The sequence below is a fragment of the Euleptes europaea genome, chromosome 7 (assembly GCF_029931775.1).
Source record: "Euleptes europaea isolate rEulEur1 chromosome 7, rEulEur1.hap1, whole genome shotgun sequence".
Lineage (NCBI taxonomy): Eukaryota > Metazoa > Chordata > Lepidosauria > Squamata > Sphaerodactylidae > Euleptes > Euleptes europaea.
In genome coordinates this window covers 43,828,384-43,972,562 of record NC_079318.1, presented here as the reverse complement: position 1 = coordinate 43,972,562, position 144,179 = coordinate 43,828,384, and the positions used below count along the sequence as shown (strand labels likewise).

The 144,179-nt window shown below is 43.3% G+C and overlaps 1 protein-coding gene across 1 annotated transcript; it reads left to right on the top strand.

Annotated features, from left to right (window-relative positions):
* The first annotated feature begins 23,945 nt into the window (after positions 1-23,945).
* On the top strand, positions 23,946-141,344 carry CAPN13 (calpain 13). Its single transcript, XM_056853364.1, has 23 exons — positions 23,946-24,017; positions 24,281-24,532; positions 33,650-33,719; positions 37,440-37,558; positions 44,962-45,095; positions 51,588-51,762; positions 55,866-55,940; positions 65,250-65,335; positions 70,327-70,401; positions 70,776-70,933; positions 72,912-73,057; positions 85,894-86,063; positions 88,633-88,731; positions 89,546-89,582; positions 92,180-92,248; positions 95,678-95,735; positions 98,948-99,021; positions 103,228-103,296; positions 103,526-103,604; positions 108,030-108,146; positions 110,984-111,039; positions 111,899-112,037; positions 141,112-141,344. Exons 1-23 carry the CDS (start codon positions 23,946-23,948, stop codon positions 141,342-141,344), a joined length of 2,562 nt encoding a protein of 853 aa, XP_056709342.1.
* Positions 141,345-144,179: the final 2,835 nt, after the last annotated feature.

The window sequence follows — 144,179 nt, the reverse complement described above, 5'->3', positions numbered from 1 at the left end:
TGGGCTTAAACCACATCATTGCATCAATACATTTCCCAATTATCCCAAAATGTAGAGTCTCCTATTAAAGAAAATGAATCTTATATTCTAATTGCAAAGTCAGCCAAATCTTTGGATATTTAAATCTGGTGACTGGAGCTGTGAATGAGCAAGACAGGTCTTTCTACAAGCCTGAAAAAACACCCCAGGTTTGCAGAAAAATGTGAAATCTAAACAAACAAACAAACACTGAGGAGCTTAGAAAACTTGAAAATGATAACAGGAGCACCTGTAGCTTTAAGCAATGGATTCTCTCAGTGGCTATTGCTAGGCAACTACAGCTTCCAAGGTTTGGTTCTGTTAGTAAAAGCAAGGTGGAGGGACAGAGCCCTTTGCAGGCCTATCTTGGCCTTTGTGGAAGAGCACCTTGGGGCCAGGCCTGTAGGGTTGCCAGTTCCAGGCTGGAAAATTCCTGGAGATTTTGTGGAGGAGTCTGAGGGAAGGGTTTGGAGAGGAATATAATGCCATAGACTCCACCTTTCAAAGCAGCCATTTTCTCCAAAGGGACAAATCTCTGTCATCTGGAGTTCAGTTGTAATTGGGGGATAGCCAGGTCTATGGTTGCCAGCTCCAGGTTGGGAATTACCTGGAGATTTTGGGGATGGAGCCTGAGGAGGGCAGGGTTTGGAGAGGGGAGGGACTTCAATGCTATAGAGTCCAATTGCCAAAGCAGCCATTTTCTCCAGGGGAACTGGTATCTGTCATCTGGAGATCAGTTGTAATAGCAGCAGATCTGGTGGAGGTTGGCAACCCAATCCAGGTCCCATCTAGAGGTGGGAAACCCTAGGCCAGGCAGCAACTTCTGAGTGACTTGTAGGGTTGCGAGGTCCTCCCACTCCTCTGGCGGGAGGTTTTTTTTTGGGGGGGTGGAGCTAGTGGTTTAGGGTGGTTTGGGTGGTAAAGCGATGTGGTGCTTCTGGGTGTAAACCAAAATTGATGTAACTGCGGCGCATGTGATTCCCGCTCCTGAGCCGGCCAATGGATTGAGCTTTGCTGTATCCAGCCATCCCACATTTTGAGGGACCTGTTTTATCTCAAATTTGAAAACGCGGGAAAAATGTGGGGAAATGCAGGGGGGAAATGAGGCAACCTTTGACAGTTAGAAACGGCATGCATAATCCAAACAAAGAACTTGAAGTCATTGGAGCAGTGATGGCGAGTGAAACAACCATGCATAAAAGACCTAAAACTTCCTAATCGACCAAGCAAGTTTAATGCATTTTGAACTCCTTATTGGATAATGCTGGACACTCTTCTTTTGTAGCCTTTCATCCCATAGCATCTGGTAATGTCATATATCTTATTTATAGTAAATTAAGTAAGGCTTTTCCTGTCAGCAGTAATGAGTTGGCATTTCAGCATGGTATCAAGAAGCTTCTCTTTACGTTAAAATGATCTTCCTTAAGGCATTCATGCTTTAAAAACTTGATGGCAGTTTCCACTATGTGAATGGATATTAAACAAAGCTAAGTGAATTACAGCCATTTCTTACAAGTGCTTGATGGGATATTTTTGCTTTCCGGAAATGTCTGACTGCTTGAGCTGAACTTTCATGGATGTTAATGGAAAACAAATTGTGCATTAGCTAAAGGCAGAGGTCTAGTTGCATATTTGATTGGAACGTAAGGGTACTGTTGGTTGCACCAGTGGCTTTTAAATGTGCATTTGAACAAGAAATTGATCACTGGTTTATTGCTGGTACTATCCAGACTTTTAGGATACATACACGGTCAGCTGTAGCTGAGCACTGGAGGATTCCGAAGCGGGTAGACTGGTGTCTTGTATTGATGAGTCAGTATGGCAATTTTAATTTATCTCAGACCTTATATGTTGTTATTGCCATCAGTTTTGGTTCAATAAATATTATTGCTCTTGCGATTATTATTGTGTTTCTTCTATGCCATTTATACTAGGGATACCACAAATGCCACAGCAGGCAGGTTCCACAGATCAGCATACTAGAAGAAGTAGAAGAGTTGGTTTATATATGCTGACTTCCTCTACCTTTTAAAGAGAATCAAACCACTTTTCAATCTCCTTCCCTTCCTCTCCCCACAACAGGCACCTTGTGAAGTAGGTGAGGCTGAGAGAGCTCTAGGAGAAATGTGACTAGCCCAAGGTCATCCATCTGGCTACATGTGTAGGAGAGGGGTGGGGAATCAAACCTGGTTCTCCAGATTAGAGTCTGCCGCTCTTAACCACTGCATCACACTGGCTCTCCACTATGGCACTGTCATTTTTTATTACTGACCTGGATTGTTTTATTATGTTTTTATCATTCTGATTTGTTTTTATTGTATGCTTGGTTTTGTTTTACTGCTGTGAGCCACTTCAAGCAGGTGTTTAGAAGTGGTATTTTCTAAACAACCCCTCCCCCCAAATAAATAAGAAAAAGCTGAAGTGCCTCAAATTTCCCTATCATGAGCAGCTGCTAAATGGGTGAACAGCAGGGGTGGTTATGTGGGGAAGGTGTGTGGGGTCCTACCAAACTTTGGTGGTGATGGTGAAACTGGGAGGATGCATGGGGGTGGTACCAAGTATAATCAGCAGTGGTAGGGAGGACCAACTAGCAGAGTAGGGCACCTCATAGGTAGAAGAACAACCCACTGAGGAGTCAGCTCCGTGCTCATGGCTAGCAGGTAAGATGTAAGTAGGGTTGCCAGCAAAGAGTTGGGCAATTCCTGGAGATTTTTGGGATGGAGCCAGAGAAGGGCAGGGTTTGGGGAGGGGAGGGACTTCAATGCCATAGATTCCAATTGCCAAAGCGGCCATTTTCTCCTGGTGAACTGATCTCTATTGGCTGGAGATCAGTTGTAATAGCAAGAGATCTCCAGCTAGTACCTGGAGGTTGGCAACCCTAAATAAGAGTGATATGGGTTAGGAGGATGTTGGGGATGAAATCACTCCCTTCTGCCTCAACTGGCAGCAAAGCCCTGCTCACACAAGTGGCAGGAGGGAGGGATTTCTCCCCTTTTCCACTCCCATTGCAGCCTTCCCACCCATGTGGCTAGAAGTTCTCTGGATGAAATTGGGCAAGTCACACACTCTTAGCCTAACCTACCTCACAGGGTTGTTGTGAGGACAGAATGGAGGAGAGGAGAATAATCAGAGCTGCTTTGGAGCCACATTGGGAAGAAAGGAAGGGTATAATTGAAGTCAATAAAAAGAAACAAAGAAACAAAAACAGAAATGTTATTCCATGGAGGTATTGCAACCCCCAGGAAAAAAGCTTTCACAGAGTTGAAAATTCCTCGGGGGCGGGGACAGCTGGGAAGATCTGTAGCCATCAGTGCTTTCCACTGACAGATCACAAGATTTCCACAAGAATTTCCTAGAGCTCGTGGCATACAGCACAAGAAAATTCTAACTTAGAGAGATGCAACACCGTCACCCAGTTGATAAGACCGATCGGATGCCGTTGGAGTCAACTGTAGTTTTCTCTCCTTAAAAACTGATGACAGGACGAATCCTCAGAGGATTCCATTTCGCACTCCAGATTGCCTGTGCAGTTGCATTGCCTCGAGTTTCTAGGCCAGCACTCTAACACCTCTGCCATATGGACTTCGAAGACTGGATAAGACTGTTTATTAATCAGACCATCTTTGTTTACGCTATAAATAACCCACTCACTCATCAGGATAGCAGTCAAGGAACACAGAGCATTGAACAAGGCTGTTAAGGAACAATAACAGTGGAGTCTATTGAACATGTGCTGGGGGGATCCCTGTAGTGGGCTCCCGTAACATGGCGGCTCATGCAAAATCGAGACCTGGTTCCCATGTGCAGGGGATGAATTGGTAGAATACCGATGATCTGGAACAGACATCACTGCTTTGGATGCTGGTGAAAGATGGCATTGTGCATTGGGTTTGAAATGCTCCCCTCAGTTGAAAGCTCCCTTCAAATAGAAAACCAGTATAGCAAGCAAAGAGCAGTTGAGGCACCTTTCTGCTTGCTGTGTAGTCTTCTGTTTGCATGAATGCAAAGAACGTTCAGAGACGGGCTGCAGCACTGGCGGAGTCTACCATCTCAGGGCTCTGCCACAACATTCACCTGTATGTGTGACCCTTGCCTGGGAATTCTTTCCCGCGGACCTTCGGTATCGCAGTTTCTCGGGTGTTCTGTGCAAAGGGAGAACGAAGGCAGGTCTTGGGTCCCCAGCAAATGCCCAGCCTCACCCACCTCCAAAGTAGGGTTGCCCGGTCCCTCTTCGCCACCAGCGGGAGGTTTTAGGGCTGGAACCTGAGGAGGGCAGGGTTTGGGGAGGGGAGCGACTTCAATGCCACAGAGTCCAGTTGCCAATGCAGCCATTTTCTCCAGGTGAACTGATCTCTATCGGCTGGAGGTCAATTGTAATATCAGGAGATCTCCAGCCACTACCTGGAGGTTGGCAGCCCTACTCCAGAGCCAGCCTGACACAAGTGTCCCCATCTTTTTCCTGGGTGTTTTTAAAGGCTGAGCTAAAAAGTGGGGCACTTTTCAGGGACGTTTTCGGCTGTGGTTGGCCGTTAACATCATGCAACGTCCCTCAGGTTGGCATCATGCATCGTATAATCGTCAAGCAACTCTGACCGGCTGTTGTAATCCTGACATCGTCCCCACACAGTACATGATCTCTGCTGGAGCTGGCATCATATCCCAGAAAGAAGATTAAATTTTGTAAAATAAAATAAAATAAAATAAATGGTGCAGAAGCAGCAACAGATCCGTGCAAAGAGGCAAAAAGATAAACATTCGCGTAGGGGTGGGAAACAATTTGCTCACCCCAAAGCATGAAAACGGCCAAACCTTGAACACAGTACTAGTATTTTTAAACCGCTATGTACATGGACACTTTGGTACAAACCATCTATATAAAAAAGAACACCCCTGATAAGCCCTGAATGGTGTCATGCGGCACTAAATGAATCCCCTGCCAGGCTGCTGATGGGGCTTTCTAATCAATTTTGCAATGAATATTTCTTAAATCATGTTAATCCACCATTTAAGCAGAGATATCGGTTCCAGACAATGAATCACAGCACCTGGAGGGGAATATACCTGCCATTTCCCAAGAGAGCCAGTGATTAACAGAGCGCGCATGCTGTCAAGATGAGCTGGTAGCAGTGGTGTTTATCACCTCAGAGCTCTTGCTGGAAAGGAAGGAGGCCCTGCTTCACGCTCCTGGTGCAATCAGCTTTTATTTATGTTGCTCTCACATTGAACAGCTCTTAAAGGGGGAAAAAAACACCTGGTTTCACCCTGGGGGCCCAATCTGTTCTCAGATATAGGTCTCCCTAACACCAAGCTGAACACATAACAGAACGCATGGTTCTGAGGGAGAATCCCGATCCCCAGAGGTGCACATGGCATAAAAGAATGCCCAGGCAAAGGTGGGCAGATTTATTAGGAGACAGGGTCCCTTCTCGTTTAATACAAGGACAGGCTTCAACAGGAGCAGGTTCTCGAATCAGTACTGCCATGATGGGAGAAGTCTTGGGATGCACTTCCCAAGACTTTTCTTCTAGTTATTTGTTTAGAAAATCAATAGGCCCTGTCTCCAAAGTCCTGCTCCGGGCGGCTCATAAATTAAAAAGTAATACAATGCAGTTTAGCATTGTGTAATGGTTAGAGTATCAAACCAGAATGATGGAGAACCAGGTTCAGCTGTCCACTCTGCCATGGAAGCTCATTGTCTGACACACTCTCAATGGAAGCACACATTGCCAGGAGAATGGTGGTGTGAATTCATTTGGATCCCATTGTTGAAAAAGCAGGATAAAATCTAAATAAATAAATGAAAAAGAAACAATCACTATAAAATTATCAATATGAAAAGGCCATAAAACAGCATTAAACAGCCTAAAATGGCATTATAATTTGTTTGTGTGTTTGTTTCCCTATGTCTCAAGGTAGCTTACAATTCACAATGAATCATTACAGTTCAAACTCAGTAGAATAAAACTCCAGATACCCCCTCCCTCCCACCCAAAGATGCTTGTGGTTTTTATGCCATTTTAAGCCGTGGCAAATAAAACTCCTGATTCATGCTACTTAAATTTTTTTTTTAAAGTATTCCCATCTTCTGCTTTTACATTTTTCATTTCAAGATTGTGATCCACCTTTTAGGAAATTTACGATTCAAGCAACCAATTTCTAATTCTAATGGTTTATAGATCATAGAATAGAATCACAGAATCATAGAGTTGGAAGGGACCACCAGGGTCATCTAGTCCAACCCCCTGCACAATGCAGGAAACTCACAACTACCTCCCCCAACACCCCCAGCGACCCCTACTCCATGCCCAGAAGATGGCCAAGATGCCCTCCCTCTCATTAACTGCCTAAGTTCATAGAATCAGCATTGCTGACAGACAGCCATGTAGCCTCTGCTTAAATACCTCTAGGTGAGGAGAGCTTACTACCCCCAAGGAAGTCTGTTCCATTGATGAACCACTCTAACTGTTAGAAAATTCTTCCTAATGTCTAGACAGAAACTCTTTTGATTTAATTTTAACCCATTGGTTCTGGTCCTACCTTCTGGGGCCACAGAAAACAACTCCGCACCATCCTCTATATGACAGCCCTTCAAGTACCTGAAGATGGTTATCGTATCCCGTCTCAGTCTTCTCCTCTGCAGGCTAAACATACCCAGCTCCTTCAACCTTTCCTCATAAGACTTGGTCTCCAGACCCCTCACCATTTTTGTTGCCCTCCTCTGGACACGTTCCAGCTTGTCTACATCTTTTTACAATTGTGGTGCCAAAAACTGAACATAATACTCTAGGTGAGGTCTAACCAGAACAGAGAAAAGCAATACCATCACTTCACGTGATCTGGACACTATACTTCTGTTGATGCAGCCCAAGATCGCATTTGCCTTTTTAGCTACCACATCACACTGCTGACTCATGTTCAGTGTTTGGTCTACTAAGACCCCAAGATCCTTTTCGCACACACTACAGCTAAGACAAGTCTCCCCCATCCTATAATTATGCATTTGATTTTTCCTACCTCAGATTATTTTTCCTACCTCATTTGATTTTTCCTACCTCAAATGTATATAGACTCTTAGGCTTGGCAAGCAGGTTCTAGACGTTTCTTGGTTCATGACAAAACCACGGATTTCATTTGTCTGGATACTTAGATACAAGGGAGCCTCAATGAGCAAGGAAGTCTGGTTATGGTTCCGTCTTTTTGGTAATTCGTCATAACTTTGCTTCTTTTTCTATAGAAGAATAATTGTTTTTTATTCCCCCCTTTTTTTACCCCAAGGAATCTCAAAGTGGCTTACAATTGCCTTGCCTTCCTTTCCCCCACAACAGGCACCTTGTGAGGTAGGTGAGGCTGAGAGGGTTCTGAGGGAAATGTGACTAGCTCAAGGTCATCCAGCAGGCTTCATGTGGAGGAGCGGGGAATCAAACCAGGCTCCCCAGATTAGAGTCTGCCGCTCATGAGGAGGACCGGGAATCATACCCAGTTCTCCAGAGATCTGTATGAAACAAAATGATATAAAGAAAAACAACTGAAGGACTTCTTATACTCTGTGATATATTGAGCCCATTTACAGAATGCTCCCCTACATATGTGTTAATTTCCTGATAGAATTCTGAAGAAAAACGATTACTGAAGAAACCGGATTATGTGATAATAAAAAATGTAAGGGAATACATTCGGTTTTCTATCTAATCAGAATGGCTATGTCATAAAACCACAGAAACGGTTGATAGTGAAACATTAGCCCTCATAACAGGTTAATTTCCCTGTGTAAAGCCGAGTAACACTTGAGAGAAGCAGGAAGCTAGAAAGTATTGTTCCTGTAATCATTTTTCTCCCTCTAGCCTCAGCTCTGGGCTTAGGTTCACTCTGGCATTGTTTACTCAAGGTTGTGGTGCACTTGCTGCTACATATATATATATCTATATCTGCAAGAACAAAACTAAAACCTGGCTGGATTTAGCTAGCAAATATTCTCCCGCTGGAGATTTTCAGAGAGAAATATCCCTTTGTTTGTACTTCTGCATCTGGAGAGAGAAAGAAGGAAGGAGGCATTAACATTGGAAAAACAACTTCTCAGGAAGGTAGGAAGGGGGGGCAGCTTTAAAAGATGGTATTAACTTTGAAGCGTGACTGTTGGGAATTGCGTTGCTGGGAGATGCTTTCAGACTGAACAGAGCAATCCAGTTGACTCAAGTGTCAGACTAGGATCTGGGAACCTCAGGGACAAATCCCCACTCTGCCACGGAAACTTGCTGGGTGATCTTGGGCCATTCACACACTCTCAGCCTCAATCCTGGCAAGTATTTGGATGGGTGACCACCAAGGAATACCAGGGTTGCGCCTTGGAGGCAAGCGATGGCAAACAACCTCTGCACGTCTCTTGCTTTGAAAACCCTACAGGGTCGCCATAAGTCAGCTGTTTCTTGACGGCAAAAAATAAACAAATAAAAGGAAATGCTCAGTGCAACAATTTGCTTTCAGATATCATTCAATCAAGTCCGCAAAGGCTTGTTGGGGTAAGTAAAATGGGCACATTTTGGGAGGAGGGCTAAGAACATAATACCAGCCATAATGGATCAGGCCAAACAGCCGTCCAGTCTAGCAATCTATTTCCAACAGTGGCTTAGCCGGATAACTCTGGGAAGTTCACAATTAGGGAATGAATAGCTGCCGGACCCATAGTGAACAAGCACCTCCCTGCTTTGTGTTTCTTGTAATTATTCTTCAGAAGCACCTACATTTCCAGATAATACATTGGTTTTATTTAATATAGTGTTAAAAATTAGATGGGCCCATGTCCCAGGTACATACAACAAAGACACAAATCCCATTGCTTCAAAAAGATGACCATTTAAAGTGTCTTGCTAAATGTACTATATATGAGGCAGAGAGATGAAAAGGACCGTAATGTACATTATTAAAGAGACTTCCTTTTTAACATAATCTTGAACATATCTAAAAGCATTTTTTTTCACATCTCAGGATCCAATTAGATAATACTTTGTGAGTTTGGTTTTCAGAGCCCACAGAACAGAGGCTTTCCATCATAAAGAGCAGCTGCAGAGATCTCCAGTTCAGGCTGGGACTGTAGGTCAGTGTATGGGAGGATTATTCTCTCATTGTAATATGCTTCAGACCTGAAAAAGCCACGTGGAGGTACTGCTTGTCCCACTGGGACAAAGGCACATCCAACATTCAGAGGAGTTCCACAGGTTAATTACATGCTGGGTAAGTGGGTGTTCCTCTTTTAGTAGGGGATTTCACTGTAAGGCGAGAGGCGCCGCAAAGCCCGCGCTGTGGCCCGAGCGCTCTGCTCCCCTCCACCTATGCCATGCTGTGAGCTATGCTCCCCTCCAACCTAGCTCCTCTCCACCCCACCACGGGAATCACCTTCGCCACAGGCTCAACAGGCTGCCGTCCGCGCCGCACCCTCACGCCGCATGTGAGGCACCCGGCATGTGAGCCGCCCTGCTGCATGTGACAGGGGAGGGAGGAAGCGCTCCCATTGGGCTGCTGGGCAGAGGGGCGGGTGATGTGAGAAATATCCTCAGGCACGCGTGGAGAGGGGGAGGGGAGCAGCCCGGCCCCGCATCCCTCTGGCTTTCTAGTAACAAACTCAGGTGAACTCTGTGCTGGGGCAACGGCACGTGTGCCCACAGAGAGGGCTCTGAGTGCCCCCTCTGGCACGCGTGCCACAGGTTCGCCACCACTGCTCTAGGCTGATCCTGCATTGAGCAGGGAGTTGGACTAGATGGACTGTATGGCTCCTTCCAACTCTAGGATTCTAAGAAGGGGAGAATGATATTGTAAACTGTTTTGGGTTCCCTTGGGGGAGAAAAGTGTGATATAAAAATTTATATGAACAAATAAGACTAAACATGAATTGTTGTATTTTCCAATGAAATACTGTGAAGGAAAGTAGCTGAAATTATTCTGTTTTACATATAAAATGTAGCAATCAACATCTAATGAATAAAAATCAGAAGATAATCCCTTGTAAACCATGAACCGCAGAAGTGGGATGCACTGGAACTGCAAACAACATCTTTTACTGGATATTAATATCCTGAGGCATTAATGAAGCACTAATTGTAGAAGCAGTGGGTTATTTACAGCTTTCACCAACTAATGGATAATCATGTAAAAGAATAAAGCTTTGACGAAACAAAATGGAGCCTTAATTGCGAATTAGAAATAAAATTGTCATTAAACCAGGACGTGACATGAACCAAAGTACAAAAATCAGACGTCTCCCACACTCTATATTTTGTCCAGCTTTAATGAGCTCATCTTAGTGTTATTTAGGATATATAATGTATCCAGACTTACCATTTGTATTAAACGAACAAACTCTTTAACTGCCTGGACCTTATGGATTTCAGTGGGATTTACTTCCAAGCAGGCATGCTTAGAAGAGAGCAGTACAGTCAAGAACCCTGGGTTTAATATCCATGTTGTTTTCTTGTCCGGTTTGTTATATTCGGCACTGATTTAATTGGTTTCATCAAATCTCAGTTTAGTCCAATTAGCATATAATGGTTGTATCTATAAATAGTGGATCAGATAAAAACTGTGTTTTTACATGAGTAGACTGAGTAGTCCGGTGCAATTTTATTGATAGCATTGATTTAGCCATTGGTCATAAAGAAGATTTAAAACCATATGCAAATGACTGTGTGTGCATGTTAAGTGCTGTCAAGTTGCTTCTGACTTATGGCGACCCTATCTTATATTCTAATAGCAAAGTCAGCCAGATCTTTGGATACTTAAATCTGGTGACTGGAGATGTGAACAGGCAAGACCGATCTTTCTACAAACTTGAAAAGGGCCCCAGGTTTGCAGGGGGGGGGGGAAATACTTTGGTAGAGTCAAAAACCCCAAAAATGATAAAAGGAGTGCCTGTTGCTTTAAGCAATGGATTTTGGGGTTAGGCCTGCTAGGGTCGACAGCTCCAGGTTGGGAAATTCATAGAAAGTGTTATGTATGTATGTATGTATGGATGGATGTGAATCAGTGTGGGTAAGCAGGGGAAACCTGGCTTAGCTTGGGATTCTCCAAGGCTCCTAAACCTGTGTGTACCCATTGGTTACTGGGGGTTGATCCCCCCCAATCACGGTCTGGGGGGGAGTGGCCGCAGGCGGCCAGGGGGGCATATAAGCAGGGTCTGCCCACTGTAGTTCCAGTTCTGTTCTCGTTCTCAATAAAGCTGGTGTTGTTGGAACTCCGTCTCTGACCTCATGTGTCCTTCCCCACGCGGACTTAACAGTGGCGATGAAGGCTGGTAGGCTGACCGGCTGTCCTGCTGATCTCACTCTTGCTTCTCCTGAATTCACAGTGCCCGGTAGGCAGCCCGGTTTGCCTTGCTGATTTCATGTCAACACACTTGGGAGACGCAACACACCACGAAATGGCCACCAAAGGCTCATTGGAACAGAAAGTATCTGAACATGTGAGCTATGACTCACAAATGCTCATACCCTGTCAGAAATGTTGTTAGTCTTTAAGGTGCCCCTGGACTCATGCTCTTTTCTACTGCTAGAGATTTTGTGGTGGAGTCTGAGGAGGGAAGGATTTGGGGAGGAAAGAGGCCTCAGCAGAGTATGATGCCAAAGAGTCCACCCTCCAAAACAGCCATCTTCTCCAGGGGGGCAAATCTATGTTGTCTGAAGTTCAGTTGCAATTCTGGGGGATCTCCAGGTCCTACCTGGAGGTTGGCAACTCTAGGCCTGGCAGGAACCGCTGGGTGACTTGATACCACCTAACTTGCATGACTCAACTAGGCCTGGATGTTTGCTACTGTTCAACAGCAGCCATCCTATGAAAGCCAGTGTGGCATAGCAGTTAGAGCTTCAGAGTAGGTACTGCAGGACCCAGGTTCAAATCCCCATCTTGCTGTGGAAGCTCAGTGGGTGATTTTGGACCAGTTACATACTTTCAGCCTAACTTACCTCACAGGGCTGATGTGTGGATAAAAAGGAGGAGAGGAGACTAATGTACGCTGCTTTGGTCCTCACTGTGGAGAAAGACTGTAGTATTCCACATTAGAGACTGCAAGGGGGAGAGGGGTAGATAAAGGTAGGTTGGCTGTTGGGTGGGAAGGAGATAGAGTTGCCAACTCCAGGTTGGGACATTCCTGGAGATTTGAGGGGAGGGGCCTGGGGAGGTTGGGGTTGGAGGATGGGAGGGACTTCAGAAGCGGATAATACCACCGACCCCACCCTCAAAAGCAGCCATTTTCTTCAGGGGAATTAGGATTTCCAACCAAGAGGTGAGGGCTGGAGATCACCCAGAATTACAAGTGTTCTTCAGATGACAGAGATCAGTTCCCCTGGTGAAAATGGCTGCTTTGGAGGATGGAATCTGTGGCATTATACCCTGCTGAGGTTTCTTCCCTCTCCTTCCCAAAGCTCCACCTTAACATCTCTAGGAATTTCCCATTCTGTAGCTGGCAGCCCTAAGGGGAACTGATCTCTGTAGTTGTGAGACTGAGAGACCTGCTACCGCCACTGCTGCTGGGGGTGGGGGAGGAAACAGGTGGGTGGCTGGGAGCTCTGCCACCACCATTGCTGATGTCCAAGAGTGGGAGGCCAGGAGGGTGATGGGGGCAGAAAAAGAGAGTGATGGGGTGGGGGCAGAAAGAGAAAGAGTGATGGGGTGGGGGCAGAAAGAGAAAGAAAGTGATAGGCATGCAGGAGAGAGAGAGAGAAAGAAAAGGAGTGGCAGGAGGGAGAAAGAGTGAGAGACGGAGAAATTGGGGGAGAGGGGAGGAAGCAAAGGTAAGGGGAATGGAATAGTTGCTCCCGCAAGTTTCTCGCAGGTCTTCACTTGTGAATTAATGATCTCCAAAACATCCTTCTCAGGCTTTGCAAACTGAGCGCTGTGTCTTCCTTGACTGAATCAATCCATCTCATGTTGGGTCTTCCTCTTTTCCTGCTGCTTTCTTCAACTTTTCCTAGCATTATTATCTTTTCCAGTGACTCTTGTCTTCTCGTAATGCGGCCCAAGTGTGATAGCCTCAGTTTAGTCATTTCAGCTTGAAGGGAGAGAGTTCAAGCTTGATTTGATCTACAAGCCACTTATTTGTCTTTGTTGGCTGTCCACGGCATCTGTAAAATTCTCCTTCGACACTAAAGCGGGGCATTTTAAAAAAGTACCCAGAAGATGGCCAAGATGCCCTCCCTCTCATGAACTGCCTTTTTCATAGAATCAGCATTGCTGACAGATGGCCATCTAGCCTCTGCTTAAAAACCTCCAGGGAAGGAGCACTTACCACCTCCCAAGAAAGCCTGTTCCACTGAGGAACTGCTCTAACTGTTAGAAAATTCAGTTAGAGTGGTTCCTCAGTGGAACAGGCTTCCTCGGGAGGTGGTGAATGTAAGGTGAAGTGGAGCCCTCCTTACAATACCATGAGGGGTGAAGAGACACACAATTTTTTGTTTGTTGTGTATTGTATCACTGCTTACTTGTTGCAAGGTTTCACCTCTGGGTGATGCCTCTGTGGCAGTGAGTAACACTGGAGGTCCCCAAACTACAATAAGCTGCTGCTGAAAACATACATTCACCACTCCCAGCTAGAGTTGCCAGGTCCCTCTTCACCACTGGCAGGATGTTTTTGGGGCGGAGCCTGAAGAGGGCGGAGTTTGGGGAGGGGAGGGACTTCAATGCCATAGAGTCCAATTGCCAAAGCGGCCATTTTCTCCAGGTGAACTGATCTCTATCAGCTTGAGATCAGTTGCAATAGCAGATCTCCAGCTAGTACCTGGAGGTTGGCAACCCTACATTAGGGGCATTGCTCTCTCGCTGTCTCTCTCAGCACATGCCAGCTTGATGCTGACTCAGCATGTCTTGGAATGAGTCCCTAAGCTACTTTTTATACCTATCTCTGCCTGCAGATTCAAAATCCACTTACGACCCATAAAACCTGAACCACTTTTAACTGGACTTCTTTCTGTGCACTTTTGCTATAAAATTCACAATGTTCTTTGCTTTGCATATTCTTCACAAAATCCCTTTTGTTTCTTTCTATGGATATTATCCTATTTTAGTCAACTTTAGCAAAACTACCAAGAGCTTTCAATGCCTCTCTCCCCCCAGGGAGAGTTATTTAGTAGATAAGATTATAAGAAATTGGGTCATTTCTCTTCCCCCTTTCATAGAGAAATCCTATGGTATTTTCTTTCCAACTACTGGTAATAAGATTACATACCATAATTCTCTTTGAATAATGACAGCACACTGTCCAGGAAATTCCCTTGAAAAGCCAGGTGGAAGGCAGGCCATACCTGGGGCTTAGCCCACGTTTATAGATGCTAGTTGAACTTCCGGACTCTGGAATGATTTAAAAAATTTAACAGCACTGAAACCAAATTTATTTTCCCTCCTTTTACAGGTAAATTGTTACTGTTAAAATTAGTGACAGATAATATGATTGATTTTACTTTGGGAATAATTTAGTCATGTTTTGCCAAGAACATCTGATATTTTTTTTGTTGCACTGCAATTTTTATAACTATGTTCTATAATCTGCCAGAAGAATTTACCATCCTAATTTCCAACTGCCTTCACCAAACTATCCTAATTTTTTGTTGTTGTTGAGAAAGAGATGTTTTTCTCCTTTAAATTGGTTCCCAAAAGCACTTTTTAAAAAGCATCTTTCACTGCCTTCAAACTGGTATATTCCACAGGAGCCTTGCAATTCTTTGGTGGTGGTGGAAAGTTCCATTAAGTCACAGCTGAGTTATGGTGACCCATAGGGTTTTCAAGGCAAGAGATGTTTGGAAGTGGTTTGCCATTGCCTGCCTCCACCTGGGTTGAGAGAGTTCTGGAGAACTATGATGGGCCCAGTGTTACCCAGCAGGCTTCATGTTAGGAGTGGGCCAGCGTGGTGTAGTGGTTAAGAGCAGTGGACTCTAATCTGGAGAACTGGGTTTGATTCCTCACTCCTTCACATGAGTGGCCGACTCTAATCTGGAGAAGCGGTTTGTTTTTCCTCCTCTAAACATGAAGCCTGCTGGGTGACCTTGGGCTAGTCACAGTTCTCTCAGAACTCTCTCAGCCCTGCCTACCTCACAAGGTGTCCGTTGTGGGGAGGGGAACGGAAGGTGATTGTAAACCACTTTGAGACTCCTTAAAGGTAGAGAAAATGGGGTATAAAAACCCCAACTCTTCTTCTTCTTCTTGAGGAATCGATCCTGGTTCTCCATATCAGAGGCCACCATTCTTAACCACTCCACCATGCTGCCTCTCATGCTGCTGTGAGTAGGAGCCAATATGATCTTTCATCTTACCTATGAGTCCCCCCTGCAAAAAACAAAAACAAAAAACATGAATTATATTATTTATGTAATATTTCCACTTGTATGCTGCTTTAGATTCATTTTGAAGCACTCTTCTAGGGATGACACCTTTTCACAGGACAGAAGCTTTGAGCTTTGAACAGGTAGAATCTTTCTCCTGGTAAGAACAAACCTGCTGGGTTAGAGCAATGGCCTACATAGTCCAGCATCCGGTGGCAATTAGCATTCACGGGTCTACTGCCTCCAAACAAGGAGGTTCCATTTAGTCATCTAAGGGCGAAAACGCATGCTCGCTTTAGCCTCCTTTATTCCATGTTTCAGCTAGGATTCAGCCAGGACTGAACGCATGCGTTTTCGCCGAACGCGTGTTGGATCCTGGCTGAATCCTGGCTGAAACAGGAAATAAAGGAGGCTAAAGCGACCATGCATTTATGCCCATAGACACGTGAATTTTCCTAACTCAGTAAGTTGAATCTTGTCCTGGTACAAAGAGGCAGTGATGGGAAAGGACTTTGGCTAACATCCTGCACTGCAGAGCTGCATGCAAGGAACCCACATGAGGCTAGGATGAGGTCATTGCAAAAATCTGCCAGATGTCAGGATCGTTTACAGTCTAAACAAACTCCCAAGGCACTGGAGCAGCATAGCACTTTTGGCCTGAAAGGCTTGTGGTGTCTGACCTGGATGCCCCATTTTCTCTTACTTCATTTCCTATGAACTCCTCATTAACTTGTCCACTTGTACTCATACCTGACCAGGATGCTGTGGATGCAGGGCAGAGAACAGGAAAGAAGTAGGTTTTGGATTTGGCTGTCAACAGTGTTTGTAGCACACACACACACTCATTGTCGACAACTGGATGTCAGTGTCATTACAGAGGGATAGCAGCCCTAATTCTGTAGAAAGGCATCTCTGTGTGTGTTTCTCTAGTGCATGATCAAGCCCCTGACTGTCCACATCTCCTGCCAGGCAGCTGTTACAGCTACAGAGCCTCTGCCCTTAAGCTTGCAAGGAAGCCATGAGTTGGATCCAGCCAGCTTTTGGGTTAAATCTCACTCAATTCCCCTCCTTACTACAATCCCCACCCCACGTCACTTTTGTCCATGCAGGTCCCATGATCTCCAGTATAGCCTTTTTTGGTGGTCAAAGGAGACTCCCTCCTTACGTTTTCATTAGCAGAAAAGCTGGCTCAATCCAGTTCCATGTCTTAAATTATTCTTTTGCTCCTAACGCCTTCACAAATGAAGACACAAAACAGCCATACTTGGATATAATTAGGCTATCAAAATGGTTGGTCTGTGTCATGAAATTAGTAATTTAGTTAGGGTGGGATGCACTAGGTGGGCCTGTGACTACTGTGGTTTGGACAACTTCACCCTGGCTCTAAACTTGGCCAGTGATTATTGCTGGCCTTGCTTACTGTTGCCAGCACATTTTTATTTTATTTATTGTACAAAATTTACACTTCCTTTCTGCCCTCGTAACTGCCACCCAGGTGCCTAACAAATTAAAGCATACATAATAAAATTATATCCTAAAAACCACTAAAACCAACAAAAACACCTCACTAACGATCTATGCTTAGACAAGCTCCTACCACCACCCTTCATGCCTGCACTTGAGCAATGAAGGAGCAAGAGGCAAATTTTGGGGGAGGGAACCGATTTTCACGGTGTGGGGAAATGAAGCCACTACTTGTGGTGACTTTCTTTTTGAAAGCAGGTTTTCATGGGAGGCATGATATCGGATCCAGCTGAAGTCTCAACCATGGGGGCTGTTCTGCAGGAGACTGCTCATCTGCGTGGGTGAGGAAGTCTCCTTCGGAAGCCTGGTGGTGTGAGCAACTGTTGAAGCCAGTTATTTTTAGTTGGAGGGTATATCCCTCTGGACGGGACTGGGTGAGCCCCGTCTCTTTAATAACCCTTATGCTTGATCCAGATTAACCCACTGAAAGGTGATGGTTGGTCAGACCAAGTCGGCTCTGATTACACGACCCCTACCTCAAAAGGCCCCCAACTATGGGGCCCTAACAAAAACAGTCAAAAGATAGAAAAATGGGAGAAAGCATAGAACCGCGCATCTGAGCAAAGGCAAATAGCCGAAACCGAAAAAGCCAAATAATTATTCATCTGTTTCAGGAATCACCTATTCGCTTTGGACAGATTTCCAGGTTTTGGTATTTGGTCTACCCAAAACCCGAATATTGCTGAAACGGCTAATTTCAGGTTTATTTTCAGTTCAGGTATATCAATATGCACAACCCTAGTTCTTTCATATATATCAATCAAACCATTATTTTAGAACACTTGTTTCTTATTCATGATTTTGATATCAACAACTATAAGGGATCTCTACCAGAAATTCCTTTTGTATTCTCTTTGCTGCTCTAGAAGATGTCAAATAAGTCACTCTTTGTTCTGATGGTGTTTCAGATTTTAAGTATCAGGTCAATCTTTGGCCCTCAGATACAGTTAATTTCTGCTTTTCAGACACTCCCTTTGCATGAAAATCACATATTATAACTGCAGTTTACAGATATCTTTCCTGTAATATATTGCCTATTCTGCTCAGGATTTTTCAGTTTTACAGATTTGCTGAGTTGCTCTTTGCTTGGCCATAAACAAACACACATTTACAACAGGGCATCTTTTTCATTTACTTTGGCTATAATGACTTTTTAGATTGGCTAGAATTTGTTCAAGTAGTATAGATAAGGCCAGGGTGAAGTGTTATACATGCTGGAACAGAAGGGAGGGGGACTCAGTTTAAGATATAATTTGAACAGTCTTGAGAAGAATCTTCTCCGAATGATGAAAAAGAAGATTGAACTGCATAACAATAATGACAGAAGAAACGTTTCCATCTTGAGGGTTTGTGCTTTTCTGTGACCAGGTAGAAAACTATCCAAACAATTCCTGTATATCTTAGATGGCTCTCCAGTTCCTGCAAAATGATTACAGTGGAGTTTAAAAGACTCTGTGTCAGAAGGGGGCGAAGAGGGTAGTGTGAGTGTTTATGTATGCCAGCGTGGTGTAGTGGTTAAGAGTGGTGGTTTGGAGTGGTGGACTCTAACCTGGAGAACTAGGTTTGATTCCACACTCCTCCACATGTGTGGCGGATGCTAATCTGGTGAACCGGGTTGGTTTCCCCACTCTTCCACATGAAGCCAGCTGGGTGACCTTGGGGTAGTCACATTTGTCTTAGAGCTCTCTCAGCCCCACTGACCTCACAGGGTGTCTGTCGTGGGGAGGGAAAGGGAAGGTGATTCTAAGCCGGTTTATTTCTTCCTTAGGTGGTAAAGTTGGCATATAAAAACCAACTCTTCTTCTTATGTGTGTGTACAAAAGAGTGATGCTTCAAGCAGATCATGAGAGGGAGGGCATCTTGGCCATCTTCTGGGCATGGAGTAGGGGTCACTGGCGGTGTGGAGCGGGAGGTAGTTGTGAATTTTCTGTATTGTGCAGGGGGTTGGACTAGATGACCCTTGTGGACCCTTCCAACTCTATGATTCTAAGCTCATGGCATCCTGCAATGAAAGATGGATGCTTTTTTTGAGCTGCAACTTAAAGAGTTTCTTTTTTATCTTCTAATGTGCTGCTGAAATCGGAGGTTTTCTTTCCTATATTTTTATCCCTCCAAGAAGCACAGGGTGCTGTACTTGGGATCCCCTCCCTATTCTCAGAGCACCCCTATGAAGTAGGTTATGTAGAGAGAGTGACTGAACCAAGTTAACACAGTCTAGCACTCTTATGCAACACTGTCCATGTGTGGTAAGGCAGCTATGGCATCCCATCCCCCCCCCAGCTTTGTCATTCATTCCCTCATTTGTTTAACAACTTGGATTCCAGGTGTGCCACATAGTAGGTGGGCAAAGGAGTGTATGATAGGTCAGGGAGGGGAGAGGAACAGGTGAGAGAAACTATAGCTGCCTCACCTATCAACTTAGCAACATATTGGAAGGTGAAAGGAGTCTGCAAGTTGCATTTGCATGACTGAGCATGTTGCAACATGCTGCCAAAGTATGTACTCGGTATTCCATCCCATGGAGTCACATCAAAACCAAGAAATGCCAAGATCCCATCTTATGGGATGCCATGTAGCCCAAAGAAGAATGTATACTCATGTGCCTTCTTTATACCACATGTTCTAATAAGGAAAGCCACATGAAGTTACAGATATCCGTGGGAAATGGTTGTCTTTCTCTCTCCCTCACCCCTGTACAAACGTCTAGTGTGTAATAATGTATGCACACAATACAACTTATGTTTGTGTTGTACAGATTTATCTGGGAGACTTAAAGCAGATGAAACAACCCTTTGAACAATAGACTTACCTGTAGAATGTTGACTTTCCTGATTTGAAAACAAAATAATAAGTTTCCTATTTCTTGTCCGATCCCTTTATGAGGCGGTTACCATATAGCATTACTTTATTATTTAATATGTTGACTGTGCTGAGACAATGAAAAAAAACATGGGACTGTTTTTAAATTGTATTTAGACCATTCTCTCTTCCCTATCCCATGGGACAAGTTTTACAATTACTCTTTGGTATAAATCAAGTTAAATGATTATTTCCTCTGTCACCACTCTGTCACTTGTTTACCCTTAGGCAAGTTGGGAAATACCTGGATATTTTGGGGGTGGAGCCTTAGGAGGGTGAGGTTTGGAGAGGGGAGGGACTTCAATGCCTTGGAGTCCAATTGCCAAAGTGGCCATTTTCTCCAGGAAAACTGATTTCTGTTGCCTGGAGATCAGTTGTAACAGCGGAAGATCTCCAGCCACCGCTTGGAGATTGGCAACCCTAATGATCTATAAGTATGGGAAGATGTGATGAAAGTGAGCAAACAATAGTGAGTGATGCTGTGCACAATCTCTAGCTAGTATGTAAGAACAAAATACCTCTGCCTTACCAAAAGGTGCCCCTCAGAAGAATACTTGGTGGTAATTGTTCTCATACCACTATTCTTTCAGATTTTCAGGAGATGGGCAGTCTACTGTAGTGTCTTCAGAATAATATAAGAAGACGAAGAGGAGTTGGTTTTTATATGCCGACTTTATCACTTAAGGCAGAATCAAACCAGCTTACAATCACCTTCCCTTCCCCTCCCCACAACAGACACCCTGTGAGGTAGGTGAGGCTGAGAGAGCATGACTTGCCCAAGGTCACCCAGCTGGCTTCGTGTGTAGGAGTGAGGAAACAAATCCAGTTCACCAGATTAGCCTCCGCTGCTCATGTGGAGGAGTGGGGAATCAAACCCGGTTCTCCAGATCAGACTCCACCACTCCAAACCACTGCTCTTAACCACTATACCACACTGGCTCTCAGAGCACCCCTATGAATAATATAATATTACTCTGGGAAGACTGACATATTAGTATAAGCTTTTGTGGTCTAGAGCCTACAGCATCAGGTTTAACAAAGACCAGGTTCTTCAGATACAGTGAAGCAGGCTCTTCTCCACAAAAGCTTAGGCTAGAACAAAACCTTTAAAGAACAACTATAATCCTGTTGATTTTCACTGCAAGAGACTAACATGGCTACTCCCCCCACCCCCGGAGAACAGTATGGCCAGATCTCTCTAAAACTCTCTGGTACATTATGACACATGTATTTTCTTCAGACAATTGACTATGCATCCACACATAAGAATGTTTTTTGGAGTGCTACAACTTAAAAAAACTAAGCATGCACATAAAATTTAATGTGTGACAAGGCTATCGGAGGGCAAGTATCGTAAGAGAATGAGGTCAGTCTGATGTCTTGTGTGCCTGGTGATGTGAATCGTTCCCCCTGGCAGTGAACTGTAATCATGCAAAACAATTGCTGTCCCATTTGTCTATATACACACCCAAACACCAGTCTTACAGAACTGACGATGCCGTTCTGCAGAAAGGAGGCTAGCTAAGTGCCTTATTTTCTTCACTCCACTTGTTAAATTATTCCCGATGTGTTGAACAATGTAATTAAACACACACGCTCACATGATAAAAACTCTTGTTGTTCTCCATCAGCGCAGAGAGAGAGACAGAGAGAGACGGAGAAAGAGAGAGAGGGAGAACAAACGCACACGTCAGTCCCAGCCTTCAAGCTCTGTTAGTTTTAATTTGAGTTGTGGAATTAGTAATCAGTTTTGCTGGAACGCTGTTGCGGGGAAAAGATCTTTGCATGCAGCGGGCTTGAGCACTGTTGCAAATGACTATTTGTTAAGGGGGAACTATTCTCTTGTCATGTTATGCTACATTACATAAGATTTATTTCCCTTGTACACAGAAAGGGAAGCCAAAAGGAAACATGCTCTTTGTGCCAGTGGAAAGTTGTTTCTGAATTTCATCTGATTTCCTCGTAAGCGACGAAACCATCTTTCAGAAGTGTTTGTGGCTTTTCTGGTTTATCTTTCCACATGCGAAACATCAAGATGCAAAACCAAGGCAGACCAATTTTATACTTGTTTGTTATGCTCAGCAATAGGTTGGGGCGGGGATAGAAATGTACTGGATGAGCATAAGGCAATGTGAAACTGAAGCTCTTTTGAGGTGTTACACTTCTGTAATTCCTACTTCACACAGCAGAAAAGTGCACTATATTTGAGCCTCTTGGTACCTGCAGTCACCATTTTGTGTGAAAGGAGCAACATGCGCATTTTGTAGCTTGACTACACAAAAACATGCACTCTTGGAAAATTTTGGGTTTGGCTAGAACGTACCATGCCTGGCAAATAAAGCATTGCTTATTGCATACAAAATGGCAGTTATGCTTACTGAGAAGATTGAGCATAGTACACTTTCCCAGTACCTGAGATAGGTATGCTGGAAACATAATGCTTGGAAAGGGTTAGCAAGCAGTGTGATATTATTTTTTATGGAATAGGTGGTGCCATCCTACGTCTGTTAAATGGGCTTAGAATAATAAGAAGAGTTGGTTTTTATACCCCACTCTTCTCTACCTTTAAGGAGTCTCAAAGCAGCTTACAATCACTTTCCCTTCCCCTCAATAGGCACTTTGTGAGGTAGTTGGGTCTGAGAGAGTTCTGAGAGAACTGTGACTAGCTCAAGGTCACCCAGCAAGCTTCATGTGTAGGAGTGGGGAAACAAACTCAGCTCACCAGATTAGAGTCAGCTGCTCATGTGGAGGAGTGGAGAATCAAATCCTGTTCTCCAGATTAGAGTCCACTGCTCTTAATCACTACACCACACTGGCTCTCACAGCAGGACCGTGCTTAGGATGGTTTGTATTGTGTGTTTTTATAATTTATATCTCACCTTTCCAAAACTTCTGATGATCCATAAGTTTAAGAAAGCAACTATGTAAGACAATAAAACAGTTATAATGCTAACAGCGCATTCCTGAAATGCGCTAGCAGCCGTGCCGAAAGCCCTTAGGAGGCCGGCAACGGCACACTCTGTCACAAGGGCCCACACCTCCGGCACCCAGAAGGCACACGCCGGTGTGAGTGGCCCCAGCGCTGGCATGCAGGCCTGGACACTGGTCCGCAGCCGCCACCGCGGCAGCGCTGAGCCCGGATGCTGCCGGAGCCTTGTGCCGGCCTCTGGCCACCAGCACAGGACGTGGCAGTGCCCCAGGAGGCATGACGGTGCCCCGGGAGGCATTTCCGGGGTGTTCTAGCATCGGCCGGGGGGGCAGGGCCGACATTAGTCGGCCTCCCGAGTCGTTTTGGTTTGGGAATGCCCCATTTTGTTTTTTAGAAGATATGCCAGCTTTTTGCTGGCGTATCTCCCGTGCAACCCTATGAGAGTTGCACGGGGTTTTGGAGCTGGGTGGAGGTTTCAGCGGTGCTGAAACCTCCTTAGGAGGCCACGCCGCTGGGTTGCCTCCTAAGCCCAGCACAGGCATTCCTTTCAGGAATGGCTGTTAGTGTATTTAGTAAGTTTCATTCAATCGCTTTCATTCAATCACATTTATTCAGTCTATTTAAAACAAAGTTCTTTGGCCAACCCCATGAAAGCCAGGAGCTGGTTTTCTTCTTATGGAACAATTGAATAGTTATGGTTTCATGGTTCCAAACCAGTGAATTTTTAACAGATTTTTTTAAAAAATAGTTTTTCCAAGAAGAAAACCAAAATCTGTCTTTTGTATAAAGTTTTCACTGAAGACCTGGAAGAGGCTGGAGAATGGAGAAGGGGGAGCAGGAAATCCCATTGCAGTCCTAAGAACCCTTTCTTGCGAGTTAGCCTCATTGAATTGACCCGAGTAGGATTCTAAGCAGATCTGCTTAGGAAGGCATGTTAATGTGTCAGGTAATAATTGATGGGAGGGAGTAGATTTCTGTGTACAAGGTCCAGCTCAGTATAAAGCAACAGTAAAAATAAGGGGCTTCGTAGGGTGCCAAAGTACATGTCCCAGTCAAATTAATCTTGTGCATTTATGTAGAGTTCCAGATGTCATAACATGATTTTCCTGTCTAAATATCTGTTCATATGTTGACTTTAGCAATCAGGATTACAGAGTAACTGTAGGTACAAAGAACATGCCAATATGCTTGTACGAGATTGGAAAGGAATCGGAAACTAGCTGTTCCTGTAGATCTCAAGAAAAAACTTTAATTGGTGATTTGGGCCCCAGTTACTTAATGGGTCAAAAGAAACTTACCTGATGTCTCTGGATTCCGCTATGACAGAAGGATTGCTTGCTTTGTTTGAAAACATTTGTGATTGTCTGTGGCAAAAGGAGAAGCAAAGCCATGTAAAAGTTTAATTTGCCTTGAGACAACAAGGCTGAAGTATCTCAGTGGCATCTGTCTCTCCTCAGGGAAGACTTAAAATGTAATCTGAGGCAATGGTAGCATTGGTTTAAGTTAGAGATTTCATCAGTTTGAGTTTCTGGGAAGTTTCCAGATGATACGATCCCTCCTCCCCCGTTTTCATAGTGTCTCCTTTCCTGTGGACTCCAATTGACAGACTTGGTAATTAATAATATTCTTCATTACTACAATTTCCTCATTGCAGGTAAGGAACAGGAGCCTGATTCTTGATATGTACCAAAGGAAGCAGGAGCAGGGCTGGCAAAAGCCTGGGAGAGCTGGAAACCTGACTTCTCCTCAGAAATTTCTGAATCAGGACTTTGTTGATCTGAGAGACCACTGCCTGAGTCGCGGCATACTTTTTGAGGATGATACTTTCCCTGCAAATATCAGCTCCATTGGGCCTTCCCTGAAGTCAGAATTTGAACTGCATAAAATACAGTGGATGAGGCCACGTGTGAGTAACTACCAATGATTATTAGAACCATGGTTCCAGTGACGTATTAACTACACATTAAACCAAAAATTAATTTGAATTGTAGAGGGTGTACTACCAACCTAGACCAGCTGTCACCAATCACAGAGAGAACCACTAGTATGATTCATGCTCTGAAACACAGCCTGACTCCTCGTTTAACTTCAAAGGATACAATTAGGCAAGGCAGTACCTGGGGTGGTTTGATCCTGGCCCATCACGTGCCTTTCAGTTGCACATGAAGCTGCCTTATACTGAATCAGACCCTTGATCCTTCAAAGTCAGTATTGTCTACTCAGACTGGCAGCGGCTCTCCAGGGTCTCAGGTAGAGGTCTTTCACATCACCTACTTGCCTAGACCCCTTAATTTGAGCTGCTGGGGATTGGACCTGGGACCTTCTGCATTCCAAGCAGATGCTCTGCCACTGAGCCGCAGCCCCTCTCCTGTGTTCTGCGTTCAATTTTCAATCACACACCTTTCAGTTCTGCGTTCAATTTTTAGTTCTGCATTCAATTCAGTTCTGCGTACAATGGACTGAAGGTGCACCGGTAGGAGCCGCCGCTGGGCTCCTCCTCTCCGCCCCCCACCCCGCTTGGAAGGGTTCCTCTGATAGGTGGAGGCAGCAGCGGGGAGTCTTCCAGTGCACCTTTCTCTTTGCCCACTCGCAGGCTCTCTGCCTGTCAGAGGAGCCCTTCTTAGCAGGGGGACAGCAGGGTGGAGGAGCACGGCGGCAGGGTGGAGGAGTGTGGCAGCAGGGTGGAGGAGCATGGCAGCAATTTTCCCTTTCTCTTCACCCCCTCTCAGCACTCTGCCCATCAGAGGAGCCCTTCCTAGTGGCGGGGCGGCAAGGTGGAGAGCGCTGGTGGCAAGCTTACCTTTCTCTTTGCCCCCTCAGCAGGCTCTCCGCCCATCGGAGGAGCACTTCCAAGCCGGGGGGGGGTGAGCGGCGGACGCAAATGCTCCGGCAAGAACTTGCAACTGATGTGAGTCTTGCCTTTGATTTGGGACAAGCCAGGACCTGGAAAACCTGGGGAAGTTTCAAAGGGAGGTGGGTTGATCTCGCAGGTGGGGGGTGACCATGCATTCTGCCTGCGGAGAAGTACAGGACAAAGTGGCCATGCGTTTTTGACCGGAGAATGTTCATGATTGGTAAATTTCTTTCTTTAAGTAACAGCAGTAGGAAGCCCAAAGATTAATTGGAACCTTAGCGTAGGAAAGGGTATTAACGCTGTCCCTGGCACCATTTTCATACTGCCCCTGAAGCTGCTATTTGCCTCCATGGGGAAAACAAACCTATACTGATATTTATTTTCTGCGGAGGCAAATAGAAGATTGAGGGATTATTTACACTGGGAAAACAGTGAAGGAGAAAGAGGTAAAGCCCTCCTCTCCAACATCACAGCCCACTATTTGTAGACTCACCAATGTCTCTTCTAATTCGACCCTAGAAGTAGCTTGGTCAAGAGAGAGTGTGAGCTGAACAACTTATTTAGAATCAACACACAGCATAAACAGATAATTTACTTAACCTAATATTAGTACTGATGGCAGAATATGTTGGTCCATATTTTTTCAATAGCTCAAGAGAACAAAATCCTTTTTTAATGCCCTGTCCAAGCAGCAGGAACTTACAGTTTCACTGTGTCACACATACATCCAAGTTCCTTATGAACCTGCACTGACTAACTGAAGACAATCTTTATGGTCATCCTATTTAGGGCTTGGATTAGGAATTACCTTTAATGTAATATCTAGCAATTTGATGTGGCTGTTCAATCTTCAGAAAGAGCAATGACTGCTAGATAACAGCCACTTGCTGTATGTTAGATTGTATCAAAAGGAATCTTATCAAGGGGTTTAGAATGAAAGAGTTTACCCTGGAAAGCCTTCGATATAAGGCGAGTAAAGTTATTGTGCAAGATTAGGAAGTGGATTTCAAGGCTGGTGCTTGTTGATAGTCCTTCCAAGGTTGGACTTGTTGACAGTCCTTCTAGTATTAAGCTTTGTAGAACAAAGAAAGGCAAATCTACTTCTGGACAGAACAAAAATTATGTAAATTGGCTATAGCATATTTTGATTAACTAATTGACTTTCACTGAAGGTCACAATAGCCTTTTCTGCATTCTCATCTCCCTCGCTTCTAAATTCCTGTTTCTTTGGGGGGGGGGTTCAGTTTTGCATGTGTTTTGATGTCTCTAGTGGTCGATTCAACATAAAACAGCTTTAAGTCCAGCACAAAAATCTGCTGTTTAAGGTTGTTTATACATGGGAGATTTACCTGAGGTTTGTTACTCGCTGGACCCACACTTTCCTGTTGGGAGTCTATGCACCAGCAGTCTCCAAGCTCAAATCAGGAAGTATTTGAATCCCCGCCCCTTGAAATGCTGCTTTGTAATTTGCTGTAGTGAGAGAAAAGTTCCACCCCCAAACCCAACTGCTGCATAAAATAGCATTTTAAGAGCATTTTAACAACAACAACAAAAATGGAGCTATTTGAAAGGAACCGGGGGGGGGGGGAACGTTTTTTAAAACCTTCCGCTCAGAAAGAACTCTGAGGAAGCAAGAAGTATTTGAATCCCCGCCCCTTGACATGCTGCTTTGTAATTGGTTGTCTACTTGCTGTGAGAAAAACCAAGCTTCTGTGTTCCCCGTTTTGCCCTATGCATGGGGATTTCAAGTGGGTTGAGCTTAGGGGAGAGGGAAGAATCGGGTTAATAGAGGGACAGGAAGTCCCGGGATTTGTGAGGGCTGGCAGCGAGGTCATCTCTAATGGAGGGAAAACTCATGCATAACTGCAAGGAACAACCGAGACAAGCAGGGGTGTGTGTGTGAACATGAGTGAAAGTACCCATGCATAAATGACTTAAATCTGCAGGGAAATACTCTGGATTTAAAGCTGATTGATGTCAAATCAACCACTAGAGGGAGCAAAACAGTTGCAGAACTGAACCCCCCCCCCCCCCCCGCAAAACACACACACAAACACTAAGAAACAGGAATTTAGAAGCAAGGAAAATGAGAATGCGGAAAAGCCCAATGTTACTGAACTAGCTATCTTATACAGGTTATCATAAGGTTTAAGGCAGGGGTAGGTATCTGACAGGCCTTCCTCTCCTTTTGGTATCTTTTTTTGTTTCAGAGAAATGAAAACTCTTTTTGTACACAAGTATCTGTTCAAATAAGGTGCAGCATTTCTCCCTTTCTAGATTTCATAGTGCTGAACTGGGCGGATTTCAGGGCTCCCATTTGAATCACCATTGCTTCTGAGCTCTTCATTTGCAGAAATGGCATCAGGTCTTTCCAAGAGCTGATGCTTTAAGGTCCCCAACCTGGGCTTTCCCCCTCATGCCTTCCACTCAAGGCACATGAGTCTTTCGGTAGTCCCAGGGATGGGTGGCAGGAGATGCCTCAACTGGCTTCTCTCTGACCATTGGTGGTTTCTTCAGGATCTGATGGATTGAGATCCCAGGCCTGTGTTTCTTCTCTTCAGCCTTTCACTCTGGTCACATACATCTTTTTGTAACCTTTTAAATGAGAATGGAATTGGGAGGATAAGTTAAGGTCCTGAAGAGTGTTACTGTATCCACCTCAAGTTTTCCTCAGTAGCCAAACGACAGTACTTGAGATTTATTTGTCCAAACCTGTCTCTAGCAGAAGCAGAACCACCCAGCTTAACCATATCCTTAGACCTTACCCAGGACGTGTTGCCTTCCCAAACAGCATGCAAAATCATTCCTACAGGGGTTGTGCCATTGGCCAACTCTTCTACAAACTTCCAGTGTGATTTCAGCAGTTTTCAACTGCTCAATGTCAGCCATTACAGCTGAAAGGTGCCATCACAATGAAACCCTTATTTTAGTTTGGGGTGGGAAAAGCAGCAGGGGAGGACTATTAAAAATCAAGTCAATTCTCTGGGAAATCCAAGCATGTGGGACAAGCATAGGGGGCATCTTTAAATGATGGAAGTTAATGGCTGATAATTAACCCCTGGAGCTTAAAAACTAGAGTTTTGAAAAGGAGTCTTGAAGATCAAGAATCAAAGTCCAGCCTTTGACCCTAAAGCAAAGAAATTGTTTTATAACAGAACAGAGGGTGAATTCTCAATAGGGCTATTTCCCATTTCAAGGCTACAGGTGTAGAAATTAGCAAGATCCTGGAAATTAATTTCAACTGACAAGTTCCAAAAAGCAATTACATCAGCCCCCTTTCACCAGTTTTGCCTGAGAGCTCTGTCTTTCTTTGTGATGCCAGCCATCAAGGCTGGCTTAGCAAAGTGACAATAAAGACAAATAGCACCTCAGTCCCGTTTGTCTCTGCTTGTTCCGCAGCTTCTGCGTCATGCCGTAATTGGTTATTTAAGTGACAGATATCAATTTTTATTTTACTACTGTCACTGTTCCAGATCCAATATTGCAGTTGAGGAGCGAAGCGGGCTTCAATTTTATCTCATGCATCAACAAGAGAATTGCCAATTACATTCAGAGTCTGGGATCTTTATAGCTGGTGGTGATGCACAAAGCAGAGAGAACACAGCTTGATTTGCAGATGCCAGGCAGTGCTGACAGCTAGAAACAACTTGTTTTGACTTGTAAAGTGAGCCAGTTTGATATGGGAGTCCCTGAGGGTTGGGAGCACAAAGCTGTCATTTTTGTCATTCATCTTGATCCTGACATCCATGTCCTTTGCCAGTAATTGTGAATTACATAATTGATTATTGATTGTTTACTATAAATGTATGCCACCCTTCTTTTTAGAAATCTCACTATGGCAAATACAGGCCTTTTTTGTAGTCTCCCAGACAGGCAGTGGTTTTTGTGGCATAGTAATCATTCACAACTGGATTTTCCTGAGCAGACAAGGCAGTGCAGTTGTAAATGATTGCTACAGCACAATACCCAGCCTTCAGTGGACACAGCATGTGTTTTTCCAGAGCATTTCCTGACCTGCTGGCTTGTCCTAGTGAGTGGGTTAGAGATAGGGGTGTTGAACATCTGCCAGTTGTGAACAGAGACCTGTTTGCCATCTTGTTTGCCAGTTGTGTACAGAGACCTGATTTTTCAGTGATTGGTTTGCTAGTTCGTTGATCTGTGTGTGGGTGTTCGGCAGGTTGTTTCGCTGTATTGCTTACTATCCATGCAGTACAGTGAAATTGACGTTTTGTGTATGTACATTCTCACACAGGCCGATTGAGTTGTACTATCTCCTGTCTTTGCTGGGTAACTGCTCTGTTCATTGAATTAAACAATTAAATCATTTACAAATCATATGAATCAGTCATCAATAAATGCTGTGTTTCAGTATAATCCTACCCTTTGATGTTCGTCTAAGTAGCCCTTAGTGATGCTAATGGCTGTTGATCAGTTTGAATCAGTAGCTTCTTTGGGCATGTGCAGTTTTGCGAAAACCCAATGCAAACTGCTTCTGCAGGCGTTCGGGGCTGCTCGGCCAAGTGACTGAGTAACATCGGCCAAGTGACTGAGTAATATCTGACCTACACCTTCAAACATGGTAACAACTGACAATTGAATGTATTTGTGGCAAAATTCGCACCATTTCTAATTGGGGAGACAGGGCGGCAAGAAGAAAAGTTACCTGGTATTTTATACGCTCCTCTGCCTTTAAAGAGATGCTTGATCTGCAGATACTGGGAAGTGATGAAGTAGATCTCTGTTTTTGGAAAAGCTTCACTTGCTGATTTCGGTCTACCAAGTTACACACTATGGACAGTTGCCAACTCTACAGGAAGCTCATCTGATTCCTTTCTCTACCTTTTGTGTCAGAAGAATTAGTAAAGAGAGGAGTCCCCATGCAAGCTTTTATGATGTTTTCTATGGGGCAAATTCTTAAAGAAGCAACAGCATGGCCAATATGGCTTTGACAGTTAAGGACCATACATGATACTGTTATATCAGATGTGTAACTGAGCATCACCAAACATGTGGTGCTGGGGAAAGCGGTGATAACCCTTCCCATACTGGCTCCACTGTCAAATCCCCATAGCCGCTTTTTGCAGCTCAATTGCTTATCTGAGAATCCAAACACAGATCCCCGGCATGATATATGGTTTGGGCCCAAAGCCCTACATATAGGCATTTCACACAGCCAACATTCCTAACTGTGGGATTAACTTCAATACACTTAGAAGGATATCGCTCTGTTTAAAGATTGCACTGCCATCCCTGGTAAACAAGAGAGCTAGCAGGTAAGCAGCAGTTGACTTTATTGCTCTGCTGCGCTGCATGTTATAGGGAAACTCCCATGCACAAACTCCCATGAGATTCCTTGACAATCAAAACTAGGGGAAAGTTTCTTCTCCCTCTGGGCTGAGCCCTTGGAAATGAAAACCACTTTCAATGTGATGAGAGCCATGTCCTTTTAAAGGGCATTGTGCTACAGATGCTGAACTACAGTTATTGGCAAAATAATGCAGCTTCTGCTTTGCAGACATCAATTACTCCTGAAATCTACATCTAATTCAATCAGCTGAATAGGCAATGACACCTCTGTTATGAAGCAGTCGAAGGCAGGAAATGTTGTTTCCATTTCATTGAGCTGATTGAATACAGGCAAACAAATGGACTTTTATTTCAGGAATATTGAGTGGATGGGACCTGAGGGCACAAAACCCTGGTGACCTCCATAAAAAACGCCATCAGGCCTTTACTTGTTAGTACCAACAGCAGGAAAGCAGCTTCCGCTCATGTTAGGAAAGAGCTCTTTTGTGTGAGAAAAGAATAGCAGATTAGTTACTAAAACATGCTCCCACTCTCAACAACCGTCTCCCAAAGAACTAGGATTGCCAACCTCCAGGTACTAGCTGGAGATCTCCCGCTATTACAACACATCTCCAGCTGATAGAGATCAGTTCCCTTGGAGAAAATGGTCAATTTGGCAATTGGACTCTATGGCATTAATGTCCCTCCCCTCCCCAAACCCCGCTCTCCTCAGGCTCCGCCCCAAAAATCTCCAAGTGTTTCTCAGCCTGGACCTGGCAACCCTACAAAGAGCTCAGATGCTGATAGGGGACTTTTAACCTAATTACATGATATATTTTCCTGAGTTCATCTCTGTATTCTCAGAATATGTGCCTGCTGGGTCTGATTCTGACTGGGACCACTGCCACACATGGGGTGGGGATTTAAGCCTCCCCCCCAAAAAAAACCATTTCCCATTCTGAAACAGCCCCAGGGAGCATTATTTGCCCCACTAGCGAAATGTATGCATGCCCCTCAGTAGCATGTGGAGCTGCCAATAGGACAAATAGCAGCTCCCTGGGGCATTTTCATGTCAGAAAACAGCATGAGAGGAAGGCTTCAGTTCCCTCTCCCTGCATGCCATGGTCCCAACCTGAATCTGACCCACACACAACTGGGAGGCATGGACTCCTAGAACACATCTGCCGACACAACCTAGGCATATGCCCGGGAAAAATGCATTGTGTCTTGTGGTTAAGTCCTAATAGTAGGTTACATTCCACTGGGATCTAGAAATCAATGTGGAGTTTGCCCTACGGAGGGCGACTGGTCTTTTAGCTGGGACAATTTCTGATGCAGTGTGAAGTACCAAAGGGAGCACAGGAAAATAGGGAGGAGGCCCTAGTTAAGTGGTAGAACAGATGGCTTGCATGCAGAAGGCCTCAGGATGAGTTTTTGACATCTTCATTTAAAGGATCTTGTGTAATAGGTATTGACAAAAATCCTTGCTCTGCATGAGACTGGAGAGTTTCTGCCAGTCATAGTAGCCAATACTGAGCTAGGGGGACCATTAACTGCACTCCATATAAGGTAGTTTCATGCATCTGTGAGGATACAGGCTAACATATATGGTCTTTCTAGTTGTGGCAGTGATTTTCATACTACCTGAGTCAAGTGTAAGGGCGCTTTCACACATCCTGAATAATGCACTTTCAATCCACTGTCAAGGCACTTTAACGATTGTTTGCAAGTGGGTTTTGCCGTTTCACACAGTAAAATCCAGCTGTAAAGTGCATTGAAAGTGGATTGCAAGTGCATTATTCAGGATGTGTGAACGCACCTTTAGTCACATGATTTCCTGGGGAGCAAAGAGTTCCTGCTCAACAGTATCTTTGTTGTTACACTTAGAAGCTTGGACAGCTATTTGCCCAAGCTGGGATTCAGCTAGATAACCCCAGAAATCTCAAAGCTAATAAACATTGACATTAATAAACAGACACATAAGTGATTAATTTGTTCCATTTTATCATGCAATATCATGTCAGACCTTAAAAAAACTCGGGATCTACTGAATCTCATTGTCATCACCTTCTAGACAAATGTTAACACAGACATATGGAAATTATGGCCCAATAGAGAACAAAAGCAAACACAGGAGTTTCTGCTGGATTTATTGGTTACACACCTTTTTGACATCTCTGTTTACCAAATGGGAGTATGGGTTTAAATCATCCTTGTAAATAATCATGTTCACAGCACAGGCCTAAGCAGAGTTGCAGTCTTCTAAGTCCATGGAAGTCAACGAGCTTAAAAAAGTGTAACTCTTCTTATGATTTACACTGTCCGTTTCCTCTGGTTCACTGCACAGTAAAAGAACTCAGGCAACAATGGCATGAAAGCATTCTGATGAAATTTGCTAATTGTGGCGAGGATAGCATGTTTTGTTTGGAAAAGCAAAGAGAGGTAGAAGGGTTTCGCTTGTCACTGAAGATTAAAAAACAAACAAAACAAGGCCAAGGCTGCTGGTGCAAAATCAGTCTAAAAAAAACAAAAACAGGATAAATTCTGTTACAGAGTTTTGTTACATAAAACCCACTGAAATAAATATGAGCTGGAGATGGATCTCCTATTCATTTGGGGCTAGTACAGAAGAACTTCTTAATGCATTGGGTCCCAGGTCAATAACAAGTGTATAGGATGCATTCCAATTGTAAAGGGAAAAAAAGAAAGATGGAATTGTCTTGGAAGCTAAGATAAGGTTTGATGTATGTCTAGATGGCACCCTTCCTGGTCTGGAACTTTTGCTCAGGTGAGATAGTGAAAATTGGGTTCACTGAAGGAATGTAATAGGGAAGTACAGGCTGCTATTCAATGTGAAAATCATGTTCTCTTTTTCCCCCCAAGGACATACTAAAAAAACCCAAATTAATTGTGGATGACGTGAGCAGATTTGATATTCTCCAAGGAAAAATAGGTGAGATCCAAATTCTCTTTGCCATTGACTGGCCTTTGATTGGGCAGGTACATGTTCCTTCTTACTATCATAACTAGCCAATGGCTATTTATTTTATTTAAAGACTGCAGGTGGCTACTTATTGCTACCACACAATCATATTTGTACTTTATTTATTTACTTATAAACAATTTACTATTCCCCCTTCCAGTAGCTCAGCATGGTTTCATTTTCTGCATGCCCCTTCCAATAGCTGAGTGTGGTTGACAATAGATAACAAAAATACGTTTATACAGCAAGCTAACAAATGATCCATCCATCAATCGACAATAGCACAAAATAAGCTCCTTTGCAAATATCTTTAATATCTGGATAGTAAAAGTATTATTATTATAATAAAAGTATTATAATAAAAGTATTATTATTAATAATAATAATACTTTTACTATCCAGATAGTAATAGTAGTAGTAGTGCAGACGTAGGCAATGGCAAACCACCTCTGAACATCTCTTACCTTGAAAATCATATGGGGTCTCCGTAAATCAGCTGTGACTTGATGGCACAAAAAGTGGTAGTAGTAGCAGTAATAGTATCATTGTTGTCATCATCATCATTGTTGTTGCTGTTGATAACTAGTTTTAAGCTTTTTTTGTCACTGGTAGAACAATTCATACTGGTAGAACTGAGAGCCAGCGTGGTGTAGTGTTTAAGAGCAGCGGACTCTGATCAGGAGAACCTGGTTTGATTCCCCACTCCTCCACATGAAACCTGCTGTGTGAACTTGGGCTAGTCACAGTTCTCTCCAAACTCTCTCTGCCCTCCTACCTTACAAGGTGTCTGTTGTGGGGAGGGGTGTCTGTTGTCCTTAAAGGTAGAGAAAAAGCAGGGTATAAAACCAACTCTTCTAAACCAATTCTTTGTACACTGTGATGTATACAATGGACACATTAAGGAGGATTGGAGTCATGTCTGCTAGCCTCATCCCAACTTCCATCTACACATTGGAATGGCTGAACCAAGCTGACACATTTAGAGAAGTTCTGATGAACACAAAGAAGGCATGCCTAGTGGTTGTGATCCTGACCCCCTCCTCTCCCCAGTGATCTCTGAATGTGCCAGGACATTTGAATAGAGCTACTGCATTACCTAACATGGTGTAAGTGCTGAATATGACCCAGGACATCCAAAGATATGGATTTCTAAGCTCTGTTAGTTTTGAAAGGAAGCCAAAAGAGCATGCTTAATTGGGTGCCCCCAGCTTCTATTTGGGAAGCAAGCCATCACTGTGAGAAAGATGAACACATTCCAGAGACCGATAACCGAGTGGAAAAGCTGGCAGAGAGAGTGCAGTTCAGAATAGGAAAATCTACGATGTGTAAAGGAAATGTTTTGTAAGAGAGAGAGAGAGAGAGAGAGAGTGAGTTTTGACTAGGATGGATTTGAAAGGAGAAGAGATGGCTTGGCTGAGATGGGGGCCTATTCCAGAAGGCACAAGAAGTGGGGGGGGGGGGGAAACATGCATGGGAAGTGGATGAAGGAAAGGGTAGCATTTGTTACCTGAAGAGGCAGAGAAGGGACAGATAGTGAAGTGAGAGAATGGTTGAAGATAATACAGTGTGTGTTGGAGAACCTGAGGGGGGCAGAAAGGCGCCCGTGCTGTGGGAAATGGCACAGAGACAGACAGCAAGGGTTCATACGGTCACGGTAATGGAAGAGAAAATTATTCCTGCCTGCTGAAGAGCAAGTAAATGCACGCGAGCGCCAGCAAGGAGAAAATTGAAATTGTCTACATGAGAGATGACCTGGATATGCAAAGGTTTACAGCGGCTGAGGCAGAAAGGGAAAGGCAGGTTTTAAAAAGAGAGGTAAAGGGGTTTAGCAATATCCTGGGTGTGGGAGAAGAATGAAAACAAAAAGATAACACTACAGTTGGGCTCTTGAGAGGCGAGGGAAATAACAGCCTTTCCAGCAGGGACCCAAAAAGAGCGGGGAAAGGACAGGTCTGGATGATGCTGAGGGGTCTGTCATGCCCGTCTTCCACTCGACATACTGCTGGGACATTGAGGCGTAAATGTCAGCGAGGCAGCTTTCGATAAAAACAACTGGACAGAAGTAACAGAAAAATAGATCTGTGAGTCACCACAGCTCTGTCAGCTCCCTAAGGACTCTGGTTCCTGTTTTACAGGCAAGGCTGATCTCAAGTCCTTTCTTTTTTGAACAGTGAGGGCCAAAGTGTGGGAGACGTGTGCAAGACGCCTTTCTAAACCCAAAAAGCAGCATCAGGAGCAGAAGAGCTGTGGGTTGGGCTGCCAACCTCCAGTTACTAGCTGGAGATCTGCTATTACAACTGATCTCCAGCCGATAGAGATCAGTTCACCTGGAGAAAAATGGCCGCATTGGCAATTAGACTCTATGGTATTGAAGTCCCTCCCCTCCCCAAACCCTGCCCTCCTCAGGCTCCGCCCCAAAAATCTCTCACCAGTGGCAAAGAGGGACCTGGCAACCCTACCCCTTACCCTTCTCCCACTTCTGATTGCAGACTTCATTGTTGCTGGATGGGGGTGGGGGTGGGGGCACATGCAACTTCCACGCATTGTCTAGGTTGCCTGGACTATCCAGAGTGGGCCTGTGAACAGTGACCGGCCCTTTTGTACATGAACAGACATTACTATATCTATAGGGTGATTGTTGAATTATCTATGAGACAAAAAATGGTGGAAGGCATCCATTTTAAAAGTGTTATCTGAGGTCTAAGAGATGAGGGCAGATCGGCACATTACATGACTGACTCAGGTTTCCAATCCAACTGCAAGTAGGGGAACAAAGGGGAGAATCAACAGGCCAGAGTAGAGAGATTTCTTGTCCACAGATTTTCCTTGTGAATACCCAAACGGACATTTTAGCCCGTTTTTAGTATTTAATTTAAAATATTTATGAACAATCCATAAAAGAGTTTATGGCAGTTTGAAAATCAATCAGTATTTTAAAGGAATAAAAATAAACTTGAGACAAGGTAGACGGAGACACGGAAGGTAGATTCAATGAAACATTAGCTGAACACAGCTATCCATCAAACTTGGCTCTGAGGCTGGAAAGTAAGCCTCACAGGGGAATAGGTAGGGTTGCCAGGTACCTCTTCACCACCAGTGGGAGGTTTTTGGGGAGCCTGAGGAGGGTGGGGTTTGGAGAGGGGAGTCCAATTGCCAAATTGGACTCCCAAATCAATTGGATTGCCAAATCAATACCATAAAGTCCAATTGCCAAAGCGGCCATTTTCTCCAGGGGAACTGATCTCTATCGGCTGGAGATCAATTGTAATAGCAGAAGATCTCCAGCTAGTACCTGGAGGTTGGCAACCCTAGGAATAGGCAAGGGAGATTGAGCAAGTGTGGGAAGGGTGAGGCACTCCTACCCACTCCTCTCCTGAAATCCCTTTACCCATTATAAGCATTTGTTCAATACAAACATATATTTAGAAACCTATTCCCTGCAACTTGCAACAGGTAACCCACTCGGTATCAAGATCACTGAAGGCCTAGGGGTGTTTTGGCCTCAAAAGGATTGTTCTGATACTGTCTATAGTTGTCCGTTATGTTTTCTTTCTAGTTTGCAAAGGTTGGGTTCCTTTGGGAAGAAAGCAGATTTCTTTTGGGTACCTTGTTAAAAATGATTCCATCCAACTTTCTGGGACTGGGTAGAGAATTGGGAATGATGACATTTTGTCTCTTATCTTCTTGGAGGTGACTGCTGGCTTCTAGCAGCGCTGGGCTCTTTGACACAGCAGAAGCGATTCCTGGACAATGTTGTTCCAAGAGACCAAGACTTCGAACACAATTATGCAGGGATTTTTCATTTTCGGGTATGTAATGCAGGTTGCAATTGTATCATGTCCAGTCAAAACCCCAGAATTGCCGTTGTTTGATTCTCCTTGATAATACATGCATAACATTATATGTATACAGTTCTAGTAATATCTAATACGATTTCCAATATGGAAGGGTCAAACAGCCTAAGGAAGTCCTTCACTTCAGCTTCATAAGCATTATTTAAAAGCAATCTAGTATTCTTTGGTGGTTTTTTAAAGTTATTATGTTATTGGGAAACATTTTCCCTGTCTGCTTATCAGCAGCTCAGTATATCTAGTTCTACTTTTTGCCTGACAAATAAATCAAGCCAAACACTCAAAAACCAAGGGGAAAATATCCTGAACCAAATATTCTTATATATAATGTACTTTAACTATCTTTTCAAAGTTGCTGCTTACACAGCATAGCTTGGTAATTAATTCAGATGCAGCTTTTCGGAGAATGCATCTCTGTGTGTGTGTCCCCCCCAAAAAAATTCTTTTCAGTAGGGTGCCTGCCATGTAATACTACAAAGATTTTTTGTGAACTGGGAGTGATACTGTAACAGCCCTATAGACTAACATTGATGAGAATACACCTGATGTAGTTTCATTTCGAAAACTAAACAGTGGAACTAAGCCTGGCCAGTAACTGGATGGGATGTGTGTGTGTGAAGTGCAGTGAAGTCACTTCCAACTTATGGCGACTCTAGGAATTAATGTCCTCCAAAACATGCTATCTTTGACAGCCTTGCTCAGGTCTTGCAAACTGAGGGCTGTGGCTTCCTTTATTGAATCAATCCATCTCATGTTGGGGCTTTCTCTTTTACTGCTGCCATTAGCTTTTCCTAGCATTATTCTTTTTCCCAGTGACTCTTGTCTTATAATGTGACCAAAGTACAATAGCCTCAGTTTTAGTCATTTTAGCTTCTAGGTAGAGTTCAGGCTTGATTTGATCTAGACCCACTTATTTATCTTTTTTGGCAGTCCACGGTGTTTCTAAAACTCTCCTCCAACAACACATTTCAAATGAATTTTCTTCCTGTTAGCTTTCTTCATTGCCCAGCTTTCTTGACCTTGATCACCAGCAACACATCCTTACACTTAACAATCTTTTCTAGCTCCTTCATGGCTATGTTCCTCATAGAATGAAGACAGAAGGAGAGAAAATATGCCCTTGTCTGATGCCTTTGCAAATTGGAAACCATTCTGTTTCTCTGTATTCTGTCCTAACTCTTGTCCAGAGTACAGGTTGTGCATCAAAGCAATCAGAAGTTTCTTTTAAAAACAAACATGGCTTTTCATAATCCACACAGTCAAAAGATTTGCTGTAATCTATGAAACACAAGCTGATTTTCTCCTGAAATTCTCTTGTATGCTCCAGTAACCATTGTAGTGTTGCTATATGATCTCTAGTGCCTCTTCCTTTTCTGAATCCAGCTTGAACATCCGGCATTTTAGTTCCATATATATTGGCCCTAATTAACTCCAACCCTCTAACTAGGCTGTTTTTTGGGCTGTCTGTTGGGCTTTCTGGACAACCCTATCCGGTCTCAAAGATCTAACCAGCAAAGCTTGTTGTGACTCGCTTTACCTTACCAGCACACTAAATGATTCAAGTCCAGTAGCACCTTTGAGACCATCAAGAGTTTCGGGTTATATGCTTTCGAGAGTCAAAGCTGCCTTCATCAGATGCAAGTTGCAGTGGAGATCCCTGAGTCCTTATATCCCAGTTAGAAAGTGGAAGGGGCATTGCAAAGAAGGGATTCCGGATGCAAAGGTGCAATGCATATTGGAATCAGCTTGATTAGAGAAGAAGAGAAATGCTTAGGGGCAGAAAATTAGCATATGTAAAGAGATAAAAAAATTATGTCCCTATTCAGCTTTGAGGGCTCCATTGTTCTGAATTCTTAGCAACACCCCTCCACCTTCTGACTGGGATATAATGATTCAGGGATCTGACTTGTATCTGATGAAGAGAGCTTTGGCTCTTGAATGCTTATACCCACAAAATCATGTTGGTCTCTAAGGTGCTGCTGAACTTGAATCTTGCTGTTCTACTGCAGACCAAAACAGCTACCCTCTGCAATGGCACACTAAATGTTATGCCATGAAGAGGACAGGCACTGAAAGGATATTCCCACCAGGTCCCCTCTGGCCACCTGCAGGTATAGGGGGTAGGGTTGCCAGATGCAAGCTGGGAAATTTCTGGATATTTGGGGGTGGAGCCTGAGGAGGGCGGGATTTGGGAAGAGGAAGGATGTCAATGCCATAGAGTCCAATTGCCAAAGCAGCCATTTTCTCCAGGTGAACTGATCTCTATCGGCTGGAGATCAGTTGTAATAGCAGGAGATCGCCAGCTAGTACCTGGAGCTTGGCAACCCTATCTAGAAGGCTCAGTGCAGATTTGGGTTTGTCTCTGCATAATGTGTGGAGTCACCTTGAAATAGAGCCTGTCACTCAGTAATACTATATATTTGTAAATGTTAAACATGAAAATTAAATATAAATGTGCTAAGTGTGCGATTCTTATAGTGGAGAGGGGGAAAGCTGCATGAAATTACTTTGCAAGTGGGCCCCAGAAGTACATTAAGTTTAGAAGTAGGTCCCACTTCAAAAACTTTGAGAGCAACTGCCTTAAACCAATAGCCCCCACTATTCCTGTTTGTAGAGTGGGTTAGCATATCTCAACACCATTGGTACCACCTGCCAACAATAGTGTCTCTGGGGCCCTCCCGCAGATCAGCTGCAAAGGAGGTCACAGCAGGCAAGCGAACCTGCTTAAATGCAGGACCTCCTAACTTACAGCACATCAATGTCACAGATGTCAGAACATCCTAACACTCCTTTCATATTAATGGGCTAAAAATCCCAAAGCCTGCTATGTTCAAGCAGCCCTTAAAAGGAATGCAACACTTGAGCTAAAAAGAGTAGCTGTCACTGTGAAAGTGACCTCCGAACCCCCTTCCATGTTATCAAGCTAAAAGCCTAGGCCTGCCACTGTAAAAGCAGCCCTTAAGGGGATTATGAATTACCTTCTGCGCTGTAAAGTGCAGGCCTGCTGCTAAAAACAGCCCCTTGTGCAATCCGCATGGCATCTGAGCAGAAAACCCAGGCCTATAGAAGCCTTCCCTTTGGTGTGGTAAATGCATCTTCTCAGCAGGCCTACTGCTGAAAGCATCCCTTAACGCATCTGTGTCAGCTGAACAAACATTATCTCCAGGTATGGGCACAAGATCTATCAACCAGGATTAACTTGGATGACCACTAATTTATAAATGCTGGTAAAGAGATGCAACAGTGGTCCTCATACTTCCTCCCTTGTCTTCCACATAGGGTTGCCAGTTCTGGGTTGGGAAATACCTTGAGATTTTGGAGCGGAGCCTGAGGAGGGCGGGGTTTGGAGAGGGGAGGGACTTCAATGCCTTAGAGTCCAATTGCCAAAGCGGCCGTTTTCTCCAGGGGAACTGATCTCTATCGGCTGAAGATCAGTTGTAATAGCAGGAGAGCTCCAGCCACCACCTGGAGGTTGGCAACTCTACTTCCACATTATTCAAAGCTGGCCATGGAAATAACTCCTGATAGAGGAGCCCCTGAGTTCCCCAACTCAGCGAGGAAGTTTTGAGGTAGTTTAGTGGACTGCAGAAAACAGGGCAAGGCAGGAATATCTGTTCCACCAGCAACACTCCTGCTTGCAGTTTTTAGGATCCAACTCAGTGTGACTAACAAGCTTTCAAAATAAATTAAACGCACAAAAAATCTCAGAGCCCAAGTGATCCTGTAGCTTTGCATCATTCGTTTCTGTGCTACGCATGAAAGGCTGAATTAATCACCAAAGAAAAAAAGGGGCTCAGTTTTGTTATGAACTTTCCTTCCGCCTTTTGGAAATCTTCCAGTATCTGAACTCCAATTGCTTCTATCTCTTAAAGGACACCTTGTGGTTTGCAATCTGACCACTTTGCTTCCTAGGGGTTTGGCACCGGGAGACAATAAAGGTGTGCTGTATTCTTTAACCATCTCAGTCAGCAGGTCAGTTGCAGGCTGCCAGGCACTGGCACAAGCTTTCTGCAGGGAATAAAACTTTTCTGCCATCAAAGAGCCCAGCAAGATGGTGTTCTAGTGTACCCTTGGGTCTTACGTTTTAGCTTTCTGCCAATCAGTTACAACTATAGATGAAACAACCTTGATTATTTTTATTCACTTGAAGCCAGGCTTTTGCTTTGATGGCTCAGATCAACCAAAACTTGTTTCTAAAGCCTTTATAGTTCTTGCAACGCAAAATTTAAACTTGGCTTCCTGAATCCCTTTTAACGTTAAATTAATTGGAAGCTTTAGAATGCTGAAGAAATATCAAATGTTCCTTTATACTGCTACTTCAATACAGTCTTTTAGCAGATGGTGAGATAGCCCTTGAGGGTACCAAGGCCAAAGAGCAAGATGGCATTTTGAAACAATACTAGATTTCATAGTCATAAAGCTGATGCCTCTTAGAACAAGATTTCACAAACTTTCTCCTAATAAATGCTTGATTGAGGACTCAAGGAAGGGAACTTCCTTAAATATAATGCAGACAAATATCCCCACCAGTCTGTAAGCAGATCAAATGGTTAGGGTTGCCAGCTCTGGGTTCGGAAATATCTGGAGATTTGGGGAGTGGAGTTTGAGGAGGGTGGGGTTTCTTCCCGCACCATATTGGTATGCTTAAAATATGTGAAATAAGTTGGCAAATCCCATGGGGATGAGCAGGAGTCACTTGTATATCATGCTGCACTTCAAGTTCAGAGATGTGACTTAATTGTGCATCCCCCCTTTAAAGGTACAGGGCAAGATACTTTGCTTAGTCTCCATTTAAAAACGCAGCTCTAATGGCATTTGGGGGATGAAAACCCTTGGCTTTACTGAGCCACTGTTTTGTTTTTGTATTTTTGTCTGTCTGCAAAAACTGCTCCGAAGCCTGTTGCATCTTCAGGCTACTTATCTGGACAGTGCCAAAATTTTCACTTTGGGAATATAAAAAGTTTGGATTTGAACATGATCAGCTACTAGCGACACTGCTTCTTAGTAACACCCTTCATACGATGGGTCAGAGGTGAAGGGTTATTAGCATGACTCTCCCTCATCATGGCTGCTCCCATTACCTGAGGAGTAATTACTTCTGAATCCTGATCTTGTGAGATCTCAGAAGCTAAGCAGGGTCAGCCCTGGTTAGTATTTGGATGGGAGACCACCAAGGAATACCAGGGTTGCTGTGCAGAGGAAGACACTGGCAAATCAGCTCTGAACGTCTCTTGCCTTGAAAACCCTACCACGGATTGCCATAAGTGAGATATGACTTGACAGCAAAAAAACAAAACAACAACTTCAGAATAGGAAGTTAGAGGATTATGCAGCAGGGAGGATATCTGCTTATCAGAGGCAAAACCTCACTGGAGGTGTTGTTTTAAACTGCCTGGAGATGTTGGTTGATCTCACTCTTTTGCATTATGGCGACATTTTTAGAAGGGTGTCTCCTTAGAAGCATAGTTCTAAGGATACGAAACTGACAGTGCTGTCCTGTGTAAACTTACACCCTTCGAAGTCCTTTTGAGTTAATGGGCTTAAGAAGGGTGTGACTCTTTAGGGTGGCGAGACTATGACAGGGTTGTCACAGCATTCTTCAGACCCTTTGGTGACTTTCTTGAATGTCATAACCTTTAAGTGGGGTCATCATTACCCTGTTCAGTTTCCTGCCTTGTCCTTTTCGTGCTGCCCAACCCTGGGGCTGATAGTCATCCTGAGCCAAGTATATCCCTGTCACATTCCATTTTTATACTTGGACTACAGCTTTGGAGATTCTGTCCCGCAGTGTTAGCAAAGTCATGCCACACTACATTAGCTTGCTAATGATGGTAGAAATGGCTCCTTTGGTTGCCCCCAGTGAATCCTCTCTTTGCCTGCTTTCTTGAAATACTTCATCAGCTGTATTTGTTAGATGAACACCTGTACTATCCAGCTGCTTAAGTGGCCAGTAGAATCCTTTTCATCCATCAAACAGAGAGATAATAGCCCAAGTGAATCTTATTCTGCTTCAGGTTTCTTTACCAATATAGTTCATAACAATGTTTGATGGTATCTTTAATACAGCAGGATAATGAAAGGTAGGGATGGGAGGATTCAGTACAGATCATATCTAGTCAGTTGCCCACATGGGAAACTTACAGACAGTAAAAGCTGAAAATATTGTCGAAGGCTTTCACTGTCAGAGTTCATTGGTTCTTGTAGGTTATCCGGGCTGTGTAACCGTGGTCTTGGTATTTTCTTTCCTGCTGGCGAAACGTCAGGAAAAAAAATACCAAGACCACGGTTACACAGCCCGGATAACCTACAAGAACCAGTAAAAGCTGACTTTGTGGATATGCCTTTTGGGGGAGAATGTTTGCATGTTAATTAATTTCTTTCTATTTTTTGGACCTATTTGTACCTTTCCTATGGGACAGTGCACATGGGAGTTATCTAGTGAAGTTCAGCACCATTCCACTACATCACACTGGCTCAAAATCCTTTTTTAAAAAACCCTTCTACCTAGATAAATTAAGCCAGTACTATGCTTAAACATCAAGACCAGGTTAGATATAGGCTTGAATCCAGTGATGAGCGAACGGAAACATAAATGGACTTAGCACACTTCCACCTGCACAAGATCTTGTGCACCATCTATTGCTGTCCTCCGTATATCTCATAGTGTCCAGAAATAAGTCAAACACAATGCCTTGTGCAAATGGAAAATGGTTCAGAATACGCTAAGTTGAATTTAATGCAAGCGGCTAGTGTGAGGTTTTTTCCACATTTCTGCTTGCACAAGAACACTAGTGCATGCAAGAATCTTCTGGTGAATCCAACCCATATTCTTTAAGTGTGTTTTTAAACTGAAAAATGATTTTACCCATCTGTAAATTTAGCCACTTTGAAATTCTCAATGCAAGAGTGACACCAGTTGTGTGGAAATTGTCATTGACATTGCTTGCATGTGAAAAGGAAACTTTACCGATCATAAAAGATATGTGCTGGCAGTTTCAGAGAATTGGGTATTGTGCCCTATAACTTCACATATACACTGATAGTGTCGTAAATGGCTGTGACTGCCAGAAAAGAGATCTTGGTGTCATGGAAAATGCATATGTCTATGAAAATGTCAACTTGGCATATGGTGGCAGTAAAAAGTAATATAATGATGAAAATGAACATGTATAATCAGAAAAATAAAGAAAAAGGATAAACATTTTTAAAACTAACATGAACTCCAACAATCATAAAGTCTGCGTACACATCCATAAAGTATGCAAAATAATAGATTTAATGTTCCCATTTTAAAACCCTCTATATTATTGCTGGGGATATCTTCTTATAAAAATGTCACCCTGAACTCTTTTGTTTTCCAGTTCTGGCATTTTGGCGAGTGGATGGATGTGGTGATAGACGACCGATTGCCAGTTCTCAACGGGAGTTACTTTTCAGTCCACCCACGTAGCTCAAATGAATTCTGGCCATGTCTACTTGAAAAAGCCTATGCCAAGTAAATATACATAGAATTCACCCTTTTCCAGCTTCTGCTCGCATAAGTGTTACTTGTGATGGGTGTTTTGGAATACCTGTGCTTTTTTTGGGGGGGGGGGAGGGCAATTACGAACAGTTCTTGGGATGTTAGTAACAAGGTGCTGCAATGTACATATATGCATTGCTGAGACAGAATTCCCAGTCAAAAAGTAGGCATTCATTTCGTTTGTTCACTTGTGGAATCTAGTGGTTTACAGTGCCATCCTAAGAATACATTCCTGGAAGTAAGCCTCATTTAAGAGACCTGGATAAGATTCTGGGTAGACCTGCTAAGGATGGCAGTGTGTGAAACTAAACTTTAGCTTCTACTTGTAACATCAACTAAAAAAAAAAAAAACACTCCATAAACAACCCTGTCTCCAGACCTGAGGGTGGGCATAACCTGCCAGATTTACCTCAAGGGAGCTGTCGAAAGAGATACATCTAGTCAAGCATTCTGTTTCCAACAATGGCCAGCTATCCCTGGAAGATCACACAGCCAGGCATCCTTATTGGGTGGATCCTATGGATCCTTTCCACTAGAATCATAGAGTTGGAAGAAGCCATACAACCCATCTAGTGCAACCCATTGCTCAATGCAGGATCAGCCTAGAGCCGTGTTGGCGAACCTATGGCACGTGTGCCACTTCTGGCACGCGTAGCCCTTTCTGCCGGCATGCGCGGGTGAGCTCCAAAAGGCCTCCTGGGTCGTCTGTGCCCCTCTCTCAGCTGCGCTCCCCCCCACCGTGCGTGCGTCGGCGCGTCAGCTTCCTGCCTCGCACGCACGCGGCTGGCTTCTTCCTCTTCCCCCCCTCCTGCCCCGCAACAGCTACCAGGCGGCGGGGAGGCCAGCAGCAACGAGGCCAGGCCTCCTCCTCCAGGCTCCAGCAGCAGCTCCTCCTTGCCGCCTTCCTCCTCCTCGTTCCCCTCAGGCGGCTCCCAAAAGTCCAGCTCCAGGCTGCTGCCGCCCTCCTCCTCAGGCGCCTCTCCCCCAGCCGTTTTCGCCCGCCGCCTCCTCCTCCTTCTCAGGGCGCTCGCGGAGGGCCAGGTGGCCCCTCAACAGCCGCGCGTCCGCCAGATAAAGGCCTGCCGTCTCTCGCCATCCTCCCCCTCTCCCCCACTCGCGCTCGTCCCTGACTCCTGCTGTAAGCTTGTGGGGTAGCCGGAGCTACCCTCGAGTCCACCGGCTCGGGCGTGCCTGCGTGGCCTCTGCCTTCTCCCTCCCCACCCCCTAAGGTCGCCCGCAGGCTGGCGGGGTCGCAAGTGTTGGCGCGCTCGCCCTCGCCGCCCCCTCCTCCCCTGCCCACAACAGCCAGCTGGGAGGTGCCTGATGCCGCCGTGCCCGGGCCCAACATCTCCGCCGTCCCACGCCGTCGCCTCGCCACCTCCCCAGAGCTGCCGGTAAGGGGGGGGGGAGAACTTTGGGTGTGCACCCTGGAGCAAGTCCTGGGTGGGGCTTGAGGCCTGACCCAGGACACTTTCTTTCTTCCTTCCATCCTTCCTTCCTTCCATCCTTCCTCCCTTTCATCCTTTCTTCCCCAGTTCCTTCCTTCCTTCCTCTCTTTCTTCCTTTCTTCCTTCCCCAGTTCCTTCATTCTCTTTCCTTTCCCAGTTCCTTCCTTTCTCCATCCCTCCCCCTTCCCTTCCTCTACTGGGGCTGCCAACCTCCAGGTGGTGGCTGGAGACCTGGCAACCCTAGCAATAATGTCCAGTGGCTGAGCAGAGGACGAGTCCCGGAGAGATGCATGCCAAATACAAACAACTTTTTATTGAAAGGTAAATGTTTGCATCATTGAAAGCTCTGTTATTGTGTTTTTCTTTTAACGCAAAATATGTGAATGTATGAGTTGTTTTTTCTAAACTAAAACCTCAGTATTCAGGTTAAATTGCCGTATTGGCACTTGGCGATAAATAAGTGGGTTTTGGGTTGCAGTTTGGGTACTCGGTCTCTAAAAGGTTCGCCATCACTGGCCTAGAGCATCCCTGACAAGTGCTTGTCCAGCCTCTGCTTAAAGCTTGCCAATTGAGGGGGAGCTCACCACCTCCCTTAATAGCTGATTCCACTGTCGAACAACTCTTAGGCCATTAATGCATGTAAGGTTTTGTTTTGGATTTGCCGCTCTCTAGATGCACATTTTCCCCATCCAAATTCTCAAAACTCTGCATGGGGGCTTATTTTTTTAGTTTTGAGAATTCAGATGGGGAAAATGCATCTACTGAGCAGCAAATCCAAGGCAAAACCTCCCATGCATAAATGGCCTAACTGTAAAAAAATTTTTTCCTAATGGCAGGGCTTTCCTCTGGCACAATTCTGCTGATGCCAGAGGCAGAATTGCCTTTTGTGACAATGGAAGATTCCTTTCACTGGAGGAAAGCCCTACTGTTAGAAAAACAGATCCATGGAATCCAACTCAGAACTTTCTCCCAGCATTTGGTAATCAGATGTGCGTAGACTTGAACTTAAAGGTTCCATCTTATCGTGGCTAACAACTGTTGAAGCCATCACCAAATACTGTGACAATGAGTTCCATATGTTAATTATGGACTGTGGGAAGGAAGTTTTTAGATTAATTCATTGATCTTGGTTCTGCTTTTAGGAGAGAAGGAGGGGGAAAACCTGCTCTCTTCACTGCATCCATCATTTTATAAACCTTTATCATGACCCCTACTTAGCTGGCTATTTTTCCCCCCAGAAAGAAAGGTATCAAACTCATTAGGCCATTAATTATTTTAGTTGCCACTGTGTGTACCTGCCTCGGCAATATGATTTAATTTTTGAGAAGGAATGACCAGGGTTGTATGCATTATTATGAAGCTTGTTTTATTTTCAGCCTCTTTCTCTGTAAACAAAAATCTGATTTGACAGATGGAGATGAGAAACTGTTGTTGATAATGATCATAATAATGCACAATAATAATTTGGGAGATCTCCGGGACCCACCTGGAGGCTGTCAACACTACTCCAAAACCAGAATTTGACCATCCTTGTAATAAAAGAGAGAAAGCAACAGCAATAGAAAAACTCATATAATACCAAGTAGAGCTTAAAATGCTGATTTGAGACTCTGAAATATGCTTGAGAAAGAGTTGACTCAGGTACCACTTTGCTGAACTGCATTTTCGTTCCAGAAAACGTCAGATTGCTATTACATTAAGATAGCAAGAGATGCTGTTTATGGGATTTTCAGCCGAGGGTTTTCCCCAGTGCATACTACACATTCCTTTCTTGACAATCTAGGCTAGGAACATTATTTTAAAATACAATTAGCCAAGGATTTCATTTTCTGATTCTGTGCATTGCTCAGATAGAGTACTTACTGTGGTTTTTAATGGCATGCACTTTTGTTATCTACAGTAAATTCTTTTTCATCTTTTTTTTTTTTTTTTTGCATTTGCGACCAAAAGCTTAAGATAAAGAAAGAAGGCTTGAAAGATGCCTTCTGGTTACCAGACATTCTACTATCTGATGAACATTCAATGACCTGAACAAAAATGAGGAAATCTAAGATTAGTGCCTGCATTGTACATAGAGTTGTGGTACTTAATTCCACTCTGTGCTTGTATGCTAATTGCACCACATCAGATCTCTATCAGATTTGCTTCTAACAATGACAGGGTTTTTTTTGCAGTTCAGAAGATTGCAAACTGTCAACTGGGGACATGATTTCAGTTTTCAGAAAATAAGTGGCTCTATGATTGTAAAATTCAACAGAGGGCAAAAGCCTCCTCAAGTTCAAGGTTAAATAGGAGGGGGGAGAACAGTATATTTTCCAAGAGCATGTGTTGTGATAATATTTTAATCTTTAGTTATATTTTATTATAAAAACAACAATGTCATAACCAGAGGATAGGTTTCATTTTTTCTCCCAGAAGCAAGGGGATTTGTGCCTTTGGCGTGCATACTTAGGATGTAATTTATGAGGCATACAACACATAGAATCTGCGATTTAGCCAGGGATAAAGATTATCTAGAGGTTTATGGCTCATATGTGTTCTAAAATTTAGCATAGGAATTTCAGCACTGCAGAAAGGACAGAGATAAGAGTAGGAGAAAGAGATGAGAAAGCTTGTGGAATTCAACCCTTGATTTCAAATCATTACTTTCACCTAAGGGGAACTTTAGTGTAGCGGTTAAAGTGTTGGGCTAGGATCTGCGAAACCCAGGTTCAAATCCCCACTCTGCCATGGAAACTTGCTGGGTGACCTTGGGCCAGCCACACACTCTCAGCCCCAACCCTGGCAAGTATTTGGACGGGAGACCTCCGAGGAATACCAGGGGTGTGACTCAGAAGCAGGCAATGGCAAACCATCTCTGAACATCTCTTGTCTTGAAAACTCTATGAGGTGTGAGTCAGCTGTGACTTAAAGGCAACAAAAGAAAAAGGGGAAACTCAGGAACAATCCCTAAGGCCAACTTCTATGCTATGTGGACTGAGCCACCCTCCATGGCAGTGCATCTATTCAGATACAGCTGAGGTGATTCTGGAGGTGATTCTGGCTATGGAGGTGGACGTGATTCTGACTATGTGAATCACTCATGCAAACAGGCAGTTTCAGGAGGGTAGCCATGTTGGTCTGTAATGGAAGAGCAAGATTCAAGTACAATAGCACCATAGAGAACAGCATACTCCAAAAACCCAGTTCCAATCCCAGTGCAAAAAGAGCACCAGTGTGCAAACAAGCATTTAGGTGTAACTCCAAAAATTGTGTTGGTCTCTAAGGTGCTACTGGATTTGAATCATGCAAATTATTTTCTAAAGAAAATCATCATGTACTAGATGTAGGTCGTACTCTTACAAGAGGCCTCCCATTCGAGCCCTAGAAAGTGAGCACAGTCCACCGCTAATAGTCATCTTACTCCCACAAAGCTAACATATACATTTTTCCAATGGGGCAATCTACATGTCTACAATCACCTGGGAATCTAAATTTCACCTGAGATATCTACATGTCTGTTGACTGTCCCCAGGATCCAAGAATAGACCCTCAATGTATTGTGTAGTTAGGCTGTAGGTTTGTGTCTTAGCCCTTCTTTGCAGTTGCCTTCAAGTATGATGCTTCAGTTGAAACCAGTCTAGATGGGAAGCTTGTTTCACTGAGGAACTGCCCTAACTGTTTAGAAAATTCTTCCTAATGTCTAGATGGAAACACTTTTGATTTAATTTCAATAAATGAATGCAATAGTAAATCATGAAAAATAAAAGCAATTGTCTTCTTTTTTCTATGCTCACATTCCCAAGTAATACTTTCCCAGAGAACCCTATATATCATATTTTTATCTTGCCCTTCTGCCATGAAATTCAGGGCACCGCACATGATTTTACTCTCCTCCATTTTATACTCATTGTAACGCTGTGAGGTAGGTTAGGCTGAAAGTACAGATGCCAACCTCCTGGTTGTGGCTGAAGAGCCCCCAGATTGACATCTGGCCTCCAGGATGACCGAGATCAGTTCCCCTGGAGAAAATGGCAACTTTGGAAGGTGGACTCTATGGCATTATACCATGCTCATCCCCCTCCCTTTCCTAAACCCCAGCCTCTCCAGGCTCCACCCTCAAAATTTCCAGGATTTACCCGGCTAAGAAAATGGTGAAACGAAGAGTGAGGGATATCGCGCAGCAGATGTATCTAGCAAGAACTCCCACCTTCTTAGCCATGGATAAATCCAGATGTATTGTTGCCCCTGCTGCATATCTTTTCACTCCGGAAATAAATAGCCATAGAAGGGCTTTTCGCAAGTCAGATGCTCTGCCTTTCCCTCAGCACTCCCAGAGGGGAGATATAAAAAACAATCCCTATCTCAGAGAGATTATGCCGGTGTGGTATAGGGGATGTAGAAACCATGGAGCATATTCTTATCTGCTGCCCTCACTATGAAGAGATCTGTGGCAAATCTATCTGGCCTTGGACTAACAGGCTCTCTGATAACTGGGAGGCGGAGAGGGCAAGGAAGCTGCTCTTGAATGAAAATTCAAGGGTTACTGTTGACAGCGCTAAATTTTTTGCTGCTGTGTCCAAAATTAGGAGCAAATTGTCTGGATGATCTGTCCTACTACCTATGTACATAGTAGTGTCCTCTTAGGATTTTATGTATTTTATACTTTTTATACTTGTATTTATGTATTTTATATTTTTATATGTGAATTTTTGGGTTTTAATATCGATGGGATTTTAGACAACTGTTGATTATTCTCTGCTTCTGTATATGACTGGTTATGTGCTGAATTAATAAATGACTGACTGACTGACTCACTGTCCAGGAATTTACCAAGCCAGCATTGGCAACTCTAGCTGGGAGTGACTCAGGCCCAAGGTTACCCAGAAAGCTTGAGCATGGTTGAATGGGAATTACCCTCCTCCCCCCATCCAGTGGTTCTCACAGATGGGGCCTTTTGTTGTGGTCTGTTACTGTCACAAATGCTGTCCCTCTTCTTCCACTCCAGCAGCATGATGTCATTTCTCCTTGCTTCCAGGTTGCGTGGCTCTTATCAGAAGTTGCACTGGGGCTACATTTCAGAGTCTTTAGTGGACTTTACAGGTGGAATCCAAATCTCTTTTCTCATTAAGAAGCACCATTCTAATTTGTATGAGATAATAGCAGCAGCTGTTAAGTCAAGATGCCTGATAGCATGCACCACTCCTGGAGAGGTAAGCTGGAAGCCATTTTGTTTTCCTCCTGCATTCTTGCAATGCATTGGACTAGACTTGTTCTAAAATGGTCCGTTTCAAGTATAAACACATTATTTTATGACTGGACTGGGCCATACAAACCACATTATTCCACAGTGGGTAGCCGTGTTAGTCTGTTTGCAGTAGTCAAAAAGGGCAAGAGTCCAGTAGCACCTTAAAGACTAACAAAAATATTTTCTGGTAGGGTATGAGCTTTCGTGAGCCACAGCTCACTTCTTCAGATACAGCTAGAATGTGAATCCATCGGTCTTTAAGTAGAGGAACAGTATGTAAATGTGAATAGCAGGCTTGATGGGATTAGGTGTGATATGCAGAAGAGTCTGTGATGTCCAGGGGAGAGATGGGTGTGGAGAAATCAGCATTGGTAATGGGCCATGAATGCAAGGTCTTTATTCAGCCCAGGTAAATTCATTGACTTTAGTTTGAATATCAACTGTAATTCAGCAGTTTCTCTTTCCAATCTCCCTTTAAAATTCCTTTGTAAGAGAACTGCTACTCTTAAATCTGCAACAGAATGTCCTGGAAGGTTGAAATGTTCACCCACTGGTTTTTGAATATTGTGGTTTCTGATGTCAGACTTATGTCCATTTAATCTTTGTCTAAGAGACTGACCTGTTTGTCCAATGTAGATTGTGGAAGGGCATTGCTGGCATGTGATGGCATAAATCACATTAGAAGATGAGCAGGAATATGAACCTGAGATAGTATGGCTGTCATTGGTGGGTCCAGAGATGGTGTTCCTAGAATCTATATGAGGGCAAAGTTGGCACCTTGGTTTGTTGCAGGCCTTGGTGCCAGAGTCCATGTTCTTGTTAAGTAGTTTATCATCATGGGTGAGAAGTTGTTTTAGGTTAGCCGGCTGTCTGTAAGCAAGAAAGGGACACCCCCCCAGTGCTTCAGCGAGGGAAGTGTCACAATCCAGCATTGGTTGTAGGTCCTTAACAATACGTTAGACTGGTTTTAGTTGGGAGCTATAAGTGACAACCAGAGGTGTTCTGTTGTCATTCTCTCTGGGCTTATCTTGTAGTAAGTTGTGCCTGGGTATCATTCTGGCCTTCTCAATCATCTTTCGCACCATATCTGCAGGATATTGTAGTTGCAAAAATGTTTGCTGTAGGTCTCTCAAGTGTGTATCTCTGTCTGAAGGATTGGAGCAGATGCAACTATAGCGTAGGGCTTGGCTATAGACAATGGATTGTCTGATATGGTTGGGGTGGTGGCTGGACGCATGTAGATACGTTTGCCGATCTGTCGGTTTCCGGTACAATGTGGTGCTTGTGTGTCCCCCATGGATCCGTACTGTGGTGTCTAGGAAGTTGATTTCTTGTTCGGAATAATTCATAGTTAGATTGATGGTGGGGTGGAAGTCGTTGAAAGCCTGGTGAAATCTTTCAAGGGCTTCTTTGCCATGAGTCCAGACAAAGAAAATGTCATCAATGAATCTCAAGTAAAGGAGAGGTAAAGGAGAGGTGCCAGTGGGTATGAGTTCAGAAAACATTGTTCTAGATCTGCCATGAAAATGTTGGCATATTGTGGAGCCATGCGAGTGCCCATGGCAGTGCCATTGATTTGAAGGTATAAGTCCTTACCAAACCGGAAGTAGTTGTGAGTGAGAACAAATCTGCAGAGTTGTGTAGCCAGATCTGCAGTGTTGTTGTCAGGGATGGTATTTCTAATGGCTTGTAGCCTGTCGTCATGGGGGATGTTGGTGTATAGAGACTCCACATCCATGGTGACTAGAATGCTGTTTTCTGGGAGACAGTTGATGGACTGCAGTTTCCTTAGGAAGTCTGTGGTGTCTCGGACATAGCTGGGGGTATTAATGACATATGGTCTCAGAAGGGAGTCCATATATCCTGATACTCCTATGGTGATGGTTCCAATGCTCGAAACAATGGGGCGTCCAGGGTTGCCAGGTTTATGTATCTTAGGCAGGAGATAGAAAGTGCCTGCTCGAGGTTCCTGAGGTGAATCCATATCAATTCGTTCCTGTATATGTTTTGGTAATTTCTTCATGATTTTGTTGAGTTCTCGCTGGTATTCCTGAGTGGGGCCTGTAGAAACTGGTGTTTGAGAGCTGTCGTTCAGCTTCTTGTATATATTTAGTTTTGTCCATTATGACAATGGCTCCTCCCATTCATGGCCCATTACCAATGCTGATTTCTCCACGCCCATCTCTCCCTTGGACATCACAGACTCTTCTGCATATCACACCTAATCCCATCAAGACTGCTATTCACATTTACATACTGTTCCTCTACTTAAAGACCGATGGATTCACATTCTAGCTGTATCTGAAGAAGTGAGCTGTGGCTCACGAAAGCTCATACCCTACCAGAAAATATTTTTGTTAGTCTTTAAGGTGCTACTGGACTCTTGCCCTTTTTGACCACATTATTCCAGTTTTGGTACAATCTGTTTCTGGACCCAATTCAAGGTGCCAGTGTTGAACTTTAAAGCCTTATATGGTTTGGGACCAGCATACCTTAAGTACCATCTATTCCCATATGAACCTACCTGACCATAATGGTCATCCTCTGAGGCCCCGTCTTGGGTGCCCCTGCTTTTTGAAACTAGATGGATGGCAATCCAAAAGTGCTGCCAATCTCTAGGTGGTGGCTGGAGATCTCCTGCTATTACAACTGATCTCCAGCCAATAGAAATTCCTGTGAGAGAAATCTGTTGTTAGATACTTGTCCCAAATAATTATGCCTTCATATTTAGTTTATATTTTTCATATTTGCATCCAGTCTTTCCTTCAGGGAGCTCAGGGTTGAGTATGCTGGGACTGCTGCATTTTATTATCCCAGCAACCCTTTCCAGCTGCATCTGAAGAAGTGAGCTGTGACTCACGAAAGCTAATACCCTGTTAGAAATGTTGTTAGTCTTTCAGGTGCTACTGGACTCATGAAAGAAAGAAATGAGCAGTCAGATGTATGTAGTTGTGATTCACCAGGCCAAAGAAGGTATTTATGGCAAAGGCTTACCAGAGCCAGCATGATGTATTATTGGACCAGAATATGGAAGATCCAGTTCAGATCCCCACTCTGCCATTGAAGCTCACTGGCTGATCTTGAGCCAGGCATTCTCTGTCTGCCTAACCTTCCTCACAGGGTTGATGTTGTTAGGATAAAATGGGTGAAGGATAAGGTTGCCAACCTCCTGGTCCTAGCTGGAGATCTCCATCCAATAGATGTCAGTTCACCTGGAGAAAATGGCTGCTTTGGCAATTGGTCTCTATGGCATTAAAGTCCCTCCCCTCCCCAAACCCTGCCCTCCTCAGGCTCCACCCCAAAAACCTCTTGCCAGTGGCAAAGAGGGACCTGGCAACCCTAGTGAAGGAAGAATAATGTTGTAAAGTGCTAATTAACAAACCAACTAAATTGATAGAGGCCTGCCCATACCTACAAAAAAAAGGAGATTCTCAAACACCCAGCAGGTGATCATACAGATTTGCTGGCCTGCCTTTAGCTTGGCATGTCATAAGTTGTTCAAGCCTGGCATAGAGGCATTGCAAAATATATCTGCAATGAGAGAAAATCCATTTTCCCTACTCCATGTCTAAACAAGTTACACTGGCAGGTATCCAACCATCTGCAAAATTTGCAGAGCGGGACATTTTTGCTAATCCCTCCTGGTGTAGCCCACTGAACCCCCTGACATTTAGTTCTTGGGGGTCTGTGTAGGGGACAAAGGGGGGGGTTCAGTGGAAGTAAGAAATCACCACAATAGGCCTTTCTTTTAGAGGCATTGTGTGATTGGATATAGGCCAGTCTCATTTGTTGGTAGGGTTGCCAATCTCCAGGTACTAGCTGGAGATCTACTATTACAACTGATCTCCAGCCAATAGAGATCAGTTCACCTGGAGAAAATGGCCGCTTTGGCAATTGGACTCTATGGCATTGAAGTCACTCCTCTCTCTAAACCCTGCCCTCCTCAGGCTCCGCCCCAAAAACCTCCCGCTGGTGGTGAAGAGGGACCTGGCAACCCTATTTGTTGGGGAAAATGTAAATATGTCTGAGTGTTTTCAGGGAAGTTATGACTGTGCTTTTCTCATTCAGCAGACAATTGGTAACCCACAATTGGAGAACGGGCTCGTGTCGGGTCATGCATACACTGTGACATGGGCCGAAGAGGTAAGAAAGGAGACCTTTCCTCTTTGTCACTCTTCATTATGTCAGTCCCTCAACTTTCTTCTGTTTGTCAGCCAACCTGCTGCTCTCGGCCTTTTTTCTATTTTCACAGATTAATTGCTTTTAAAACCAGAAGGAGGTATTATATTGGTCTAATCTCATCCCCCTGTGTCACAGCGGACATAATTTCATTCCTCCTTCCTGACATTCAGGGACTCTGTGGAAAAGTAAAAGGACGATAAGGTTAGCAAGGTGATACAGTCAGCAAGCTGTTTTTAGGCGAAGTACCAAGAATGATGAAACCCTGAGCCCATAATTAACACTCATTGGCTCAGCCAGTGATGCTGCAGAAGATAACTTGGGACTAGAAAAAAGGCCTCTGGCAAGTTTTAAGAGACCAAAACAAATTAAATGAATGGAGCCTTTTCCCTGGAGTTAATTTAATTCTGAGATATAAACTATCGATGCACGAGCAAAACTGATCACATTAAATGCAATGACGGCCTTTAAACATTTCAAGTTTCCCTCACCACGTCAGAAGGCATCGGGGGTTTGCTATTGCACCGAACAGTTAATGAGCGTTTCAAGCTAAGTAGTGATTTTTTAAAGAGTAAGGGGACTAGTAAGAGTCCCAAGAGCAGGACTGAGCCAGGAATGGCATCAGGAGTGAGATCACTTGGTAGAGTTGCCAACCTCCAGGTACTAGCTGGAGATCTCCTGCTATTACAACTGATCTCCAGCCAACAGAGATCAGTTCATAGGTTGACAGCTCCCTCTTCTCCATTTTTTCCAGGTGAACTGATTTCTATTGGCTGGAGATCAGTTGTAATAGCAAAAGATCTCCAGCTAGTAACTGGAGGTTGGCAACCCTATCAGTTCACCTGGACAAAATGGCCGATTTGGCTATTGGACCGGGGGCATTGACCGGGGGTATTACTGGGTATTGGGGACAAAAAGAGCTGCATGCTAGAGAGGCGAGAAGGGGCTGTTTTGGACAAAAACTGTGGTAGGCTGTCCCCCTCCCCTTGCTTGGTTGGCAGTTCTACTCTAAATCCTGATGTGTGAAGTGGGGGGTTAGCAGGGGTTTTGCCCTAAGCCCAGCTTATCTCCCTCCATTGATTTGCTTGGATTTCTGGAACAGTGCCAAAGGGAAGGATATGTCTTGTACAGTGCTGGATAATCCCCTCCTCAAAAAAGCACCCAGTCTAGGCATGAGCCCTGAGTACATCACAGTAAGTAGGAGAGGAAGTGGTGCTATTTGAGATGAAAGGTGACAGAAAAAAGGCTTTAAGCAGTTCTTAGTTCACAACTTTTGTAATGTAAAACGTAGAATGGCCAGAATGCTCATTTGCATTACAAATGCCTCTTCCCCCCTTTTGCCTCTGCATGAACAATGACCAGTCATACTACACATTAAGCCTCAATTAATTACAAGAAAGATGCTCAAAGCCTTGTGCATGAAAAGCTTCCCGTGATGAAAAGTTCACTGTCAAAGTCTCAAATGTTCTTTTCTGTGATATGAGGCATGATCACATAGCAGATTGGTGAGTTACGCTGACAGCTATACACAGAAAAGATGCAGCTTACACTTCGTAACCCCAGATCGAGCTGCTCTGGCTGCTGGTAAGTGGTTTGTACACACTAAAGTGCAAGGTCAGGAGTTGAGCGCTGGATGAAAGAGTCATTTTCTTCACCCTCCAGGCTTAGCCTTCCCAAGCATAACCTTTTCCCTTGGCCAACTATTAATATCACCTTCTATTGTGGGGAGGGAGATCTGTGTTTGGCAGCCAAGAAATAATCCAGCCATCAAAAAGAAAGCAAAGTATTTATTGCCGTCAGAGCTTCTAGTTTCAGGCAAGGGGAAAGTTTATCCTGCCCTAATATTAAGAGTGACAAAACAGAGGCCCCAGCAGACAGTGACCTTAACCGATCCTCTTAGCTCCAACCCGATGCATACTTTCATGGGAGTAAGGCCTATTGAACTCAGTGGGATTTATGGCCAAGTAGACATGCTAAGGATTTCTCCCCATATGGCATTATTTCCCTTTGACAGCTTTTGTTCAGTCCTAAACAGAGCTATACCCTCCTATGCCATAGAAGTCACTGGGCTTCAAAAGGCATAACTCTGCTTAGGGTTGAATATAAAACACTCTCTAAAGGAGGGGAGGGCTCTATGATATTAATGCTTCTTGACATCGAGACTGAAAGCTGCATCGCACAGCACCTCTTTACACATTAGGGAGCACACAGCTGGAGTCCAGGGTCTCCATCCTGGGTCCTGCATAATATTCAGAGGCGAGTTGCAGGTTCTCAATTCCAAACCACATGGAGCACAATCCAGACTGCTATTACGGTGCACATGGAGAAGGGGCCTCAGGCTCTCCCTGTTTCCTGTCCCCAAACAGTCCAAGGGTCTTTATTTGGCCCATGGGGTATACCCACAAGTGTACAGAACCCTTGGCAGGTCATAGGGTAGGGACCAAGGACACAATCTGTTTGTGCACTCTGTAATGTACAGGAATCTTTGTCCAGTATTATGCAGAGTTCTCGCTTTGATTCTCAACTTCAGTATAGGTCACAATTTTTAAAATTTAAAAACAGCACAATCATATTAATCCACATATAAAATATAAATATATCAAGATGGCGCTCACTCAAGTAATGTCCCCTTCCCCACATTTGGGGATTTCCCTCATCTCCCAAGCAAGAAAAAGCAGTTGCTACTTGATGCAAAATGTTTAAAGTCTTTGAAAAGTACTTAACCCATTTTGAACTCATGATACAGATCCTTATACTAAAGTTGTACTAGAAACACAGATTAATCTATTTTAAATGGTTTACTGACTACATTTGTCAAGGTCAACTTTAGCTCCAGGTGCCCCTCCCCTCCCCCCCCCCCCAATTACTAATGTAGAAGGTGTTGTGTGTGTGTAAAGTGCCTTCAAGTCGCAGCCGACTTATGGCGACCCCTTTGGGGGGTTTTCATGGCAAGAGACTAACAGAGGTGGTTTGCCAGTGCCTTCCTCTGCACGTTACTGAGATACATAGTTGATGGGTCCTAAAGAGTTGTAGTCTGTGGGAGAAAGAACCAATGGACGTGAATCATTCAGAGGACATGAATGCTCCTTTACATTTGCAAAGGCAAAGAGATACCACTGCAGAGACAGCTGCTTGGAAGGGCTAGAATTAAACCACTCATGTGTTGAATATAAGAATTAAAAAATAAACCCTAGCATTCATACACTATTAGGATTGATCTGTTCTTAATGTTTTTATATGACCCTTATTATTACAACCATAAAGTTAGGTAACAAACTTTTATAATGCTGTTGCATAAATCATTGACTAGATACGACAGAATACCAATGGCTGTATCTGCTCAAATTATCTGCCAGTATTTTCTCTTGACATAAGTACAGTCTCATGATCCTCTGGGATTCCTCTGTAACCAACAGCATCCCAAAGGATTATGAGCTACAGTTTGGCTCAGTTTTCCCTTAACTCGTACAGATTTTTAGCGTCAAAAGTTTGTGAACAAGGTTGTATGCAGACACAGTGGGCTGGATCTGGTGGGAAAGCTTGGAGTTGGCAGAGCAGAACTTTGCTTGCCTTCCCCTTCCTCAAACAGCCTACTGTTTGTCCCGAAAATCCTCTCTGAGGGTCAGGAATGCCTCACAAATAAAAGGCATCACAGGATGGAGTGCTGCAGCGTTGAGTGGGATTCAGGAAAAAATCACCTCCCCTTCCCACTGGCAGCTGGGGATTCTGCCTCTTCACTGCAGCATCCCACATGGCAGTGAATTTTCTTTGTGGGATTCTCCTGAGCCTCAGAGAGGATTTTTAGAGTAAACAGCAAGCTGCTTGGGCGAGGCAGGGAAAGATCCACCCCGCCATCTCCTGCAATTTTCCCCACTGGATCTAACCCAACTTTTCCGTGTTCTCAGCTCCTGCAAAGAGACACCACAACAGGCGCAAGGACTATAGGCCATTTCATAGTGCACTTACTTCATGCTCTCTTACAAGGGGTGAGGTCATGTAGAGGAAAATAGGGGAAGGAAAGAAACCTGTTTGCATGTGTAAATTGGCCCTTTCAAAGGGAGAAGTCTGTGTGTGTGGGGACACACACATTACGTTTACTCTAAAGGATGGAATATCTTGGAATTTTGACTTGAGTTGCTTCCGAAACGAAGTTTTACTCTGCATTTCCCCCCTCTGCATGGCATCATACGCTTCTTGGACTTCTGCTTGATGTCATACATCATGGACTTCTGCATGACATCATACACCTTCCTTGGTTCCTTTGTACAGTTTCTCAAACCTTCTTTGGTACAATCTTTCCTGAAGGATTGCACTCAAAGCATGTGGTGGACAGGAAGGCCCATCTCCCCACCCTCATCCAGTATCACTTTCTTGGTATTTTCCCTCAAGACCACCATTTCTCTACCTTCAACTGGCAGGCTTTTTAATTAAAAAAAATCAGTAGTAGGTATATTACTACCGAAACATTACATTGTAGTGATCTACTGATTTTAAAAAGGCAAAAGCCTGCAAGTGGGGAAGACAGGGGTGGGGGAGGATTGAGACTATCTCTGTGTGGAGGCTGTGTTGCCACCATGACTGCCTCTGCATTTTCAACAGTAATGAGACCAAAAAGGTGGATTACAAATAATGTAGACAAAAATCCAGATGTGAATTATATGACCATGTAAGAATCTCCCAGGCAGATGTGCCATAAATCTTAGATATGTGTCACCTTGGAATGAAATCAACCAGTTCTGGATTCCATTTCTAGCTGGATGATATTAACAAGGCCCTCTAACTCCAGCAGCTAAGTAAATGCTATCTCTTCAGTCCCTGTCTGTGTTTCCCTACCAACCCTACCAAGACCATTCAGTTCTCTTTACAACATTTTGTAGTTCACTTAAAATCAGTGCATTTTTAGCCCCTTTTTCGAAAACCACGGAACTTTAATGAAATACGCTGAAAAGACCATGGTTGAAAATATTGTCGAAGGCTTTCACGGTCAGAGTTCATTGGTTCTTGTAGGTTATCCGGGCTGTGTAACCGTGGTCTTGGAATTTTCTTTCCTGACGTTTCGCCAGCAACTGTGGCAGGCATCTTCAGAGTAGTAACACTGAAGGACAGTGTCTCTCAGTGTCAAGGGTGTAGGAAGAGTAATATATAGTCAGAAAGGGGTTGGGTTTGAGCTGAGTATTGTCCTGCAAAAGTATTGTCCTGTAAGTATCAAGATAATGTGCTAATGAGGGTATGGTATGTTAATATGGAACCATTGTATCCTGAAGTGATCTGTTAATGTGTGTAATCCAAAACTAATCTGTATGGATATTGTTGAATGTTGTCTTTGTCTGGAGGTTTTTCAGGGCAGGAAGCCAAGCCTTATTCATTCTTAAACTCTCCTCTTTTCTGTTAAAGTTGTGCTGATGTTTATGAATTTCAATGGCTTCTCTGTGCAATCTGACAAAATAGTTGGTAGAATTGTCCAGTCTTTCAGTGTCTTGGAATAAGACCCTGTGTCCTGTTTGTGTCAGTCCATGTTCAGCCACTGCTGATTTCTCAGGTTGGCCAAGTCTGCAGTATCTTTCATGTTCTTTTATCCTTGTTTGTATGCTGCGTTTTGTGGTCCCGATGTAAACTTCTCCACAGCTGCAAGGTATACGATATACTCCTGCAGAGGTGAGGGGGTCTCTTTTGTCTTTTGCTGATCGTAGCATTTGTTGTATTTTCTTGGTGGGTTTAAACACTGTTTGTAGGTTATGTTTTTTCAAAAGTTTCTCCATCCTATCAGTGACTCCTTTAATAAATGGCAAGAATACCTTTCCTATGGGAGACTGTTTTTCTTGAGTTTTCTGATTTTTGTTTGGTTCAATGGCCCTTCTGATTTCATTCTTGGAGTAGCCGTTTGCTAGCAGTGCGTGATTTAGATGGTTAGTTTCTTCCTTGAGAAACTGTGGTTCACAGATCCGTCTTGCACGGTCCATTAATGTTTTGATTATTCCTCTTTTCTGTCGGGGGTGGTGGTTGGAGTTTTTGTGTAAGTAGCGATCTGTGTGAGTTGGTTTCCGGTAGACCTTGTGACCTAACTGAAGGTTTGATTTACGGATGACAAGGGTATCAAGAAATGGGAGTTTACCCTCAATTTCCTTTTCCATGGTAAACTGAATGTTTGGATGGATATTATTAAGATGGTTTAGAAAGTCCATTAATTTTTCTTCACCATGGCTCCAAATGGTAAATGTATCATCTACAAACCTGAACCAGACTGTAGGTTTGTAAGGTGCTGATTCTAATGCTGTCTTTTCAAAATATTCCATGTAAAAGTTTGCTATTACTGGACTGAGTGGACTTCCCATAGCTACTCCATCAATCTGTTCATAAAATTCTTGATCCCATAGGAAATAACTTGTTGTCAAACAATGGTGAAATAAGGCTGTTATATCTTCTGGAAAAATCTGGTTAATCAATGAGATTGTGTCTTTAACTGGAACCTTGGTAAAGAGGGATACAACATCAAAACTGATTAATATATCCTTTGGATTGAGTCTTAACGGACTGATTTTGTTGATGAAGTGAGTTGAATCTTTGATGTAAGAAGTGGTTTTTCCAATGTGGTCCTGTAGGAGGGTGGTCAAATATTTAGCTAATTCATATGTTGGGGAACCAATGGCACTCACGATGGGTCGGAGTGGAACGGAATCCTTATGAATTTTAGGTAGTCCATATAATCGTGGTGGTTGTGCTTCAGTCTTGCATAGTTTTCTGTGTGTGTCGGGATGAAGAGTGGAATTCTTGATCAGAATGCTAGTTTTCCTGGTAATTTTGCAAGTTGGATCTCGTTTTAGTTTTTTGTATGTGGCAGGGTCCAGAAGTTCCTCAATCTTCTTTTTGTATTCTTCTGTTTTCATGATCACTGTGGCATTGCCTTTGTCAGCTGGTAGAATAATGATTTCTGGATCTGCATTGAGGGTCTTGATGGTGTTTCTCTCCTTGCGTGTTATATTGCTAGCAGGGGGCTTTGCTTTTCGTAGAATTCTTGCTGTCTCTCCTCTTATTTCCTCAGCATCTTCTTCAGGTAGATTACGAATGGCAGATTCTACATTTGCAATGATGTCTTCCACTGGAATTTGGGTGGGAGTGACTGCAAAGTTTCCTCCCTTAGCTAAGATGGAAGTTTCTTCAGGTGAGAGTTGTCGGTCTGTCAGATTGAAGATAATCCGTTTGTTGTCAAGTTTTGGACTGTTCTGTCTTCTTTCCTGTAATTTGTTAAACTTTTGCTTCTGTCTGGAAGTATGGCTGGTTAACCCCTGTTCCATTTTTCTGTAGGTGAGATTATCAATCTTGTCCCAATCATGGCTTCTCATTTTGTGGCTAGTATTGATATGTAAGGAAAACAACTCCTTGTCTGTGGCAGCAAGTTCTCTGCGGGTAGTGTGAATTCTCTCTCATAAGAGAGCCCATTCTAGATGGTCATAAATGCGGTTAGCTCGTGAAGTTTTAAAGATTCTTTTACTTGTGAGAAAAGATGGAATGGTTCCAGTGTCTCTGCATCGCAGTAGAAAAGTTAAAGAACAAAGTAGATGTGCTTTCTTGTTCCGAAGTGTTTCCAATCTCCGGGTCTGTTGAAATATTTCCTCCCCGTAGAGGCGTTCAAAATATTGTCGAAGGCTTTCACGGTCAGAGTTCATTGGTTCTTGTAGGTTATCCGGGCTGTGTAACCGTGGTCTTGGAATTTTCTTTCCTGACGTTTCGCCAGCAACTGTGGCAGGCATCTTCAGAGTAGTAACACTGAAGGACAGTGTCTCTCAGTGTCAAGGGTGTAGGAAGAGTAATATATAGTCAGAAAGGGGTTGGGTTTGAGCTGAGTATTGTCCTGCAAAAGTATTGTCCTGTAAGTATCAAGATAATGTGCTAATGAGGGTATGGTATGTTAATATGGAACCATTGTATCCTGAAGTGATCTGTTAATGTGTGTAATCCAAAACTAATCTGTATGGATATTGTTGAATGTTGTCTTTGTCTGGAGGTTTTTCAGGGCAGGAAGCAGGACAATACTCAGCTCAAACCCAACCCCTTTCTGACTATATATTACTCTTCCTACACCCTTGACACTGAGAGACACTGTCCTTCAGTGTTACTACTCTGAAGATGCCTGCCACAGTTGCTGGCGAAACGTCAGGAAAGAAAATTCCAAGACCACGGTTACACAGCCCGGATAACCTACAAGAACCAAAGACCATGGTTGCTTTCACATGCAGATGATTCCCCATTCTCACTGAGACACCAGGCAGATTATGCAGTATAAATCAATGCATTCAGTGGGATGGGACATCCAGTTAGCAGTGTCTCAGGATTAGGACTGCAGAACTCTGAAACAAAGCGTAAGTATTAACATGCCATGTTAAACAATGCAGAGATTACATAGTAAGATAATACATACAGCAACAGATAGTATGTACTGTGCACATTAGTATACTCCACAGCTTTGTTCCCTTTAATAAAACATCTTCCTGGATCTGTAGGACTTTATCAGCTGAAAGACTATGCTCAAGATCAAATTTTGAGGACACGGTTAAATTTTCTGCCTTCTGTTCTAAGCATGTTTTGGCATTGTTTCTGTAGGATATAATGGTGGTAATCTTAAGGGCACTTTACTTGGAGTAAATCCCCTTGCGTAACATGAGATTTACGGTACTTATGTTTAAGATTGCTCCCTAAAACACTGAATCATTAACAATGACACTACTACTATCCCTTAGCAATTACACGAAAGCTCATACCCTTCCAAACATTTTGTTAGTCTTTAAGGTGCTAATGGAGTCCTGCTCTATTCTGCTGCTAGCGACAGACTAACATGGCTACCCTTCGTGATCTATCACCAATTACATCAAAGTCCTTCATATACTCATTGTCATCTCTACATGTACATGTATTTTCTCCAGAATGCTTGTACAAACACATGTTTGGTTACAGGAATTCAAAACTTTCCATCCATGCATACCATAATAGTGCCCATTAATGACTCTGCTTTCTTGGGCAAAATAATCCCCCCTCTTATGCTTCCTTTCCATAAAATGCAGCAGAGTTATATTGGCTGCCGTTCTGAGCATACTCAGGCTGCTTCAATTCCATTGCAGGCAAAGGGATATAAGCTGCCTAACTATGCACAAGTTTGTATCCTCTGCTCTTAGCTGCAGACATGCAAGGTTAAGAGCTAAAACAATTCTCTGAAGAATAAAGGCAAATGTGTCTGTATGGCTTTGTTCTCAGACATTTAAGATTGTACTTTTTTAATAGGTTCCATACAGGGGCAGGAATGAACGTTTACTCAGAATTTGGAATCCTTGGGGCCAAGGAGAATGGAGAGGACCTTGGAGTGATGGGTATATTAATAACTGTCAATATTTTCTCCTATAAGAAAGTTGAAATCTTTAGGGTCTTAGAATGGTTTTCTAAGAGTGAATGCGGTTTTATTCAGTCACATCCATTTCATTTGTTCTGAGTCAGACTAGGTCAGATCTTTCACTCCTGTTTCCCAACCCCAGTATCACAATAAATTATTATGGGGCAATTTCAGATTAGTCTAGATCAGGGGCTAATATAGGTAGCTTGCTGGTTGCTGCAGAGTAGTTTTGCATCCCCTAGACAACCCAGGAAAAGATCATGAGCAGATCTGCCTTGGGCTTTTAATTTTTTTTTACAGAAAATGTTTTATTTCCTGGGATTTTTCTCTGTGCTGCTTAGCTTCCTTTCTGCTGATGTTTAGTCCTTTCTGCTGATCTTTAGTCCATGTGCTGTTTCTAGGACACAAGAAAACTTAGTCAGATGTCCTGGTGTGTGTTTGGGGTGAGGGAGTAACTCAGGATATTTTTCTTTACTCAGAAGTAGCTCCCATTAAAGAAAAGCTCTGACAGCTGCAATGAACGTTTCTTCTTGACACGCTGTTACAGGCACATGAGTGTGATAAATAAAGCTTTACTGTTTTCTGAATAATTAAAAATATATATACATTTTGCGATACACATTTTCCAGGGACAGTGTTGTAGGCTGTATTAGTTGTGAGAATAAAATGATGGTCTCTGTTCTCTGAGACTTGTGCCTGAATAATCAAGCAACCAGATGTTAAACCAAATGTGGGGAAAGTAATCATGGCAGCCAAAATCCATTGGGTGGCTTTGTATTTGATTGCCCTATGATAATCCAAAATAGCAGTACTCTTATAAAGGCAGAAAAGTTTGATTGGAGTAATTGGGCACAGCAATTGCAGCTCCTTTTTCAGTCAGTTCTGTGCGCCATTTTCGAAAAGAGCAAGAAAATCATTAGCAATCATTGTGGATGTCTATGAATGGAACATTTTAAAAGAAATTGAGGTTTTTTTTGGAAGCTCCAGTACTAGAACCTGCCTAAACACTTCAAAATGGGTCCCAGGGTTTACTCTTTGTCTGCCCCTATAGACTAGTATTTAGTGCCACATGTGGCATAGTTGAGGAGTGTTGGATTGAGGAGGCCGGGTGGCTTGGCTATAGGAGCACAGTTAGGTAGCTTCTGATAGGACCACAGCTACCCATTTTGAACAGTGAACCGTTGCCTGAAAGTAGAGCTTACAGGACCTGTCCTTGTAGGGCTGTTGAAAACAAAAAATTTCGGTTTAATTCGGTTTTGGTTTTAAATAGCCTTTTTTAATTTGAGAAAACCCAAATGCCGAATTCCCCTATACCGGTATAGGTGGGAATTCGGCTTTAAATTCGGGATTCCCAAATAATTCGGCCATTTAAACACATCAAATGCATTTTGCAGTTTTTCGCAGCTCCTGTGGGGGAATTTTTGCAGGAAGAAGTCTCACATTTTCAGGGTAGGTAGATGGGACTGTCCTTGTAAGAACCCCCAAGTTTGGTAAAGGTTGGGTCAGGGGGTCCAGAGTTCTGGGTTCTGGAAAGGGTTGCCCCCATCCTCCTCCATTCAAATGCATTGGCAAAGTTGCTGTGTTCGGACTCTTTAATGTGATGTTTGCAATGTATCTGAATGGAGAAGCTGGGCTTTAAATGGTGGGTAAGTTCACCCCAAGAGCCTCGTGGCGCAGAGTGGTAAGCTGCAGTACTGCAGTCCAAGCTCTGCTCATGACCTGGGTTCGATCCCAACTGAAGTTGGTTTCAGGTAGCCGGCTCAAGGTTGACTCTGCCTTCCATCCTTCCAAGGTTGGTAAAATGAGTACCCACCTTGCTGGGGGTAAAGGGAAGATGACTGGGGAAGGCACTGGCAAACCACCCTGTAAACAAAGTCTGCCTAGTAAACATCTGCATGTGACGTCACCCCATTGGTCAGGAATGACCCCGTGCTTGTACAGGGGACCTTTACCTTAAGTTCACCCCACACCTCCATAGAGACAAAGTGTATCACATTGTATCTCTATGAAGGCACCGGGCAAACTTTCCCACCCACCGTTTAAAGCCCAGCTTCTCCATTCAGATACATTGCAAACATCACATTAAAGAGTCTGAACACAGCCACTTTGCTAATGCATTTGAATGGAGAAGGATGGGGTGACCCCTTCCAGACCCCATAACTCTGGACCCCCTGACCCAGTCTTTACCAAACTTGGGAGTTCTTGCAAGGAGAAGTCGGAAAATATGGGACCTCTACCTATAGAAATGCCCCCACAAGAACTGTGGAAAACCGGATATTCGGGAATGGCAAATTTCTGCTTTGCCAACCTCCTGGATTTTGTGGACTCAGTAAACCCGAACTAAAAAATTTACCGAATTTGCATTTATTCAGTATTTTTCCAGTTTGGTTTTTACCAAATCAACAGCCCTTGCTCTTCTGGCTCTATTGATTCATTAGCTCATGCCCTGTTGGAATGCTATTTTTATGAGGAACTTCAATCACATTATATCTCTCCCCTTTTAACATATAAATCTAATGCCTCAGTGTCTAACATAATGCCTTTTTTATTAAGTGACAGGGATCCCAAGGTTACATTGTCAGTGGCAAGATTTGTTTCAGTCCTTATATGGCTCAAACATTAGATATATGCTGCTCAAGATCAATGGATCATAGGGCAATCAAATACAAATACTTGATATAACATGGAACTGGTAAGAGAAAAAGAGAGAGAGCAAAAGATTTTATGAGAGCAGGACTCTGTAGATTGGTTCCAAGGGCCTGTTTTGGATACTGTGATTTCTTCTTTTTGTAAAGCAGAACATTCTTTCCTCATACCTCACAAATACTCACTGGAAACAGTATGAGCACAGCCCAGAAAATTAAGTACTTTTTGCCCTATTGATTTCATCATGCTTCATTTTCCAACTGAAATCAGTAAGAACTAAAAGGGCTTAACTGTAGTTGGAATGTACTCCATGATTTTGCTCTGGCTGTCTATGTAGAAACTGGAGAACTAATAATTCATTCAAAATGAGTTGGATCTAATAACTCAGTTAAGCTAAGCTTTCTCCTAGTAGATGCAGCCTTCCTTCATTCCTTTTTCCATTGGAGGAAGGCTCTTCTCTTAGAGGAATGGAGTCACTGGATTCAGCCCTATGCTTCTGATAGAAAAGTGAATAAGAGATCTCATAATACTGAGACTTGTTTAGATGGCCATATTTGTTTCCTCTGGTACCACTAATATACTGCCTCTGTTGAACAGCCTCTGGTAGATAATGTCTGGCCAGGAATGGAATGAGCAACAAAGATGTGTCTAAAGCACAGCTAAAAGCTATTGTACTTCTTTCCCCCCCAAAAAAAACATGGGGGGGGGGAAGTCCCAGTTGCAATTAAAATTTTGGTGAAGCAAGCTTAAATGTAAACAAAATAGATCAATACAATTATTGATCCACATTCTGTTAATGTTATGCAGACAATTATCAGTTCATTATAAAACTGCTGGCTGGGAATGCAGCAAGTTAGCTAATGCGATGCCAGTGCAGAAGGATTGCTGAGAGGTAACATGAGCACTGAGGGCCAAACTAGACGAGATGTTTGAAATCCATGAATGGATCACCCATTTCTCTAAACTTCTACAAATATCAGTCATGGAGGGCACTATTTGGCTTTTTCCTCTCATCCTGGGCAAATAGAATCTCCAGGTATCCAATTACATCAAATCAGAAACCTTTATTAGACATTTGGTACAAATTGCATAACCACCACAGAACATCAAGAAATGACACAAAATAATGATCATAAAGTTTAAAGAAGGAGAAAAAGGTAAATTATCCAAAGCTATTGACAATCAATTGCTGGAACCTCAAGACAGCTAGGAGGCACCTAGCTACTTGATTAGTGATATGAAGGTTCCTGTCAGATATAAGGCATAAAACTAAGCACTTGTCAGAGTGGCTTTTAAACTTGTGTAAAAGAGGGCCAATTAAAGAGTTCCTAAATTAAGTATGGAGCCCTGTGGCACAGAGTGGTAAGCTGCAGTACTGCAGTCTAAGCTCAGCTCACGACCTGAGTTCGATCCCGACGGAAGTTGGTTTCAGGTAGCCGGCTCAAGGTTGACTCTGCCTTCCATCCTTCCAAGGTTGGTAAAATGAGTACCCAGCTTGCTGGGGGTAAAGGGAAGATGACTGGGGAAGGCACTGGTAAACCACCCAGTAAACAAAGTCTGCCTAGTAAACGTCGGGATGTAACGTCACCCCATGGGTCAGGAATGACCTGGTGCTTGCACAGGGGACCTTTACCTTTTTAATCTCAGTATAAAAAGTACAATGAACCTAAACATGAGATAAAAATTTAGGAGCTCCCGCTCTACACAGGCAAAATCTTTCCAGAAGAGTTCTCAAGAATCTGCCGTAAAGGACTGCTGAAGGCAAAACATTGAAACTTGTAAGCATAAAAACTCGGCAGATTTGTGGAGATTTGAAGTGCAAGAAATAAGCAGCTGGATCCCCACAATTAGACACTATTCTAGGGATGAGTTAATTTCCTATGCCCATCCAATGAGAGAGCCAGCATGGTATAGTGGTTAAGTATAGGTATAGTGGTTAAGAGAGGTGGTTTGCAATGGTGGACTCTAATCTGGAGAACCGAGTTTGATTCCCCACTCCTCCACATGAGTAGCAGACACTAATCGGGTGAACTGGGTTGGTTTCCCCACTCCTCCACCTGAAACCAGCTGGGTGACCTTGGGCTAGTCACAGCTCTCTTAGAGCTCTCTCAAACCACCTCTGCTTCTCACTTGCCTTGAAATCCCCTTGCTGGGGTCACCATAAGTTGGCTGTGTCTTAATGGCACTTTATATACTCACATTTCTGTTTTTAAACTGGCCTGGATAGCTACTCCATGAGTACAAGACTAAGGTATAAATGATCTAGATAACTAAATAGATGGTCTTCATCCTTCATGCTATGAATTGTTTTGTCCTGTTTTACAGTTCAATGGAGTGGAATGAAATTCCCATCGAATATAAGAACTCCCTCCATCGGATCAGTAATGATGGTGAATTTTGGTATGAATTTTATTTTTTTAATGCGATGGATTTAAGATTCCCACACTAAGAACATGTTTTTGCAATGGTTAACTGTTGAGGGTCCTGCAGTATGACCACAAAGCCCTTGTGTCCAGTATGTCCACAAAGCCTCTTCTAAGAAAAGCACATGGGCTCTTGGCCCCTTTAATTAATTTTCTTTGAATTCTGCAGTTTCACCTTTTCTTTTCTACTGTTTAAACTTGTATGGTATTGTAGGGCTACTGGTGGTCTTGCTAGTGTAGATTGTGGTCTTGGTGGGATAGGGGGATTCCCTCAAAATTCAGGTGAATTCTAGATGTGACCACAGACACAAGCTTAAATGAATGTGAATGAAATGTTTTATCTTTTACTAGGTTATCATATCAAGATTTCATTGCCAACTTTTCCTACGTGTGTATCTGCAATGATGTGCCAACATTTCTGGACTATGAAGAGTATGGCAATGCAGCATGGTCCTTGGATATGCATGTCGGCCAATGGCCCCATGGATTCTCTGCAAGAGGAACCTCTGGTAATGCTGTAAAGGCTACAAGTACCCCAGCTCTCCACTTATGTTTCCCCCAAATCTTCAACCAACATATTACAAAGCAACAAGGCTTAACTGGAAAAATAACATTTAAAATATGCTTTTCTTTTCCTTCATTGTATTGTAGTTTAATATGCTCCACATATTATGCACAATACAAGCAGCAAGGGCTGATGGGTTAGTTTACTAGTTTGTTTATTTATTTTCACATATAGTCTGCCTTTCTCACTGGGACACAAGGCGGATTACAAGGATGATAGAACTATTCAGTCAATCAGTAAACTGATTACAAAATACGACAACATTCGTATAACTTTGGAATCTAATAGCAAAGATTCCTAGTAAAACAGAGTTATTCAGTCAATCAGCAAGTGGACTATAAAATATGATATCATGTGAGTCTATGCAAAAATTCCTATTGAAACAACATAATGCAGTGGGGCTGGGAGTGAAGAACTGGAAAGGGAGGAACACACTATCTTTAATAGAGGTCACCACCCGAGCTGGTCCATTACACCACAGCTTTACTCCCTCTACAAGAATGGCCTCCCAAACAATTCTGTTTTGCACATTTTGTGAAATTATAGAAGTTTGGGACCTTCCTGAAAGCCTCCAGCAGACCATGCCATAATGTGGGTGCCACCACAGAAAACGCCCATGAATGGGCAGTTGCCTGTTTTACCTGTTTGCAGGGTTGCACCTTCAGAAAGCTTTGCTCTGATGAGCAGTGGAACATAACAGGAGAGACGGTTCTGCAGATACATGGGTCCAATGCCATGATGGACTTTGTAGGTGATAGTTAGAGCCTTGAATTGACCCTAGAGCCTGACTGGAAACCAATGGAAAATATCCACAGTGGGAGTGATATGCAGATTCCACTTATCTCCCAATAGTAGCTGGGCCACAGCATTCTAAGCCCACTGGAGTTTCTGAGGCGTCTTTCAGAACACACCAGTGCATCCCTTTCTTCCATCACCACCTTACAGAGCTATTGGTGCAACATAGGAATCTGTATCTGGTAGGGAGGTAGTCAGGCTAAAGTACACTCCTATGCAGATCTACACCCTTCTAAATCCATTGAAGTCAATGGGTTTAGAACAGGGGTGTCAAACTCATTTGTTACAAGGGCCAGATATGACATAAATGTCACTCAGTTGGGCCGGGCCATGCCTCTCCAGCCCAGATCAGGACTGGAGGGGGTGGCTGCCTCAGCTGGCTTGTGGGCCAGATAAGAGCTTATGGTTGACATCCCTGGTTTAGAATGGGCAACTCTGTTTAGGATTCCATCGTACTGTTTATTGGCTTGCTTTTTTCACAGAATCATGCATGTGAAAGAACCAAGTGGTGTGTGTGAGAGAGAGCCAGTGTGGTGTAGTGGTTAAGAGCGGTGGTTTGGAGCGGTGGAGTCTGATCTGGAGAACCGGGTTTGATTCCCCACTCCTCCTCAAGAGTGATGGATGCTAACCTGGTGAACCCGTTTGGTTTCCCCACTCCTCCACATGAGGCCAGCTGGGTGACCTTGGGCTAGTCACAGCTCTCTCAGCCCCACCTACCTCACAGGGTGTTTGTTGTGGGGAGGGGAAAGGAAGGCGATTGTCAGCTGGTTTGATTCTCTCTTAAGTGGGAGAGAAAGTCGGCATATAAAAGCCAACTCTTCTTCTTATCTAAGCTAGGTTTTTTCTATAGGTTGTATCCAGTGTTTGCTTCCAGCCATCTGAGGGATGATTTTCACCTATTTCCCCTTCCTATTGCAAACCCTATCCATCATGCGCAAGCACTCTTCCTAGGGGTTTCTCTGAACCTTGGGGGTAACATTTCAGGGAGAGGGGTGAGAACAGCTGTAGTGGGAAGGGGAGATGCAAAAATTCCATTCTGAAATCAGAATTTAACTCATGGTTTATTGAATACAGCATATGGATTTAAGTTGTTACATGTGTGTCATTAATGTTGGTTCTCACAACAGGTATCTTTTTAAGAACAGCTCAGTATTCCATCCAGGTGCCAGAGCCTGATCTGAAAATCGATAACGTTGTGGTATCACTGATGCAAAAGCCTCCAAATAATGCAAACAATTCACAGTTACAGCCGATTGGCTTCCGGATATTGAGGGTAAGTAACTCCAGATCGAAGTTTTAATTGAATTTACTTTCTCACCAGTAAAATGTTTGCACATCCCTCTCATCTTTCCTTCATTCCCTTCCTATCCCTTACAAATATAAGAAAGCTTACCATATATATTTAAGATTCAGAGAACTCAGGAGTACTGTTGTTTGCCCTTTCCACTATGGAGAAGCTTACTCCACAAGATAGGGCCCTAGAGTGAAGCTTCAGGAAGGGGGATATCTCCTCTGTTGAGGGAAGTTCTAGAAGCCAGCTTCACTCTAATACATTTGATTGTACCTGCTGGGCAGTGTACAATCTCTCCATAGTTAATCTGGCTGCGGGCTGTGGCTCTCTGTTGGTTTGATCCAAAGCATGCCAAAGATGGGCTAGGAGCACATGGGGGGCGGGAACAGGGCAGCTGGAAAAATTTCAAGCAACAGCTTCTTTGCAATATGGACTCGGTCGCTGTTTAACTCCCTCCCCCCATCATCCCCAAACTCGTGCTGGTAGTCAAATTTGAATCAACATTTCATAACTTTCTCTAATAGCTCAGGAAATCTGCCAGCTTTAATTCTCTCATTTGAGAGGTGGTGTGATGTAGTAGTTAGAGTGTCGGACCACAACCTGTGACCACTGGGTTTGAATCTCTCACTCAATTTATGATGATTGCAGTCAAATCCCTTACTCAGCCATGGAAGCCTGCCAGGTGACCTTGGGTTCATCAACATTTCTCAGGCTAACCGACCCTCACAAAGTTGCTGTGAGGGTTAAGTGGAGGAGAGGGGAATGACATGAAAAGCTGCTTTGGGTCCCCAATCAGGGAGAAAAGTGGGATATAAATTTTAAAAATAAGCATTTTGTTGTGGTGGTTGTTTTTCACTGCACTAACACAGACACCAGTGCCTTCATGTTGTTCTGCCTCTACTGAGCTGAGGATCAGGCACAAGACAGCCAAGAAGGAATTTACATAGTGTGTGTGTCTGTGTCTCTGTGTGTGTAAAGTGCCGTCGAGTTGCAGCCGACGTTTGGTGACCCCAGCAAGGGGCTTTCAAGCAGAGGTGGTTTGCCTTTGCCTTCTTCTGCAGAGTCTACCTTGGAGGTTTCCCTTCCAAGTACTGACCATGCTGAGCTTCCGAGATCTGTCAAGGTCGGGCTGTACCTTGCTGCCTTCCCTCCCAGTTAAGTTCATGGGTCACCAGATATATTTACATTAGAAGTTGAAGCCTCTGTGATCGGCATTATCAATGGTCTGCTAGGAGAAAGTAACAGGAGTAGAACAACAGCAACAACAAGACAGTGTTACCAGTAGGGTTGCCAACTTTCAGGTAGGGCCTGGCGATCTCCTGGAATTAGAATTCATCTCCAGGTGACAAAGATCAGTTCACATGGAGAAAATGCCTGCATTGGAGGCTGGAATCCATGGAATTATACCCCACTGAAGTCCCACTCCGCCCCAAACCCCTCCCTCCCAGGCTACTGGTAACCCTAGTTACCAATAGATGGTGGTGGTGGAGGAGAAAGAGGAAGAAGAAGGCCAGTATGATGTAGTGGTTAGAGTGGCATTGGAAAGACCCAAATGCAAATTCTGAAGTGTCCTGAAGCTCCCTGGCACAGTAATTTAGTCTAACTCAATCTCACAGGTCTTTTGTAAGAATAAAATGGAGCAGTAACTCTCTTATTGCTGAGTTCCTTGGAGGGAAGGTTAGAAATGGGAAAAGAGGGCTTTGATAAAAGAGCTTGGAAAGTAGGGACACCTGGATCTTAAAGAAGAAAAGAGATATGAAACAATCATTTTCAGGCCCATAACCAAGTCTTCATTCCCAGGGCTACATCTGTCTGGCCATGGAAGCATAGTATTCAAATCTGTCTTCACATGGGGGACAGTGGTTTTCTCGGAAGCAACAGGAAACAGAACATTCTAAATATTTACTGAGTTTTTATATGCAGTGGAGAAAGAACAAAGTCTGCCTTTGTTCTGTGGTGTGAATATTGACATCCCTAGTGTTAATGTAAATGTTGACCCAGTAGTCAAATGACATTTTAATCAGCATTCACTGTTTGATTATTGTTATATATTCATTCAAGCTCCAATCTAACATTAGGTCACTATTTTGAAAGGCAATTATTTTCTGAAATTTATATGACAAGTTCTCTTTAAAGATATTTTTTATACAAAAAACATTTCAGCATTTCCATCGAGAAAGCATCCTAATAAAGTAGGCAAATAAATATGAAAACTATAGATTTGACATTTCTGTAAAGCACTCAAATGGGAGACTATCAATGAACGTTGGGTGGATTTTAGAAAAACTAACAGTAGCCCTGGCTGATATACATTAAAACCACACACATTTACAATAGTCCCAGACAAGCAAGGGAGGCCTATATGCAGAGTCAGACCTTCCTAAGTTCTGCCCCCAAATCTGCAGGAATTCCCCAGCCCAGAGTTGGCAACCCTGTAATGCTGCTGTTTTTAAACTGAATTATTCCACAGAAACCAGTTTGATGATGGAAATGTCCCTTAAGAGTAAAGCTTAGTTCTTAGCCTTTCATGGTGGTGCTGTAATACCTCTTACAGAATAACTCTTCCTGAAAATTTTCCATCTTCAGTGTTTTTCACATTGCAGTTTAGCAGGGGTGGGTTTTTTCTTTCTTTCTTCTGTTTCTCCCATTGCTGTCAGGTCAAATAGCAAATTGTGCCCTTTGGGCATGAATGGCCTTGTATTCCAAGTATATTACCCTGCCAGGCCTGCTCTGTTCCAGGACAGTTGTAGCATAATGCAGTAGCACAGTATATTTATGGAGACCTAATACAGTAGTTTCCAGATTTCTCAATTTAATGATATGTTGGAAATAGGGCTGTCGATTTGGTTCGTCTCGAACGGAAAAACAGCCGAATTTCCCCTGATGCAGCTGTTTTCTGTTCGGATGGAACCAAATTCAAAAAAAGGTGGGAAAACGACGAGCCGAATTTGGCGAGTTCGGGGTGTGCCGAATAAATTTGGCAAATTTGGGGGCTCAGAATCAGCAGCATAACCGTCAGTTAGTAAGCAGCATTCTCCCACGGCCAATGGTGGCCAAGATGGGTCTTCTCCTGGCCAATCAGAGCAGGGATTCTCACTTTTGAAATGGCCAGGAGAAGAGTCTAAAAACTCCCGTCCCTCCCCTCCCCTCCCGTCCCGACTGTATTCATTGCCTTCCAATTTGGTGGCGGTGCTGCTGAGAGATCCGATTCCTGACTGGGCCAAGCTGCTGGTGCTTACCGAATAGGATTGGATTTACTTCTCCTCCGTGCTCCTGCTGGAAGACATCCACACAGTTTGATTTTGGGTTTTTTTCTCTATACCTTTTGTCCTGTGTGTGTGTGGGGGGAAGCAGAGTCTGTGTGTGGGGGGGAGCAGTTTCTGTGGGTGGGGGGAAGCCAAAGGGGGCTTTCGCCCATTCTGCTGAGGGGTGTGTGCCTGCTCGCCTCTGCGGGAGTTTGTGTTCTGCTTTTAAAGTTTTAAAGTTCAAAGTTGAGTCTGTGCAGTGGCTAGCGAGTCTCTCTTCGCTCGGCACCTAGGCTGTGCCTCCTCCTTCTTGGTTTTTTTCCCATTTGGGGTTGAGCCAAGCCATACTGGTTTGAGGAGGGGGGCTTCGCCTGTTCTGCAGAGAGTGTGTGCCCGCTCGCCTCTGCGGGAGAATGTGTTCTGCTTTTAAAGTTTTGAAGTTTAAAGTTTTGTCTGTGCGGCGGCTAGCGAGTCTCTCTCCGCTTGGCACCCGCGCCTCCTCCTTCTTGTTTTTTTTTCCTGTTTGGGGTTGAGCCGAGCCATACTGGTTTGAGGGGGGGCTTTCGCCCATTCTGCCTGGGTGTGTGTGTGCCCGCTCCCCTCTGCAGGAGTGTGTGTTGTGCTCTGCTTTTGTTTTTTTGCCCATAGCCTGGGGTTGAGTGCGACAGTGCAGCTTGCGTGAGTCTCTCCCCGGTGCCGCTCGGCACCCACACCTCCTCCTCCTTGGTTTTTTTCCCATTTGGGGCCGAGTCGTACTGGTTTCAGAGGGGGGGATCTTTATGGCTTTATTCCAATGAGGGAATGGAATAAAGATGCACATTAAGGATGGGGGGACCCCTTCCAGGCTTCATAATTTCGGACCCCGTGACCCAAACTTCACAAAACTTGGGGGTTCTTGCAAGAATGGACCCCTCAAGCTACGCTGAAATTTTGGGACCTCTACCTCCAAAAATGCCCCGCCACGGAGCCGCAGAAAGCTGCAACTGTGCTTTATGGCTTTATTCCAATGAGGGAATGGAATAAAGATGCACATTAAGGATGGGGAGACCCCTTCCGGGCCCCATAACTCTGGACCCCCTGCCCCAATCATCACCAAACTTGGGGGTTCTTGCAAAAAGGGTCCCCTCAAGCTACGCTGAAAGTTTGGGATTTCTACCTCCAAACATGCCCCCCCGGAGCCACAGAAAGCCGCAAATGTGTTTGTAATGGCTTTATTGCAATGGGCAGATGGGGGGCCCACTTCCGGGCCCCATAATTCGGGACCCCCTGCCCCAATCGTCACAAAACCTGGGGGTTCTTGCAAGAAGGGTCCCCTCAAGCTACGCTGAAAGTTTGGGACCTCTACCTCCAAACATGCCCCCCCCGGAGCCGCGGAAAAGCACGAATGTGTTTTTAATGGCTTTAAACTGCCGAATTTCCCCCCGAACTCTGAATCTCGAGCCGAATTCCATGGATCCGAATTGGGGGAGTTCGGACTTCGGCATTTCCCGAATCAAAATGGGCCGAATTTTGCTGAATCCGAATTTTACCGAACTATTTTTTTCAACAGCCCTAGTTGGAAAATAGGAAAGATGGTATCTATTCCCCCCCAAAAAACATCATCAACAATGTGATTTTACATACTGACATAATTCCTTCTCCTATACCATATGATCAAAGGCACAAACCATCAGTTACCTCATGGATCCCATCAGAGAATGCCCAGCAACACTGTTGAAGCAAAACAGTCAAGGTTGTGTTGGTGACTGCAGTGGAGACCACCCACATAAAGTACCTTAAGTTCTATAGTAGAAGAAAGGCAGGATATAAAGTAATGAAATAATATATTGGCATGGTTGCCTACCTCCAGGTGCAGGATGGAGATCTCCTGCTATTACAACTGATCTCCGGCCGATGGAGATTAGTTCACCTGGAGAAAATGGCCACTTTGGTAATTGGACTGTATGGCATTGAAGTCCCACCCCTCCCCAAACACCACCCTCCTCAGGCTCCAACCCCAAAATCTCCAAGTATTTCCCAACCTGGAGCGGGCAACCCTATATATTGGGTGGGTAGGCCAAGCATCAGCACAGATACACAGGTCCTGTAGAGTTTGTGGCGTTCAAGAGTACTCTTTGAGCCCATGGAAAAAGGAGAACCATGTATTACCATCTTGTGCTCCTTGAAGGAAGGGCAGGATAAAAATATGATAGATTATTTATTTAGATACTTTTAACCTGCTTTTTGCCATAAGGTATGGACCCAAAGTAGCTTACAATGCACAAAACACACACACACACACACAAATCAGATTTCACAAATATGCAAGGGCTGCCATGTGCCTGCTTCCCCACCAGCACTTCAGCAGCCAGAGGGAGAAAGAAAAGTTTTTTTTCATGGCCACTGGAAACAGCATGACATCAGTTCTAGGAAAATCTGGAAGTGACACCACACCTCTCTTGGAACTGACAAATTTTTTTTTTAGAGAGGACTGATTTCATTTTCAGGGGAAACCCAGAAGTGATGTCAGGCCTCTCTAGGAATCACCCAAAACACTATGGTTTTACCACAGAGTTTCAGGTAATTCCCAGAGAGTCGAGACATCACTTCCAGGTTTTCTCAGAAGTGACATCAAATTATTGCTGATGCCCCCCCCCCACAGTGTTCTTGCCTCAGCCACTCTCCTGCTACTTGCCAACAATTACAATTGCTACTTGTCATCAACAAACTAGTTCATAAGGCATAGCAGGTAGTAGCAACTCTGCTCTTGATGAAACAGCCTCTCATCGGTCAGGTAGGCAGGCACTCACTCACTTCCTTGCAATATCTAAATTCCACACTCCCTACCAAAACATTTTCATATATGTCCCCAATTTTGTCACAACTTTGAATTCAAATACTGAAATTCTGAAAAATGCTCAATGTATGGAATGCTTCTGTTTGATTCTACTTCTGGCTTGTTCACCATTTTCAGAATGCCAGATGAGTTGCTTCCAAAATCTGAGGGAGCTTTGGCAGTGGCTTTTGACACAGTGGAAAGATGTATAGTTAGAAAACAGGTTTTTACATCTTGACATGAAAGTACAAATCTCCTGAGCGAAGTGTTATCACAGTGCTGGGGAGGGGGGTGGTATATTAAACCCTGCTGTGAGATTCTAGTCATAAGGAAGAATGACAAGAAAATTAACAAACTTGCATGGAGTAAACAGGAAATGTTATCTGATACAAGAGAGTTATAATTAGGACTAAAATAATTAATTGAGTAATCAATATGGTTAATTTATTCATTACGCACAGATTTAAAATGTGGGTTTTTAATTAGATTTTAACTGGACTATCCCCTGGAAGGGTGCTTAGCGCTAATGGCATGCTTGTAAATGTTGCTTGACTGGATTCTCAGGAGCATTTTCGAACAGATTTAAGAAGTTATTTACCACTGCTAGAGTCCCTGCTACATTAGAGTTCACCTTTACCAATGAGGAAAACAGTAACTTTTAAAAAGTGTATGGTCCAATCAAGAATCCATGCCAAAGAATCACAGTAGGTCATAGGAATGGGCTAAAGAACCAATGGAGGCATGAATTTATTTATATCCCGTTGCCATTTCTTCTCCCCTTCCTCCTTCTATTCTGTTATCTCTCCCACTGCCAAAAGTTTTGATTATAAGTACCTTTGAACAGGGTTTTGGCTCCTATACTGAAGGTACTATCTATATAAATAAATTTTAAAAATTGTTCCGTAACAACTTGGGCCATACTGGTTGCCAGCTCTGGGTTGGGAAGTTCCTGGAGATTTAGGGGTGGAGCTTGGGGAGGCCAGGGTTTAGAGAGGGGAGGTACCTCAGTGGAGTACAATGCCATACAGTCCAAAGTAGCTGTTTTCTCCAGGAAACTGATCTCTATAATCCGGAGATCAGTTGTAATTGCAGGAGAACTCCAGACCCCACCTGGATGCTGGCAACCCGAGGCCATAGACAGTCCTGAAAAGTGGTATTCTGGCAACCAGAAAGCCAATAGGATTAAAAGAAATCTGGCCCCCACCATCACTGTATCAAATGTTAAGCTGGCCCCTTATTGAGGATAAAAGCAGAACTAGGCTACCCACAGGTAGGGTGGAAGAGTTTAGTGGCGAACCTACATTTTTGGGACCCTGAAGTTTGAACTGTTATGGGGGCCGCTTTGCAACCAGCAACAATAGGGCAACATCCAACAAGGTCCAAAGGGCCTTGCTGCCCTTGCAAGGACCTCAAGGCCCAAACGGCAGAGTGGTGGGGTGGAGTCCTTTAAAATGGGCCATACAGGGAGCCCCTTTCCTCCAGCAACAAGGTCTAGGTAACAGCTGTTATCTTCTTCAGTGGGGTTGTTCTATGGCAATGTATTGGTTCATTCTTTAATAGAGAGGTAGAAGGTCATCAGAGGGGGCTCATTAGGATAAAGAGGTGAAAATCTGATTTTTGGAGATAAACTGCACAAGCGCAGCCTGAGTTGAGAATGCAGATGTCTTTTTATGGTTCCGATTGGCTTTAGCCTAAGGGCTGAGCTATAGAACTATTAAGCCATGCACCAACGAAGGATTCAAAGATCCAGCTACCAAAATTTCATGGGCTCAAAGAGCTCAGCAAGCCCATACAGCTGGGGGTTCGGGCGCTGCAAGCCCCCAAGAAAATTTTGAAATTTGACCAATTACAAGGACATTTTGAGGCCATATGAAATGGGTATTAGAGCATATTCTAAGGTCAATACTAAGAACTTCAACCCATTGGCTTATGATTCTATCACTAAAATAACGTTATTTTAATAACAACCACTTTTTCAGAACTATCTGTTCTTTGTCAATGTAGGCCCGATCACAGGTTTATATATCTGCAGATGAGCCCACATGAGACTATTAGACTATATGATGATGATATGATCAATGTAGGCACAAGAAATACATGCTAACAAATTGTGGGCCTATTAATTTCTTGGTCCTTTAAAATGATCTATTTATACATTTATTATAGCATGTCTTTGGGACCTAGCTTTTAAAATGGTATTGTTATTCTGATACAACTAGCAGGAATATGAGGCAAAAAGACAAAATTACCTGCAGAGTGATTCACTTCAAGTCCACATTGGGGGTGGTATTTCTTCCCCTGTTTTCTGGATCCAAGTTCATCCAAGTCCACAATGCTATCCATGCTATTGTATCCGCCTGTAAATACATTCCCCTTCCTCTGCCCATTCTTAACTGGATAACCCCATCTCAAGTCTGGCTTCTTAGTCATTCTAGATTCTGAAAATGGGATGGAATCCAGGGTCATGAGTGGGCGGGAACATTTCATATCTGTTCTTTTCTGCTCTAGATGGTTGGGGGCTACAGGTCAGGGATATTATTAACTCTCCAGGGTGACTCGAGCCAGCCCACTGGCTTCCGTTGATCAGATGGGGCTGTAAAGAATTCCATGGGAGGCTGGATAATGAGCACTTTAAATCTATGAGCCATGCCTCTGTGTGTGTGTGTGTGTGTGTGTGTGTGTTAAGTGCCGTCAAGTCGCTTCCGACTCATAGCGACCCTATGAATGAAAGTCCTCCAAAATGTCCTATCTTTGACAGCCTTGCTCAGATCTTGCAAATTGAAGGCTGTGGCTTCCTTTATTGAGTCAATCCATCTCTTGTTGGGTCTTCCTCTTTTCCTGCTGCCCTCCACTTTTCCTAGCATGACTGTCTTTTCCAGTGACTCTTGTCATCTCATGACGTGACCAAAATACAACAGCCTCAGTTTAGTCAGTTTAGCTTCTAGGGTCAGTTCAGGCTTGATTTGATCTATAACCCACTGATTTTTTTTTTTGGCAGTCCACGGAATCCGTAACACTCTCCTCCAACACCACATTTCAAAGGAATCTATTTTCTTCCTATTAGCTTTCTTCACTGTCCAGCTTTCACACCCATACATAGTAATAGGGAATACGATGGCATGAATTAATCTAGTCTTGGTGGCCAGTGACACATCCTTACACTTCAAAATATTTTCTAGCTCCTTCATGGCTGCCCTTCCCAGTCTCAATCTCCTTCTGATTTCTTGGCTGCAGACTCCCTTTTGGTTGATGGCGGAGCCAAGGAATAGAAAGTCTTGAACAATTTCAATTTCCTCATTGTCAACCTTCAAGTTGTGTAAATCTCCTGTAGTCATTACTTTTGTTTTCTTGGCGTTCAGCTGTAGTCCTGCTTTGGCACTTTCTCTTTTAACTTTTAGCAGTAGTCGTTTCAAATCTTCCCTATTTTCTGCCAATAATGTAGTGTCATCAGCATATCAGCATTATTAATGTTCCTCCCTCCAATTTTCACTCCACCTTCATCTAAATCTAATCCAGCTTTCCTAATTATATGTTCCGCATGTAAATTGAAGAGATAGGGAGATAAAATACATCCTTGTCTGACACCTTTGCCAATTGGAAACCATTCTATTTCTCCATATTCTGTTCTAACTGTGGCCTCTTGTCCAGAGTACAGGTTGCACATTAAAACGATCAGATGTAGTGGCCCATTTCCTTTAAAACCAGCCATAGCTTTTCATGATCCACACAGTCAAAAGTTTTGCTGTAATCCAGGGGTGGGGAACCTTTTTCCTGCCAAGGGCCATTTGTATATTTATAACATTATTCGGGGGCCATACCAGGCATAGATCTCCTGCAGGGGGGGAGAGGCTAGGGTTGCCAGATCTCCAGACACCACCTGGAGGTTGGCAACCCTAGCAGAGGCTGTGCAGAGAAGGAAGGGGAGGGACGGAGGGAAAGAAGGAAGGAACGAAAGAAAGGGAGAGAAAGAGAGAGAGGGGTTCCCAGCTTCTCCCCCTCACACACATGTGCAAACCTCCCCAGCTTCTCCCCCCCCCACACACACACTCATGCAAGCACAATGGGGAGAAACCTCCGTAGCTTCTCCCCTGCCCCTCCTAGCAAGCAAGCACCTGGCTGCACTAGCAACTGGGAGCGACTGGGAAGTCGCCTCCACAGCTTCTCCCCCACCCCACCCCACCCCCAGCAAGGAAGGAAGCAACAAGCATCCGGCTGCACGAGCAGCCGGGCACAACTGGGAAGTCGCCTCCGTGGCTCCCCCCCACCCCCAGCAAACAAGGAAGCAAGCAGGGAAGGAAGCAAGCAAGCACCCAGCTGCACGAGCAGCTGGACACAATTGGGAAGACACCTCCACGGCTTCTCCACACACACACACACACACACTCATGCAAGCACAATGGGGAGAAACCTCCGTAGCTTCTCCCCTGCCCCTAGCAAGCAAGCAACCAAGCACCAGGCTGCACTAGCAACCGGGCACGATTGGGAAGTCGCCTCCGCAGACACACTCCCCCTGCCCCCCCCCAACAACCACCGGCTGCACGAGCAGCTGGGCGCGTTTGGGAAATCGCCTCCCCGGCTTCTCCCCCCACACACACACACACACTCATGCAAGCACAATGGGGAGAAACCTCCGTAGCTTCTCCCCTGCCCCTAGCAAGCAAGCACCAGGCTTGGAAAGAATCTTTTATCCTTTCAACTCTTCTGTATAGTTCTTCAGTGTATTGTTCCCACCTTGTCTTTATTTTGTCCTGTTCAGTTAATGTATTTCCATGCAGATCTTTCAGCATGCCTAACCGTGGTTTAAATTTTCCTTTGATTTCTTGGATCTTGTGGAACAGATCTCTTGTTCTTCCTTTTTTGTTGTTCTCTTCTATTTCTTTACACTGGTTATTATAATAGGTCTCTTTGTCTCTACATGCGAGTTGCTGGAACGTTGCACTTAGACTTTTGATTCTATTTCTATCACCTTCTACCTTTGCTTCTCGTCTATCTCTGGCAATTTTAAGAGTTTCCTCAGACATCCATCGAGGTTTTTCTTTTCTTTTGGCTACAGGAATAGTCTTTGCACATTCTTCCTTGATAATATCTCTAGATAGCACCCATAGTTCTTCAGGTTTACATTCACTTGAACTCAGTAATGCAAATCTGTTCCTTACATGGTCTTTAAACTCTTCCGGAATATTGCTTAGATTGTATTTTGGTGCTATGAATGTTTTGGTATTTTTCTTAAGCTTTATCTTGATTTTCGATATTAACAATTCATGATCTGTACCTCTGTACCTCAAACAAGGCTCCTGGTCTTGTTTTGGGCAAGAGAATAGAGCTTCTCCATCTTCTGCTTCCAATTATATAATCTATTTGATTTCTATACTGGCCGTCTGGTGATGTCCATGTATACAATCGTCTATTTGGTTGCCTGAAATGCCTACTGATCATTAAAGTTTTCAGATGAACATATTTTTGCAACCTTTATGTCTCACATTATGCTGGACAACATTGTTTAATTGTCTCCGGATAGTAACTCATAGTTTTACACACTGAAGAAACTTTAAATAGAGAGGTCATTTGGAGCAATATTACATGGTCCAGTGGTCTTTTGGGTCTGGAAGACATTGTTCAGATGGACGATACAAAGCATTTATTTGGTGGTTGTGATATCATGACCAGAACGTGCTCTCACTGCCCCTGCCACTTATGAATACATTTGATTAGATTTATATTGAGAACACCTACCAATGACATGTCGGTGCTCCTTATGAGCACTGTAAAAGCCATCTTTTTATGTTATGGCTGAGCAAATTAGTTACTATTAACTGTTACTGTTACTTTATCCTTGCCAAAGACCTTGATCATTCAGATCTTAAACATTTACATTTGGTAGAGGGGAAGAAGACGAGAGCAAAGATATACTATGTTGCCAAATGCTCAGCACATTAATCTTAAAAGAATTTCTGTTTGTTTGTGATAAGAAACTTGCAAAGAGTGTTATAGAGACAATGTTAGAAACAATCCTGATGTCATAAAGGCATTCTGAATGTTTAGGACAAAAGAAATGCTTAGACATAATAGGTTATATTAGCTTCAGAAGAGCTGTCTCCATTTAGGTCTATTGAAGTATTCATCTGTCATGTCTTGAAGTTCAAATACTTTCCATGCCCCCTGAAAAAAATAACAGGTTCCTCCCCCTCTTCTTTTTTTGCAAGAGAGCAGTTTATTATCTTTTTTTTTCCCTTCCCAAAGGCATGGCTCATAAATTATTGTGCCACACTGTGTAACCATTCTAAATGGGATTTATACACTCCAGTGTATTTGTAAGAATATGTTTAGTAAGGGTTTTTATTGTGCTGTCTTTATATGTCATCACAGTAATAGCTGTTACATTTTATTTATTGTTACATCTTGATGAAAATATTGGAACAACAACAAATAGCACAGAGTATGTTATTTTCTTATAAGAGTGGATATCAAGTTCAGACATGGCAGCAGAATTATAACAGGTATATGACCAAGGGGTCTGTGCTCAAGATGAGGCTCTTCACTTTGGCACCATGGACTCTACTCACCATCCTCTCTATTAGTTATATTATCAATGTCTCTGGGACCAAGGAGAGGCAAATCAGGAGTCTCTGATCCTGCAAAGTGTTGCTAATTCTTCTTCAGATCAATTTATCTTCTAATTTATTCATTGAATGTACAAATACAGAATGGATTCATTGCCCAGAACACCTGATCACTTTCTCTCATACATTGTGTCTAAGGGGGAAGCTAAACCTCAAGAACCAAACTTTCCATTGACAGCTGAACAAGAGACCTCGTATTTTTTTAATTTGAGCCCTGGGATCTACACACTTATTCTGGCTACATCCAACAAAGGCCAAGAGTCTGAATTCCTTCTACGAATTTTCCAGAAGAATCAGAGCAATAACAGGTAAAGCTGTTGTGAATGTTGTTTTAATTATAGCGGGCAAAGAGAATCCACTTTCCAATTCTGATGAAGTTATCTTCCCAAGAACATAAGAAAAGGCCTTGTGGGTATTCTCCGGAAGTGATGTCATGCCATCAGCACAGTGCCGCTTTTTGGGTCATTTTCTTCCCCACTGTCCCACCAGGGAAGGTAGACAATGAAGAAGGAGTTTGGGGGTCTCTCTATTGGCAACTATGACGAACCCCCCTCCTTCCTACTAGTGTCTCCCTGTAATCAGTTTTTGTTCGGAGGGGGAGAGAGAGGGATCGCTTACTTCTTGTTAGCCAGAGGGGTGTTATGTGGGGATTATTTTTCTCCTTCTCCAGTCCCCACCTTATTTTACCTCAGATAAGAAATGAGACACCAGAGGCTTTTTAAAGTTAACAAACAATTAAAAAAGAGATTTATTAACTCATATACAGGGGAAGGAAATTAAAGGGAAAACTTTGGTTAGGAAAGCAGAAAATCAGGTCTTATTTTTTCAAGATTCACTTCAGAGATGGTCAGATGGCTTATGGTACAAAATCAGACTTCTTGGTTACAGTTCACAGCTTCGGTTCATAAATTAAGTTCAGTTCTTAGATGTAGATGTTCCTTTACCAGACCCTGCTGCTAAGCTATCAGGAAAGGTAGACATTAAAAACCTCTCTTTCCCAAAGAACTCAGAAGTATGGAGAATCCTTCTTGACTCTCCCTGTTCTCACTACTGAACTACCCCACGCCAGTGGTAGTAATCCCTTCACACCACCCTGTAATTGGAATATCTCCTTCCCAGAGCCTATTCCTTCTTTGTGACCTGAGAATGGGCCTTTTCCTCCCAGTCTCAATCCTGTCAGACCACAGGTTGTGTTTTTCAGCAGCTTAGGCCAGGCTGAACCCTCAGGTTCTCAGAGTCATTCATAGCTTCTTATCAGGTAGGTTACCAATCTTAGAATCCTTTCTATCTGTCAGAGCTCAGAGAGTGAGCCTTCTGGCTCTGCCCACTCCTTGTCTTTCAGCTCCTACTGAAGATTAACCCTTTGTCCGTCACAGCAACCGTTATCTTTACAGATTCTTCATCATATTTATTACCTTCACCAAAGAACTTCCAGGTCACCAAGCCCCTTCCTTGAGAGTAAATCTCCTACTTATAGATCTTGTTTTGTTAAATATATGTCTGACCTATAACCTGAAGGGCTTTTTAAGTGGCTTGTTACACTAACTGAAAGATAACAAATCTTTAATAAACATTAATTAAAAATCCATCTAAACCAATTTGCAATAACAATTTTTTTTTGTACTGTCAAGGCACAGCTGACTTACGGCGACCCTGTAGGGTTTTCAAGGCAAAAGACCTTCAGAGGTGATTTGCTATTGCCTGCCTCTGTGTCACCACGCTTGTATTTCTTGGAGGTTGCGCATCCAAACACATTCCAGGGTTGACCCTGCTTAGCTTCTGAGCTCTGAGAAGATCAGGCTAGCCTGCGGCTATCCAGATCAGGGTGATAACAAAATGTGTGTGTGTTAAGTGCCATCAAGTTGCTTCCGACTCATGGCGACCCTATGAATCAATGTCCTCCAAAATGTCCTATGTTTGACAGCCTTGCTCAGATCTTGCAAACTGAGGGCTGTGGCTTCCTTTATTGAGTCCATCCAAAAACAATAACAAAATAGCCTGCAATAAATCTAAACCCATAAAGTAACCATATATAGAGAAGCCATGTGGTGTAGTGGTTACTCAGTCTAGGACAAGAGAGACCCAGGTTCAAATCCTCACCTAGCTGTGATGCTTATTGGGCCAGTCACTGTCTCTCAGCCTAACATTTTGGGCAATACAATAGAGAAAAATGGAACCACAGATAGTATTCAGAGCTCCTTGGAGGAAGAATGGGATACAATTATAACAGAAGGGGGCAAATGGAAATATGTGCTGTAAGCTCTCTCACTGAACTATTAGAACAATTTGTGGAGTCAGATTCCGGTTAATACAAGGATTTCCACAATGAGATTCAATATGTCAGTCTGTTACAGTGAAGGGATCCAGTTATTATTGCAGTCATTGTGACAGCAATAATCCAATTTCATTGATGAAATTTTTTGAATGTACTACTGATTTGTTCATGCTTTGGCTTACCAGCCTATCACTGGCACCCCCCAGGAGATGGGGGGGGGGAGTTGTAAAAACAGGTATTGTGCCAACATCACAACATCACTTTCAGCACAAAGCCAGAAGTGACATCACTATGACACTGTAGGATTCACCCAAAACTCTAGGGTAAAACCAACCCCCTCCCCATGTTGCTCCCACTGTTCCACCAAGCAGCAGTGGGAGGGATGGGGCCTGCAGTGGGTGGTCTCCTACCAAAGCCTAGTAAACTCTAACTTGGTTCCACTATAAAATGTCATGACTTAGAAATCCTGGTTGTATTATAGCTTTGAGTTTTCATAGCAAGCAAAGGTGCTGAAGAAGAAGAAGAATTGATGAAGCCTGCTGGGTGGGGACGGAGCAGCAACGAAACTCTGTTTTTAACCTTGATACTTAACGTGTTTTTAGCTTTGCTGGTTTCTTTTGCAAAGCTGTTGGAGCAACTTTCGGCTATACAGAACCTGCTGTCCCTGAGACGCTAATTGGCAAGAGTCAGATAATTATAAGGTCAGGCTTATCTTAATTATTTGCAAACCGCAATCCAGCATAAACAGAGGGAGTGAGGGCTGTGCTGAAAATAAGAGAAGATAAGAAGAAGAATTGGTTTTTATATGCCGACTTCCTCTACCTTTTAAGGAGAATCAAACCAGCTTACAATCACCTTCCCTTCCCCTCCCCACAACAGACACTTTGTGAGGTAGGTGGAGCTGAGAGAGTTTGGATAGAACTGTGACCAGCCCAAGGTCACCCAGTAGGCTTCATGTGGAGGAGTGGGGAATCAAACCCGGTTCTCCAGATTAGAGTCCACCACTCTTAACAACTACACCACACTGGTGAAGAGAAGAAACGCATAGTTAAAAATGAATAGTTGTAAGACATCAAATTCTATGAAAGCCCATTAATTCTCTTGCACCAGTTTGAGGGAAAAACAATTATTAAACATTTGGAGTACACTGTGAACTTTGAAAGTACATTTGTCTGATGTGCTAGTAGTATGGGTTATGAAGACAGTCACACCTAAGAGAGACACAATATATGCAAACCAAACAAAATATAAAGAACATTGTGATGTCCTTGATCCTTTCATACTTAGCAGCCTTCACAGGTAAACATATTTGTTGGATATTTCTGTACATATCTCTGTGTTTATCCTGTTGCCACTAATCTCAGTTTGGGTCCAACTAGGATTTTTCCACTAATGAATTTGTCTAATGGTGATCCCTTCATCATAAGAAACTAATAGCAGCTGCTATTCATTTGTTTATGACAATAACGAAGAACGTTTACTCTATCCTGATTCAGTTTTATTTTCCTCCCTCAGGGAACCAGATACTAAACGCAATCCAGTGGTGCCAACGGTATGTAAATATAACAGGAGATGTAATCATTGAACATATATGAATGGATGGATTAGCATATGGAGTTAGTCCCATCTGATCCTGCCTTAGAGCCATTTCACTTAGGTAGGCGGCAATCAGATATCAGATATGACTTCTCTTAGGCAATGCAGCTTCAATGACAAGAGAAACCACTCCACTTAATTTCCTAAAATCAGAAGCTCAGGCTTTCCATAACATCAGCCCTGGAAATCGTGAGTGCATGAGGACATACCATAGTTATTCTGTGGTAAGTGGAAGGAACTCTGTTCATACTCCAATCACACACAGCCCTCCATATTGACCAGGATCCAGAAAACACTGCAAATAGATTCTGGGGTTCAGCCTTAATAAACTGAATACATATTATGCCTTGGCAGCTACCCCTGCCAACCATTCCTTAAAAGCACAGGAAAATACTTCTAGAATAGAACTGGTAGACTTTCATAATGCTGGTCTTTGGCCACTTTCCCAAAGTCTAAATATGAAACATGTTAATAGAATGATAGAGTTGGAAGGGACCACCAGGACCATCTAGTCCAACCCCCTGCACAATGCAGGAAATTCACAACTACCTCCCCCCACATCCCCAGTGACCCCTACTCCATGCCCAGAAGATGGGGGGAAATCCTCCAGGATCCCTGGCCATTCTGGCCTGAAGGAAAATTGCTTCCTGGCCCCGAAGTAGCTATCAGCATTACCCTGGGCATGTGAGAAAGGGCCACAAGAGCCAAACACAGACACAACCCTTCCTGCCCTCCCTATTGTAATCAGCTTACATTCACAGAATTAGCATTGCTGACAGATGGCCAACTAGCCTCTGCTTAAAAACCTCCAAAGAAGGAGAGCCCACCACCTCCAGAGGAAGCCTGTTCCACTGAAGATCTGCTCTAACTGTCAGAAAGTTCTTCCTAATGTTTAGCTCTTTTGATTTAATTTCAACCAGTTGGTTCTGGTCTAACCTTCTGGGGCAACAGAAAACAATTCCACACCATCCTCTATATAACAGCCCCTCGAGTACTTGAAGATGGTTATCATATCACCACTCAGTCGTCTCCTCTCAGAGCTAATCATACCGAGCTGCTTCAACCTTTCCTCATAGGACTTGGTCTCCAGACCCCTCACCATCTTCGTTGCCCTCCTCTGGACACATTCCAGCTTGTCTACAACCTTCTTGAATTGTGGTGCCCAAAACTGAACACAGTACTCTAGGTGAGGTCTAGCCAGAGCAGAATAAAGCAGTACTACCACTTTGCATGATCTGGACACAATACTTCTGTTGATACACCACAAAATTGCATTTGCCTTTTTAGCTACCGCATCACACTGCTGACTCATGTTCAGTGTATGATCTACTAAGATCCCTAGATCGTTTTCGCATATACTACTGCCAAGACATGTCTCCCCCATCCTATAATTATGCATTTGATTTTTCCTATCTAAATGCAGAACTTGCTATCTGCCATGCTTTCCTCTTGCTGAAATTGTGCCCTCTTATTTTACTGCAACGAATGTGCCCAGAAAGTCCTAGGCTGTGTGCTGAGCATTCGATAATCCATCTGTAATACTTGGTTTCCATGAAGAGCCGCAGTACTCTTACTGAGCTGCTCTGAAAAATATCATGCCTGGAAATCTTTTTCTGAATTTATGGGATTTAAAGCTAATGTCTAGGGCAGTACTATAAATTTATCCCAAAGTTAAATTTTGTCATCATCTTCAGATCACATAAAAGTCTCGCTGGAGAGTCAGAGAGAAGAAAAGTAAAACGACTGGATAAAGACCAAACGAGGGGTTTAAAATTGTTTTAAACTACTGCCAATAAGCATGCTTTTAAAGGAGCAGCCAGCCACTGGAAATCACACAAAGATTATTCCAAGGAGCAAAATTTAGCAAAGCTGAATTTCAACTTCCATAGGTTTCAATGGGAGAAACACAATCCAATCTCTTAGACTAAAATCCCTTAAGTGCTTTTGGAGTCATTATGCCTATAATTGTCTGCGGACCCATAAGGAAACCACACCATCCCAATGAATACTTTTTGACTGATGGCTTCCTAAGGCATCTTGAACCAGACCGAAATGGTCCTCTATGACTGGTCTTTTAATGATAATGGCATAAAACTCTTTCAGCTTCTTAGAGTATTAATTTTGCTTTAATATAAATGTGCTGTACTCCTAATCTCTTCAATTAGCTGCCTAGGACATTGTTTAAACACCTCTGAAGCTATTAAAATCCACTGTGACATAGTAAATTTGGGGGGAGTTCTGACTTGGACATGTGATAAAGAATAGAGAGCAACTTCCTTCTGCGGCCTGCATGAGTAAATGACTCGGTTAATCAGGACTTTGGAAGTATGGGAATGCAGTTTTTAGTCATCTAAATTAACACAGGACAACAGGAAGAGATAATTGATGATCACATTTCTTTTCTCTTGTATTTTTTTGAGGATGACACTAGGCTCTTTTTGCCTGTAAGCGTTGACACTTGGAAATTGCTAGACATATCTCGGGCCCATGGGGAAAATATGATGTCTCAGTCTGATTTTTGTGACTGATGGTTGTACTTGCATATTTTCTTAGATCCAGGATATGCCCAGGTGGAATCACGACAACTCTTATGAAGACGTCTTTCAAAGATATGCTAATCAGGTATGTTGAATGGGGAAAAAAACCTGTGTACTCTAACAAGACATGTAGAATTGAGAAATAAGTGTCTTGCCTTGCTAGGTTTAGGAAATGCAGATCTCAAGTGGGTATCTCAAAACTCTATTGATTTGCCAGCCAGCCACTATAACAAAGAGGCAAGGGACCTAGCTAGAATATAATAGATGGCTCTGAACTGATTGCCTGCAGGAAGAAAAGTGTTCCTTAAACAAGCAATTAGCAGTAACCCTTGGCTACAAATATACCTGGGTATGTATATCATATTTTACTCTGATCAGAATTACTTTCAGTTTGCAGTCGCTGCTTTTGGAAAGCAGACATCAGTCAGTGTTTGGATAATTGATTCCCATTCTTTCTGAGCCGAGCGGCATGCGTTCACAGGAGATGCTCTTAATGGCTTAATAAACTGTTACAAAGGACTCCTTGACTTAGTCAAGAGAAAAATTGCTGCCAAGAGCCTCTGCACAATAGACCTCTCACAGCTAATAGTTATATCAACGCATAAAAGGTGAAAATGACACTGCCTACTGCGAATCATGCGCAAGGTTTGTCTCCGGGGGCACTGGGGGCAAGGAAGGAAGATTTTACATGGCTCATGAGTCAGGCAATGGCAAGCTGCAGGGGCAGTGGGCCGGATTCTCAGCTCTCTGATGCCGTGGTAGAATGGATGACAAAGCAGCCAAAGTGCAGCACAGCTGCTGCAACTCCAGATTATCCTGGGAGCAGATGGCAAAAGACCAGCGGAGAGTTCTGCTGTCTCATGCCTAATATCCTCCGCTGCCAATTACCTCCAAATAAAAAAGAAGTCAGACTTTAAGGTGTAGTGGTAATGCAACGGCAGCTCTGGGAGTAGGAGAATCGCTACATCAATACTGTGAAAAGGTCAGATGGTAGAATAGATCTGGCATTAATCTATGAACAAACTGGTTAATGACGCTCTTTTTAAAAAAATGCATAGAATGCTCAGACTTTGGTGGCTGTTAATAACAATGTCAATAATAATGCTTAACACTTATGTAGTGGTTTCAGTGTTCAAAGCACTTCACAGTAGGGACTGTTGAACACCCTCTGGTTCAGCTCATTTTCTCTAGGCCAGTTGCAAACAAAGAGCTGATTTTTCATTGATACTGCAACTGTTTGCAAACAGATCAGTCAGCCAGTGGTTATAAACAAATGTTTCTTTTGGGGGGAGGGGGAGTCGCTATTTGACATTAGTGTTACTGAGTCTATTTTATGTATGTGCATTTTCACACAGCCTTATGGGCATTGTAGTTCTACTCTCATATCCTTTAATGGCCTGACCCAACTGTCCATGACCTTGGGGGAAGAATCAATTTCACTGACTTCTCATATACAAAAGCAAGGCAAGGAAATGAAATGAAACATCACCACCATGGCTTTTATTTAGCTACAAAACTGTCCAACAGCTGTTTGACTCGGAGAGCAGCAAATCAAACAAATCTGAGGCTCAGCTTGGAGGTGATTGCGGCTGTTGAGTATTGTATGTTCACCTGCCGAACGTGTCCCCCTGCGAAGTTTGCAACATCCCTACTTCACATACAATATCAACTATACAACTGACAACAGTTCTGTAAAGAAGGCCAGTGTTACCCCCTTTTTGCCCTCAGGCCTAAAGACACTTAATTTATGCATGGGAGATTTTGCCTTGGATTTGCCACTCTCTAGATGTACATTTTCTCTATCCAAATTCTCATGAAGCTGCCTTATACTGAATCAGACCCTTGGTTCATCAAAGTCAGTATTGTCTACTCAGACCAGCAGAGGCTCTCCAGGGTCTCAGGCGGAGGTCTTTCACATCACCTACTTGCCTAGTCCCTTTAACTGGAGATGCCAGGGATTGAACCTGGGACCTTCTGCATGCCGAGCAAATGCTCTGCCACTGAGGCACAGTCCCTCCCTTCTCAAAACTCAACAATAAACCCCCATGCAGAGTTCTGAGATCTCAGATGGGGGAAATGTGCACCTAGAGAGCAGCAAATCCAAAGCAAAACCTCCCATGCATAAACGGCCTTCGAGAGTGAGATTAGATTTGAACCATTAACTTTCCATATCACAGCTCATTCTCTCCACCACTATGCTATGCTGTCTCTCTGGGCATGCTGGCAACCCCAAACTAATTTTGTAATTTCTACTTAGGGGAGGGGCTTTGGCTCAGTGGCAGAGAATCTGCTTTGCTTGTTCAATCTACATTGCAGAATCTGCTTTGCAGGTTCAATCCCTGGCATCTCCAGCTGAAAGGGCCAGGTAGTAAGGGAAGTGAAGGGCTTCTGCCTGAGACCCTGGAGTGCTGTTGCCAGTCTGAGTAGACAATACTGACCTTGACAGCCCAATGGTCTGATTCAGTATAAGCCAGCTTCCTGTGTGTTCTTTATTAGACATAAGTTAATGAGTTCTGACAAATACTGTCCACATACTCACTGCTCTATCTCTAGGTTTTTGGACAATTGCAAAATTTGTCAAAGGGCTGTCATTCCCAGGTGAATGCCACTCAATTTGGGACGCACACTGTAACATTATAAAGGTGTAAACCTAAAATGTAGCAAACAGAACTCAATATATGATGCAAAAAGGGATCTGTCCGACAGCAAATCCAGTTCTTGGTTAGGAAAAAGTCCTCAAAATGAAGAAGCAAAACTTAAAGCTAAGGCAGGATCTCAATTCCTACAGTAACTAAACAGAAAAATGAAGTGCAGCCAAGGAGAACGGGGGGGGGGTGTCAAATGTGTATTAACCAGCTGACATGCATAACTCTTTTAGATATGAGCAGACAGCCTGATGTCTTTCCCTACACATTTCCCTGTTGATATGACTGATTTCACTATTCAGGCCATGATGGAAAGCTCATTCAACCAGTCACCATAGGAGCTTTCTCCTTCTGAATAAATATTTCTGGACTGCGATAGCCTCTGTAATCTACTTGTTAAAGTTTCACTAGTAAAGCCAGCTCAATCTATGTCCCTACAATATGCAAACAGACAGAGAACGTTGAAAAATGAGAAGAGAATGGGTTTTAAAAAAATCAGTACTAAATTAATAAATAGATGTAAGAGATAGTAGCAATACGTTCAGATTAACAGAGCATCAGAGCAAAGACAGCTGCATTCTGCACCCCTCTGACATTTATTACCAATTATCGTTCTTATATACCTTACTAATGTTCTTGCTGGAACAGCAGAAAGAGCTCCTGATGAGAACTGCCAAGTAACAAAAGCAGCAAACAAGCATAACTGTGTAGAGATATGAGCGAGAGGGAGGGAGGGACGGAGGGAGGGAGGGAGATTCTGAGATTCCTTTCTTGGGCAAAGTTTGCAAATCTATCAATGTGAGTGAATGTTATTTACACAGAGACAAAACCATATCCCTTATAAGCACTTTTCTTATATTCTCTATTAGAGATCCTACCTGGATGCTTCACAACTGCAAAAGATCCTTAATGATGTATTCCTGAAAGGTATAGTTCATTTTTATGGTCAAGTATGATTTTGGAAGTTATCTTTTCCTCAGTCCAGGGCCCTGGTTGGCAACTAATTTTTAATGGGGGCTGTATTTTGAACCGAGCAAGAGTTGAAGAGCCAGCAAAAGTAGCCATATCCAGTCAGTCGTTCACATACTCCATGGGAGCCAAGACACAAGGCCCAAACTAGAAGCACCATCAGCAGGCTCATCTTTAACATGTATCATGCAGAGGATGTAGAATCCATTTGGAAAAGTAAAAGAGACAAACAGGTAAAGGGGGTGTTAAAGCTTCCATGTACGCTGCTTAACTTCCTGTAACTCCTCATTGTCCCTGATTTATGTCTCTTAGCTAGGCTCATATCCAATATTGTACCCCAAGGGGATTGTGGGTTATTGGCAGCTCTTTCTTCAATCCTGGGCTGCTTGCAAAAACTACAATAAGAGCACGTAGAGTATGCTCATCTCTATACCTAGGTCTAAACTTGCCGCAATCTCTCCCAATGTATTTTGATTTTCTGATAAACCCACGATACAGATGATTATTTATGTTGGCTAGACTGAATGCCATTCCATCCGTGGAGTTAATGGATCATTTAAATAGGGTACCGTAATGTGAGAGAGTATGTCAATGTGGTTCTGGCCAAATAGACACTCTTTAGCATTCCTTGTTTAGCTGCGACCTGCTCAACGATGCTAGAGACGGATGGATAAAGCCTTTTCTCTGGAAACCTGTGGGTGAATTGGATAATTTGAGGGTTCTTTTAGCAGGGGTAGATTTTAATACTACATTGGCAGTTGCCAAGTTTCCCCCCCCCCCAGTCAATTAAGATAAAAATACTAATTTTCTTATTGATTATCTAGATATCTCTCTGTGTGTATGTGTGTGTGTATAGTTCTTGTTCCTTAATGTTGATCTTAGTGTGACAACATTCAGGGCTGAATTGGTCATATGAACAGTATCATTAAAGTACAGAAAAGTAGCCCAAGGGAGAAAAGGACAGACCGAGGGGCTCCAAATGGCTGCCATTAAGTATAAACCCATTGATTGATGCCTATGCATGCAACATGAGCCTAAAGACCCTTGGAAGGCTGCTGCATGTTGACTGAATTTGAACATTATGCTGGCCAAGAAGAACCCCAGATAGGTCAAACATTTTAAGCACCAAGCAAGGGCCTGAGACATGGAAGCAGGCTATTAAAAAGCAGTTTGCTTAATAAGGAGAGGGGTTCTTGGAACTTAGGTTACTCTGCAGAGGAGGTGGGAAGTCCCCAGGGACTAGACCAAGTTTCTGTTACCCATCTCTAGTTTAGAATACATTACCTATGAGATTTTTGAAAACATTTTAAACTCCTTGTTCCCTTAAGGCAGAAAATCTTATCTGTTTTTCATTGTTACAAAGACTTGAGAATGTATATGGGTTGTGCGATGCCATCTCCTATAGTACCCCACACTAGGGTTGCAAACCTCCAGGTACTAGCTGGTAATTTCCTGCTATTACAACTGATCTCCAGCCAATAGAGATCAGTTCACCTGGAGAAAATGGCCTTTTTGGCAATTGGACTTTATGGCATAGAAGTCCCTCTCCTCCCCATACCCCACACTCCTCAGGCTCCACCCCAAAAGCCTCCCACCAGTGGCAAAGAGGGACCTGGCAACTAGGGTTGCCAACCTCCAGGTACTGGCTGGGGATCTCCTACTATTACAATTGATCTCCAGGCGACAGAGATCAGTTCCCCTGGAGAAAATGGCCACTTTGGCAATTGGACTCAATGGCATTGAAGTCCCTCCCCTCCCTAAACCCCCATCCTCCTCAAGCTTCGCCCCCAAAACCTCCCACCGGTGGCAAAGAGGGACCTGGCAACCCTACTGGCAACCCTACCCCACATTAACAGAGGCCTGTGATCATTCAGATCATAGGTGGAGAGTGGGAGCATTAGGCCATCATCTTTTACAGCTAGTTTGTTCAACAAGAGTAAAGTTACTGCACAGCACAGGACAACTTGCAGATGCTGAGTTGGCACTTCAGCAACATGAATGAAGCAAGATATTCCCAAAGCAGATCCTTGCACCCCACCCCTTTAAAAATCTCCTTGTGAGGTAATAGTATGGGGTGAAGTATGGAGCCTGCAGTAGAAAGAGTGAATCAGTAGAACCAGCACCTCAATCTGCCATGAACTTCTCCTCCATTCACTGAATGACTCACATAAGGGAAAGGAGAAATAAAAGGGCTGCACCAGTCACAGGAGATAAAAAAAATAAGGCCAAGGAATCTGTTAAGCTTGCAGTGGTTTTCCAAAGAGTATAAGTTCAGTAGCTCCCCTGAAGAAGCCTCTTGGGTGAAACACGTAGGGAATTTTATCTGAGTAATAAATATATATTTTTACCTATTTTGTACCATCGGCCTTGGCCTTATTTTTTTAATCTCCTGACTCACAAAAGAGGCCATTCTGGGGCAATTTTGGCTTATGATCCTTTCCCACTGCAATTGTCCCACCCCACATCCTATACTGTTGATGAAAGATCCCTGATCTTCAGAAACAGCTTTTGGAGGTCACAGGACTGCAGTGGGAATGGGATGGGCAAAGAGTCATTCCACAAATTTGTTTTGTTTACTGTGCTTAGGATCCAGCCCATTGTTCCTATAAGGGAAAGTCTTTGAGACAGGGCTGCTGAGAGGCATCATAGCTCCTAGACAAAGATTTTCTCCAGGGGTTCCCCTCATACCATTCTGCCTCAACCCAACATATAAAAGTTAACTGCATGACTTCCCTGGTTCCATGTATCTCCAAGTAACCAGAGTACCTCCTTTCAGTGCCCCTGACACAAGGGACTTGAACCCAAATGTTCAGTGCTTTTCCAGTCTCTGCAAATGCACGTGGAATGGTTCCCGTGATGGGTAACATACTGTGCTGAGAATTTATGTTAAGCAAATAACCTTATGAATCCCCTTTGGGCCATTTCTCAGGTGATGTTTTGTCTTGGGGAACAGACTCTAAGTACCAAATACATGCTAGCAACAAGTGCATTTGAAAACAAGGTTAAGTCCTTTCCGGTTCCTTTTGCAAAATATCAATTGTGAAGCAGCCCACAGTGGAGGTCTCCCGTTTCCAAAAACCTGGGGTTAAAAGCAAGCCATTCTTCTACTGCTACCCTCCCTAACCTTTTTATTCTTTGTGTCTGTTGCCTTCTGATTTATCCATTTATAGATCTAATGGTCGGTGGGGGAAGAGGAGATAGATTCAGCTTCGATTCATGCAGGAGCCTTTTAGCTCTGATGGATGTATCTTTTCCGCAAATGCAATAAACCTCCCTTATGCTGCCCTTCCTCTCTTTGAGTTATGGCTGTGCTGAGCTTCCCTTTGCAGGAGCTCTGTGAGTAAATATTTGCCATTAGATCTGCCCACTACATATGTGAAGAATCTATAAATTGCCATGCTTTCCTCTCTGTGGACCACTTCTATAAGACGTAGGGGGAAGGGTAAGAGTCTTCGGAATGTCAGTCCATTCTGCAAACTAGGGTTGCCAACCTCCTGGTAGGTAGGGCTGCCAAGCTCCAGGTACTAGCTGGAGTTTTCCTGCTATCTCCAGCCAATAGAGATCAGTTCACCTGGAGAAAATGGCCGCTTTGGCAATTGGACTCTATGGCATTGAAGTCCCTCCCTTCCCCAAACCCCACCCTCCTCAGGGTCCACCCCAAAATCTCCCGCCGGGTGTCGAAGAGGGACCTGGCAACCCTACTGGTAGGGCCTGGCGTTCTCACAGAATTACAACTGATATCCAGGCTACAAAGATCACCTCCTCAGGAGGTAGGGTTGCCAGCTCTGGGCTGGGAAATACCTGGAGATTTGGGGGTGGAGCCTGAGGAGGGTGGGGTTTAGCAAGGGGAGGGACTTCAATGTCATAGAGTCCAATTGCCAAAGCGGCCATTTTCTCCAAGTGAACTGATTTCTATCGGCTGGAGATTAGTTGTAATAGAGGGGGTTCTCCAGCCACCACCTGGAGGTTGGCAACCTTAGCAGTAGGAAATGACAGCTTTGGAGGGTGGACTCTGTGGCATCATATCCCCACTGAGCTCCCTCCCCTCCCCAGAGTTCCTCAGGACCAACCCCCCCCCCCCACAAATCTCCAGGAATTTTCCCAGCCTCAGTTGGCATTGGCAACCCTATCGCATACTGCTCACTGCCAGGGCCTGAATAGGATGCATAGGGATGCCAACCTCCAGGAACTAGCAGGAAATCTCCTGCTATTACAACTGATCTCCAGCCAATAGAGATCAGTTCACCTGGAGAAAATGGCTGCTTTGATAATTGGACTCTATGGCATTGAAGTCCCTTCCCTCCCTAAACCCTGCCTTCCTCTTGCTCCGCCCCAAAAACCTCCCGCCATTGGGAAAGAGGGACCTGGCAACCCTAAGGACGCAGACCATATTCACTTCAGTCTCCACCTTCTCCATCCAAGAAAATATTATACTGCATGGCAAAGCATACAAATCTTAACAATGTCTACAGCCAGAGTTCATTTCTCAAACAAAGTCACTCTCTCTGCCTAGGAATGCATAGGTAGTGTTTACTTTCAAGTAAATTTCCCCTCTGATTAGCATTTCTATTTATATCTGGGGGAAGGGAGAGTCACAGACTAACTCCCATGTACAAGCACACAAACTTAAGAATGCAGCTTTAATTATGCATGAGAGCAATGTATTGTGACCTTAAAGACTCAGAAAAATGTCAGACCTATGTGTCTCTTTCCAAAGAGGCGCTGGAATTTATTGACATGGGTTGGGACATTCAAGGCTCAGAATGCAGAAAACCTCAAGGCCGTCGTTAGGGTTGCCAACTTCCAGGTACTGTAGGAGAAGGCACCATGAGGCTCACTATTCTAAGACAAAAAAAACATGAAATAAGGCAAAGCTTATAAATTACTAAAGTACATTTTACTATGATGGAGACAAATTACCTGTTTACCCATGACAGTGTATATAAAGGTGGCTTTTAGGTAGCATATATAAAATGCCTTTTAAGACAAACCCAAAGATTTCTCCCGGCAAGGCCTGGACATTTTGGGGGAAGCAAAAGACAAGAGGCTGAAATCTTTCTAAACACAGAGAGCCTCTCAAGTTCCGCTTTTTCCTTCGGTTAGGCTAGCAGGCTTCCTGTTGAAGCTGCAGACAGAGAGGATTCAAAAATAACACAGACAGGGAGGAGATTTGAGAGAAGAATCTTTAAGATTTATTCTGCTTTAAAGCATATATATATATTCAAAGTATAGGAATGTTTTATATATAGATTAAAGAAATAAGAGCAAGGACAAGGTTCTCTTCTCCCATGCTTGAAAGACTATGCAGTTGTCTATGAAAGGGGTTAATGAACTGCAATCACTGGATTAGGGAGCTGGAAAGGAAGCAGCAGAGAGATGGGAAGGGGTGACCTGATTCATTTATGGATGGGGAAATCTCCTTCCAGAATATCTTCTGGATCTACAGTGAGATTCTGCAGAGTCCCATTGAACCCAGACAGTGGCTGCAGAAAGTCAAAGCATCATGGCACAGATAGACACAAAGCATGGGGAGAAGAGGAACTGAATCTTGGCAGCTCACTATAAGCTTGGCAATTAAGGGTAAAATAAAAATTATACTTAGGAGAATAGAATATAAATGCAGATATATTTTAGATTAGCTTATATTGCACTATAAGAAATCTTAATAAACTTAAGAGATTTGAAAAGGGCAGTTGTTAGGTAGGAGAAGTTACTTCCTGTTTTATAACTCAGACTGGCTTTGCAGAAAGAATTCTAAAATAGACATGCAGGGGAGACAGAAGAAGGAATTATTTTAACTGAAAGGAGCTTTCCAATAGATAGATTAAAATATTAGATTTGCAGATGAGAGAATTAGTACACCTTTAATCAAGGTTAAAATAGTATTCCTGTAGGGGGGCTGGATAAAAAAATACATTAAACCACTACTGATTCAACCCCAAAAGAGGAAGCATGCTTACTGAAGAGAAATACATGGGCAAAATTGAAATATGCAGAGTAATAAGAATTAAAGGAGATTTCTATGGGAAACAGGATCTATACCATGAAATAGATTGCATAGTTTCTTTCTGAAGACAGTACAGGCTCCAGCAATATACTGTTTAAATGAAGAATGATTGTGTAAAGGTCTAATGGTTTGGAATATTGAGGAAATACTGTGCACACAGGCTAATTGCTTCATGATTAAGATGAGAAGACAAATCCAAGAGCCCTCAACTATTGATTTTTGGATTTAGCAATAAAGTATTGGAGGATTTTAGATTCCCATATAGAATTAAAGGAAAGGTTAAAAGTTCAGACAGAACTTAAGATGGATGGTCAGAGATGGGAGGGGGAGTCTAGGGAGCCTGGAAATCTACCAAAGGAAATCTTAACAGATGGTCGTGAAATAGGGGAAGTGAACAGTAGAAACCAGTCAGTAATAGGGTCTAAAACATCAGAAATAACTTACGCTGTCAGCAAGTATTTTGTAAGATAAGCACACATGACAAATAAACAACTCAAAGGACATGGGATCTGAAACTTCGATAATCAGCAAACTAACCATTTTAGAAATGGGTGTTTCAATGATGTCAACGTATACCATGTATGGATTTTAGGGCGGCCGGGAAAGACTGGCTTTATCCAATCATGGGAAGCCAAAAGGGCCAGCGTTCGGGCATCAGTAGGGGGGCTGAGCCTCTGAAGGGCTATAAAAGAGCAAGCAGTGGACCATTTTCTTTGAGCAGTTAGGGAACTTGCATGTGCTAAACTGTCTCCCATTTATTCTGGCCAAATAAATGCTTTCAACAGATCTCTCTGTGTCTGGTCTTCTCTATCCCTAATTAAGATTGGGTAAAGGGGATAAGAGTGTTGATTATTGATTATTGATTGGCGTTTCTGACAACTATTATATCAAAGAGCAAACAAAAATGAAAAAACAAAACAAGAATATACTACTTCGTGAACGTGTTAATGCACACGGATAGTGAACCTCATGAGTCTAGAATAGTGAGCCTCGTGCTGCCTTCTCCTACAGTCTAACTACTTGCAGTATAGGTTTTAACTTCCAGGTGCTAGCTGGAGATCTCCTGTTATTACAACTGATCTTAAGCTGCTAGAGATCAGTTCACCAGGAGAAAATGGCTGCTTTGGCAATTGGCACATCCCTCTCTCCCCCTGCCCCAGGCGCTCCTTCCCCCAGCTCTGTGCCTGAATTTGAGGAAGCTGTTAAACGTGCAATTTTCTACTTGCAGTTTGAATTTACCCCCCTCCTCCCCACACACACCATATCATATATCTAAATGTGTCATTACATTCTTAGGGAGCAAGAGGTTAGAGCTCAGAAGGCACATCAAAGGACACTTCGGTTTAGGACAGCTGTCCACCGTCAGCCAAACTGCATTGCACATATTTGTATATTTACATGCAATTGAACTAAAGCTTATTTAAAACTTGACTATACATACAGTTCTACGATAATGGAAAACTCCTACTGGAAGAGTTTCAACGGCTGTGGAGGTATCTCAACAAATACAAGGTCTGTGTGAATTTATACTTCCAAATTGGTCTGTTTTTCTGTTTCGTACTGCTTAACAGTTAATGATCTTGAGTTCTTTAATGGAGTTTCTCATTCACCAATAAATTATTACAGAAAATAAATTCCCAATACAGAGTGGGAGGGGGATAGGTATTCTATGATAATTCATAAAAAACAGTAATTGAATCTAGACATTTCCACTTTTAAATCAAGTGTAAATATTTTCTAGGAGACTTTTAGATGGGCAGATGAAAACAAATCTGGATTCCTGGACATTTCCGGTTTGAAACGAGTGGTACAGATGGCAGGTACGCTAACTTTGAACATCATTTCAATTTTCAGTTAAATTTTGAAATGTAGTACTTTTTGCTTCTGGGCTCATTAGACTTTTAGTAGAATGATGAAGGATGATGCCATGGAAATGAACTTCCAACTCCCCCCCCCCCACCTTAGACTTCATACTAGACTTGTGCATTTCTTTCATAATTAATCACAATAATGAAATGGGATGTTGTGTAATTATTGTAATTTATATGAAAATGAAACAGATTCCCCATCTAAACAACCTATAACAAAAAAGCCTGTGATTTTATTTCATTTTGTTCTCTTTCCTTTGTTATTGCAGTCTTACCTCTCTCTGACTCTACTGTTTCCACTTTTACAAGGCAGCCAGCATTTTCCCAATAAGGGCATAAGCTGCTTTCCTTAAAGAGGTTGGGGAGGGGACAAAAAGGATCTGGGCTTTCTTGACTGACTGCAACTAAGATTACATATATATGTGAGGTATAACAATACTGAAGGATATGGGTAGGTTTACTATGTATGAGTGTAAAGTTGGATAATGAAGAAAGCTGACATGAAGAAAGTAGACTCCTTTGGGGTGTTGGAAGAGAGTGTGGAGGATATCATCGACCACCAAAAAACAAATAAATGGGTACTAGATCAAATCAAGCCTGATCTCTCCCTAGAAGCTAAAATGATTAAACTAAGACTATCATACTTTGGTCACATTATGAGAAGATAAGACTAACTGGAACAGACAATAATGCTAGGAAAAGCTGAAGGCAGCAGGAAAAGAGGAAGACCCAACATGAGATGGATTGACTCTGCAAAGGAAGCCTCAGCTCTCAGTTTGCAAGTCCTGAGCTTGGCTATTAACAATAGGATGTTTTGGAGGATACTGACTCATAGGGTCACCATGAGTTAGAAGTGACTTGGCGGCACTTCACACACACACCTTTATTTTACCTGACTCAAATTTGGCAGTATGTCTGTCCTATGGGTAGGGTTGCCAACCTTCAGGTTGTGGCTGGAGATCTCCTGCTATTACAACTGCTCTCCAGTCAATAGAGATCAGTTCACCTGGAGAAAATGGCCACTTTGGCAATTGGACTCTATGGCATTGAAATCTCTCCCCTCACCAAACCCCGCCCACCTCAGGCTCCCCCCCACCCCGAATCTCCAGGTATTTCCCAACTCGGAACTGGCAACCTTACCTTGGGGAGTGCTGAAATTCCCCCAAGAAGGGGAAGGGGGGATCTTCAATTGAAACAAATGGGGAATTATGAAAATAAAACAGCAGTAACAAAAGAAACAATAATGAAACCATATGGAACAACCCAATAATGAAAGAGCCGCTTTTGGAATTGATAACAAAAATGAAAGAAACACAGCAGACTCCCATGCGCAAGTCTAGTTCATACTGACATCTGCTGAGCAGGGCTGGAATTGGAAGCTCTCTCCCTACCCCGCCCCCAATTCCTCATTGAATAGTTTTCTGAGTGCATTTATATATGCAGCCCCTCAGGTTGTATAGAGGAAGGTGCTGTCCAATAATGCTACCTTAGAGATGAGGCTTTTAGATGGTTATATGGCTGTTTAAGTTGCACTAAGATATTTTTTGTTCTCCCCTGTGGGGATTGGAAAAGTCAAAGAGAAGGTAATCAAATGACAGCCCCGAGCTTAGTACAGTCATTTTTTTGGAGGGGGGGAGGTTCTAAGCCCCCTTAGAGACAGCAAGTCCTGATGTGCATTTGGAGGCAGAGGAAGATGCTCTGAGCACTCCTGTCTGGAATTTATCACTAATGTACTGCATCAGGGAAGATGCAAGAAAGGTATTGTGATAATAAAGGCAATAAAGTGTAACATTGGAAGGGAAATTGCTTGCTGTGCAAACTTTAAAGGCAAAACAAACAAACATCACAAGTACGGAATTGAAGGAAGGTGTGTGTATGTAAAATGAATATTGCAAAGTCAGCTTCCCTTCCTCCACTAGCTGAATTTAAGAGAATATGTAATGTGTAATGCACACCACAGTGTTCACCAGCCTCCCCCCCCCCCCGCTTATGTTAGCTAATTTGTATCTCTCAAATGAATTCCCTCCACCTGGTTGAGGCAGATTTCCTGCCCAATTACTGATAATTGGATGTCAAATGTGTTGCAAATATCTGCTGCTTTCATATTGTCCATGTGCTTTCTCGCTCTCACCTTTATCATTGACTGTTTATAAAACAGCCCTCAGGCTAGAAGCAGACCATAAAAACAGGGTAAAAAGGACTGCTTTGGCCTGGCACCTAAAGGACAGTAAAGTGAGAGGCCATTCGAAAAAGTGAAGATGTTTCTTCTGTGACAGAAAGCTGTCAGGAAGAAAGTAGATTCCTTTGAAATGTGATGTTGGAAGAGAGTGTTACAGATACCAAGGACTGCCCAAAAAAACAAAAACACAAATAAGTGGGTTCTAGATCAAATCAAGCCTGAACTCTCCCTAGAAGCTAAAATGACTAAACTGAGGCTATCGTACTTTGAGAAGACCAGAATCACTGGAAAAGACAATAACGCTAGAGAAAGTTGAAGGCAGCAGGAAAAGAGGAAGACCCAACATGAGATGGATTGACTCTAAAGGAAGCCCTTAATTTGCAAGACCTGAGTAAGGCTGTTAACCATAGGACGTTTTGGAGGACACTGATTCATAGGGTCTCCATGAGTCGGAAGTGACTTGACAGCACTTAACACATACTGGTTGCCATCCATTGTGCCTCTGCAGAAAGGGGCTCAGAGAGCAGGGCTTGGGACTAGTGGTGTGTGTGTGTGTGTGTGCGCGCGCGCACACGCGCATGTGAGAATGGTCACTAACTTTGTTCCCCCAAGTGGCTGCAGTGCATCATCTAAGGCCTTGCTGAGACATTGCAAGGGATTCTGGGGCATATCTCTTGGACTGCATACTGGTTCGCTAATGACAGCAAGATATTGGGATGGTTCTGCTGGTATGCCAGTCCCACATGGAGAAAGTCTTCCAATGATAGCCTGTTTCAGTCTAGAAAGTATATACATCTTCTGGTGTAGCAAGCACTGTTTTGACTGTCAGTGAGAATTAAATAGGATAATCTGATTCTCACACCTTCCTAAAATAAGAAGAGCCCTATAGTACTGGGCCAAATATGTAACTAGTTAAGCATCCTGTTCCGAAAAATAGCCAGCTAGTTACCGCTGGAGACATTCCTAAAGCAGACCATGAAGACAAACTTTGTCCCGTATAGGTTTTTTCTACAACATCCGATATTCAGAGGTAGTTTTGAACGTGGTGGTTCTATTTAGCTAGCACAGCTCATAACTGTTTATAGGCCATACATTTGTTGATATCCTTTTAAAACTATTTAAGCTAGTGATCGTAATCATATATTGTGTTAATAAATTCCATTAACTAATTACAAGTTGAGTACTTCACATGAGCCTGCTTTTGGAGAAAGGGTGAGATGGAATACTTTAAATAAAGAAACAAACCTTGTCACTTCTGAACACATTACCAAATCAACTTCATTGATCCTTGCATACATGCCCTTAAGATGGCTCATTATGTTATAGTTGGAGAATCTTGGTTCTAATGGCTTAACTATGGATTCAATCAGTGTTTTCTGAAAGTAGGGGAAAAGAAAAAATGGAGAAAACAATTGTTCACCATGCCTTAAAATGATTGCCTTACCTCCATAAATGAAGATTGGGTCTGAGATAAGATCTCTTTGGTTATCATTAAGGTTGCCTCATTTTCTGGCAGTGCGTTTGTGCCTTTAATGGCCATAAGACAAGCAGAAATCTATCTGCTGAAGCTTTTCAGTGACCGGAAACTTTCCGACAACCCAGTCATTTCATTGCAAGGTTGGGCATTCGTGACTTGCCCAGAGCCACAGAAGGTAGGGCCCTAGCTCAGTGCCACTTCCCCCCACGGCACCCATCCCATGTTCCAGGGAAAGTGGGCGGTTTCTTTTAAAGTTGCAATAAATATATCATGGTGATGGGCCCAAGATAAAACTGTTTCATTTTTAAAATGCAACACAACTTGCCTGTGATTATTATATTAAGGTTGTACAGATATGGGGTTTCTATGTTTGAGGCTGGGTTGACGTGTGCAGCTGAATAAGGTGGTGGAATGGGGCATGCCACTGTTCGATACTAGCCCATAAAATAAAACACCCAGTAGTGGGGAAAGGCAACTATAGATGCTCGGAGGTACTCTGGTAATTAAAAGTGTTATATATTATTGTCTGTGCATGTTTGGGGTAATGTGCTGGCCATACAGTGGTCATGTACCTCCTTTGGTTGTTGAGAACTGTAATTGTGGCTCTCCATAATCTGCAGAGTGACTACCACTGGTCTAAATGAACACAGTTCTCTATAGCTGCCAAGCATTATGGTACTGTGTTGTCTCCTTTTTCATCTTCTCCTCCTGTTGCCTGTAGGGCTGAGTGTTGATGAGAAGCTTCTCCAGCTAATGGCAGTAAGATATGGCGACTCCTCTATGAGATTCAGCTTTCCTGATTTTGCATGCTGCATGATTCGTCTTGACATCATGGAAAGTAAGTCACACGACTGTCCATTGCAATGGTTTTTCTTTTTAGATAATAGCTTGCAAGGAACTGAGTGAACTAACTCACTTTTAGTTCCAAGATGTAGCAGATTTCTAGGATCACTTGGAAGGGCCAGAAAACAAAATGCAGTCTGCATTGTATTCCTCACTTGGATGTGCTTTTGGATCCATATCTCAATGCACATCTGATTTATGCTCACAGTTTTAATGCCAGCAAGTGGTATGTATGCATGGCTGCTTCTAAAAGTTCTCCTTAGCTGGGTCAGGAGAACAGAACATAAAACTTTTCTTCCCCCCCCTTCCTTTAAGAAGAACTTTCCCCACACTTTCTAGTTTGTACTGAAGAGCCAGAATAACAGAAGAAAGATGCATGTCAAATGGTTCTGTTGGCCCTTAATTCATTTTCTCATGCTGAAGAGTCTTGATTTAGGATAGTGGTTTATCTCATCAAACAGACAAAACAAACAGCAGTAATAGTTCAGGTTGTGTGCATTACTATCTTTCTTCCCCCACCCCCTTTGATAAGAACATAAAAAGAGCCCTGCTGGATTCGACCAGTGGTACATCCAGTCCAGCATCCTGTCTCACACAGTGGTCAACCAGTTACTCTGGTTGATCTTCATGATAGTATGGATTTGACAGGATGCCTCTGAAAATGCCTCCAGTTTTTATCAGAGAATCGTTTTAAGTTAAGAAATGAAGAAGCAAAGCGTCCTTACATTTCCATAATTTATTCATCAGACGTTAAATTTTTACACACTCCTGCTTTAAGGAAAGCCAATTTGATCAAAGCACGTTGCATGATATGTGCAGAACAAAATGGTTTTAAAGCTAAGAAAAGTGGGCTCGCACCTCCAAATCTGCCTACAATAAGCATCTCAGAATCCACCAGTATCTTTCAATTATTATTTTACAGAAAGTTTAAACCGCCTGAAACATTTCTTTAAACACTTGAAAATGCTGCCGGTGGCATTTTCTCAGGAGATGATTGCTGAGATAAATGGGAATAACAGACCATGCGCTGCTAATGTGAATGGAGAATGGCTAGTGAAATAAATAAATAAATAGGCAGATGGGCTCATTAAAACGATTATTCATGTTCTCTGGATAACCATGAGCTAATAATACGTAAATCAAAAACATCTCGCCTTTTATCATTTTCATGAAAATGGAGGTGGAAAAGAACTAGAGATTAAATCACACTTAAGACCATAATATTCATGCACCATTTTATGCTGAGATTATTAGGTTAGGACTGCTAGACTTGCGGTATATAGCCAGGAAGAGGAGTTTTGCCTTGATAATAAAGACAAATACCCTTTTCTGAAGTCCTATATAACGTTTTTATATTTTCATTTCCCTCAGAGTGTTTGGTCATTAGCCACATACAAGCATAACATGTTGTTCTTTCCTCTAATTTCCCCCTTCCTTGAAGGATTTTGCATGCACAAATAATTTGTTCTATATTACCCTGATAAAATGGAGTGTTCCATGTTTATGCATATGGGGGGGATTCAATTACTTATGTCCCTCTGATGGAACAAGAGCAGCAAAGAAAAAGGCACCAGCAGAAGAGAAAGGCAGCATCCAGATGTCACAACAACTCTCTGTTAGTCTGTGATGGGTATGAAAATAACTTCATGGTATACTTGTGCATTCCCTTCTGTGCCAGGCCACAGCTATGCCAAGCTATACATGGTTCAGACCCAGTGTTGGCATTCCAAGGAATCATTAACATTTGCCACATACAGAACACTACAAGTGAATGCTCATATGAAGAGAGAAATTGTGGTGTGTCATTAACATATGCATACCTTTTATTAGTACTGAGATACTGGATGTGAGAAAATATTAGTTTTCATATTTAGTTATCTATTCTTTGGCATGACATCTACAGCAAATCCATCATCTGTATACTAATAGCGATGGGCCAAATCTGAGGATATTAAAATCCAGTGACTGGAGCTGTGAATGGGCAAGACAGATCTTTTTACAGACCTGAAAAGGGGCCCAGGTTTACAGAAAAATGTGAAATCTAAAAAAAATCAAAAAACATGGGGGAGTTTAAAAACCCCAAAAATGATAAAAGGAATGCCTGCAGCTTTAAGCAATGGATTTCCTCAATGGCTGTTGCTAGGCAACCACAGCATTCCAGGATTCAGTTTATGTGAGTAAAAGACAGGGCCACAGGGCCCTTTCCAGGCCTATTTTGGCCTTTGAGGGAGGACTCATTGGGGACAGGCCTGAGTTCTAGGGTTGCTAGCTTCAGGTTGGGAAATTTCTGGAGATTTTGTGGTGGAGTCTGAGGAGGGCTAGGTTTGGAGAGAGAAAATGTCTCAGCAGGGTATAATGCAATAGTCTACCACCCAAAGTCACTATTTTCTCCAGGGGGACAGAACTCTACTGTCTGGAGTTTAGTTGTAATTCTGGGAGATTTCCAGGTCCTACGTGGTGGTTGGCAAACCTAGACCTGGCAGCAGTCTTTCAGTGGCTTGATACCCCACCTTTGCATGTCTCAACTAGGCCTGGCTGCTTGCTATTGTTCAACAGCAGCCATCCTATGAAAACCAGTGTGGTGTACCAGTTAGCGCTTCAGTGCAGCGTCACTTTACACCTTGCATATTGTTGATCCTTCAATTATTTTTTCCTCATTATTTGATAGAAAAAGATGTTGCTTTATTCATTTTTGAATTTTTAAATTTTATTGGCTAAATGCAGCAATAAATAAAAAGACCATGGTATTTTTTAGAATTGCTTCTTTTTCAATAGTTTTACATACTCTCCTTGTCCATTTTCATAAAATGAAATTTATTTTGTACTATCCAGAGGCCTTTCATAATTTATCTGGAAGTGGGAGACAAATCTCTTTCTCTGAAAATCAAGTGAGTAGTGTTTATTTCCATTTTGCTCTTTCTTGCTTTCCTTCAGAGTCCTTTGTTTTCATGCTTGGACTGAAAGTCTTTCCCCCTCTCAAACAAAATGCAATCACTTTTTATATACATGCACTTCTAATCAGCTGTTCTGTTAACAACAGTGCAAGATGCTTTAGCAAGAGAGGACTTCTCTTTGGCACATTTAATATTTTTCCAATACAGAAGATAGTGCTTCAACAAAGTTACTGTCATGCTATAATAAACCAGTGTCCAACTGTCCAAAACCACCCGACGCCAAGAGTCTTAAGATAGATCTGTTATCCTCTAAGTAATAACTTCCAGCACTGTGTACTGAAAAATACAAGATTTTAAAAGCTACATATTAAAAATGTTTCTTGACTCCCATTTTTCTGACCCTTCGAACTTACCAAGGAAATTCACAGTGGGCCAGGGCCTTAGAGGGCTGTTGGGAACCAGAACCAAGCCAAACAAATTCCCAGCAGCACTGGCCACTGCTGCAGGAGACACCTGGCTAAGATTCAGCCAGTAGAGATGAAGGGCTTGAGGTCACTTCCTCCTGCTCAGCCAGCAGCTGGACCAAAGCCAAGATGATCCTGCAGTGTTTCAGCTTGCTCCTGGACTATTTTATCAGCTTAATTTGTTTCTGATGGTTGTCAAACAACATTTAGACTGAGAAATGAGATCCAAATGAAGAGACTAATCTAGGCAGATAGGAGTGGGTCTAGTAGTTCCTACTGAGTTATAAGGAACAATCTGGGACCCTGGACAAGGGAGGCCAGTTCTGACCAGTGGTCAGAAAACATGCATGCCATAGACTTGTATAAGTGTGAATGTGCTCCATTTTTAGTTCAAGCACAAATCCACACTGAAGTGGCCCGAGTATATGGAAAAAAACCTTCCATATGTAGAGTCCCTCTGCCAAACTAAAGAAGCTGCTATCTTAGGTTCTACACCCAGTTTGAAGGAATTCATCCTCTATAAGCTTGGTACAATCACTGACAGAAAGAAAACAGGAATAAAGTATATTAAGGGGAATAGAATGAATATCTGGGTAGGGAAATAAGCAGACCTCAAGCAGTCAAAAGAGAATCAACAATCCAAATGTCAGTGCTCCACACTAGAAACCCATTGTGAAAAGCCAATTACTCCAGGTATCCAGTTAATATGTAAGTCACACCATTTGAGACGAGATGCCAAAGGCAAAAGAGGAAAAACAAGAGACAGAAAGGAAAGATGGCTATTAATCCATGCAGGTCTGTGTGGAGATCTGTTTTAGCAGCAAAGAATCCTAAAAGGGAAAGATAATCTAACGTGTCAACAGATGCTCCACAACTCACTTGACAGGGTAGATATGGGCAGGCACTTTGTGGATAGATGCTGGCCCCAGTTGTAGGACAAGCAGCCAAGTTCAAAAACAAATATTTTATTTCCAGGGTTGGAATGTGGAAGAGAGTAAAGTGGGGGAGTTTGTGATATAAAAAAAGGTCCTGGAAAAAGTTCTAAATAAGCCAAAAGAGACATGAAGTGAATTGGGGTTTTGGCAGGCAATTCAAATACCATAGCTTAAATTTGATCATAGTTGAGAACATTTATTTGGGAAAAGTTAATGCAAAAAAGAAGAGAAGAAGAGATCTTTTTTTAAGCCTTGATTGCCAGGTCCTGGGTGAGGCAAGGTGGAGATTCTCTCTTGAAACAGCCCCTACTTCTTCTGTTCACTTCTGTCCACTGTCATGTAAATGGATTAAAACCTGTTCAAAAGTCTGATGTGACATGCAGAGGCAAGGTGATGCTTGCCTCAAGATGGAAGGTGTTGTGGTTGGGGGGGACAGAAATATGGAGGCTGCATTATAACAACTGAAGCAACTACAGCTGGGGGAAACACAATAGCAATCAATAAGGTCGAACATTCTGCTCCAACCCCTCCCAAGCTTTTTTCTGCCTGAAAATCCAAACAGGTTAACATCTGGTATAGAACACTAGCCCTTCTATGTTTTACATTGATTATTTCATGCACTAATTTCCCTTTTCTTCCTTTCTCTCAGTGGATGTCAATGACCATGTATTCCTAAAATGGTGATATGGCTCTATGCATGCTGGTAAGAATTTCCCCAGATGTTGCTATAGAAACGAAATGTTTACTATGAGCTCATTCTTTGTTTTTTATATTATTTCATTCAATTTGAACCCTGCCCTTTATCAGCCCAAGTTGGGCTCAGGGCGGCTTCCAACACTATATGGTTAAAAACATGAATGTGAAAATGCAAAATGAAAACAACATACAGGTTAAATGAAGGCCGTCTAATTCATACATGCTATACTAAATAATAAATAATTTCCTAAAAGTGAGGGGGCGTAGCAACTGTAACAGAAGGCCAATGATCTAGTCTAATAATAATATCCTCATTCTTGCTTTCAATCAAGCAACTTGAGGGCTTTAAGTAAACAGCACAGCACAACATACAGTCAAATTCCAACTTGAAGTCCCTTTGCACCACATTTCATTTCCTCTCTAGATTTCCTATAGTCAGCAAGAAATTTGAGTTCTCAGGCCCTGGAACTAAATTTAATGAATGGATAATGCATCGACTTTTCGAAAGGCCTTGATCCTGCAATTATTTAACCCAGCCGTACTTCCAGCCTCATTTGCAGGGCTAAATGTTCAACCTGATCCTACACTTGCTTGCTCCAAAGCAATGCCCACTGAGTTAAGTTGAAATCACTGTAGAGTAAAGGTGCCTAGAATGTCAGAGGTCCATTGAGTCCATTATCCCAACATCCAACAAAGAGATATGCAAGACAGCTTTTGTCTTGGCTATTGCTGGGACCTGACTGCATTTTTGATCATTATAGTTTAATGTAGAGTCAGTGAGAGCGTGCCTAATGACAGCTGCTACAATAGGCAGCTTCAAAATGATTTGGGGAAAAATAATATAAAAGATAAAGGCAGTAGTTCTCAGGCTCTTGGTTGGGACCCCCAAAAGTGATATAACCACAGTCCTCTGTTCCTAACTCTCACGTGCCCTACATGATAGCAAAGTTAGGATAGGAGATTTATTCTTAGGGTTGCAGGCATTCAGAAATGCTCCATTGGTTTCATGGTGTAGGAATTCTCCCCTTTATTCACCAACATGTGGTTATGGCTGCCAATTGTGATGAAGCTCAGGCGTGAAATAGCTCCCAGTAAGAAGATGAGATGGCTGAGAGAGCTTTTCCCTCATGGTCAGGGGTATTTCTCTCCTCTCCCCTCCCCTCCTTTTTGCTAGACTCTCTCTCTCTCTTTCTGTTCCAAAAGAATGGATGTCAGTGTAGAATTTGGTCTCTTAGGTATGACTTTTCTATCCTTTGTTCTTCCCTGGCCAGGACATCTGGATATCCATTGAGTGAGATGGCTCTTGTGTTGGGAGTGGAGTCATTTCCGCCCTGCTTTTCCTTTGTGTACCTGTTGCTCTGTAAAAGGCACTTAGCACTTTCAGAGCATATGCAGAGTAAAGTCCCAATTATTATATAGTTTTGACATAAATTCTGGGGCGTAAGGCATTTTGCCACAGGGTGCACACACCATCTTTCAGGAGGAGAGTAACCCCGTCCAATATGAACCACTTTTTCTATATGAGCAATAGCCCACCCCTCACCCATAGCACTTCTGGCTTGTCTGGATTAAGCTTCAGTTTATTAACCTCATCTAGTCCTTCACTGTTTCCAACCTTCAGTTTAATCCTTTCACTGTCTCTCTGGATTTTGATGGAAACAAGAGATAGAGCTGTTTTTTATTTGCATATGAATGACACTGTTCCCTGAATCTCCAGATCATCTCGCCCAACAGTTTCTTGTAGATGTTGAAAAATATGGGGGACAGATCAAACCATGAGCCTTTTAGGGGAGAGGGTTATTTGGGATTTTATTATATTCTGCATATTTTAAATTTGGATTTGTAAACTTCTTGGAGCCACCTGAAAGCATGGGGTATAAATATTTTAATAAATTCAACCAACCAATCAATCAACAGGCACATTCATTAACCATAACTTTAAAGGACACTGGACTGTAATCCCCTATTAATGACCCCTCCAGATATAAATTGCTTTTGAAGGTAGAATTAGAACTCTAATTCAGATCTTCCATAGGTTTCTGAGTTTCAACAGTGCTCACAGGAACTGAAAATACTTGTATGGGCTGAAGCCAGAACTGCCTTCCTCTGCTGGAAGCAGTCCAGCATTATGAACTCCATGAATCATGTCTAAACTTATTAATTATATTATACAGAAAGGAGGAGACAACACATTTGTTTAAGAACCATAAATTAAAAGCCTTTCTTTGGCAATAGTCTACAAATGTTTAATGCATATTTAACTTACTGTAGGATTTTTCTTTTGGTAATTAAAAATATCATACATGTTTTTGATGTCTGAATTTCATAAACTAATGTATAGGTGCAAAAAGGTCTGTGTTTAATATTTTTCCTCCTTTTAGGTTGCTCACTTCTCATAGTGATGTAGCGTACAACATAAATTCCTAAGGAAATTTTGAAAACAATTTGGAAAACAAGGCACTGCACGTTGAGGTCTTATAGATTGGAATAAAAAGAAATTCAATATACTCGTAATAGAAAGAAACATTAATGAAATTCTAACAGCCTGGACATAACCTGGAAATTGAGAAAGATGAAGTAAAGATATACATGGAGGTCAATGATGAAAGCATGGAAAGGAGATGTCTGCTGCATGTCCTTCACATACGGTTGCCAGCTCTGGGTTGGGAAATACCTTGAGAATTTGGGGGTGGAGCTTGAGGAGGATGGGGTTTGGGGAGGGGAGGGACTTCAGCGGGGTACAATGCCATAGAGTCCACCTTCCAAAGAGGCCATTTTCTCCAGGTGAACTGATCTCTCTTGCCTGGAGATCAGTTGTAATTCCAGGAGATCTTCAGCTACCACCTGGAGATTGGCAACCCTACATTTACAAGTTAAACATTTTGAGAAGAGTAAAACTATCTTGTTCATAGTTCCATTGGTGACATATCCTACAGCCAAAGTAGCCTTCAGTCTGTGAAGGGTTATGCTCTCTTAATATTAATTTTTTTATTGGTGGTAGTGATGGTGGGGTAAGGTTATATCACTGAAATTGCAACCATTTTGGGGACAGTCCTGTAGGGATTGAAAAGTTGGGTATAAATTTAATACATACAACATTTAGATTGTTTTCAAGATGCAACTAGACTTAAAATGTCAAAATTCTCAATTGAAAATATGAATCACCAAAATAAATGAGTGTTTTTCTCTTGAGTATATATGCATGTGTTTTATTGGTGATATATTATCTGCAACAGCTAAGAAGAAAGTTGGGCAGATTTTCAATACAGTAAGACAAATCTGTTTTCTTGCTCTCCTTGTTGATGGCTCAGCCCCCTATTAGGACAGGTAACACCTATCAAGTCAGAGAGTGAGTTTTGCTTTACTCCCCCCACCCACCCAAAAGTGGTGAGGATTCTGTTACCGGAGAGCTTTGAAGCAGAGAAATATTCAGCATGTGAAATTTCACTTATCTCTGTAATACTGTAATACTGTGAAGCCACACCCCTTGGGAAGATTGGCTTTCCTCATAAAAGGTAAATGTTCTAGTTCATTTTGGAATAATACACTTTCACAAAACCATGGCTACTCATAGCAGTCTTAGAAAAGGGCAAGAGTCCAGTAGCACCTTAAAGACTAACAAAAATATTTTCTGGTAGGGTATGAGCTTTCGTGAGCCATAGCTCACTTCTTCAGATACAGCTAGAATGTGAATCCATCTGTCTTTAAGTAGAGGAGAGTGAATTCAGACAAGCATTAGTATGTAAATGTTAACAGTATATAAATGTGAATAGCAGGCGTGATGGGATTAGGTGTGGTATGCAGAAGAGTCTGTGATGTCCAGGGGAGAGATGGGTGTGGAGAAATCAGCATTGGTAATGAGCCATGAATGCAAGGTCTTTATTCAGCCCAGGTAAATGCATTGACTTTAGTTTGAATATCAACTGTAATTCAGCAGTTTCTCTTTCCAATCTCCCTTTGAAATTCCTTTGTAAGAGAACTGCTACTCTTAAATCTGCAACAGAATGTCCTGGAAGGTTGAAATGTTCTCCCACTGGTTTTTGAATATTGTGGTTTCTGATGTCAGACTTATGTCCATTTAATCTTTGTCTAAGAGACTGACCTGTTTGTCCAATGTAGATTGTGGAAGGGCATTGCTGGCATGTGTTGGCACATAGCAGTCTTAATAGTCTACAAAACAGTGGGCATTTTTCACATGTCTACACACAATTTATAATATTTATCAACTGGCTGGGACCCACATAGCCGTCTTTTAAAAGACAGCAGCTCCATGTCTAGGGTTGCCAGGTCCCTCTTCACCACCCGCGGGAGGTTTTTGGGGTGGGGCCTAAGTAAGGTTGGGTTTGGGGAGGGGAGGGACTTCAATGCCATAGAGTCCAATTGCCAAAGCAGCCATTTTCTCCAGGTGAACTGATTTCTATTGGCTGGAGATCAGTAGTAATAGCAGGAGATCTCCAGCTAGTACCTGGAGGTTGGCAACCCTATACATGTCTTTAATATCTGCCTTTGACAAGAAAGACAATAGCTGAAGTTTTTTATGCTTCATCAGTGTAGTGATAGGGAAGCTGAACCTGCTGATCTTTCACTCATCATATAGCCCTTTGCCTAGCTTTTCCCTATGAGGAAATCTATTCAGATGTTGAGTTTATCCTTAAGAAAGTGGCATCCTTAGCAGTTATTTGAATGATTTCCCCAGATGCATAATTCAGATGTCCTGGATATGGTCTTTGCCAGCATTTTTCATTTAAAAATACTGGGCCTGAGCGATTATACTACTTTATACTTCCTAAATGCCCTGTTGCATACCAACTAATTGCTGCAGAAGCCGGTACCACTGCCTGTGTAATCAGAGCTCAATAATCCATGGCAAACTCACTTTAAACGCAAATAAACAGGAAATTCTATAACATTTCATTAAAATTCCATTAAAGTAGCAAGGCACAGACTTTTCACAGTGATTTACCTGGTTCCAGCACTTTGTTATCATTAATAGCTTTAAACATCTCAGTCTATGATTATTGAGCTGTGTGTACACCTCCCTCTGCTGCCTCTTTAGTGTAGCACAAAGCAGGTGCTGTCAGGGTCACAAAGGCTTTGTCTCTGGCTGAAGAACAAGAATAATGTGGTGCACAATAATTCCCAGTCCTGTGTGATCGATGCATTCTCCGTAACCCTGCACCCTGGATCTAGAGTCAATAGGGATATGCCCGAAGGCTTAAAAAGAAAATCCAGCCCCATGTGCTTCTATCAGTTTTTCATCATATAAGCACAAGGCTGCCTGGATGCTGGACCATGCCACGCACACACGTGCGCACATGCACACACACACACATATACACATACAAATTTTCTTCATCTTTTTAATGGGACTGAGCTGTCAAGGCACAGGAGAATGTGGTCTTTTATGCATGGGTGCTTTGACTTACTTGGAAGGCTTTAAGAGGGGAGTGGACATGTTCATGTAGGATGGGGCTATTCATAGCTGTTAGTAAAAATGGGTTCTAGTCATGATGCATACCTATTCTCTCCAGGATCAGATGAGCATGCCTATTATAATAGGTGCTGTGGAACACAGGCAGGATAATGCTGCTGCAGTCGTCTTATTTGTGGGCTTCCTAGATGGACCTGGTTGGCCACTGTGTGAACAGACTGCTGGACTTAATGGGCCTTGGTCTGATCCAGCATGGCCTTTCTTATGTTCTTACTTTCTCCGCTGGGTCTGACTTGGTTTTTTGATGGGGTTATGCATGAGTTTTCTGTCCCTTAGAGATGACCTTGCGCCCTGCCCACACAATGTCCAGGTCTTCCCGATCCTGTTTTAATGCTATTCTTCAATCTCCCCTGAGATCAACCCGGGTCAAATTGTCCCCATTTCCATGCATAAGCCAAAGTGCGGGAGAGGGGAGCTGGGGGGCAGTGACATTTTTCTCACAGTAAGCACTACAGCCAATTACAAAGCAGCATTTTCAAGGGGCGGGGACTCAGACACTTCTGGATTTCTGCTGGTGATTCTGCAGTACTCCGGAAACCCCAGGACTTTCTCCAGGGCAAACAACAATTTGCAAAGCATTTTAAGGATTCAGAACAGAAAAGTGTGGGTCAATAGAGCCTCGAACCCCAGGTAAAACTCCCATGCATAAAATTCCTGTGTCATCCCAGACATGTGGCATCTGATAGCCTTCTCGGTCTTGAGTTTTACGCTTTCTGAGTTTTGAGTCTGTTTTAAATTCTTTTAGTGAAGTGAAAAATGAGTTTCTATTATAACTAATTGCCCAGTGCTGCAATGTTGAGAATCAATGTTACTTGAACTTCTTAATAAAGAGTGAAGACAAGAGCACTCTGAATGTGCAGAAGACTGAACTATGCTTGAATGATGCCTATAAATTATGCTGGATTCCAATACAATTCATTTTAGAAAGACAGGTGTTCTCAATTAATTATTCTGGAGAACTTACTCATCTAAGAGTATCTTCCTTTTGGTTGCCCTGGTCTGCACAGTACATTAAGGTAACTGAGCTTCAGCTGTGGCCATTTCTAGTCAAATATGGTTAGAATGAAGGCAAGCCAGAGCAGTAACTCACATAGGCCATTTATGCAGGGGTATTAAGCTCGCGATCCCTGCTGGATTGCTTCAAGGCTTCCTTTACTCCCGCCTCATTCTTTCCCCGCAGTTCTAGGATGCTGTTTCATAACGAATTTAAATTCTGTTTTGAGGCAAGAGCGACGCAAATCCCATGCAAAATTTCCATGCATAGTCCTAACTTCGGGTTTCTCTCCCCATGCCCATTCTGGCTTCTCTCTCCCACGTGTCTGTCCCTCCCATCCAACCCCTTCCCTCAAAGCAAAGCACAAAAGAGGGAGTGAAACATTCATGAAATGTGCAGGAAGACACCAACCAAAGAGAGGCTGGAAGGCAGCTCCTGGCAGGGAGCTGTTGAAGAAAGGAGGGGAGGAATACCCAGCTTTGCAAAAGGACACACACAGACAGGGAGCAGTCCCTTAAAGAGCTGACCCGCCCCCTGCAAGTAAACTGCAACAAGGGTGTGTTTTCAGGGGGAGGGACTCAGAAACTCCGTGAGTCACTGGGGATGCATAATTAATCACAAGGTACTCCTGGGAGGGGGAGCCCTCATGCATATGAAGTTTAAGAATTCGGATCAGAAAATTGTGCAGCAAACTGAACACAAACTTCCCCTGCACAAATGACCATAGAGAAACAACCAGGAGGCTTCTCAATGGATGAGTACTTTGTGGTTGCAGGAACCTTTAATTTCTTCTTTTGCATCAAGATGGCAAACTTCAATAGCTGAGGATTATGCATAACCGCTCCATGACGTCGTTTCCTACAATCCCTTTATCAACTGGTCTGACCCCAGGCTGAAGTTAAATAGACTGTTGTGGCACCCTAAAGATTGCCCTTCTTTTATAGCCTATGGCCACAGTGGCTATGGCAAGTTCCAGCTCAGCTAGAAATTAGCGTAGTTGGGGGCTGTGTACTTTCACTGAGATCACTGAAACGCCTGCCATGCAAGCTTAAAGCTATTCCAGGTTCTAAACTCCCCCACCACCACCACCGCCGCCCATGCATTTGGATTTCCTTTCCCATTATAGAGTTGAGATTGTGTACTGCAAGCACGCCATAGCTGGAGCTAATAATTCATTACAGGCAGGCAGAGCATGGCTGCCTGTGTGTGGAATAAGACAATTGGTGTTGCACTTGATTTATACCTCCAGCTAAGCTAATTAAGCAATAATTCAGGAGGAATCCATCATTGTGACAGCCTTGTTGATTAACCATCCCCAAGCAAAGTCAAAGGTGTTTAGATGGGGGGGGGGGGCAGGGAATTCGGGTCAATAACAAGAACGACTAAAATTGGCATTTATAACAGTGATAATTGTATTTTTCAGCAATGGATAGCAACTTAATGCTGTCATTTACATAAAGCTTGTGCTCCAGAGACCTACAGATTGCTTGTTTAAAAAAAAATCAATATTTGCTAAAAGAGAGAGAGACAATTATTTGGGTATTAAATGCGACCACTAATTTAGCCCACAATCCTGCCAAAATTAAGGATTTATAAATCCCACTGATTTAAATGAAAGACATTTGAATTAGTATTGTAACTGGTCTATGTTCAGTTCCAACAGTAAAAAAAATAAGGAAATAAGGGTGTTTTAGGACCTGTCCTATTGGCTTTAGGCAGCTAATATTGATGGTGGGGTATACTTTTTTTTTTTTTTTTAAATGAAAGATATCCATTATTATCCCTTCTCTGTTGAGAAAAGAAGCATTTAAATGGTAAATGGCAAAGCCCTTCATTTTGCAAAGCTTCATAGAATTTTTCCCAAGAGCTTATGCATCTCATATTTGGACCTAATCTTTCAACGGCTACTCATTTATTTCTGGATCCCATTCAAGGTGCTGGTGCTTTTCTTTAAAGCCCTTCATGACCTGGGATCCACATACTTGAAGGACTGTTGCCCTTGATATGAGCCCATGTGCCAACTTCATTCTTCTGTATACACAAATAACAGTGAAATCCTAAGCAGAGTTAGAAGCTTCTAAGACTGTTAAAGTTGTTGGACTTAGAAGGGTATAACTCTGCTTCAGATTGCACTGGAAATGTTACAAATTCCAATGATATTATGGAGTAGCTTTCCAGACAAATTTAATAAGTCACAGACTCCGCAGCAATTCCGCCGAAGTTAAAAAAAAGGGTTTTCAGAATCTCTTGACTTAAGGAGTCATGGATTTTGTTAATTGCTGGTTTGGATATAAATGGGTGTTGATTACCTTTATGGGCCATTAGTGGTGGTGGTTGGTTTTTTATTGTTTTATCTTGGATTATTTGAATTGGTTTTGCTCTGTTACCTTGGGTCCCAGTTGTCTGGGAGAAAGGCAGGCAGCCTTAGAAATATTTTAAACAAATAAAATAATAAATAAAATTTCTGACATTCCAGAAGATGCACATCACAGGTATACGCGGCAATATTGCAAGCATTGCTTGCTCTTTGGATTTTTCCATTTATATGGAGTGACAGGGACATCTAGTGACATTTTATAGTCATCACAGTTTTGCTGGTTTTCAAGCTGGGATCATAAAAGTTGAACAGAACAAAAAACCTAGGCATAAGAACATAAGAAGTCCTAGTGGCATGCTGAACCACATGGCCTACTGGGAAGAGGAGAGGGAGAAGGAGGAGGAGAAGGAGAAAGAGTTTAGTTTTTGTACACCACTTTTATCTACCTTTAGGAGTCTCAAAGTGGCTTAGAATCGCCTTCCCTTCCCCTCCCCACAACAGACACCTTGTGAGGTAGGTGGGGCTGAGAGAGTTTTGAGAGAACTGAGACTGGCCCAAGGTCACCCAGTAGGCTGCATGCGGAGGATTGGGGAATCAAACCCGGTTCTCCAGATTAGAGTTCTCCGCTCTTAACCACTACACCTTTCAGCAAAAAAGTGAGGACAGCAGTAGCCCTCCTCTGTGGGACTTGGATAAATTCTTCCAGTTGTTATCTATTTGACCAGGAATAGTGCATTCCGCACAGAGGCATGAAATGGGCATCCACTGCGGAATCAGCAGTGAGTGGGTCATATGGCATATCCCTCTACAGCTCATTGCTGGGGCTGCCTCAGTGACCTTGCAATGACAATGCAAATCAAGAGTGTGGCTGTGCAAATAAAATATGAATCATGTGCTGAAAGCACTTCAAGTAGAGTTACCAACCTCCAGGTAGGGCCTGGAGTTCTCTTGGAATCACAGCTAATCTCCAGACTACAGAGATCCGTTCAACCTCACAGGGTGTCTGATGTGGGGAGGGGAAGGGAAGGTGATTGTAAGCTGGTTTGCCTTCCTTCGGTGGGAGAGAAAGTTTCTTTCTTTCGGGTCTCAGCATATTAGGGCTGCCACCACTATCAGTTGATAGACAGATTGTTTATTTATGGCCCTTGGCCAGATAAAACAAAATACATGCACCACTATCAGTATTTTCAGCTTCTTTCTGCACTGGCTCATTTGACAAGGTTGCCTCCTCTTATAGTAAGTACCGTAAGTAAACTCAAAAGGAGTTTTTGTCCACTATCTCATCCAACTCAGACAACCATATTCTTCTGTTCCCATTTATCTTGGTAGTGGGAGTCCCAGATACTGTACTTTGACTTTTCTCTCTCTAGAAGTAAACGTTTTATAGCATGTGCCATCTTTGAGAACAGATTATTTTCTGTTTATGTAATTCCACTTTCTGGCATTGTTAACACATCACGTCTAATATTATGCTTTGTTTAGATTTCTGTAATACTAGTCTTATTACTCTGCTTATCATTTTGTTCTATTGATTGCCCTGAGTTACATTGTATAATCCAACCTGAGTCTCAATGAGAAAGGCAGACTATAAATAACATAATTTTTTTAAAGTAAGATGCCTAGTAATGACATCTTTATTCTTCAACACAAAAGATAGTGATCACGATGGGTAGCCATGTTAGTCTGTCACCAGCAGTTGAAAAGAGTAGGAGTCAAGTAGCACCTTAAAGACTAACAAAATTGACATTCTAGCTGTATCTGAAGAAGTGAGCTATGGCTCACAAAAGCTCAAACCCTGCCAGAAATTGTGTTAGTCTTTAAAGTGCTACTAGACTCCTACTCTTTTCTACAAAAGAGAGTGGTGAGCTAGTTTTCTGATGGAGATGGGCAGATTTAATCCAGCAGTCCTGGATTTTACCTTCTTGATTCCTCTGAGATTCAAAATTGTGCCAGAATCCAGTTTAGATTCTGGATACAGAAACTGCAGTCCCGAGAATCCAGCATGTTTCAAAGGCTCTATGTTCTCAGCAGGCCTTGATGGGTATGCGATCATTGTAGCCTTTTTCACTGGCATGGTATGTCATCAGGCCGCTCCTCCTCAGAAGTCCCCTATGCAAACATAGCAGGTCCAGCTACAGCATTAGGATCCCCTGGAATAGTCATTGGACATATTAGATTCTGGTTATGTCCCAGATATTGATCTGCTGGTTCCACCATGGGTGGAACCAAAAATTGAACCACGAGTTTTTTTCCTGTAGCAGCCGCATTTCCCGTAAGTGCTGTTAGTTTCAAGAGTTGAGAGAGATAGTAAGTTCCCATCACAGAATAAACTGATAGCAATAATGACTGGAGGAAAATTAAACTGAGCAAACAACAAAGCCAAGTACAGTCTGCTTTTGCTTCTTTAGGTTGTACTGAGCTGTACATTTTGAAGGGAACTTTCCCATCATTCTGTTTGGAGGCATCCTACAATCTACGCACTTGCTTTGCTCCTCCACTATCTTTGCTCAAGCTGAGCGGCTTGCTAACTTAGTATAACCCAATGCCCCTATTTCTATCTGCCAAACGTTAGTCGGCATGACTTGACAGCTTAGCAGATAAGATGTCACTACTCTGGTTTAATCTATTCCATCCAAATATCCTCATTACTGTTATACATAAAAGACCAAGCCTGGGCCATATCTTTGTGTGGCAGACGCTGATTAGGAAGCATACATAATAAGATAGAAGGTACTAGAAGGAGAAGAATGATTACACTCTTCTTCACCTCTGTCATTTTGTTCTTAATTCATCTGGGCACATGCCTGAAGGAACACAAGTACACCTTGTGCACCTGTTTAGCACAGGATAAGATGAATGGCAAGCTTGCAGCTCCCTTCACATGATTTAGAACAAAAGGACGAATACCAACTGAACTCTTCTCATACGCTGTTCTTTGGTAAGATCTCTACTTAGTGCGAAGATGTACTGATGTACCCAGGACTCCCTCGCCGTGTAAACAAGGATTATTGATTCAGACCTTGAAAGAACGACTTCAGAAGTAATATGAGTCTCACAATCTTCAGCAGCAAATATGCTCAGGATCAAGATGCATGTCTATGAAATCTTGTTGTTGGGATGCCAGCAATAAAGTTAGTATTACACGTCGTCGGTGAAGCATTCCCAGAGGAAACTACATCAGCCAAGCTAGAAACTCCAATAACCCCATTGAGAATTATCAAATGAAACAACCCAATAACAAAATTGTCCCTTTTGGAACTGATAACAAAAACAAAAGAAATTTTAAAATCCTCCCATGCACAAGTCTGCTGGGGACCCAGGCACAGCAGCGGATGAACTTCTCGGGTTCTGTGAGTCTGGAGCATGTCTGCCAGCCAGGTGTAGAGAGCCAGTGTGGTGTAGTGGTTAAGAGTAGTGGTTTGGAGTGGTGGAGTCTGATCTGGAGAACCAGGTTTGATTCCCCACTCCTCCACATGAGCGGCGGAGGCTAATATGGTGAACTGGATGTGTTTCCCCTCTCCTACACATGAAGCCAGATGCGTGACCTTGGGCTAGTCATACTCTCTCAGCCCCACCTACCTCACAGGGTGTCTGCTGTGGGGAGGGGAAGGGAAGGTGATTGTAAGCCGCTTTGATTCTCCCTTAAGTGGCAGAAATAGTTTGCACATAAAAACCAACTCTGCTTCTTCTTCTCCTTCTCCATGCCCAGCTAGGGGTTACTAACTCTGGCTTGGGAACTTGCTGGAGATTTGGGAGTGAAGTCTGGAGAGGGAGGTATTTAGGAATGGGAGGGACCTCAGCAGGATATAATAACATAGAATCCACCCTCCAAAACAGCCTTTTCTCCAGTGAAACTGATCTCCGTAGCCTGGAGACCAGTTGTAATTCCAGGAGATGTCCAGTCCCCACCAGGCAGTTGGCAACCTTATGTCCAGCAGTGAAGTCCAAAGGGAAGAACGCTTACACATATTTATGTAAGCTAAAGTCTACATTCAAAGCAACTATGAGCAACCAAAAACTCCCAGTCAGGTAGAAAAGATTCACCCAGACAGGCACTTTGTTTACAGCTGCTCTTATCTAAAGTATGCATTACTTACATTACACCAAGCACCTCTCTATCTCCAACTAGCTATGCCCTAGCTGTGAACCTGTCTGCAGTTTATGAGACCAAAAAATGGTGAAATATGTACAATCATGGACCCTGGGGAAAATTCATTTTACTTCCATGTTATGATGGTGGTCTTTCAGTCTGTCTCTAATACAGATGCCAGTTCCAAAGCAGACATAATAGAATCGCTGCATCTCCATGCCAACAAAAGTTGCACTTAATTCTTGCCTACCATGCAGCACATGAAGTTCAGAATAAAGGTGGCAACCTGATCCACTGTGGTACTAGACCCCAGGACATGCTGGGATCAGAGTTCAGGATTTTAATTGTACAGCTTTTCCATGGCCTCTGGGAAGCTGCATTGTTGCTTTCCAGCTCATGAGCGGACTTACCTCCAAATTAGATATGACACTAGGAGATCCATTAACAGATTTTCTCAGTGGTTTTTTAAAGAGGAACTGCAGCCCTGCGGCATCCTGATTCAGAATGGAGCCCCAATGCAGGAGGAGAGAGGTTTTAATCCTCTACTTTCAGTTTTGCCAATCAAACAAGCTCAAAACTGTTGCTGTCCTGCAAATTAAAAAAAAAAAAAAAAGACTGGCAGGGAGAATGCCAGGCTAGGCAGAAATACCTTAACAGAGCTTTCTAGATTCATGGTGCTGCTACTAATAGAAGGCCCCCTCTCTTATTCCCTCTTTTTCATCCACTTTTCAAACAGTGGGTAGGGTTGCTAGCTGGAGATTTTGGGGGTGGAGCCTGAGGAGGGTGGAGTTTGGGGAGGAGAGGGAATTCAATGCCATAGAGTCCAATTGCCAAAGCAGCTGGGGATCAGTTGTAATAGCAGGAGATCTCCAGCCACCACCTGGAGGTTGGCAACCCTACCAGTGGGGAACATGGAGAGGGACCCCTAGAGATAATCCAGCACCCAGTCAGTCTTAGATGAGAGAAGGCCATGCTTTAGTTACTGTGGCTCCAGACTTATCAGGGGCTTTAAAAGTCACAGCTACTGCTTTGAACTAGGCCTGGAAACTAAGTGGCAATCAATGTAGATACATGCCTCGTGGCCTAATCCAACAGCAGTCTGGAAGCAATATTTTGGACCCGTTTGGCAGCCCAACATTTTGTGCACAGCAGTAGCCTGGTCTGAGGTCTGTAGGCCAGGGTATGAGTAACCATGGCCAAATCCCTCCTGTCTAGGAAAAGACACAGCCAAAGGTGACTAAAAGCATTCCTGGACATCCAAAAGCAGAGGCAGATTGTCCAGGGGTAGCCTCTGCACCTTTGTATGTACCAGAGGTGAAGGGAAGGTGGTGACCTGAAGGAGCCCACTACACAGTGGCCTGCATACATCACAAACTAGCCCAAATCCTGCCAACCAATCCAACTGGCCAGTCCATCCTACATGGGGTAGGCCTGTCAAAGCCAGGCCTGCCCAAGACGCTGGTTGCACACCCAACTCACCAGGACCTGAAGATGGAAGAACCACTGCTGCTTGAGACAGCCTCAAACCTTAGCGTGCCGGCATCCGCTGGCTGGGGGGAGGTGGGGGCAGCTATTTAAGCAGGGTGGAGGGTGAGGCAGGAGGCCAACCCAGCCCAGCCATGCCTGATTGGCAGTAGCTCCCACCTATCAACCCTGGGGGAGTGGGGCAACCCTCAGGAAGGTATACTGTGGGGATCCTCCCCCAATAAGAACCAGGGGCTCAGACCTGGGAAGATATGCTAGCACTGCCATTAGCTAACTGGCTACAGGGAAGGGCAGTAGAGGGAGAAGAGGAAGACCTATGGCACAGTTAAACCCATCTCCTCGTCAGTCTGAGGCTTGTTAAAGCCCCCATGAGGAGGCTCTGGAGGGTGTGTTGGCCCTGCCCAACCTTGACAGTATGTCAGATGCTCACACAGATCAAGGAGCACCCCCAGATACAGATCTGGGTTTTCAATGGAGGAGAAACCTCATCCATACAAGTCCATTATCCACGTTTCTGGATAAAAGTAACTCTGTCTTATCTGGGTTAGGTTTCACTAGGGTTGCCAGGTGTGTCCCCCCCTCCCAATCAACAGGAGGTTTTAGGGGGCAGGGCTGGGGCAGCCAGGTGCGCGATCATGGCACTTCCGGTTTTACTTCCAGAAGCCCCACTGATTTAACCCCCAATAACACCCACCTGGCAACCCTAGGTTTCACCCATGTACTCGATCACTCGATCCCAAACAGTGATTCTTACTGATTCCCCAGGATTAGATGGCAATGAAAGATGGAGCATCAAGATTGCAAAGATACCCCAATCTCTGGAAATCCACCCCCCCACGTTATGTATTAGACCACATAAGAAACAAGATACAGCCCTGTTGCACCCACATGCTAATGAGCATGGATTTAAGTGACAGTTTCCCCAGTTCACCTTCTGAAATCTACACTCTCCAGGCGAGAATGAAGCTCTTGCAAAATGGTGACAACTAGACCCAATCTGGACAAGAGATCTGGAAGGATGCCATGGAAAACCCAGACAAGGAACGTGCAGGAGAACCAACAGGGATGCAGCCCCCTTTGTGTCTCCTAGCACAGGTCATTTGAAAGAGACTTTGTAGATTTCCCTAACATCTGTATGATCTGCAGCTAAGGTTGTCAGGTCCCTCTTCACCACCAGAGGGAGGTTTTTGGGGCGGAGCCTGAGGGAGGCGGGGTTTGGGTAGGGGAGGGGACGGACTTCAATGCCATAGAGTCCAATTGCCAAAGCGGCCATTTTCTCCAGGTGAACTGATCTCTATTGGCTGGAGATCAGTTGTAATAGCAGGAGATCTCCTGCTACCATCTGGACTTTGGCAACCCTATCTGCAGCATAGCGGACAGCTTTTCAACAAGGAGGAATTTTAGCCTCTCAGTCAGTGGCCTCTTTTATATAGAGAGATCTGATCCGTCGTCAGGGATCTCTTGCTTCTCATCAGCCTAAGTCTGTGAAGTTGTTATTAGGATGACATGAAGGAGGAAAAATTATGTATGCCGCTCCAAACACCTTGGAAAGGGGGAAGAATAAAAATGGATTTAATAATAATGAAAGTCACACCCAAGCAGGTGCACCAGCAGTGTGATAAGGGAAAATGCTGTGAACAGAAACACCAGATGGTGTGAGGGTCAGCCACATCTGTCTCCCCTTGCCACCCTGAGAAAATGGAAATTCAAACACAGCATGGGGAAATGGAAACTGAAATATAAATTCAGCTGTACCACCCATTCAGTTTGGGGGTTAATGAATGAGGAGTAGTTTGGCTGGTTTTTATCATATGTCACTGTCTGAACTGGGCCATAGAGTGTGAATTAATAGAGCCACAAAATGGAGCTAGTGGCACATGGGGGGGGGGAGTTCTCTACAAACCTGAAGACTGCAGAAAAAATTGAAATGTAAAAAGAAAAAGGATTAAAACTCCCCAAAATAACAGAGACAAAGCCTATAGCTACCAGAAAATAATGCCCACTGAGCTCTCAGTCACCATTTTGGAGGTTGCTAGGCAACCAACATTATATTGTTGAGACTCCAAATCTTGGTTTCTGAAAAGCAAAGCCTGGGGGAGTAGGAGTAAACTTGGACAAAACAGCCCTTGAAAGAGTCGCATTCCCCCTACTGTCATGTCCCCTGACGGTGGAGGACTTGCCAGGGACAGGCCCAGCAGTGACCACCACAAACACATTATCTACACTGGCCAACCTGGCACTAGCCACTGCATAACTGGGCCCAGCCCAGTGGCCTCCATGCACGTGGGCTCAGCTCAGTGCCCCCAACTGCTGTGCAACTAGGCCTGACCTCATGCTGCCAACCACCATGGAACTGGGCCAGAATTTTCCATGGGAGAGGCTGTCAGGGGGAGGGAAGGAGGGAAAGCTGAAGACAGGGGTACAAATAAGATAGGTTGGCTGGTGGGTGGGAAGGAAAGAAGGAACCAGGAAAAGGGGAGCGGGCTATAGGGGATGTCAGAGAAGAGAAAGAGGGAACATTGAGGGAGGCTACATTGATATGGCTACGGTAGCCAGGTCCCTCTTCACCACCGGTGGAAGGTTTTCGGGGTGGAGCCTAAAGAGGGCTGGGTTTGGGGAGGGGAGGGACTTCAATGCCATAGAGTCCCATTGCCAAAGCGGCCATTTTCTCCAGGGGAACTGATCTCTATCAGCTGGAGATCAGTTGTAATAGCAGGAGATCTCCAGCTAGGGTTGCCAGGTTCCTCTTTGCCATGGGCAGGAGGTTTTTGTGGCAGAGCCTGAGGGTGGTTTTGGGGGAGGGGAGGGACTTCAATGCCATAGAGTCCAATTGCCAAAGTGGCCATTTTCTCCAGGTGAACTGATCTCTATCAGGTGAAGATCAGTTGTAAGAGCAGATCTCCAGCTACTACCTGGAGGTTGACAACCTTAGATATAGAGATGACCCCTGCAAGTCCCTCTTGTTTACTTATATCCCAAATACACATTGCTATAGGGGACGACAGACAGTAAGCATCTCTACCATGACTTAGGTGCCAGGAGTTTAAGGACACGGGAGCCCCCTCCATGTTGCAGTCTTGGTCTAACTACCTTCTACCTAACTACCTTCTTTCTGCACTAGGGTTGCCAACTCTGGGTTGGGAAATACCTGGAGATTTGGGGGGAGGATCCTGAGGAGGCAGGGTTTGCTGAGGTGAGGGACTTCAAAGGGGTATAACACCTTCCAAAGTGGCCATATTCTCCAAGTGAACTGATCTCTATCGCCTGGAGAGCAGTTGTAATAGTGGGAGATCTCCAGCCACCACCTGGAGGCTGGAAACCCTATTCTCCACACCTTCCACCTGCCCAGCCAACTTCCATCTACGTTGTTTCAGCTTCCTCAATAAGTCTATCCTCTACTACCATTTCCCTCAATGTTTCCTTCTGAATCTTTATTGTGCCTCACCATGCTTACTACAGCTACATTAGTAGGGTTGCCAATGCCAACCTCCAGGTGGTTATGAAATATCACCAGTACTGCTAAGTTAGTCGTTATGAAGAACCAGTACTCGGCCAACACATGTAGAATCGAATATGAGTATACACAATTTATATGAATATACAATGTACAACAGTGCAAGTGTAATAACAAACAATGTGAAAATACAAACGATCAACCGACAAGAACAAGAACAAAAAGTCCCAATAGAGGAACAGGAAAATCCACAAGGAATGGGCTGACAAGCCTCACACAAGAAACGGACTGACAAGTGTCAAAAAACGTATAGTCCCAATGTACAAGCAAATTGGATTTCAAATAGTAAGGCGGAGAAAGGTGAATGAACGCGGCACAAAGTGCCCAGACGGAGCTCGGGAATTCCTTCCGGATGTATAGCGTTTTTCCCAATATGCATTGGCTTCTTTAGCCGATATCTAATCTCTTAATTTCTTTTTTTCTTTCATAGGACCCACAAATCTCATAAGGCTAAGTGTAGCTCAATCCTTGATGTTTGCCACGGTCTCCAAAGTTACAAAAGTAACTCTCCTCTCCAAAAAATCTCATATCGGTTTCAGAATGTTTGTATTGTGGGTTTACCGTGATCATCCACACGATCATAGGGATGTACAGAAAGTGCTCCTCCAAAATGAAATGCGCTTTATATTTATTTAACACCTTGGCCCCTAACGGGTTAAACAATGAATTTGATTTGTCCTGTTTTCTATGATTTGAGCTACTTCGTTTTTGACACTGCGCCTTTAAGAATCTAGTAACAATAGCAGCATGTGACCCATTAGCTCTATATCTGCTCACGCAGTCTATTACAATCTAACTTAAGACCGGAAGGTTTAGCAGCCCTTCTTTTGGGAGCATAAAAACTAATAAAAAATTGCAAAAATAGCATATTATAAGAAACTAATACGTTTGAATAACAAAAAAGAGAGAAAATTAAACCATATGGATTATATTCCTCCCAATGAGTATGCCTTCTAACACACTAAGAGGTAAGCTATTGTATAATATTATTGTTGTCTATCCTTATACTTACCATTGATTATTTATAGATAAAAAAATGAAAATGTAAAATATTATGAAAATTATTATATAAATTTTATAGGCTGATGAAGCTGAGCTTTGGTGAAAGCGCTAAGATATCCGGAATAGCGTTTCCTCCCTCCGTTGTCTTGATACAACCTTTTGGACTTACGTGGACTTTGTGCCTACCTTTGGATCAGAAGATGATGGAATAGGATAAGACCTTTGGACTTTGGACTTTTTTCCATTTGTTCCTAATATTCTTTTGTTTATAGTGTTTATATTGTATGTATTGCACACTTGTGGTGGTTTCATGTTTAGCACTTTAATGAATTGTTCAATTTCTTGATTGAGTCGTGCTAGTTCTTTTTTGCTATACTTGTTGTTACTAGTATTGTGAGTATTTTTTGCATCCTCCAGGTACTAGCTGGAGATCTCCTGCTATTACAACTGATCCCCAGCCGATAGAAATCAGTTCAGCTGGAGAAAATGGCCGCTTTGGCAACTGGACTCTATGGCATTGAAGTCCCTCCCTTCCCCAAACCCCGCCTTCCTCAGGCTCCGCCCCCAAAACCTCCTGCTGGTGGAGAAGAGGGACATGGCAACCCTATCTAACCCTGCCTTGTGTGGTTTAGCCCTCACATTTATTTTGTTACTGGCAAAACAGGAGTCATAGCCAAGTCTGCCTGCACATATAAATGTATGTGACTCGCTAACGCATGTGCTGGCTAACATGGAGTACAGAACACCTACATTCAAACACAACTGCCATGGAAGCTTGCTGGTGACCTTTGACCAGGCATACACTCTCAGCCTAACATGCCTTACAGGGTTGTTGTGAAGATAAAATGAAGGTGAGGAGAACAATGTAAGCCACGTTGAGTCCTGACTGGGGAGAAAGGCAGGGTCTAAATGAAGCAAATAAATAAGTAAATAATAACTCCGTCATATGCAAAGAACGAAACTTGTGGACCTTTTTTCTCTTGAGCATCATTGTTTTGGAATTATTGTACAAGCCAGTTTCTTCTCCCTGCCAACTACATCTTAGGAGCCCTCAGATGGCTAATATCTTTGGGTGGTTGCAGCAAAACAGAAGAACCCTGAAGTGCCTTTCAGATATTTTTCTCAAGAGCCCATTCTGAAAAGTCTCCTGTAAATCAAATATGATCAGAAGATGGCAGCATAGAGCTAAAGAATAACAGAGTATTCCAAATAAAGGGATCAAAGGTATGACTGCCAACCCTGACGTGATCAGTGTTATAAAGCTTGCTAAATCCTTCTGTTTTGTCTACCTATAAACCTCTCCTTGGCATTATTGTCTTCTGCCTGGAGCACATGGAACCACAGTGAAATTCAATCTGGGGCCGAACGCACTCAGTATATACGACGTTTAAAAAAAACGTGTTAGCCAGGTTAGATTGCACCTCAGACCTCCCATTTCGGCTTGGAAATGCTTTGGAAGCGCCAGACATCTGTTTTTTCACAAAACGCCTATACCACAATGTATTTCCTTATGTCGTTTCAAAACCGGCAATCCAAGGGGTGCGTTCAGTTACATACGCTATTCAGCTCTCCTCCCCTCTTTTTGCAACACCCAATGAAAAGCCTTTCTCCTCCCATCCCACCTTCCCCCTCCCCTCCCGTTTGCATCCACCAATCATTATTGTTACTTAATCCCCCCCCCCCACATACGTGCTTGTGGTCTTACAAAGGAACACGGGAATGTTGGAACATTAGCTCAACCATTTTTATTTGTGCAGGGTCCCAATCAAACATTTCCCTCATATGGAATGTCCTTGAAGTGGATTTTGTAAATGCTTCGTGGGCTTGAGGGGGAAGGAATGCAGAGGAGGGCAAGGGCTGGAAAAGTAGTGAAATTGCTGCGAGCAGCAGATGCGGGAGGGGGAAGCAGCAGGAGGAGGAAGAGAGAGAGACTGAGGGATAGAGAGAGCGCCCGCACACACACACACGTCAGGGCTCTCCTGCCGGCACAAAGTTTCTCCCCGCCAATTCCTCTCTTTCTCCCGCTGCCGGGGTTGAGCGTGCCTCCCTGCTCTCAAAAAAATTTTTTAATGTGCTCGTCCCAACGAAAAAATGCAAGATCGTTAGACCAACGCCCAAAAAGATGGCAGCTCTGTGATTAGCTCTGTGCAAGGAACGGCTTGGGATTTTTTTTTGGGGGGGGGGGAATGCATGCATAGGTTATGATTAGGGTTTCCCTGCCATGCAAATGAGGCAATTCTTAATGGTGTACAGCACTCCTTTGGATCAATGATATTGCGCATGCGTGAAAAAAAAGGGGAGGGGAGGCAGGGAAGCATCAGTGACGTAGACATGACGCAGTGCTCCCCCACGCTCCTCCTCTCAACTTTTCGGACTATTACTTCGGAGGTGTGGTATGACGATAAACCGTCTTAACAGGCATGGTGCGATTGGAAATGAAGAATACGCATCCAAAACACACACACTGAGCACGATGATAATATGCTGTAAATTGTTGGTGTGTTAGGCCCCTCAATCTCACACAAACATATCTTAGCAATGCCCGTATAGATGTTACCTTTATTGAAATTATAATTAGAATTATTTGAATCATAATATTCAGATAGGGTTGCCAGGTCCCTCTTCACCACCGGCGGGATGTTTTTGGGATGGAGCCTAAGGAGGGCGAGGTTTGGGGAGGGGAGGGACTTCAATGCCATAGAGTCCAATTGCCAAAAGTTTCCATTTTCTCCAAGTGACCTGATCTCTATCGGCTGGAGATCAGTTTAAGAGCGGGAGATCTCCAGCTAGTACGTGGAGGTTGGCAACCGTATATTCAGATTGGCAACTTACTGTTATCCCCACAGAATGCAGAGCTGGCTTTGAGTAATTAGACATAGAAATAAAAATATTTCGCTTGCTTGCCTATTTACTTAAACCATTTCTATTTCACCTGTCCACAAGAGTCTGCTTTAGCTGGCATACAAAAAATATCACAAGAACAAAAACATCATAAACTCTGTAACAAGTGGAACAATTATCACTGTGACAACAGTAAGTATTATAACAATTATAAATATTTTTAAAGCATTTTTAAAAAACCAGTAGAGCATAAGAACAGTCTAAAATACATAATACAGAGTTTTGCAACCTATGGCTTTAGGGCCAGCTGTGGCTCAGCACAGATTTATGCCAGTGAACTAAAACAATGGCTCACGGTGCCTCTGTGTCTATTTATTACTTATTGTGAAACCTCATGTGTGCCACTTTCTAATAAAGGACTCACAACAACCAGTGTTTCGGCTGCAGAAACCCTTATTCATCAACATGTCGCTGATCAGTAAAGTTTGTTTGTATAGTTTCAGTTATGCATATGGGCTTTCTTATATGAGTAGGGTTGCCAGGTCTGGAGATTTGGGGGGCAGAGCCTGAGGAGGGTGGGGTTTGGAGAGGGACTTCAATGCCTTAGACTCCAATTGACAAAGCGGCCATTTTCTTCAGGTGAACTGATCTCTATCAGCTGGAGATCAGTTGTAATAGCGGTAGGCTTACCAGGTCTGTAGCTTCATCGGCGGGAACTTTTCAGCAGCGCGGGACACACGCACGCGCCTGGTGTGTTGCTCGTGCACGCGTCCTGGCGACGTAGCTACATCACTTCTGGGTTTACTCGGAAGCGAAGCAGACGCTCTATCAATCAAACCTGGAAGTGACGTAAGTGCATCGCGCGGGCGTGCATGCATGCGTTGCCCGCCGGCCCTCAGCTGGTTGGTGAGCAGCCTGGTGGATTGGCGGGATTTTACCCACCGCCACCGGGCACTTGGCAACCCTAAATAGCAGGAGATCTCCAGCCACCACCTGGAGGTTGGCAACCCTATATATGAGCTATTTATTGATCTCTTGCTCTGAATTTTGATGTCAGTTGACTCTGAAGTAGGAGACAGCGAGGAGGGCTTCTCAGGAGGATCTCAGGAGGAGGGCTGAACAGTGTGGGAGCAGGGGGTCTTTCAAGTACCTTGGCCCCATGTCATTTAGAGCTTAAAAGCTAAGAACTAGCACTGGGAACTACGCCCAGGGAAGAGTGGTAGTAAGTGTAGATCTTTCAGCATAGGAGTGATATGCCTGTATCCCACCCCTAACATTAGCATCACTGCTCCACTTAGGATCCACTGACATTTCTCAACAGTTTTCAAAAGCAAGCCCACATAGATTTTATATATCTGATAAAGTGCAACCTAATCTGCAGATACTTAAATCTGTGGATCAGGCCAACATTGGCATAAAACAGTTCTACGAACTTGGAGGACTTCCCAGGTGTGCAGAAAAATCTGAAAACATAGAAAAATACATTGGGGTTTTAAATGTCCCCCCATTTCCAAAGCATTGTCTGCACAAGTGCAGAATAACACACCTATATCATCTGTAGATGCAGGACTCAGAGCCCCCCCCCCCCCCACATCGCCACATTTGGGGAAGCAATGATGAGGCATCTGCTGCTGGGACCCAGGCTGCCTTCCGCATCTTCACCAAGGGAGCTGACTGGGGGGTGAAGACACCTCCGCCCCCCTCCTCACCCATTCTGGTGGGCCCTGCAGGGTCAGTCGCGGTGGCGTCAGCATCAGGCTGTCCTCTGTGGTTGCTGCTAATGCCGGGTGGCCTTCTCCTGGGCCAGGCAGCCCTCGACATCTGTTGCTGCTGCTAGATTCACCACAGCCCCCAGCATCCTTACTGCAGCCTGGCCTGCTGCAGCCCCTCACTGTTTCCTCTGTCAGGTCTGCTACGGCTCCCGGCTTCCTCACTGCCACTGGGCCCACCTCCCCCACCACTGCAGCTGTTCTCCCTGCCTCCTTCCCCACAGTTACCACCACCATAGGGTTGCCAACCTCCAGGTTACCTCTGCTACACTTTGTATCCTTACCCTTCGAAGGACATGTGATGTAACCTACAACTTATTAATGAAAAATGAAGGACTGATGAAGAATTATTAATTAAGAATTTGAAATGGCCGTATCCTCATCTTAATTGTGGCTTTTACAAGACTACAAGATATCTTTCTTCAATGAATCCATTGTACTCTACCTAGAAACATTATTGGAAACTTTTTGATTTCATTGGATATTTTTCACCTTGTTTGTTATATTGTAGGTTTGAGCCTGGTTGGTGTGAGGTGGGCACACACAGAGAACGTTTGTCTAGGGACCCATGGTGGCTCTCAGCAGCTCTGGATTGGAGAAAAGAATATCTCTCAAACGTACAGAAGTTGGCCACCTCGGCCCTACAGGCCACACCCATCTCGAAGTCTTCTCTCACCTGCCCCTACTTTGCCCAAGGTGTTAGAGTAAAATCATCCAATGACTTGCATAAGTAAGTTATTCTGCAGGCAGCAGCCTGTGTTGATTCCACTTGTCACTAGAAATGGGGGGAAACTAAGAACAATTCACCCATCACTTTCAGCCCAAAGATACGTTTTTAGAAATGGTATGTTCAACCCACACAACAATCACCTATTCACGCAGGGGAAGGCGACGCTTGAGGAAAAGCAAATGACTAACACTTCCGATCCATCCAGCAGCATTTGAGAAAGAAAGCTGTCTTTAGTGGACATTTATAGTAGTCTATATTTAGCATCATTTTCAAAACAAGACTCAGACTGCAATCCTGAATACGCTAACTAGAGAATCAGCCACATTTAGCATGCATGGACTTATTTCTAAAAAAGAAGGATTGTGCTGTAAAAATTAGGAAATAAGGGGGGTGGCTCACATTCACATTGTTTTGAGTGTTAATATCATATTTCCAACAAACAGAAAGCAGATGATATTCCTGTTGAAAACTATTGCAATGATTATTCCTGCATATAATAAACAGCCCACTTCCTTGCAACAATTCACTCCAGTTCCCATTTCCAACTCGTAAACATATTAATCCTGTTAATTTGTCCATTTCAGCTAAATGGAAAGCCTTTCTGAGCCAATCCCTTGTGTGCAACAGACCATTGGATTGCCAGTTTTTTGGCAACCACAACCTTCATTGCCTTTAACAGATTTTCAATAAGAGCTTTATGTCCCTATATATCAGTGTGTTCTCTTATCAGCCAGACTATGAACAGATTCCATTTCTATTCCATGCACATTTGCAGAACCTGAACAAAAATGGCTATTTTTATCTATTTTCTACCAGTTAGTGGGAGCCGATATTAATTTTCCAAACTTTCAAAAACTGTTGCAACACAGACATTCCCAAGAGTTGATCTTCTCTTTCTATGACCCAGAAATGTCAATTTCATCACCAAAAACAAAATTCTGGGGCTGCAATGGCAATCTGGGGTCTTTTCCAGATTTTGCATATCAGAAGCTTCATGTTTAAAGGCAGTGTTTCATAATGGTTACAGTCCAGCCAGGATTGGGGAGTTGCAGATTCAAATCCCTGCTCAGTTGTGAAGTTGGCTGGGTGAGTTATACTTTGTAGGTATACTTTGGGTGAGTTATACTTTGTAGGTCTAACTTACCTGATCGAGTTTTTATGGGGATAAAAAGGGTGAAACCATGAATGTCATCCCAAGCTCCTTGAAGGAAAATAGGACGAAACTTTCATAGGTAGATATATCCATGGGCACCATGAGGCTCTTGAATGTTTTCTGGCACCCACTTCTTGCTTCCCAAAAGTGAAGAATCTCTAAAACCGGAGGTGCTTTTCAGTACATCCCAAGAGACATCACCGTTCTCTCTGCAAAGAACATCCATTCAGAAACAGCTACCTTCATCATGGGAGGACTTGTCAACATTTCAGAAGGTGAAGACCCCATTATAAACTTTACTGAGCACTGCAGACAGGACATGAATGAGTACCAGTTTTCAAGATCTTTGTGCTTCTTGTCCAAAATGCAAGTTTCCCTGTAACGAAAGGGAGGACAGAGGTGCTAAGTGTCAGGTGATCATCGAAGTCCAACTGCTTCAGATTTCAAATGCTTATCACAGACGCTCACTGGACAAAGGCAGTGGGTTTTTAAAAAACATGATTACCTTGTCACACACACTGAACTGACAGGGTTTCATAATTAGGGTTGCCAACCTCCAGGTGGTGGCTGGAGATCTCCTGGGATTATAATTGATCTCCAGGTGACAGGGACCAGTTCACCTGGAGAAAATGACCACTTTGGAAGGTGGACTGTATGACGTTATATCCTAGTGAAGTCCCTCCCCTCCTCAAACCCCACTCTCCTCAGGCTACAGCCCCGAAATCTCCAGGTATTTCTCAACCCAGATAGGGTTGCCAGCTGAGAGTTGGGAAATTCCAAGATATTTGTGGACAGCGCCAAGGCAGGGGGACAGGGTTTGGGAAGAGGAGGGACCTCAGCAGAATTCAATGCCATAGAGTCCACCCTCCACAAGAGGCCATTTCCCCCAGGGGAACTGACCTCTATTGTCTGCAGACAATACATCTGCAGTGAATCTCATTTGAAGTTTTGTTAGCTGCCAAAGGGGCAACTGCTTGAATCCAAAGGTGTAACCAGCAGCTGTAATGGTAGTAGTGGAATAGCACTTCCTCTGGCAGAGGAGGAGAGCGATTTTACCAGCTCTCTCACTACAGTCTCCCAATTTGCACACCAGGCAGTTCATGAAGGTCCCTTCTGGGAGCAGGATTTCAGGGGGTACAGTAGGTGGAAAACATTGGGATGTGAAAGCCTTGTTCTTTAAGCTTCACTATGTCCCTGGTAATTTAGATCCTACCCAATGTTTCATAACAGCTAAGGACTTTCCTTTTAAAAAGATAGCCAGGAATATAACTATTGTAACCATGTACCTTTGCTCTATTCATTGGAATCATAAAATGGATGCAGATTTTAAATTTGATATCTGATGAAGGGAACTTTAACTCTGGAAAGCTTATACCCGGAAAATCTTGTTGGTCTCTCAGGTGCTACTGGATTCAATTCTAGCTGTTCTACTGTAGACCAAAACAGCTACCCCTGGGACTATTTTACATTTGACATAAAGCAGAGTTCCCGGCCTCGCCTTTCTCTTTCTAGCCTCTCCTTCCCCCTATTTGCTTATTATATAAAATACGACTTAAACATACACTCATTTAGATTGCTTATTTATTCCTGTAAATATAACTATATCATTATAACCTGATTAACGGGCTAATCACAACTGCTACCTCCAGGGATAATGGGCTTGTGGGGATATTCATGAATATATTAATGTCAATTTAAAGCCATCTACCGGTAATTGCATTATAACAGTCATATTGTAAATCATATGTAAAGACCTGGAGAACACATAGTATGATTGTTAAATGTTTTTTTTCCTTATTTGTTGTTGTTTTAAAAACCCCATTAAGTGTTAACAACAACAAAATCTCAACTAGCAAGATCCTAAACAGCAAAGAAGGAAAAGCTATTTTTTTCCAGAAGTGCTTTGTGTTTTCCATATTCTCCACCCCTTCCCCTTTTTGAGCTTGCAAATCAGGTTTATGTCATATATATTGCAGGAAATAGCCTTATTTAATTTAAATTCAGCCTCTAGAAATGAGGATGCCTTGGACAATCTGGCGAGTTCAGACTTTAATTTTCCTTTGAATGGTCTTCAAGATACACATTATTTGTCCCATTAATGCCATATCTTTGACCTTCGAGCCAGCTACACGGAGCTGTGGGCCTCTCCTTTAGCATAAAATGGTGGCTGTTCAAATGCCAGGCAATGCGTAAAGAGTGTTGATGTAATTCTGTCACCCCAAATGGGGCAACACAAAAACAATTTGTATGTCTTTCATAGATACAGGAATCCCTGGGTATTTTCATTAGCAGAAGATGATCATATGCAGACAGGGCATTAGATTTTGTGATACATCTGTTTCCTTGGTTCCAAACCTGAGCCAAAAGACAGGTGATTTCCTGCTCTGTTATTCTTATGTAACCTTCTTACAGAGCATTCCTGACTGGAATGCCTGCGCAGGGCTTAGGAGGTGGCGTATCTCTGCCAAAATAAAGGGGGGCGTTCCCAAGCCGAAACGGCTCAGGAGGCTGCCTAACGGTGGCCCCGCCCCCGGCCGGTGCCATAACACCCCGGAAACACTTCCTAGGACACCGTTATACCCCAGGAATGCCTCCCGGGTCACTGCCGTGGCCTTTGCCGGTGGCCGGACGCTGGACGCCGGCTCCAGCGGCGGCCGGAGACCAGCGGCTGACCCTGCACGCTGGCGCTGGGGCCACAAACACCGGCATGCGCCTCCCAGACACTGGTGCTGTGGGCCCTTGTGCTGGTGTGGGCCACCGCCAGCCTCCAAAGGCCTTTGGGCGCAGCCGCCAGTGCAAGTCAGGAATGCGCTGTTAGTCACCTGCCATTCAAATGTAAGATGATGAAACCAAGAAGGTTACAGGAGTTTATCTTTTTTTGTTATTAGTAATTTATTCATCATTTTCACATTTTGTAGAGAATATTTTTTAAAACTTGTAAAACCAGGTGCTATGGTATAGTTCAAGGATAAAGGGAACACAAACAAAAAGAAAGGAAGAATTTTTTAATGTACCATTTCAGTAGTGGAAAATGGGGGTAAAGTATTTTTGGAACATGCCCTATCTGTGATGAGGCCTCAGAAAAGATTATCGAAGAAGAGGAAGATTAGAAAGCAATCTTGAAAGAGATAATGTATGTAATGAGGATGGGCTGAACACCTGCAAGAGTTATCTTATGACTCAAAGTATGTGGTTTTTACTCACTTTGAGGAGGAGAAGGTGGGCTAGCTCTTTATCTAAAAGGTCCTAAACTTTAAATCCTATCTGGCAAGTTATCTGAAGTGGTTCACACTCACTAACAGGAACAGATGTCAAATTCATAAGAGGTCTAGTGGCAAACGCATCCAGAGATGGACAGTGTGACACTGGTTAATTGCAATTCTTTTAGTATTGCTTTCCAGGGCACCATGGACCCACTTGGCATCAACAGTTTCTAGGGTTACCAACCTTCAGGTACTAGCTGGAGATCTCCTGCTATTACAACTGATCTCCAGCCAATAGAGATCAGTTCACCAGGAGAAAATGGCCACTTTGGCAATTGGACTCTATGGCATTGAAGTCCCTCCCCTCCACAAACCCTGTCTTCCTCAGGCTCCCCCCCAAAACCTCCTGCCGGTGGCAAAGAAGGACCTGGCAACCCTATATATGTGGCATGTAAGCTGCATGAAACAATAGCTCCTTCTCCCTTGTGAAATGCCCACAGGAAGGGACACTTAGTAGCATACAAGTGTGGTAGAGGAGGATACTTAACCTTCTACTCCCAGCTATTTCCATCCCACCCCCTCCATATAGTTCCTTGTCTGGGTTTGCAAGGTAAATACAAAACCAGAATCCTGGCGGGGGTAAAGTATCTGAAGTGGGAACTCCTGAGTAAAAATGAGTGGCGGGAAAAGATTCTACACCTTGTTCCCCTCCTCTTTTCTTGAATACCAAGCAGGGACATAGGGGTATGTCCTTTTAACAGTGCAATTCTAAGCAGAATTACACCCTTTGGAGTCCATTGAAGTCAGTGGGCTTGGAAAAAATGCTTAGGACTTTTGGTTTCAGACACTATCATTGTGGGCTTTTTAATTTTCGGTACTGGTGTCCCCTGTTGGTTTGTTTCTTTAACTGCATTTTATAGCCATTTTAACACCATTTCATGCCATGCCTACATTATATGATCTTAGTATGCCATTTATACATAATTTATACCTAGTGGATACAAAACTAGCATTAAAATTGCATGCATTTAGTGAGGAACATTTCAGTGTGAGGAATCAAAGCAACCTAAAGATAAAGCTTCATGGATTCACTTGGCACAAGGCAAAGTGGAAACAAAACGGCGCTGTTAAATTCATTGCTGTCCTTGCTACAAAACATCCTCCTTTGAAAGGGCTCCGCAATGGAGAAGATGCTGATGGGATAATATTTAGTTTAGGGGTTAGTTTGACCCTCACCATAATCTAGAACATTAGTTTGATTGGAATGATTTCTCCACCCCAGGCTGCTGAGTCACCTTGTTTTCTTCTGCAGGCTGAGAAATTAATTGTGTTTGAATTTGTCCCAGTAACATCTGGGGACAGAAGGGAAGCTAACAGGCTGTAATTTTTTCAGGTAAGGAAAAGAGGGAGGGGGGAAAGGCTGCAACAGAAATCAAAAGAGGTGCTATGACACCACTTTTTTTAGACATCATGCCTATGAAATATGACTCAGCAGTGTGATTCACTGCAAAACAATATGAAATAAGAAAAACATCGTGCAAGGGTCAGTTGTGCCATATAATGCTCATTCCCTCTTATTGCTGTAGTTAGATGTAGTTAGCTTGCGGTTTTACAGACTATTGGAAAGCACAGCACGGGCATCAAAGGAGAATCATTGTCCCAAATGACACGTGCATGCAAAAACACAGGAAGGCTGCCATACAAATATAAATCCATTTTCCTTTTTTTTCCTCGGTCGTTTCAGTACAAGTGTATTTAAAGTTGCCTTTCTGTTTTTTAATGGTAGGAGAAAGGCTGAAAAATGCTTTGAGGACTCCTGTGAATTCACCCACTAGTCTTAATATATATGTTGAATAGTAGATTACAGTTTTCTATTATAGGAACAGGTTTCAGTTGTTTTTCCCTCCATCTTTTATGGGGGCGGAGCCCTTTTGTTCTTTGCAAGTTCAATGGCTGGGGGAATCATGTTCAGCAGCTCATAGAATTTGTTCTCTTGGCCCAATTTGCTTGAAGCTTTGGGGTTCTTTACAGGATGGGCAGTACTCACTGCACTGCAATTTCGGTGTCATTTGGTTGAAACCCCCCCCCCCCCAGTATTCCACATAGGAAATAATGGCAGACCAATGGAAAGGGATGAGGGGGGGGGTCTGCAAATGGAGCCACTTTCACTTTGTGAAAGCAAACAGACCACAACAAGGAAGGATGGCAAATGTAGAGTTTTCAGTGGAAAGGTAAGAAATTTTTATTGACAGTCAGTGATGTAAGAGTAGGAAAACAAAAAAAGGATTTCTTAAATGCCACGGCTGGCCAGAGCGCTCGTGCTAGCCTGCCATTTTAGGAATCAGTAGAGAGAAGTGTGGCTGTGCAGAAAGTCACCTACCTCAAGGGTCTGTAAAATTGAAACCCATTGTTCAATCTGCTTGAAAATCAGGGGGTCTTTGGACTACATG

Excerpts from the sequence above, each read along its gene's own strand:
- CAPN13 (XM_056853364.1), top strand. The coding sequence starts at position 23,946 with ATGACAGAAGGATTGCTTGCTTTGTTTGAAAACATTTGTGATTGTCTG. Across the intron at positions 45,096-51,587 it reads CTTGAAAAAGCCTATGCCAA|GTTGCGTGGCTCTTATCAGA; the intron begins GTAAATATACAT and ends CCTTGCTTCCAG. Across the intron at positions 103,605-108,029 it reads ACGAGTGGTACAGATGGCAG|GGCTGAGTGTTGATGAGAAG; the intron begins GTACGCTAACTT and ends TGTTGCCTGTAG.